This window comes from Oncorhynchus mykiss, chromosome 28, assembly GCF_057628025.1.
Source record: "Oncorhynchus mykiss isolate SJ-2025 chromosome 28, ASM5762802v1, whole genome shotgun sequence".
NCBI lineage: Eukaryota > Metazoa > Chordata > Actinopteri > Salmoniformes > Salmonidae > Oncorhynchus > Oncorhynchus mykiss.
Window position 1 is genome coordinate 6,829,181 of NC_143049.1, and position 144,179 is coordinate 6,973,359.

Consider the following 144,179-nt stretch of genomic DNA (forward strand, 5'->3'; position numbering starts at 1 on the left):
GTGTGTGGAACATATCTTAGTGATCAGTTACAATACTGATCAATGAGAGAGAGAGAGAGAGAGAGAGAGAGAGAGAGAGAGAGACAGAGACAGAGAGAGAGAGACAGAGAGAGAGAGAGACAGAGACAGAGAGAGACAGAGACAGAGAGAGAGAGAGAGAGAGACAGAGACAGAGAGACAGAGAGAGAGAGACAGAGAGACAGGCTATCTGCACACTGCCCACAAAATGAGGTGGAAACTGAGCTGCACTTCCTAACCTCCTGCCCAATGTATGACCATATTAGAGACATATTTCCCTCAGATTACACAGATCCACAAAGAATTCGAAAACAAATCCAATTTTGATAAAATCCCATATCTACTGGGTGAAATTCCACAGTGTGCCATCACAGCAACAAGATTTGTGACCTGTTGCCACGAGAAAAGGGCAACCAGTGAAGAACACCATTGTAAATACAACCCATATTTATGCTTATTTATTTTATCTTGTGTCCTTTAACCATTTGTACATTGTTAAAACACTGTATATATATATATATATATAATATGACATTTGTAATGTCTTTATTGTTTTGAAACTTCTGTATGTGTAATGTTTGCTGTTAATTTTTATTGTTTATTTCACTTTATATATTATCTACCTCACTTGCTTTGGCAATGTTAACACATGTTTCCCATGCCAATAAAGCCCTTGAATTTAATTTAATTGAATTGAGAGAGAGAGCGAGAGAGAGAGAAACAGAGAGACAGAGAGAGAGAGACAGGGAGCGAGAGACAGAGAGAGAGAGAGAGAGACAGGGAGCGAGAGAGAGAAACAGAGAGAGAGAGAGAGAGACAGGGAGCGAGAGAGAGAGAGAGAGAGAGAGACACACAGAGAGAGAGAGACAGAGAAAACCAGCAGGATAGCCCTCAAGGACTAACGTTTTGTACTCCTGATATTAGGGGAAAATACACTAAATATACGTAGGATAAATATTATTTTTATACAATAGAGTTGTGACTACAGTATACTATTACTGCATCATGGGAGATGTAGATATTTGATTCATACTGCTAGAAAATAACCATTCCTTCTGGCCAGCTACACCCTGTACCGATGATGGCTTTATCAAATACAGCTATGGCTAAAACATTTACACCAAATCATAGCATGTTCTTTCAATTCCCTCTGTTGATAAAACACTAAATGTATAGAAAGATCTACATTATATTCAGCTCTACAGATTATATTACTCTAGAACGTTCAAATATATATGTTTGTCATAGACATGGTTCATCGACAGTACAAAGAGATGATCTGGGAGGTGACATTCTGTACATCGTCATGGCACAGCTTTATAGAAGAAAGGAAGAGAATATGCTTTGGGGAGAGGGTGCTCACGTAGGCAATGATGTACGTTATACTGTATGAATTAGATCTATCAAAACGATATACATATTCCAAAATGAAAATCCCGAGAGGAAAAGATACTCACAACCCTGTTCATAATGTATCATACAGAGACATTGACATCCGGTTTCCCATTTCCTTTCCACCCATCTTGGAATAAGCCACCCACTGTAATGTACCACATTGATTGATCAGTAATAGTTCTCATCCCAAAATGAAAGAAGAAGCCAAGAACCTCATGTAGTTATAATAATATAACTTTGATTTGACAAATTGATTTGTCTACAGTCACAGTCTGTGCTCTTTTATTCAGCAGTTCACTGTCTCTTTCTCTCCCACTCCGTCGCTCCTCGTTTAAACCAGTTTGGCCTTGTTGAATGGGAATCCTCCTTCAGTCTGTTTGTCATGTAGAAAATAGACTCTTCTCTCCCTCTCTTCCGTTCTCTCCCCTCTTCCGTTCTCTCCCCTCTTCCGTTCTCTCCCCTCTTCCGTTCTCTCCCCTCTTCCGTTCTCTCCCCTCTTCCGTTCTCTCCCCTCTTCCGTTCTCTCCCCTCTTCCGTTCTCTCCCCTCTTCCGTTCTCTCCCCTCTTCCGTTCTCTCCCCTCTTCCGTTCTCTCCCCTCTTCCGTTCTCTCCTTTTACAGCCCAGTTCTGCTGTCACATATCTGGAGTGAGCAGGTCCTACCATAGCTACTGGTGACGTATTGTTTCAGCGGAGGAGAAAGGGATCGAGAAAGGGATCGAGCTAAGAAAGGTTTCCGAAGGAGGCTGCAGGGAGAGAGAGAGATCGAGAGGCAAATTCATTATTTAGATATGGATAGAAGGAACAGTGGGGTTTGGGGTTAGATGGGCATCACTGGGTGTCTTTCACACCCTGATAGCCAATTCCAACACACACACCCAAATCCAGAACACCTGCCTCCGTATTACCTCTCTTCAAACTCTGTCTCATCTGTCAACAACCTGGTTGCATTGAGAATTGTTTCTGAAACAGGAGTCTGTAGAGTGTAACCTCAGGTTCAGGTAAAAACCATTCTCAAACTCATTGACCTCTATGAACGGTTGATTTCTGTGCCAACTACACTCTGCCTCAAATGACAACAAAGGACGCTGGGAAGACTATATTTCCTATCGGAGGAATGAAAAGCAACACCGGAGACATTTGGCATTTGAGTTATCCCCTGATATGGAGAGAGTAACAGCCACCTGTCTCTAAGACATGGCCAAATCTAACATGGCATTGGAATGAAACACCCTGAGATAGACACAGGGAGAGACTTGGTTAGCAGGTAGAGACAGAAAGGCAGACGGGATTGAGGAGGTGGCTTGAGATTGTTCAGGTAAAGAGGTACTTTCTCTCTGATATAAACACATCAGAGACTAGGGAGAAGAGACGAGAGAGAAAGCAGAGAGGCGGACGAAGGGATTTCCGGAGAAAATTTGTGTTTGAGTAAAAATGTCATGTTCTTTTTTAATTGCTGAGCCTGTCATGCTTTCTGCCTCAGTGAATTTACATTTCACCTGCAGTTCTGTTGAGCGTGCAGACAGACAGGCAGCTCACGGAACTGTGAACAGAACTCCACTTGGACACGGAACATCAGAACATATGAGAATATGAGAATGGCGCTGTATTACATAGCAGCCGTTTTAAAGGCTCCTGACCAATTCTGCTATTCTGTCTGTTTTCTTTTGTACATAATGTTTCTACCATCATTTCCGATGACGGTAAATAAATTATAGACATCAGAACAGTCAGTATCTGGTGTGACCACCATTTTCCTCTTGCAGCGCGACACATCTCCTTCACATAGAGTTGATCAGGCTGTGGCCTTTCTAGAAGTGGCACAGGGTTGACGGAGGGACAGGTCAAAATGTAGAATTTTGGCACTTTTGCAAGCCTTCATTCATATGATAAAATATTTATTGAATTCTCCATGTGGACTATATTTAAGGGCACTTCATTTAATATGATAAGGTTTTAAAATTCAATATTGGTGCACAATTTCTACTTCAAATATCAAAGGGATGCAAAAGGCCCTCTTTTCATGGAATGACCCAACAGAAGTTATAGGGGTCTGTGCTCAGGGTGATTACAGTGTTGTTGTGAGCGTCTGAACCCCCCACAGATAGATTCCTCTGCTGCTGCTGGAAGAGTCCAGAGGCTGGAAGCAGGGGGGGATGCAGCCCCGAGGATGAACATTGAATCAAACACACAACGTTTACTCAGTGCTTTTGTTTACAAACCTCTACCCATGCACACCTGGTGGTAAAGGTCTGGAGAGAAAAAGAAGTTAGAAGCAGAGGGAAAAAGAAGGAAGACAGAAAAGGTGAGAGAAGCAGAACCGAGAGTGTGGCATACATTTAAAAAACACTGGAGGTCAAATCTAAAAACAAGAAAGAGCCTCAGTAGTGTAAACAAACCCCAAGCTAGATCCATTCAGTCAAATCCTTGTACCTTAAAAACAGCCTCTCTTTAAGTAACACAGCAATCAATGTTAAATATCATGTTCATTTCTGTCAGATGAATCTGAAATTAGTGTATGATACGAGTCGCCAGGCTGAAATCCTCTGTTAAACCTACCACACTCAACTTTCCACCCTCCACTTTATCCCGTCCTCATCCCAACACTCACTATCTCCAACCCCTGACCCCTTTTCACCCCTCCCTCACCTACTTCCCCTTAACCCCGTCTCCACTTCCATCCCTAATCCCCTTTTCATCTCCTCTCCTCTCTACATCCTTCTACCACCTCTCTCCCTCACCTCTCCTCCCAACCACCCGCTTGGTTATCAGGTGTTTTATGAGGCCACTCAATTAGCTATCTGATAGGACACAGTCAATGCTTGTTGAACTGGAAATTAATAGAAATGTCCGACACAGCATTTTAACTCTCCCCTGTCTTTCTCTGTATCTCTCTCTCTTTGTCTCCCTCTCTCTCTGTCTTGCTCTTTCTCTCCCCCTGCATCTCTCCCCCTGCATCTCTTCCCCTGCATCTCTCTCTCTCTGTCTCCCTCTCTCTCTGTCTTGCTCTTTCTCTCCCCCTGTATCTCTCCACCTGCATCTCTTCCCCTGTATCTCTCTCTCTCTGTCTCCCTCTCTCTCTCCCTGTCTCTGTCTTGCTCCTTCTCTCCCCCTGTATCTCTCTCTGTCTCCTGTGAGTCAATCTAAGTAACATTACAAATAAATCCCCATCAAAATGTGTCAGTTTAAGATAGAGATATCTGTTTTGCATGGGCTGCGTCTCAATCTACCACATTAGCCTATGTCAGCCTTTGTCACTCCCTGACCATAGATGCCCTTGGTTCTCTATGGTGTTGTCGGTCAGGGTTTGACTAGGGGGTGTTCTAGTAAATGTATTTCTATGTTTGGGATTGAGTATGGTTCCCAATTAGAGGCAGCTGATTATTGTTGTCTCTAATTGGGGATCATCCTTAAGGTGTCCTTGTTCCCACCTGCTTTGTGGGATATTGTTTGTGTATGTGCTTGTTGCACTACGTTACTTCATTGCTTGTTTATTGTTTCTTTTAATAAAGATGTGAAACTCCGATCATGCTGCGCCTTGGTCCGTCCATTATAACAAACGTGACAGAATATCCCACCAAGCAAGGACCAAGCAGCGTGTTCATGAGGTAAAGGAGTTTTGGACATGGGAGGAGATCATGAGTGGATGCGAGACCCTACCTTGGCGGGAGTCAGGAAGGACAGTAACGACGCCGGGGGCCGCGACCACAGAAACTACAAGATTTTTGGGGGTGGCACATGGAGCTGTTGGCTGAGAAGCGGAGACTGCAAGAGCCCGAAAGGCAGACAGTGGAGGAATTCAATGAGGGATACTGGAGAGAGGTGGAGGCGAGGAGTAGGCTGCAGCACAGGCGTGCTGAAGAGCTTGTCATCAGTCCGGTGCCACAGAAACCCCAAAGTTCTTTTGGGGGGGGGGGGGGGTACATGGAGCTGGTGGCGGAGTAGAGGGAAGAGCCAGAGACCGTCAGGGAGACGATGGAGAAGTTGTGGGGGAGAGAGAGAGAGAGGAGAGAGATGTTGGTCAAGTGTGTTCTGCTCAACATTCGACCTGAGGAGCCTGTCAGCAGTCTGGTGAAACCTGTGCCGGCTCCACGCTCCAGGCCTCCAGTGCGCCTCCCCAGTCCGGTACATCCTGTGCCGGCTCCCCGCACTCGCCCTGAAGTGCGTGTCAACAGTCCGGTGCCACCTGTGCCGGCTCCACGCACCAGGCCTCCAGTGCACCTCCCCAGTCCGGTACGTCCTGTGCCAACACCCCACACTCGCCCTGAAGTGCGTGTCACTAGTCCGGTGCCACCTGTGCCGGTTCCACACACTAGGCCCCCAGTGCGCCTCCCCAGCCCAGTACGTCCTGTGCCGGCTCCCCGCCCTCGTCCTGATGTGTGTGTCAACAGTTCCGGTGCCACATGTACCGGCTCCACGCACTAGGCTTCTATTGCGCCTCCCAAGCCCAGAGCATCCTGTGCCGGCTCCCCGCACTCGCCCTGAAGTGCGTGTCAACAGTCCGGTGCCACCTGTGCCGGCTCCACGCACCAGGCCTCCAGTGCGCCTCCCCAACAACGGGACATCCTGTGCCAGCTCCCCGCACCCTTCCTAAAGTGCGTGTCAACAGTCCGGTGCCACCTGTGCCGGTTCCACACACTAGGCCCCCAGTGCGCCTCCCCAGCCCAGTACGTCCTGTGCCGGCTCCCCGCCCTCGCCCTGATGTGTGTGTCAACAGTTCCGGTGCCACATGTACCGGCTCCACGCACTAGGCTTCTATTGCGCCTCCCAAGCCCAGAGCATCCTGTGCCGGCTCCACGCACTCGACCTGAGGAGCGTGTCATCAGTCCGATGCCCAGTCCAGGCACGGTGACCAGTCTCGCTCCAAGAATGGAGCGTTCCTCTGCGCCGATGTCCAGGCACAGTGTCCAGTCCAGCTACAAGGCCGGAGCCTTCCTCTGCGCCGATGCCCAGTCCAGGCACGGCATTCAGCCCGGCACCATCGCCGGATCCGGGTTCTGGGCGGGGGTTACGACCCGCACCAGAGCCGCCATCAACATCAGTCATCCCCCCCATTTGGTTTCAGGTTTTGCAGGGGTACTGTCACACCCTGACCATAGAGAGCCCTTGGTTCTCTATGGTGTTGTCGGTCAGGGTTTGACTAGGGGGTGTTCTAGTCAATTTATGTTTGGGATTGAGTATGGTTCCCAATTAGAGGCAGCTGATTATTGTTGTCTCTAATTGGGGATCATCCTTAAGGTGTCCTTGTTCCCACCTGCTTTGTGGGATATTGTTTGTGTATGTGCTTGTTGCACTACGTTACTTCACGTTTCGTTGCTTGTTTGTTTTTGTTGAGAAGTTTCACTTTTAATAAATAAAGATGTGGAACTCCGATCACGCAGCACCTTGGTCCTAAAATTCACAAGCAAATAGCTAAATGATACATGGTATAACCATCTTAAAACATTCCATATGATAGCTCAGTAGAACCTGTGTACAATGTCCGGCATTGGACAGATCTGGCTACGGACATTCACCATGTGGAAAAAACATTAAGCACACCTTTCCATGACAGTCTGACCAGGTGAATGCAGGTGAATGGATCACTCACTCACCTCACCTCACCTCACCTCACCTCACCTCTGCTGAGCAGCTGCAGGTTGCGGACCTCTTCTCTGACTTGTAGCTGAAGGACCTGCTGTAGAACCTCCTGTCTCAGTGTCTCCTGGACGATGCCCATCCTCTCCAACTTCTCCCCGTTCAACCTCAGCAATGCGCGACCTGGAGGGAGAGCGGTGAGGGAAGAAAGAGAGATGGAGAGAGACTGTTAGAACAGGTGTAGCACATGGGGATCGCTGATTACAATCTCTCAAGACATGGTTTCAGAAAGGTAGTGATAATTTGTCATGCAGTACGGACAGTGGCTCAACTTACCCTGTCCCGTGGCTCAAGCTACACCACACCTGGGTGGTGCCAAGAGACCACTTTCTTTGGACAAGCTATGTTTTCAAAACTGTAATGTTTACATGAATTCTGATTACTTCCAGGGATACACAACATCCTGAAATATATGTATATATCTTTGTTAGAAAGAATACTATATTTCCCTTGATGGAGTGATTCTGAATGTATAAAATGGCTCAACCTACCCCTCTCCCCTACGGCTTGACTAGAGGTAACTGCCAAAATAAAGGAGCAAATGAGGGATACAAAGTACAGTGGGGCAAAAAAAGTATTTAGTCAGCCACCAATTGTGCAAGTTCTCCCACTTAAAAAGATGAGAGAGGCCTGTACATTTTCATCATAGGTACACTTCAACTATGACAGACAAAATGAGAAAAAAGAATCCAGAAAATCACATTTTTTATGAATTTATTTGCAAATTATGGTGGAAAATAAGTATTGTAGAATCTATGCCAAGGTGCATTGAAGCTGTTCTGGCTCGTGGTGGCACAACGCCCTACTAAGACACTTGTAGAATCTATGCCAAGGTGCATTGAAGCTGTTCTGGCTCGTGGTGGCACAACGCCCTACTAAGACACTTTATGCTGGTGTTTCCTTTATTTTGGCAGTTACCTGTTGTTGGGCCCAAGCTTGCTGTACAATATTGAAACCGATTCAGTCTTTCTACAAACATGCTTTGAAGGTGCTTGATAAAAACTCCAATATCCAACACCATTGTAACATCCTCAGAAAGCATGAGCTGGCCTTCCGAGTTGCGCAGTTGTCTAAGGCACTGCATCGCAGTGCTAGCTGTGCCACTAGAGATTCTGGGTTAAGTGGGCAATGTGTCAAGAAGCAGTGTTTGTTGGGTTGTGTTTCAGAAGACGCACGGCTCTCATCCTTTGCCTCTCCCGAGTCCGTATGGGAGTTGCAGCAATGAGACAAGACTGTAACTACCAATTGGATACCTACGGAATTGGGGAGAAAAAAGGGTCCAAAATAAATAAATAAAACATAATAAAAAGAAAGCATGAGCTCGTGATCTGGGAAAGTCTTGTGAAATACACAGACGCATGTCTTGTTTTCAAGATCCTATTTGGCCTAGCTCCCCCTCCACTTAGTGCCTTTATCAAGCAGAACATCCATGGCAGCAGATCCACAAGGTCTGTCATGAGAGGTGATGGATACTGTAGTTCCCAATAAGGAAAAGCACCTTCAGTCTGTGAGAGCTTCCCATGTCTCTCACACACTGCCGTCAGACACAGGTACCTGCGCTTACCTTCCGCGTTTTCACAAAGAACTCAAAAAGACATGGCTAAAGGACAATCAGGTGTGTGAACACAATCTATAGCTGTTAATAATAGCTGCTTTCCATGTTGTTTGTTGCCCGTAGCTTGTGAGGTGTGTAGACATTGTCTTTTTGTTTGATTGCTTTTTATGTTATTGCTGTCTGTCTGCATGCTACTGTACGTATCGGATCGTCAAAAGACACATCTCAAAACATATAAATGAGCTGACCACAATCAATTTCAATAGAAAGTTTGAAAAAACAGATATGATTCTGCAACCATGAACAGGAATTTTAAGCCAGACAAATGAGTTTGGGGTCTAAAATGATGAAATATTAAAGCTTTAAACATCTCACTTAAAAGCTTCACTCATAAGTTATACTTCAACCCAAAATGGTTATCCAGTAGATAATTCAAAAAGGCTCATCCTTTGTTAAAAAAAATAGCTTTTTGGCAATTAACAGATTAAAAATTCTAATTTATGACTAATCAAAAACTCGTCTGCCTGCCATATATTACAGATACACATTGGCTGAAAGGAACTGGTATGAAATGAAATATATACCAGTTTCATTTCAGGACAAACGACGTTGACAGCTGAGCCACACAGGTTGCAGAATAAATGGGAAGAGATTTTCGATGTACCAATTCCATGGCACATGAACTGGTAAAAAAACAACACTTTTGAGTTTTTCTCTTTAAATGATTATACACAATTCTTGCCATCAACAGAGTGCTGTATATATGTTGCATACAACCATCTCAGCTCTGTAGATTTTGTTGTGAAGACACAGAATCACTGATAATTTGTTCTGGTATTGCCCCTATGTAGCATGTTTCTGCTCACAGGTTCAGGAATGGTTCAAAAATCACAACGTTCACTTAAAATGAACCTTACAAATAGCAGTGTTGGGCGATCTGGAAAGCCATAGTCAGTCAATAAATAATATAATACTACTGGTAGGAAAGGTTTTCATCTTTGGCTCACAATCTGTGGATCTGTGGATTTGTGGATACCGATTAGAAAGGTTCAAAATGTATGTGAAACATCACAGCACAATTGAAAAATATATGGCACATGGAAACCAAACGAGGGTGGTCTATGGTGATAGGTGGGATGGGCTGAGAGTGGCTGAGGGCTGGGGTTAAAGAGCTGAGGTCTATGGTGATAGGTGGGATGGGCTGAGAGTGGCTGAGGGCTGGGGTTAAAGAGCTGATGTCTATGGTGATAGGTGGGATGGGCTGAGAGAGGCTAAGGGCTAGGGTTAAAGAGCTGAGGTCTATGGTGATAGGTGGGATGGGCTGAGAGAGGCTGAGGGGGTGGGATTGAAGAGCTGAGGTCTATGGTGATAGGTGGGATTGACTGAGAGTGCCTGAGGGGCGGGTTTAAAGAGCTGATGCTTGGTATTGTATTATTGTCATGTGACTGCTTATATAAAAGTACCATGTATGTCAAATGTGTAGGTGGAATGTATGTATATGTAGCAGAATGTGTAGGTGGAATGTATGTATATGTAGCAGAATGTGTAGGTGGAATGTCTGTATATGTAGCAGAATGTGTAGGTGGAATGTCTGTATATGTAGCAGAATGTGTATGTGGAATGTATGTATATGTAGCAGAATGTGTAGGTGGAATGTCTGTATATGTAGCAGAATGTGTAGGTGGAATGTCTGTATATGTAGCAGAATGTGTAGGTGGAATGTATGTATATGTAGCAGAATGTGTAGGTGGAATGTCTGTATATGTAGCAGAATGTGTAGGTGGAATGTCTGTATATGTAGCAGAATGTGTAGGTGGAATGTATGTATATGTAGCAGAATGTGTATGTGGAATGTATGTATATGTAGCAGAATGTGTATGTGGAATGTATGTATATGTAGCAGAATGTGTAGGTGGAATGTATGTATATGTAACAGAATGTGTAGGTGGAATGTATGTATATGTAGCAGAATGTGTAGGTGGAATATATGTATATGTAGCAGAATGTGTAGGTGGAATGTATGTATATGTAGCAGAATGTGTAGGTGGAATGTCTGTATATGTAGCAGAATGTGTAGGTGGAATGTCTGTATATGTAGCAGAATGTGTAGGTGGAATGTCTGTATATGTAGCAGAATGTGTAGGTGGAATGTATGTATATGTAACAGAATGTGTAGGTGGAATGTATGTATATGTAGCAGAATGTGTAGGTGGAATGTATGTATATGTAGCAGAATGTGTAGGTGGAATGTCTGTATATGTAACAGAATGTGTAGGTGGAATGTCTGTATATGTAGCAGAATGTGTAGGTGGAATATATGTATATGTAGCAGAAAAGCTGTAAAAGAACACACCAGATATGTGTCCTCTGAAGAGGGGGGTTAATAAAATACCAAATAAAAAGTGTTGCTTATCATTCGTTGCTCATTGTCTGTCTGTGTTGACATTTTCATTATTTTTAATAACCTGCCAAGGGACTCCAGTCGAAAATGAGCTGGCTGGATGTGTGAAACGCACTCCTCAGCCTGAATTTTCCCCACTTGCACTGCCAAATCGATAGTTTTTCTGTGGTGCTGACTGGCAAGAAGCTTTCGGAGGGCAGTCTTGTGTGCTAGCATGGCAGAGGTCCTGGGTTTGAGCCTCAGTACCAGAATCAGGAGGAATTGCGTGACATTTGTAATGTAGGCAGTGCTTTTCCTTTGTGTGTGTAATGGAGTACAGATGCATGTGCTGTCTGTCTGTGTGTGTGTGTGTGTGTGTGTGTCTCTCTCTGTCTCTCTCGGCCCTAACCCATCTGGACAAGAGGAATACCTATGTGAGAATGCTGTACATCGACTACAGCTCAGCATAGTACCCTCCAAACTCGTGTGTGTGTGTGTGTATATGCTGTTATTCCTGCTGATTTATAGCTAGGCGTTAACTGTGTCTTCTCTGCTTTACCCACGAGTCGTTGAATTAATGACAGCGAGCAGGACAGCTCAGTGATGTTTATTCAGCCAGATGATTTACTGAGGGTGTCTCAAATAGAACACCAAGGTGTTGGACTCCCAGGGCCACACACATTTAACATACCATTAATCACAGTAAGCATCCGCTTTACACGGGGAGAGAGAGGGGATGACAAACACACACACAGAAACCAGAGACGACACATGCGTTATGCACACTTCCCGAACGGTAGGGATTGTCCTTCAATCATTGAGAGTGCAGGAATCCATTGACATAGGGCAAAAACCCAGCATAGACACACACAGTCATCCACACACGTAGTCACAGGCACACACACATAGTTGCACGCTGGCTTGCGAGCAAGTGACAATACAAAACAAAAACAAGCCTCTGATCTCAGAGCTGGCAGATACATCCAACTCATCTCTTCTCTCCCTCCCTCCATACCTAGTATAGAAGTTATCAGGCTAGTTGATAAGATTTCTGTGTTATCCACCACTCTCTCTGTCTTATCTCCCTTTACACTGGACAAGGCATTGGGTATCCCCTTGATGACATCACTTACACCAGCTGTCAGCGTTATACACAAGCAACACAGGTAGCCTTTTACTGTTCTACTAACACTCATTCTATAAGGGACGAGAGAGAGAGAGAGAGAGAGAGAGAGAGAGAGAGAGAGAGAGAGAGAGAGAGAGAGAGAGAGAGAGAGAGAGAGAGAGAGAGAGAGAGAGAGAGAGAGAGAGAGAGAGAGAGAGAGAGAGAGAGAGAGAGAGAGAGAGAGAGAGAGAGAGAGAGAGAGAGAGAGAGAGAGAGAGAGAGAGAGAGAGAGAGAGAGAGAGAGAGAGAGAGAGAGAGAGAGAGTGTGTGTGTGTGCGTCAGGGGCGTTGTTCCTGCTCTATGTCCATGTGAGGGATTGTGTTCCTCTTTAAACTACGTATTTTCTGAGTTTAGGTGATTTCAGCCCACACACACACCTCTCTGTGCAACCCTCTCCCTCCCACCCCAACCAGTGGGTCTCTCCTTCCTGCCCCCAGAAACGAGGTGCCCTAGAAAAGCGCTGCCCTTGGTTCCTTTGTGTACAAATGAGACAAAGCAGATGAAAGAGCTCCAATCCAATTCCCCTCCGACATAATTAATACAGAGCCTAATAATGGCCTTCAGGGCATAGCCCTCAAATAGAAGGAGTAGAGAGAAGGGAAAAGAACACTAGATAGAAGCCTTGTCCCACTAAAACAGGGCCTTTTGCGTCCTTTGATATTTTAAGTAGAAATTGTGCACCAATATTGAATTTAAGCCTGTTATATTAAATTGAGTGCCCTTTAATACAGACCACATGGATAATTCAATAAATCTGGAAAACTGAGCGGGTCCCTATACTTCTTCCAATTGGCCTAGTGTCGTCCGGGTTAGGGAGGGTTTGGTCGGTAGGGATATCCTTGTCTCATTGCACACCAGCGACTCCTGTGGCGGGCCGGGCGCAGTGCACGCTGACCAGGTCGCCAGGTGCACAGTGTTTCCTCCGACACATGGCTGGCTTCCAGGTTGGATGCACTCTGTGTTAAAAAGCAGTGAGGCTTGGTTGGGTTGTGTTTGGGAGGATGCATGGCTTTCGACCTTCGTCTCTACCGTGCCCGGACGGGAGTTGTAGCGATGAGACAAGATAGTAATTACTAACAATTGGAAACCATGAATTTGGGGAGAAAAAGGGGGGTCATGTAATCCACAAAAAATGACACTTAACTACAAATTCAAGAGATCATAAAATGCCCTGTGTGGCAGCTTCATACAATATCAAACCAGTTGGCCCCTCCCTAAGGCCTACAGATGTCGGATCTTAATTTGACCAGTTTCATCAGGAGTGAAATAATCCTGCAGCAGGAGGATTCGATTATACAAATGTAAAAAAGGGATCATTCCTAACGGGAAATTCGTTTTCATAGGCTACAGTAGGATGTAGTTTATGTCTGAGATCTAGTGATAAATTCACTGAAAACCTGCAGTTTTCTGTCTATGTAAATCATGAGGATCATTTGAATTTCCTGCAGTGCAGCAAAAATGCTCTGCAATGACAGAATGATCAAATTAAGATATGACATTTGTAGCCTACTGTACATAAACTACTGTCTGGTTTGAAATGTTTTTGACTGAGTCCGAATCCATGCCCCTGGGTTCGTAGGCCTATCACACACACACAAACACGCACACTGATTCTGTACATCAGGGGTGTCGAACGTATTTCCCTGCGGGCCACAATCAAAGTCTGGGGTGCCGCACTTAAAATGTGTTACATTTCCTCGCCCTCCAAATGAGCTAAAAATAGTTACAATCACTTTTGGAATTTTCTATGCTCCTTGACTCCCTAGCTTTCGTTTAGATGACTATTAGCAAGCTGGACAGATAGAAGAGACTATAAATAAATGTTCATTATCATTTCTACACAGTATCAATTTCTTTTAAGTCATTTTAATGTCAGTTTCCAGATTTTTTGTTGTTTGCTGTTTACTCAACCACCTTCTACGGGCATTGAGTTTGACACGTGCTGTACATGATTCTGTCACAGACGGAGTGTGAAAATGTAAATCTCACCAGGCCATGCGGAGGTTTGGTTAGTGCAAGACAGGCGGATTCTGACTTGGCTGGGGATGTGCTTGGTAGTTAGCCAGATTGTATAGGTTTCTGCTACTTCAAATTAATACATCTCTGTCAGTTATAGCAGGCCTATCTGCATAGTTACAGAGCTTTCAGAAAGTATTCATACCCCTTGACTCATTCCACATTCTGTTGAGTTAAAGCCTGAATTCAAAAGAGATTTAAAAAAAAATGTATTCTCATCCATCTACATATAATACCCCATAATGATAAAGCAACAAACAATGTTTAAAACATTTTGCACATTTATTGAAAATGAAATACAGAATACATAAGTATTCACACCCCTGAGTCAGTACATGTTAGAATCACCTTTAGCAGTGATTACAGTGAGTCTGTCAGGGTAAGTCTGGAAGAGCTTTTTTTTTTGTTGATCATTGCTACACAGACATTTTCAAGTCTTGCCATAGATTTTCAAACGGATTTAAGTCAAAAATGTAAGTACGCCATTCAGGATCATTAAATGTTGTAAGAAACTTCAGTTTATTTTTGGCCTTATGTTTAAGGTTGATGTCCTGCTGAAAGGTCTCCCAGTGTCTGTTGGAAAGCAGACTGAACCAGATTTTCCTCTAGGATTTTGACTGTGGTTAGCTCTATTCCGTTTCTTTTTATCCTAAAAAAATCCCTAGTCCTTGCCGATGACAAGCATACCCATAACATGATGCACCCACCATCATGCTTGAAAATTTAAAAAGTTGTTTTACTTTAGTGCCTTATTGCAAACAGGATGCATGTTTTGGAATAATGTTATTCTGCACAGGCTTCCTTCTTTTCACTCATTTAGGTGGGTATTGTAGAGTAGCTCCAATGTTGTTGATCCAGTCTCGGTTTTCTCTACCACCAGTAGCAACTAACAACTCATGTAGGCTACCACCAGAAGCAAATAACAACCCATGTAGACTACCACCAGTAACAACTAATAACCCATGTAGGATACCACCAGTAACAACTCATGTAGCCCACCAGTAACAACTAACAACCCATGTAGGATACCACCAGTAGCAAGTAACAACCCATGTAGGATACCACCAGTAGCAAGTAACAACCCATGTAGGCCACCATCAGTAACAAGTAACAACCCATGTAGACTACCACCAGTAACAACTAACAACCCATGTAGGCTACCACCTGTAGCAACCAACAACCCACGTAGGGTACCACCAGTAACAACTAACAACATATATAGACCACCAGTAACAACTAACAACATATATAGACGACCAGTAGCAACTAACAACCCATGTAGGCCACCAGTAACAACTAACAACCCATGTAGGATAGCACCAGTAATAACTAACAACCCATGTAGGCTACCACCAGTAACAACTAACAACCCATGTCTACTACCACCAGTAACAACTAACAACCCATGTAGACTACCACCAGTAACAACTAACAACCCATGTAGACTCCCACAAGTAACAACCCATGTAGGATACCACCAGTAACAACTAACAACCCACGTAGACTACCAGTAACAACTAACAACCCATGTAGGCTACCACCAGTAACAACTAACAACCGATGTAGGCTACCACCAGTAACAACTAACAACCCACATAGACTACCAGTAGCAACTAACAACCCATTTAGACTACCACCAGTAACAACTAACAACCCATGTAGACCACCCGTAACAACTAATCACTAACAACCCATGTAGACCACCAGTAGCAACCAACAACCCATGTAGACCACCCGTAACAACTAACCACTAACAACCTATGTAGACCACCAGAAACAACTAATAACCCATGTAGACCACCAGTAACAACTAACAACCCATGTAGGATACCACCAGTAACAACTAACAACCCATGTACGCTACCACCAGTAACAACTAACAGCCCATGTAGACTACCAACAGTAACAACTAACAACCCAAGTAGAATACCACCAGTAGCAACTAACAACCTATGTAGGCTACCACCAGTAACAACTAACGACCCATGTAGGATACCACCAGTAACAACTAACAACCCATGTGGACTACAACCAGTAGCAATTAACAACCCATTTAGACCACCAGTAGCAACTAACAACCCATGAAGGATACCACCAGTAACAACTAACAACCCATGTAGGCTACCACCAGTAACAACTAACAACCCATTTAGACTACCACCAGTAACAACTAACAACCCATGTACGCTACCGCCAGTAACAACTAACAACCCATGTAGACTACAACCAGTAGCAACTAACAACCCAGGTAGGCCTCCACCAGTAACAACAAACAACCCATGTAGGCTAACACCAGTAACAACTAACAACCCACAAAGACTACCAGTATTAACCAACAACCCATGTAGACTACCACCAGTAGCAACTAACAACCCATGTAGGATACCACCAGTAACAGCCAACAACCCATGTAGACTACCAACAGTAACAACTAACAGCCCATGTAGGCTACCACCAGTAACAACTAACAGCCCATGTAGACCACCAGTAACAACTAACAACACATGTAGACCATCAGTAACAACTAACAACCCATGTAGGATACCACCAGTAACAACTAACAACCCATGTACGCTACCGCCAGTAACAACTAACAGCCCATGTAGACTACCAACAGCAACAACTAACAACCCATGTAGACTACCAACAGCAACAACTAACAACCCATGTAGACTACCAACAGTAACAACTAACAACCCATGTAGACTACAACCAGTAGCAACTAACAACCCAGGTAGGCCTCCACCAGTAACAACAAACAACCCATGTAGGCTACCACCAGTAACAACTAACAACCCACAAAGACTACCAGTATTAACCAACAACCCATGTAGACTACCACCAGTAGCAATTAACAACCCATGTAGGATACCACCAGTAACAGCCAACAACCCATGTAGACTACCAACAGTAACAACTAACAGCCCATGTAGGCTACCACCAGTAACAACTAACAGCCCATGTAGGCTACCACCAGTAACAACTAACAACCCATGTAGACTACCACCAGTAACAACTAACAACCCATATAGGCTACCACCAGTAACAACTAACAACCCATATAGGCTACCACCAGTAACAACTAACAACCCATGTAGGATACCACCAGTAACAACTAACAACCCATGTAGGCTACCACCAGTAACAACTAACAACCCATGTAGACTACCACAAGTAGCAACCAACAACCCATGTAGGCTACCACCAGTAACAACTAACAACCCATGTAGGATAGCACCAGTAACAACTAGCAACCCATGTAGACCACCAGTAACAACTAACAACCCATGTAGACTACCAGCAGTAACAACTAACAACCCATGTAGGATACCACCAGTAACAACCCATATAGACCACCAGTAACAACTAACAACCCATGTAGGCTAACACCAGTAACAACTAACAACCCATGTAGGCTACCACCAGTAACAACCATCAACCCATGTAGGATAGCACCAGTAACAACTAACAACCCATGTAGACGACCACCAGTAACAACTAACAACCCATGTAGGCTACCACCAGTAACAACCATCAACCCATGTAGGATAGCACCAGTAACAACTAACAACCTATGTAGACGACCACCAGTAACAACTAACAACCCATGTAGGATACTACCAGTAACACCTAACAAACCATAAAGACCCCCAGTAACAAATAACAACCCATGTAGACCACCAGTAACTAACACATGTAGGCTACCACCAGTAACAACTAACAACCCATGTAGGCTACCACCAGTAACAACTAACAACCCATATAGGCTACCACCAGTAACAACTAACAACCCATATAGGCTACCACCAGTAACAACTAACAACCCATGTAGGATACCACCAGTAACAACTAACAACCCATGTAGGCTACCACCAGTAACAACTAACAACCCATGTAGACTACCACAAGTAGCAACCAACAACCCATGTAGGATACCACCAGTAACAACTAACAACCCATGTAGACTACCACCATTACTAAATAACAACCCATGTAGACCACCAGTAACTAACAACCCATGTAGGCTACCACCAGTAACAACTAACAACCCATTTAGACCACCAGTAACAACCAACAACCCATGTATGATACCACCAGTAACTACTAACAACCCATGTATGATACCACCAGTAACAACTAACAACCCATGTAGGATACCACCAGTAACAACTAACAACCCATGTAAACCACCAGTAACAACTAACAACCCATATAGACCACCAGTAACAACTAACAACCCATGTAGACTACCACAAGTAGCAACTAACAACCCATGTAGGCTACCACCAGTAACAACCATCAACCCATGTAGGATAGCACCAGTAACAACTAACAAACCATGTAGACTACCACCAGTAACTACTAACAACCCATGTAGGATACCACCAGTAACAACTAACAACCCATGTAGACCCCCAGTAACAAATAACAACCCATGTAGACCCCCAGTAACTAACAACACATGTAGGCTACCACCAGTAACAACTAACAACCCATGTAGGCTACCACCAGTAACAACTAACAACCCATGTTGGACAACTACAAATACCTAGGTGTCTGGTTAGACTGTAAACTCTCCTTCCAGACTCACATTAAACATCTCCAATCCAAAATTAAATCTAGAATTGGCTTCCTATTTCATAACAAAGCATCCTTCACTCATGCTGCCAAACATACCTTCGTAAAACTGACCATCCTACCGATCCTCGACTTCGACGATGTCATTTACAAAATAGCCTCCAACACTCTACTCAGGAAACTGGATGCCATCCGTTTTGTCACCAAAGCCCCATATACTACCCACCAGTACGACATGTACGCTCTCGTTGGCTGGGACTCGCTTCATATCCGTCGCCAAACCCACTGGCTTCAGGTCATCTACAAGTCTCTGCTAGGTAAAGCCCCACCTTATCTCAGCTCACTGGTCACGAAAGCAGCACCCACCCGTAGCACGCACTCCAGCAGGTATATCTCACTGGTCACCCTCAAAGCCAATTCTTCCTTTGGCCGCCTCTCCTTCCAGTTCTCTGTTGCCAATGACTGGAACGAACTGCAAAAATCCCTGACGCTGGAGACTCTTACCTCCCTCACTAGTTTTAAGCACCAGCTGTCAGAGCAGCTCACAGATCACTGCACCTGTATATATTCACTGTATTTATTTATTTATCTTGCTCCTTTGCACCCCAGTATCTCTACTTGCACATTCATCTTCTGCACATCCTACCATTCCAGTGTTTAATTGCTATGTTGTAATTACTTTGCCACCATGGCCTATTTATTGGCTTACCTCTCTTATCCTACCTCATTTGCACATGTTGTATATATATTTTCTACTGGATTATTGACTGTATGTTTGTTTATACCATGTGTAACTCTGTGTTGTTGTATGTGTCGAACTGCTTTGCTTTATCTTGGCCAGGTCGCAGTTGTAAATGAGAACTTGTTCTCAACTAGCCTACCTGGTTAAATAAAGGTGAAATAAAAATAAATAAACAAAAAGGTTAGGGTCAGGGTCAGAGTTATGGTTAAGGTTAGGGTTTAGGATAGGGACGTTCCACGGATCCTGATAGCACTGGCCTACTGTGAAGTCAAAAACAGTTTATCCACATCTCTCCCCACCAGAGAAACAAGAATAACACAGTTGAGGTGTCATAATACCAATAAAACCTAGTGGTCAAACAGGAAATTGGTTTCAATCATTTTTACATAATTGATTTATCCCATAGGGAACTTTAGAAACACTTAAAATAAGAACTGTGTTTCGTGTCGGCCTGGCGTGATGTTTTGATAACCATGTCAATCTCTCTCTGACAAGGTGATGTTGCCTTTATATTTTGGTTCAGTATACACTACCAGTCAAAAGTTTGGACACACCTACTCATTCAGGGGCTATTCATTATTTTTTTACTATTCTCTACATTGTAGAACAATAGTGAAGACATCAAAACTATGAAATAACACGTGTAGTAACCAAAAAAGTGTTAAACAAATCAAAATATATTTATATTTGAGATTCTCAAATGCCACACTTTGCCTTGATGACAGCTCAAATAAAGTGTTATTGGTCACATACCCATGGTTAACAGATGTTATTGGTCACATAGACATGGTTAGCAGATGTTATTGGTCACATAGACATGGTTAGCAGATGTTATTGGTCACATAGACATGGTTAGCAGATTTAATGAGAGTTTAGCGAAATGCTTGTGATTCTAGTTGACAGTGCAGTAATATCTAACAAGTAATCTAACAATTCCCCAACAACTACCTAATACACACAAATCTAAAGAGGTGAATGAGAATATGTACATGTAAGTATATGGTTGAGCGAAGGCCGAGCGGCATAGGCAAGGTGCAATAGACGGTATAAAATACAGTATATACAGTACATATGATATGAGTACTGTAAGATATGTAAATATTATTAAAGTGGCATTATTTAGAGTGCATTGTATGAAGTGACTAGCGATCCATTTATTAAAGTGGCCAGTGATTGGGTCTCCATGTAGGCAGCAGCCTCTGAGTTAGTGATTGCTGTTTCGCAGTCTGATGGCCTTGATATAGAAGCTGTTTTTCAGTCAGCTTTGATGCACCTGTACTGACTTTGCCTTCTAGTGGTGTGAGCAGGGGTGGTTGATGTCCTTGATGATCTTTCCGGCCTTCCTATGACATCGGATACTGTAGGTGTTATGGAGGGCAGGTAGCTTGCCCCCAGTGATGTGTTGTGCAGACCGCACCACCCTCTGGAGAGCCTTGTGTTTGAGGGAGGTGCAGTTGCCATACCAGGCTGTGATACAGCCCAACAGGATGCTCTCGATTGTGCATCTGTTGAAGCTTGTCAGGGTTTTCAGTGACAAGCCAAATTTCTTCAGCCTCCTGAGGTTGAAGAGGGGCTGTTGCGCCTTCTTCGGCACACTGTCTGTGTGAGTGGACCATTTCAGTTTGTCTGTGATGTGTACGCCACCTTCTCTACTGCTGTCCCTTCGATGTGGATAGGTGGTGCTCCCTCTGCTGTTTCCTGAAGTCCACGATCAGCTCCTTTGTTTTATTGACGTTGAGTGAGAGGTTGCTTTCCTGACACCACACTCCGAGTCCCCCCCCCCTCATCTCTTCCCTGTAGGCTGTCTCGTCGTTGTTGGTAATCAAGCCCACTACGGTTGTGTCGTCTGCAATGACTGAGTTGGAGGTGTGCATGGCCACGCAGTCGTGGGTGAGTAAGGAGTACAGGAGTGGGATGAGCACGCACCCTTGTGTTGCCCCAGTGTTGATGGTCAGTGAAGTGGAGATGTTGTTTCCTACCTTCACCACCTGGGAGCAGCCCGTCAGAAAGTCCAGGACCCAATTACACAGGGCAGGGTTGATACCCAGGGCCTCCAGCTTGATGATGAGCTTGGAGGGTACTATGGTGCTGAATGCTGAGCTGTAGTCAATGAACAGCATTCTAACATAGGTATTCCCTTTGTCCAAATGGGATAGGGCAGTGTGCAGTGTGATGGCGATTGCGTTGCCTGTGTACCTGTTGTGCCTGTGTACCTGGGTCTATGGTGGTCGGTAAGGTGGAGGTGATATGATCCTTGACTAGTTTCGCAAAGCACTTCATGATGACAGAAGTGAGTGCTACGGGGCGGTAGTCATTTAGTTCAGTCATCTTTGCCTTCTTGGATGCAGGAACAATGGTAGCCATCTTGAAGCATGTGGGGACAACAGACTGGGATAGGGAACGATTGAATATGTCCGTAAACACACCAGCCAGCTGGTCTGTGCATGCTTTGAGGACATGGCTAGGGATGCCGTCTGGGCCAGGAGCCTTGCGGGGGTTAACACGTTTAAATGTTTTACTCACGTCAGCCACGGAGAAGGAGAGAGCGGGCGGTGCAGTCCTTGTTAGGGGGCCGCGACGGTGGTATTGTATTATCCTCAAAGCGGGCAAAGAAGGTGTTTAGTTTGTCTGGAAGCGTGACGTCCGTGTCCGTGACGTGGCTGGTTTTCTTTTTGTGGTCTGTGATTTCCTGTAGACCCTGCCACATACGTCTCGTGTCGGAGCCATTGAATTGCGACTCCACCTTGTCCCTGTACTGGCATTTCATTTGTTAGATTGCCTTGCAGAGGGAATAACTACACTGTTTATATTCAGACATATTACCAGACCTCTTTCCATGGTTAAATGCACTTTCACTTCTGCGCGAATGCCGCCATCCATCCACGGTTTCTGGTTAGTGTAGGTTTTAATAGTCACAGTGGGTACAACATCTCCAATGCACTTCCTTATAAACTCACACACGGAGTCAGTGTATATGTCGATGTTGTTCTCTGAGGCTGACCGGAACAGCTTTCCACACTCTTTGCATTCTCTCTACCAGCTTCATTTATTTTTTAACCTTCATTTATCCAGGTTTTTCTCATTGAGATAACATCTCTTTTCCAAGAGAGACCTGCTCCAATAGCAGCAGGGGGAACACCGTTTCAGACATAAACTAACACAATATTAAACAAAACTATAGACTAACCATAGACTAACGTACAGTACAACAATTACACATAACGTCACATAAACAAAATACTAAAAACAGCTGTGCTAAAGACAATTACACTCTTCTATGATATTTACATCGATCAAGTGTTAAAACTCCACCAACGAAACTAGATCATCACATTTTTAAATGTTCAGGAGAGAATTCCAGGACCACGGAACTGAGTAACTAAAACTATTTCTACCCTGACCTGTTCTAATTCTTGGTACAGTCAAAAGCAAATGAAAATGGGACCGTAATTGATATTTATTTACCGACCTGATTAAAAAAGAACAGAGATAAAATGGCATTTTACCCAACATGGCCTTAGAAATCAGTGTATACCAGTGTTTAAGCCTACGCAAGGTCAATGACGACCAGCCAACAGCGCTGTAGAGATCACAATGATGTGTTAGACGTTTCTGATTTGCTATGAACCTGAGGGCTGCATGATATACTGAATCAAGTGCTCGCAGGGTAGTGGCTGAGGCCTGCATATACACCACCGTGTAAAAGTTTGGGGTCACTTAGAAATGTCCTTGTTTTTGAAAGAAAAGCACATTTTTTTTTGTCCATTAAAATAACATCAAATTGATCAGAAATACAGTGTAGACATTGTTCATGTTGTAAATGACTATTGTAGCTAGAAACAGCTGATTTGTTATGAATATCTACAGCTGAAGTTGGAAGTTGACATACACTTTAGCCAAACATATTTAAACTCAGTTTTTCACAATTCCTGACATTTCATCCTAGTTAATATTCCCTGTCTTAGGTCAGTTAGGATCACCACTTTATTTTAAGAATGGGAAATGTCAGAATAATAGCAGAGATAATTATTTATTTAAGCTTTTATTTATTTCTTCACATTCCCAGTTGGTCAGAAGTTTACATACACTCAATTAGTATTTGGTAGCATTGCCTTTCAATTGTTAAAGTTGTTAAATTGTTTAATTTTTAATATTTTTTATTTCACCTTTCTTTAACCAGGTAGGCCAGTTGAGAACAAGTTCTCATTTACAACTGCGACCTGGACAAGATAAAGCAAAGCAGTGTGACACAAACAACAACACAGAGTTAGAGATACTAGGGTGCAAAAGAGCAAGAGGGTAAATAATAATATGGGGATGAGGTAGTTGGGTGTGCTATTTAAAGATAGGCTGTGTACAGAGGCTGTGTACAGGTACAGTGATCGGTAAGCTGCTCTGACAGCAGATGCTTACAATTAGAGAGGGAGATATAAGACTCCAGCTTCAGAGATTTTTGCAATTCGTTCCAGTCATTGGCAGCAGAGAACTGGAAGGAAAGGCTGCCAAAGGAAGTGTTGGCTTTGGGGATGACCAGTGCAATATACCTTCTGGAGCGGGTGCTGTGGGTGGGTGTTGCTATCATGACCAGTGAGCTGAGATAAGGCGGGGCTTTACCTAGCAAAGATTTGTAGATGACCTGGGGCCAGTGGGGTGGAGAGTGATATGTAATGAGGGCCAGCCAACGAGATCATACAGGTCGCAGTGGTGGGTAATATATGGGGCTTTGGTTATAAAACGGATGGCACTGTGATAGACTGCATCCAATTTGCTGAGCAGAGTGTTGGAGGCTATTTTGTAAATTACAACGCCGAAGTCGAGGATTGGTAGGATAGTCAGTTTTACAAGGGTATGTTTGGCTGCAAGAGTCAAAATTGGGTCAAACGTTTCGTGTAGCCTTCCACAAGCTTCCCAAAAACGTTGGGTGAATTTTGGCCCATTCCTCCTGACAGTGCTGGTGTAACTGAGTCAGGTTTGTAGGCCTCCTTGCTCACACACGCCTTTTCAGTTCTGCCCACAAACTTTCTATGGAATTGAGGTCAGGGCTTTGTGATGGCCACTCCATACCTTGACTTTGTTGTCCTTAAGCCATTTTGCAACAACTTTGGAAGTATGCTTGGGGTCAGCGTCCATTTGGAAGACCCATTAGCTTTAACTGATGTCTTGAGATGTTGCTTCAATATATCCACATAATTTTCCTCACACATGATGCCATCTATTTTGTGCACCAGTCCCTCCTGTAGCAAAGCACCCCCACAACATGATGCTGCCACCCCCGTGCTTCACGTTTGGGATTGTGTTCTTCGGCTTGCAATCTCCCCATTTTTCCTCCAAACATAACGATGGTCATTATGGCCAAACAGTTCTACTATTGGTTCATCAGAGCAGAGGATATTTCTCCAAAAAGTACGATCTTTGTCCCCATGCAAACCGTAGTCTGACTTTTTTATGGCGGTTTTGGAGCAGTGGCTTCTTCCTTGCTGAGCGGCCTTTCAGGTTATGTCGATTATAGGACTCGTTTTACTGTGGATATAGATACTTTTGTACCGGTTTCCTCCAGCATGTTCACAAGGTCCTTTGCTGTTGTTGTGGGATTGATTTACATTTTTCACACCAAAGTACGTTCATCTTGTGGGAGCAAAACTTATGACTATGATTACATTTCCATTATTAGCAGCATCTAGGCTGTCCACTTTGAAGAGCTTAGGCAGAATGGCTATATTAGGAATGGAACATATAGGACCAGGGCCTCGCTACCATTATAACCTATACAGCTTTCAGATGTCGGCGTAAACAAGCAAGAACTGAGATGAAAAGATAGTGATGGAGAAAGGTCAAGGGAGCTTTTTTCATATAGAGGGAGGGGACTCTATACGTTATGTAAAGACAGAATCCTATAAAGGCAGGACTCTGTAATATGAGAATTCTGTTTTTTCCATGGAGGGGCTCAGCTCTGTTACTGTAACGGTTTTCTTACGTTGAAGGAGAGGACCAAAATGCAGCGTGGTTAGTGTTCAACATGTTTAATAAGGACAATAAACGTGAAAAATACAAAACACTACTAAATACAAAACAACAAATGTGGAGGAAAAAAAAAAAAAACAGTCTTATCTGGTGCATAGACACAAAGACAGAAGACAACCACCCACAAAGTACCCACAGAATATGGCTGCCTAAATATGGTTCCCAATCAGAGACAACGATAGACAGCTGCCTGTAATTGAGAACCAATCTAGGCAACCATAGACATACAAACTACCTAGAAAGGAAACAGCCCCATAAACATACAAAAAACCCTAGACCAGGCAAAACACACAAATCCCCCATCTCATACCCTGACCTAACCAAAACAATAAAGAAAACAAAGATAACTAAGGCCAGGGCGTGACCGTTACGTTCATAATAAAGACTTTCCATGGAGGGGCTCGACTTTGCTACTTTGTATTAAAGTCTATTTTGAAATCACAAGTTCTAGTAATATTTCTGAGTCAATATTCCACCACAATCTCTAGGAGACAGAATGTGTCTCCTTTCTGAGTGGTATGATGGCTGTGTAGTCCCATGGTTTTTATACTTGCGTATTGTTTGTACAGATGAACGTGATACCTTCGGGCGTTTGGAAATTGCTCCCAAGGATGAACCAGACTTGTGGAGGTCTACAATTTTTTCTCTGAGGTCTTGGCTGATTTATTTTGGTTTTCCATGATGTCAAGCAAAGAGGCATTGAGTTTGAAGGTAGGCCTTGAAGTACATCCACAGGTACACCTCCAAATGACAAATTAGCCAATTAGCCTATCAGAAGCTTCTAAATCCATGACATCATTTTTTTCGCACCAAAGTACGTTCATCTTGTGGGAGCAAAACTCATGACTATGATTACATTTCCATTATTAGCAGCATCTAGGCTCTTCAAAGTAGACAACATAGATGCTGCTAATAATGGAAATGTAATCATAGTCATGAGTTTTGCTCCCACAAGATTGTCACGCCCTGGCCATAGAGAGGCTTTTTATTCTCTATTTTGGTAAGGCCAGGGTGTGACTAGGGTGGGCATTCTATGTCCTTTTTTCTATGTTTTTTTGTATTTCTGTCTTGGCCTGGTATGGTTCTCAATCAGGGACAGCTGTCTATTGTTGTCTCTGATTGAGAACCATACTTAGATACCCTTTCCCCCCCACCTGTTTTGTGGGAAGTTAACTTTGTAGTTGTTCAGGGCACATAGCGTCACTGTTATTTTTTTGTTCTTCGTTTTGTCGGTGTCATTTTTTAAATAAAGTTAAGCTGTACGCTTACCATGCTGCACCTTGTTCCAGTCCTTCAGCCAGCCGTGACAAAGATGAACGTACTTTGGTGCGAAAAGTGTAAATCAATCCCAGAACAACAGCAAAGGACCTTGTGAAGATGCTGGAGGAAACAGGTACAAAAGTATCTATATCCACAGTAAAACAAGTCCTATATCAACACAACCTGAAAGGCCGCTCAGCAAGGAAGAAGCCACTGCTCCAAAACTGACATAAAGCCAGACTACGGTTTGCAACAAATTATGTCAATTAGCCTATCAGAAGCTTCTAAATCCCTGACATAAATCCCTGAATTTTCCAAGAAATTTAAAGGCACAGTCAACTTAGTGTATGTAAATTTCTGACCCACTGGATTTGTGATACAGTGAAGTATAAGTGAAATAATCTGTCTGTAAACAATTGTTGGAAAAAGTACTTGTGTCATGCACAAAGTAGATGTCCTACCCGACTTGCCGAAACTTTAACGAGAAATGTGTGGAGTGGTTGAAAACGAGTTTTAATGACTCCAACCTTAGTGATTGTAAACTTCTGACTTCAAGTGTACATAGGCTTCCCTTTCTTTCCCAAAAACACTGAGTTCCTTCTTTCTTAGCTCACATTGCATGAATGGTCTTTACATCTGCTAGTGAGAGACTGTAACCCGCTTCCTAAATCCGACAGTTGAAAAGCTAAGCTATGGAAGCAGAACTAAACAGAACTATACAACTTTTTGGGATTTGGTTTCTCAGGATAAGCCTTTTCAGAGCCCTGCATGAACTGGTCCCACACATTCCTGTGAAAGCGTGGTGGGAGAAGGTCACACATTACCTGTGATAGCATATGGTGGAAGAAGGCCACACATTACCTGTGATAGTATATGGGGGGAGAATGCCACACATTACCTGTGATAGTATATGGTGGGAGAATGCCACACATTACCTGTGATAGTATATGGTGGGAGAATACCACACATTACCTGTGATAGTATATGGTGGGAGAATGCCACACATTACCTGTGATAGTATATGGTGGGAGAAGGCCACACATTACCTGTGATAGCGTGGTGGGAGAAGGCTTCTACATAGGTTAGGTAGTTGTGAGGACAGTGTTTCTTTAGCCACTTGCAGACGTCCTGTTGGGTCCACAGCACCACTGGTTTGGACAGACTGGACAGCGTAGGGCTGGTGTGGTACACAGTGAAAGCTTCTCCTGGATGCAGCTGAAACACACATGGGGGTTACTGTGTGTGTGTGTGTACAGTATATGTTTACATTGTGTGAGACCATGGCAGGAAGCATAACCTTTTTTTATGATATGATGTTTTGTTGTGTGAATGTACTCTGTGTTGTGACTGAGTGATTGTGAACATTATTTCTGGTGACAGAGTGTGTGTCCTTTGTATTATCTTTGACTCTTCCAGGTCAGCTGCCTTAGTGCTCCCAGCAGTGTGATGGCTGTGGGCCCTGCTGTGTGAGATATGACTGTGTCTGTCACCTCTGTTGAGATAGCTGTGACATTGCTGTCGACCCTGCTCCTGCTCCTACACTCTCACACATGCACGTACATACACACACACACACACACGCACACACACACACATTGCTCGTCCTTTATTCAGCTGGCATAATTACAGGGTTGAATATGTCCATTCATAAGGTCAGTGACCGTTAATAAGGTCAGACCAGAGCCAGCATCTCTCTGATGGATTACATTCATACATGCCTCCCATTAATCCAGCCTGTGATTGGCCCAGTGGTTGAAGCAAGGCAATCGGCTAACATCCTTTAATTCCATAAAATAAGCCACACAAACAGAGTTTTTAAAAGGTTCTCCACCATCACTCAATTTGATATGGCCAACAACGGGTAACTGCCAAAATAAAGAAAACCAACATAAAGTGTCTTAGTAGGACGTTGGGCCACCACGAGCCAGAACAGCTTCAATGCGCCTTGGCATAGATTCTACAAGTATCTTAGTAGGGAGTTGTGCCACCACGAGCCAGAACAGCTTCAATGCACCTTGGCATAGATTCTACAAGTGTCTTAGTAGGGCGTTGTGCCACCACGAGCCAGAACAGCTTCAATGCACCTTGGCATAGATTCTACAAGTATCTTAGTAGGGCGTTGTGCCACCACGAGCCAGAACAGTTTCAATGCACCTTGGCATAGATTCTACAAGTGTCTTAGTAGGACGTTGGGCCACCACGAGCCAGAACAGCTTCAATGCACCTTGGCATAGATTCTACGAGTATCTTAGTAGGGTGTTGTGCCACCACGATCCAGAACAGCTTCAATGCACCTTGGCATAGATTCTACAAGTATCTTAGTAGGGTGTTGTGCCACCACGAGCCACCAGAACAGCTTCAATGCGCCTTGGCATAGATTCTACAAGTATCTTATTAGGGCGTTGTGCCACCACGAGCCAGAACAGCTTCAATGCACCTTGGCATGGATTCTACAAGTGTCTTAGTAGGGCGTTGGGCCACCACGAGCCAGACCAGCTTCAATGCGCCTTGGCATAGATTCTACAAGTATCTTAGTAGGGTGTTGTGCCATCACGATCCAGACCAGCTTCAATGCGCCTTGGCATAGATTCTACAAGTGTCTTAGTAGGGCGTTGGGCCACCACGAGCCAGAACAGCTTCAATGCGCCTTGGCATAGATTCTACAAGTGTCTTAGTAGGGCGTTGGGCCACCACGAGCCAGAACAGCTTCAATGCGCCTTGGCATAGATTCTACAAGTATCTTAGTAGGGCGTTGTGCCATCATGATCCAGACCAGCTTCAATGCACCTTGGCATAGATTCTGCAAGTGTCTTAGTAGGGCGTTGGGCCACCACGAGCCACCAGAACCGCTTCAACGATCATTTGCATAGATTCTGCAAGTGTCTTAGTAGGGCGTTGTGCCACCATGAGCCACCAGAACATCTTCAATGCACCTTGGCATGGATTCTACAAGTGTCTGGAACTCTATTGGAGGGATGTGACTCCATTCGTCCACGATAAATCCCATCATTTGGTGTTTTGTTGATGGTGGTGGAAAACACTCTCAGGTCTTGCTCAGAATCTCCCATAAGTGTTCCATTGGTTTGAGATCTGGTGATTGAGACGACCGTGGCGTATGGTTTACATCATTTTCATGCTCATCCAACCATTCAGTGACAACTCGTGCCCTATGGATGGGGCCATTGTCATCCTATGTGGGCATAGCCATGGTAGCCAAAATAATGGCTAAAATAATGGCCTGCCCAGCATTATTATACATGACCCTTAGCATGATGGGATGTTAATTGTATGTACACACACACACACACACACACACACACACACACACACAGTGTGTTTCAGCTGCATCCAGGAGAAGCCTTCACTGTGACTGTGTACCACACCAGCCCTATGCTGCCCAGTATCCTCCTGATCTTCTCTCCATTCCTCTCATTCCACGACCATCCATCAGGCTTTATCTCCTCTCTTATCTTTTGTCTCTCTGCCTGTCTCTCTCCTTCCTTCCCTACTCTGGGTTTATAGCCATTCATGAAGCTGTGTCTCCCCTTGGCCAGCTCTGTGCTGTAAAAACTCACCCTTAAATCCTAGATACCTACTTCTAAAACCACAGAGCCTCTCATTCATTACACCAGAAAGAGAGGAGGGGGAGGTGTGTGTGAATGGGTGGGATCTCAACCATGTAAAAGCCATCTTTGACTGATTATCCCAGTCAGAGGATAGAGAGGGGAAGCGCTGGTGTAATGAGTGCGCTGAGAGTCGGGAAGCAAGTACAGGGAGTGAGTGTTTTAATAAATAAACACGAAACAAACGCACCAACATGAAACAGTCAATATCACCTGAGGAAAGAACCAAGGGGAGTGACAGATATAGGGAAGATAATCAAGGAGGTCATGGAGTGTCAAAAGACGCTGGTGCACGATGGTGACAGGCGTGCAGGATAATCAGCAGCCTGATGACCTAGAGGTCAGTGAGGGAGTATAGGTGACAGGTGTACAGCTTGATGACCTAGAGGTCAGAGAGGGAGTATAGGTGACAGGTGTGTAGTATAATCAGCAGCCTGATGACCTAGAGGTCAGAGAGGGAGTATAGGTGACAGGTGTACAGCCTGATGACCTAGAGGTCAGAGAGGGAGTATAGGTGACAGGTGTGTAGTATAATCAGCAGCCTGATGACCTAGAGGTCAGAGAGGGAGTATAGGTGACAGGTGTACAGCCTGATGACCTAGAGGTCAGCGAGGGAGTGTAGGTGACAGGTGGGTGAAAGAGATTGTCTTAAATGAAAGATAATGTCAATCCTCTCTGGGCTCCATGTTTTATGGTTGGTATTGTGCCTGGTCCATGAGTATTGGTAGCAATTGTAGAATACTAATGGAATGCTAATGTGTAATCTTAACTCATTCTTTGTCATCTCACCCTCTTTTGCCATGCCAGTTTCTTTTCCTAGATGTGTTCCCTTGTTCCCCTTGTCTCTTTGATTCGTTCCTGTATTCATGTCTATTCCCTTTCTCCCCTGTCCTCACTCTTCTCTCTCTGGACTATATTCATTCCCCTGTTCCAATCCTTCAACCACCTCTCCTTCCTGCCTTTCATTCTAATGTTGTTCTCTAATGTCTTTCACCTCCTCTACTCCCCATCAAGTCCATTACTCTCCCTCTCCTCTGACTCTCTATACTCTCCTTGTCCTCTCCCCCTCCCTCCATCTTGCCATCCCTCTCTTTCTCCCCTCCATATCCCTTCCTGCACCTTTTTTCCTCACTTCTCATTTCCCCTCCTTTCCTCTCAGCAGCTCGACCTTGAGTTCTGAGTTTCTAGCGGTCTGTCTGATTGTCTGGTGTATGTGTGAGAGAAAGAGTTTGTGTCTTTGCCACTGCACGTCTTTCTGTGTGTGTCCTCTGTCCTCCAGTGGCGCTGAATCAGTGGAGCAGACTCAGAGGATTCCAGGGCTCCCTCCACGCCCACCAATAAGACATTCAGCCTCCTCCCTAGAGCCTGCAAGTCCCACGCCCTCTGCACCTCAGACACACTCCCCTGCCCCCTGACACATACACACATCCCACCCTCATTTATAAAAAGGGCTCAGCCAATTAGCAGAGGAAAGCCCTGGAGGTGTGTGTGTATGTGTGAGTGTTACAAAGCAGAAGCAGCGTAGACAGCAGTCACAGCTTTCTTAACACTGTTACCACTCTCTCCCAATTCCTCTCCTCACTCTGCAACCCATCTCTTGCCCTTTCGCCTCTGTCTATCACTCTGTTGCTCTTCTTTCACGCTCTCTTCACACTCCCTTCCCTTTGCCTACCCTCATCTTTGACCTTCTCACTCCTCTCTCTCTCTCTCTTCCCTTTTCATTCTCTTTCTCTGCCTCCTTCTCTCCTCTCTTCCCTTTTCATTCTCTTTCTCTGCCTCCGTCTCTCTCCTCTCTCTCTTCCCTTTTCATTGTCTTTCTCTGCCTCCGTCTCTCTCCTCTCTCTCTCTTCCCTTTTCATTGTCTTTCTCTGCCTCCGTCTCGCTCCTCTCTCTCTTCCCTTTTCATTGTCTTTCTCTGCCTCCGTCTCGCTCCTCTCTCTCTTCCCTTTTCATTGTCTTTCTCTGCCTCCGTCTCTCTCCTCCCTCTCTCTTCCCTATTCATTGTCTTTCTCTGCCTCCGTCTCTCCCCCTCTCTCTTCCCTTTTCATTGTCTTTCTCTGCCTCCGTCGCTCCCCCTCTCTCTTCCCTTTTCATTGTTTTTTCTCTGCCTCCGTCGCTCTCCTCTCTCTCTCTTCCCTTTTCATTGTCTTTCTCTGCCTCCGTCTCTCTCCTCTCTCTCTCTTCCCTTTTCATTGTCTTTCTCTGCCTCCGTCTCTCTCCTCTCTCTCTCTCTCTTCCCTTTTCATTGTCTTTTTCTGCCTCCGTCTCTCTCCTCTCTCTCTCTTCCCTTTTCATTGTCTTTCTCTGCCTCCGTCTCTCTCCTCTCTCTCTCTCTTCCCTTTTCATTGTCTTTCTCTGCCTCCATCTCTCTCCTCTCTCTTCCCTTTTCATTGTTTTTCTCTGCCTCCGTCTCTCTCCTCTCTCTCTCTTCCCTTTTCATTGTCTTTCTCTGCCTCCGTCTCTCTCCTCTCTCTCTTCCCTTTTCATTGTCTTTTTCTGCCTCCGTCTCTCTCCTCTCTCTCTCTTCCCTTTTCATTGTCTTTCTCTGCCTCCGTCTCTCTCCTCTCTCTCTCTTCCCTTTTCATTGTCTTTCTCTGCCTCCGTCTCTCTCCTCTCTCTCTCTTCCCTTTTCATTGTCTTTCTCTGCCTCCGTCTCTCTCCTCTCTCTCTCTTCCCTTGTCATTGTCTTTCTCTGCCTCCGTCTCTCTCCTCTCTCTCTCTTCCCTTTTCCTTGTCTTTCTCTGCCTCCGTCTCTCTCCTCTCTCTCTTCCCTTTTTCTTGTCTTTCTCTGCCTCCGTCTCTCTCCTCTCTCTCTTCCCTTTTCCTTGTCTTTCTCTGCCTCCGTCTCTCTCCTCTCTCTCTTCCCTTTTCCTTGTCTTTCTCTGCCTCCGTCTCTCTCCTCTCTCTCTTCCCTTTTCCTTGTCTTTCTCTGCCTCCGTCTCTCTCCTCTCTCTCTCTCTTCCCTTTTCATTGTCTTTCTCTGCCTCCGTCTCTCTCCTCTCTCTCTTCCCTTTTCATTGTCTTTCTCTGCCTCCGTCGCTCTCCTCTCTCTCTCTTCCCTTTTCATTGTCTTTCTCTGCCTCCGTCTCTCTGCCTCCGTCTCTCCCCCTCTCTCTCTTCCCTTTTCATTGTCTTTCTCTGCCTCCGTGTCTCTCTCCCCTCTCTCTCTTCTCTTTTCATTGTCTTTCTCTGCCTCCGTGTCTCTCTCCCCTCTCTCTCTTCCCTTTTCATTGTCTTTCTCTGCCTCCGTCTCTCTCCTCTCTCTCTCTTCCCTTTTCATTGTCTTTCTCTGCCTCCGTCTCTCCCCTCTCTCTCTCTTCCCTTTTCATTGTCTTTCTCTGCCTCCGTCTCTCCCCCTCTCTCTCTCTCTCCCCTTTTCATTGTCTTTCTCTGCCTCCGTCTCTCCCCCCTCTCTCTCTTCCCTTTTCATTGTCTTTCTCTGCCTCCGTCTCTCTCTCTCTCTCTCTCCCCTTTTCATTGTCTTTCTCTGCCTCCGTCTCTCCCCCCTCTCTCTCTTCCCTTTTCATTGTCTTTCTCTGCCTCCGTCTCTCTCCTCTCTCTCTTCCCTTTTCATTGTCTTTCTCTGCCTCCGTCGCTCTCCTCTCTCTCTCTTCCCTTTTCATTGTCTTTCTCTGCCTCCGTCTCTCCCCCTCTCTCTCTTCCCTTTTCATTGTCTTTCTCTGCCTCCGTGTCTCTCTCCCCTCTCTCTCTTCCCTTTTCATTGTCTTTCTCTGCCTCCGTCGCTCTCCTCTCTCTTCCCTTTTCCTTGTCGTTCTCTGCCTCCGTCTCTCCCCCCTCTCTCTCTTCCCTTTTCATTGTCTTTCTCTGCCTCCGTCTCTCCCCCTCTCTCTCTCTCTCTCTCCCCTTTTCATTGTCTTTCTCTGCCTCCGTGTCTCTCTCCCCTCTCTCTCTTCCCTTTTCATTGTCTTTCTCTGCCTCCGTCGCTCTCCTCTCTCTTCCCTTTTCATTGTCTTTCTCTGCCTCTGTTTCTCTCCTCTCTCTCTTCCCTTTACATTGTCTTTCTCTGCCTCTGTTTCTCTCCTCTCGCTCTTCCCTTTTCAATGTCTTTCTCTGCCTCCGACTCTCCCCTCTCTCTCTCTCTTTCTCTTCCCTTTTCATTGTCTTTCTCTGCCTCCGTCTCTCTCTCTTCCCTTTTCATTGTCTTTCTCTGCCTCTGTTTCTCTCCTCTCTCTCTTCCCTTTTCATTGTCTTTCTCTGCCTCCGTCTCTCTCCTCTCTCTCTTCCCTTTTCATTGTCTTTCTCTGCCTCCGTCTCTCTCCTCTCTCTCTCTCTTCCCTTTTCATTGTCTTTCTCTGCCTCAGTCTCTCCCCTCTCTCTCTCTTCCCTTTTCATTGTCTTTCTCTGCCTCCGTCTCTCCCCTCTCTCTCTCTTCCCTTTTCATTGTCTTTCTCTGTCTCCGTCTCTCCCCTCTCTCTCTCTTCCCTTTTCATTGTCTTTCTCTGCCTCCGTCTTTCCCTTCTCTCTCTCTCTTCCCTTTTCAATGTCTTTCTCTGCCTCCGCCTCTCCCCCTCTCTCTCTCTCCCCTTTTCATTGTCTTTCTCTGCCTCCGTCTCTCCCCCCTCTCTCTCTTCCCTTTTCATTGTCTTTCTCTGCCTCCGTCTCTCCCCTTTCTCTCTCTTCCCTTTTCATTGTCTTTCTCTGCCTCCGTCTCTCCCCTCTCTCTCTCTTCCCTTTTCATTGTCTTTCTCTGCCTCCGTCTCTCTCCTCTCTCTCTTCCCTTTTCATTGTCTTTCTCTGCCTCCGTCGCTCTCCTCTCTCTCTCTTCCCTTTTCATTGTCTTTCTCTGCCTCCGTCTCTCTGCCTCCGTCTCTCCCCCTCTCTCTCTTCCCTTTTCATTGTCTTTCTCTGCCTCCGTGTCTCTCTCCCCTCTCTCTCTTCTCTTTTCATTGTCTTTCTCTGCCTCCGTGTCTCTCTCCCCTCTCTCTCTTCCCTTTTCATTGTCTTTCTCTGCCTCCGTCTCTCTCCTCTCTCTCTCTTCCCTTTTCATTGTCTTTCTCTGCCTCCGTCTCTCCCCTCTCTCTCTCTTCCCTTTTCATTGTCTTTCTCTGCCTCCGTCTCTCCCCCTCTCTCTCTCTCTCCCCTTTTCATTGTCTTTCTCTGCCTCCGTCTCTCCCCCCTCTCTCTCTTCCCTTTTCATTGTCTTTCTCTGCCTCCGTCTCTCTCTCTCTCTCTCTCCCCTTTTCATTGTCTTTCTCTGCCTCCGTCTCTCCCCCCTCTCTCTCTTCCCTTTTCATTGTCTTTCTCTGCCTCCGTCTCTCTCCTCTCTCTCTTCCCTTTTCATTGTCTTTCTCTGCCTCCGTCGCTCTCCTCTCTCTCTCTTCCCTTTTCATTGTCTTTCTCTGCCTCCGTCTCTCCCCCTCTCTCTCTTCCCTTTTCATTGTCTTTCTCTGCCTCCGTGTCTCTCTCCCCTCTCTCTCTTCCCTTTTCATTGTCTTTCTCTGCCTCCGTCGCTCTCCTCTCTCTTCCCTTTTCCTTGTCGTTCTCTGCCTCCGTCTCTCCCCCCTCTCTCTCTTCCCTTTTCATTGTCTTTCTCTGCCTCCGTCTCTCCCCCTCTCTCTCTCTCTCTCTCCCCTTTTCATTGTCTTTCTCTGCCTCCGTGTCTCTCTCCCCTCTCTCTCTTCCCTTTTCATTGTCTTTCTCTGCCTCCGTCGCTCTCCTCTCTCTTCCCTTTTCATTGTCTTTCTCTGCCTCTGTTTCTCTCCTCTCTCTCTTCCCTTTACATTGTCTTTCTCTGCCTCTGTTTCTCTCCTCTCGCTCTTCCCTTTTCAATGTCTTTCTCTGCCTCCGACTCTCCCCTCTCTCTCTCTCTTTCTCTTCCCTTTTCATTGTCTTTCTCTGCCTCCGTCTCTCTCTCTTCCCTTTTCATTGTCTTTCTCTGCCTCTGTTTCTCTCCTCTCTCTCTTCCCTTTTCATTGTCTTTCTCTGCCTCCGTCTCTCTCCTCTCTCTCTTCCCTTTTCATTGTCTTTCTCTGCCTCCGTCTCTCTCCTCTCTCTCTCTCTTCCCTTTTCATTGTCTTTCTCTGCCTCCGTCTCTCTCCTCTCTCTCTTCCCTTTTCATTGTCTTTCTCTGCCTCCGTCTCTCTCCTCTCTCTCTCTCTTCCCTTTTCATTGTCTTTCTCTGCCTCAGTCTCTCCCCTCTCTCTCTCTTCCCTTTTCATTGTCTTTCTCTGCCTCCGTCTCTCCCCTCTCTCTCTCTTCCCTTTTCATTGTCTTTCTCTGTCTCCGTCTCTCCCCTCTCTCTCTCTTCCCTTTTCATTGTCTTTCTCTGCCTCCGTCTTTCCCTTCTCTCTCTCTCTTCCCTTTTCAATGTCTTTCTCTGCCTCCGCCTCTCCCCCTCTCTCTCTCTCCCCTTTTCATTGTCTTTCTCTGCCTCCGTCTCTCCCCCCTCTCTCTCTTCCCTTTTCATTGTCTTTCTCTGCCTCCGTCTCTCCCCTTTCTCTCTCTTCCCTTTTCATTGTCTTTCTCTGCCTCCGTCTCTCCCCTCTCTCTCTCTTCCCTTTTCATTGTCTTTCTCTGCCTCCGTCTCTCCCCTTTCTCTCTCTTCCCTTTTCATTGTCTTTCTCTGCCTCCGTCTCTCCCCCTCTCTCTCTTCCCGTTTCATTGTCTTTCTCTGCCTCTGTTTCTCTCCTCTCTCTCTTCCCTTTTCATTGTCTTTCTCTGCCTCCGTCTGTCCCCCTCTCTCTCTTCCCGTTTCATTGTCTTTCTCTGCCTCTGTTTCTCTCCTCTCTCTCTTCCCTTTTCATTGTCTTTCTCTGCCTCCGTCTCTCCCCTCTCTCTCTTCCCTTTTCATTGTCTTTCTCTGCCTCCGTCTCTCCCCTCTCTCTCTCTTCCCTTTTCATTGTCTTTCTCTGCCTCCGTCTCTCTCCTCTCTCTCTCTTCCCTTGTCATTGTCTTTCTCTGCCTCGGTCTCTCTCCTCTCTCTCTCTTCCCTTTTCCTTGTCTTTCTCTGCCTCCGTCTCTCTCCTCTCTCTCTTCCCTTTTTCTTGTCTTTCTCTGCCTCCGTCTCTCTCCTCTCTCTCTTCCCTTTTCCTTGTCTTTCTCTGCCTCCGTCTCTCTCCTCTCTCTCTTCCCTTTTCCTTGTCTTTCTCTGCCTCCGTCTCTCTCCTCTCTCTCTTCCCTTTTCCTTGTCTTTCTCTGCCTCCGTCTCTCTCCTCTCTCTCTCTCTTCCCTTTTCATTGTCTTTCTCTGCCTCCGTCTCTCTCCTCTCTCTCTTCCCTTTTCATTGTCTTTCTCTGCCTCCGTCGCTCTCCTCTCTCTCTCTTCCCTTTTCATTGTCTTTCTCTGCCTCCGTCTCTCTGCCTCCGTCTCTCCCCCTCTCTCTCTTCCCTTTTCATTGTCTTTCTCTGCCTCCGTGTCTCTCTCCCCTCTCTCTCTTCTCTTTTCATTGTCTTTCTCTGCCTCCGTGTCTCTCTCCCCTCTCTCTCTTCCCTTTTCATTGTCTTTCTCTGCCTCCGTCTCTCTCCTCTCTCTCTCTTCCCTTTTCATTGTCTTTCTCTGCCTCCGTCTCTCCCCTCTCTCTCTCTTCCCTTTTCATTGTCTTTCTCTGCCTCCGTCTCTCCCCCTCTCTCTCTCTCTCCCCTTTTCATTGTCTTTCTCTGCCTCCGTCTCTCCCCCCTCTCTCTCTTCCCTTTTCATTGTCTTTCTCTGCCTCCGTCTCTCTCTCTCTCTCTCTCCCCTTTTCATTGTCTTTCTCTGCCTCCGTCTCTCCCCCCTCTCTCTCTTCCCTTTTCATTGTCTTTCTCTGCCTCCGTCTCTCTCCTCTCTCTCTTCCCTTTTCATTGTCTTTCTCTGCCTCCGTCGCTCTCCTCTCTCTCTCTTCCCTTTTCATTGTCTTTCTCTGCCTCCGTCTCTCCCCCTCTCTCTCTTCCCTTTTCATTGTCTTTCTCTGCCTCCGTGTCTCTCTCCCCTCTCTCTCTTCCCTTTTCATTGTCTTTCTCTGCCTCCGTCGCTCTCCTCTCTCTTCCCTTTTCCTTGTCGTTCTCTGCCTCCGTCTCTCCCCCCTCTCTCTCTTCCCTTTTCATTGTCTTTCTCTGCCTCCGTCTCTCCCCCTCTCTCTCTCTCTCTCCCCTTTTCATTGTCTTTCTCTGCCTCCGTGTCTCTCTCCCCTCTCTCTCTTCCCTTTTCATTGTCTTTCTCTGCCTCCGTCGCTCTCCTCTCTCTTCCCTTTTCATTGTCTTTCTCTGCCTCTGTTTCTCTCCTCTCTCTCTTCCCTTTACATTGTCTTTCTCTGCCTCTGTTTCTCTCCTCTCGCTCTTCCCTTTTCAATGTCTTTCTCTGCCTCCGACTCTCCCCTCTCTCTCTCTCTTTCTCTTCCCTTTTCATTGTCTTTCTCTGCCTCCGTCTCTCTCTCTTCCCTTTTCATTGTCTTTCTCTGCCTCAGTCTCTCTCTCTCTTCCCTTTTCATTGTCTTTCTCTGCCTCTGTTTCTCTCCTCTCTCTCTTCCCTTTTCATTGTCTTTCTCTGCCTCCGTCTCTCTCCTCTCTCTCTTCCCTTTTCATTGTCTTTCTCTGCCTCCGTCTCTCTCCTCTCTCTCTCTCTTCCCTTTTCATTGTCTTTCTCTGCCTCAGTCTCTCCCCTCTCTCTCTCTTCCCTTTTCATTGTCTTTCTCTGCCTCCGTCTCTCCCCTCTCTCTCTCTTCCCTTTTTATTGTCTTTCTCTGTCTCCGTCTCTCCCCTCTCTCTCTCTTCCCTTTTCATTGTCTTTCTCTGCCTCCGTCTTTCCCTTCTCTCTCTCTCTTCCCTTTTCAATGTCTTTCTCTGCCTCCGCCTCTCCCCCTCTCTCTCTCTCCCCTTTTCATTGTCTTTCTCTGCCTCCGTCTCTCCCCCCTCTCTCTCTTCCCTTTTCATTGTCTTTCTCTGCCTCCGTCTCTCCCCTTTCTCTCTCTTCCCTTTTCATTGTCTTTCTCTGCCTCCGTCTCTCCCCTCTCTCTCTCTTCCCTTTTCATTGTCTTTCTCTGCCTCCGTCTCTCCCCTTTCTCTCTCTTCCCTTTTCATTGTCTTTCTCTGCCTCCGTCTCTCCCCCTCTCTCTCTTCCCTTTTTATTGTCTTTCTCTGCCTCTGTTTCTCTCCTCTCTCTCTTCCCTTTTCATTGTCTTTCTCTGCCTCCGTCTGTCCCCCTCTCTCTCTTCCCGTTTCATTGTCTTTCTCTGCCTCTGTTTCTCTCCTCTCTCTCTTCCCTTTTCATTGTCTTTCTCTGCCTCCGTCTCTCCCCTCTCTCTCTTCCCTTTTCATTGTCTTTCTCTGCCTCCGTCTCTCCCCTCTCTCTCTCTTCCCTTTTCATTGTCTTTCTCTGCCTCCGTCTCTCCCCTCTCTCTCGCTCTTCCCTTTTCAATGTCTTTCTCTGCCTCCGTCTCTCCCCTCTCTCTCTCTCTCTCTTCCCTTTTCATTGTCTTTCTCTGCCTCTCTCTCTCCTCTCTTCCCTTTTCATTGTCTTTCTCTGCCTCCGTCTCTCCTCTCTCTCTTCCCTTTTCATTGTCTTTCTCTGCCTCCGTCTCTCTCTTCTCTCTCTCTCCCCTTTTCATTGTCTTTCTCTGCCTACGTCTCTCCCCCCTCTCTCTCTTCCCTTTTCATTGTCTTTCTCTGCCTCCGTCGCTCTCCTCTCTCTCTTCCCTTTTCATTGTCTTTCTCTGCCTCCGTCTCTCTCTTCTCTCTCTCTCCCCTTTTCATTGTCTTTTTCTGCCTCCGTCTCTCTCCTCTCTCTCTCTTCCCTTTTCATTGTCTTTCTCTGCCTCCGTCTCTCTCCTCTCTCTCTCTTCCCTTTTCATTGTCTTTCTCTGCCTCCGTCTCTCTCCTCTCCCTCTCTTCCCTTTTCATTGTCTTTCTCTGCCTCCGTCTCTCCCCTCTCTTCCCTTTTCATTGTCTTTCTCTGCCTCCGTCTCTCCCCCTCTCTGTCTTCCCTTTTCATTGTCTTTCTCTGCCTCCGTGTCTCTCTCCGCTGTCTCTCTTCCCTTTTCATTGTCTTTCTCTGCCTTCGTGTCTCTCTCCCCTGTCTCTCTTCCCTTTTCATTGTCTTTCTCTGCCTCCGTGTCTCTCTCCCCTGTCTCTCTTCCCTTTTCATTGTCTTTCTCTGCCTCCGTGTCTCCCCTCTCTCTCTCTTCCCTTTTCATTGTCTTTCTCTGCCTCCGTCTCTCCCCTTTCTCTCTCTCTTCCCTTTTCATTGTCTTTCTCTGCCTCCGTCTCTCCCCTTTCTCTCTCTCTTCCCTTTTCATTGTCTTTCTCTGCCTCCGTGTCTCTCCCCTCTCTCTTCCCTTTTCATTGTCTTTCTCTTCCTCCGTCGCTCTCCCCTCTCTCTCTCTTCCCTTTTCATTGTCTTTCTCTGCCTCCGTCTCTCCCCTCTCTCTCTCTTCCCTTTTCATTGTCTTTCTCTGCCTCCGTCTCTCCCCTCTCTCTCGCTCTTCCCTTTTCAATGTCTTTCTCTGCCTCCGTCTCTCCCCTCTCTCTCTCTCTCTCTTCCCTTTTCATTGTCTTTCTCTGCCTCTCTCTCTCCTCTCTTCCCTTTTCATTGTCTTTCTCTGCCTCCGTCTCTCCTCTCTCTCTTCCCTTTTCATTGTCTTTCTCTGCCTCCGTCTCTCTCTTCTCTCTCTCTCCCCTTTTCATTGTCTTTCTCTGCCTACGTCTCTCCCCCCTCTCTCTCTTCCCTTTTCATTGTCTTTCTCTGCCTCCGTCGCTCTCCTCTCTCTCTTCCCTTTTCATTGTCTTTCTCTGCCTCCGTCTCTCTCTTCTCTCTCTCTCCCCTTTTCATTGTCTTTTTCTGCCTCCGTCTCTCTCCTCTCTCTCTCTTCCCTTTTCATTGTCTTTCTCTGCCTCCGTCTCTCTCCTCTCTCTCTCTTCCCTTTTCATTGTCTTTCTCTGCCTCCGTCTCTCTCCTCTCCCTCTCTTCCCTTTTCATTGTCTTTCTCTGCCTCCGTCTCTCCCCTCTCTTCCCTTTTCATTGTCTTTCTCTGCCTCCGTCTCTCCCCCTCTCTGTCTTCCCTTTTCATTGTCTTTCTCTGCCTCCATGTCTCTCTCCGCTGTCTCTCTTCCCTTTTCATTGTCTTTCTCTGCCTTCGTGTCTCTCTCCCCTGTCTCTCTTCCCTTTTCATTGTCTTTCTCTGCCTCCGTGTCTCTCTCCCCTGTCTCTCTTCCCTTTTCATTGTCTTTCTCTGCCTCCGTGTCTCCCCTCTCTCTCTCTTCCCTTTTCATTGTCTTTCTCTGCCTCCGTCTCTCCCCTTTCTCTCTCTCTTCCCTTTTCATTGTCTTTCTCTGCCTCCGTCTCTCCCCTTTCTCTCTCTCTTCCCTTTTCATTGTCTTTCTCTGCCTCCGTGTCTCTCCCCTCTCTCTTCCCTTTTCATTGTCTTTCTCTTCCTCCGTCGCTCTCCCCTCTCTCTCTCTTCCCTTTTCATTGTCTTTCTCTGCCTCCGTCGCTCTCCCCTTTCTCTCTTCCCTTTTCATTGTCTTTCTCTGCCTCCGTCGCTCTCCCCTTTCTCTCTTCCCTTTTCATTGTCTTTCTCTGCCTCCGTCTCTCCCCTCTCTCTCTCTCTCTTCCCTTTTCATTGTCTTTCTCTGCCTCCGTCTCTCCTCTCTCTCTTCCCTTTTCATTGTCTTTCTCTGCCTCCGTCTCTCTCTTCTCTCTCTCCCCTTTTCATTGTCTTTCTCTGCCTCCGTCTCTCCCCCCTCTCTCTCTTCCCTTTTCATTGTCTTTCTCTGCCTCCGTCTCTCCTCTCTTCCCTTTTCATTGTCTTTCTCTGCCTCCGTCTCTCCTCTCTTCCCTTTTCATTGTCTTTCTCTGCCTCCGTCTCTCCCCCTCTCTGTCTTCCCTTTTCATTGTCTTTCTCTGCCTCCGTGTCTCTCTCCGCTGTCTCTCTTCCCTTTTCATTGTCTTTCCCTGCCTCTGTGTCTCTCTCCGCTGTCTCTCTTCCCTTTTCATTGTCTTTCTCTGCCTTCGTGTCTCTCTCCCCTGTCTCTCTTCCCTTTTCATTGTCTTTCTCTGCCTCCGTGTCTCCCCTCTCTCTCTCTTCCCTTTTCATTGTCTTTCTCTGCCTCCGTCTCTCCCCTTTCTCTCTCTTCCCTTTTCATTGTCTTTCTCTGCCTCCGTGTCTCCCCTCTCTCTCTCTTCCCTTTTCATTGTCTTTCTCTGCCTCCGTCGCTCTCCCCTTTCTCTCTTCCCTTTTCATTGTCTTTCTCTGCCTCCGTCGCTCTCCTCTCTCTCTCTTCCCTTTTCATTGTCTTTCTCTGCCTCCGTCGCTCTCCTCTCTCTCTTCCCTTTTCATTGTCTTTCTCTGCCTCCGTCGCTCTCCTCTCTCTCTCTTCCCTTTTCATTGTCTTTCTCTGCCGCCGTCGCTCTCCTCTCTCTCTCTCCCCTTTTCATTGTCTTTCTCTGCCTACGTCTCTCCCCCCTCTCTCTCTTCCCTTTTCATTGTCTTTCTCTGCCTCCGTCGCTCTCCTCTCTCTCTTCCCTTTTCATTGTCTTTCTCTGCCTCCGTCTCTCTCTTCTCTCTCTCTCCCCTTTTCATTGTCTTTTTCTGCCTCCGTCTCTCTCCTCTCTCTCTCTTCCCTTTTCATTGTCTTTCTCTGCCTCCGTCTCTCTCCTCTCTCTCTCTTCCCTTTTCATTGTCTTTCTCTGCCTCCGTCTCTCTCCTCTCCTCTCTTCCCTTTTCATTGTCTTTCTCTGCCTCCGTCTCTCCCCTCTCTTCCCTTTTCATTGTCTTTCTCTGCCTCCGTCTCTCCCCCTCTCTGTCTTCCCTTTTCATTGTCTTTCTCTGCCTCCGTGTCTCTCTCCGCTGTCTCTCTTCCCTTTTCATTGTCTTTCTCTGCCTTCGTGTCTCTCTCCCCTGTCTCTCTTCCCTTTTCATTGTCTTTCTCTGCCTCCGTGTCTCTCTCCCCTGTCTCTCTTCCCTTTTCATTGTCTTTCTCTGCCTCCGTGTCTCCCCTCTCTCTCTCTTCCCTTTTCATTGTCTTTCTCTGCCTCCGTCTCTCCCCTTTCTCTCTCTTCCCTTTTCATTGTCTTTCTCTGCCTCCGTCTCTCCCCTTTCTCTCTCTCTTCCCTTTTCATTGTCTTTCTCTGCCTCCGTGTCTCTCCCCTCTCTCTTCCCTTTTCATTGTCTTTCTCTTCCTCCGTCGCTCTCCCCTCTCTCTCTCTTCCCTTTTCATTGTCTTTCTCTGCCTCCGTCGCTCTCCCCTTTCTCTCTTCCCTTTTCATTGTCTTTCTCTGCCTCCGTCGCTCTCCCCTTTCTCTCTTCCCTTTTCATTGTCTTTCTCTGCCTCCGTCTCTCCCCTCTCTCTCTCTCTCTTCCCTTTTCATTGTCTTTCTCTGCCTCCGTCTCTCCTCTCTCTCTTCCCTTTTCATTGTCTTTCTCTGCCTCCGTCTCTCTCTTCTCTCTCTCCCCTTTTCATTGTCTTTCTCTGCCTCCGTCGCTCTCCTCTCTCTCTTCCCTTTTCATTGTCTTTCTCTGCCTCCGTCGCTCTCCTCTCTCTCTCTTCCCTTTTCATTGTCTTTCTCTGCCGCCGTCGCTCTCCTCTCTCTCTCTCCCCTTTTCATTGTCTTTCTCTGCCTACGTCTCTCCCCCCTCTCTCTCTTCCCTTTTCATTGTCTTTCTCTGCCTCCGTCGCTCTCCTCTCTCTCTTCCCTTTTCATTGTCTTTCTCTGCCTCCGTCTCTCTCTTCTCTCTCTCTCCCCTTTTCATTGTCTTTTTCTGCCTCCGTCTCTCTCCTCTCTCTCTCTTCCCTTTTCATTGTCTTTCTCTGCCTCCGTCTCTCTCCTCTCTCTCTCTTCCCTTTTCATTGTCTTTCTCTGCCTCCGTCTCTCTCCTCTCCTCTCTTCCCTTTTCATTGTCTTTCTCTGCCTCCGTCTCTCCCCTCTCTTCCCTTTTCATTGTCTTTCTCTGCCTCCGTCTCTCCCCCTCTCTGTCTTCCCTTTTCATTGTCTTTCTCTGCCTCCGTGTCTCTCTCCGCTGTCTCTCTTCCCTTTTCATTGTCTTTCTCTGCCTTCGTGTCTCTCTCCCCTGTCTCTCTTCCCTTTTCATTGTCTTTCTCTGCCTCCGTGTCTCTCTCCCCTGTCTCTCTTCCCTTTTCATTGTCTTTCTCTGCCTCCGTGTCTCCCCTCTCTCTCTCTTCACTTTTCATTGTCTTTCTCTGCCTCCGTCTCTCCCCTTTCTCTCTCTCTTCCCTTTTCATTGTCTTTCTCTGCCTCCGTCTCTCCCCTTTCTCTCTCTCTTCCCTTTTCATTGTCTTTCTCTGCCTCCGTGTCTCTCCCCTCTCTCTTCCCTTTTCATTGTCTTTCTCTTCCTCCGTCGCTCTCCCCTCTCTCTCTCTTCCCTTTTCATTGTCTTTCTCTGCCTCCGTCGCTCTCCCCTTTCTCTCTTCCCTTTTCATTGTCTTTCTCTGCCTCCGTCGCTCTCCCCTTTCTCTCTTCCCTTTTCATTGTCTTTCTCTGCCTCCGTCTCTCCCCTCTCTCTCTCTCTCTTCCCTTTTCATTGTCTTTCTCTGCCTCCGTCTCTCCTCTCTCTCTTCCCTTTTCATTGTCTTTCTCTGCCTCCGTCTCTCTCTTCTCTCTCTCCCCTTTTCATTGTCTTTCTCTGCCTCCGTCTCTCCCCCCTCTCTCTCTTCCCTTTTCATTGTCTTTCTCTGCCTCCGTCTCTCCTCTCTTCCCTTTTCATTGTCTTTCTCTGCCTCCGTCTCTCCTCTCTTCCCTTTTCATTGTCTTTCTCTGCCTCCGTCTCTCCCCCTCTCTGTCTTCCCTTTTCATTGTCTTTCTCTGCCTCCGTGTCTCTCTCCGCTGTCTCTCTTCCCTTTTCATTGTCTTTCCCTGCCTCTGTGTCTCTCTCCGCTGTCTCTCTTCCCTTTTCATTGTCTTTCTCTGCCTTCGTGTCTCTCTCCCCTGTCTCTCTTCCCTTTTCATTGTCTTTCTCTGCCTCCGTGTCTCTCTCCCCTGTCTCTCTTCCCTTTTCATTGTCTTTCTCTGCCTCCGTGTCTCCCCTCTCTCTCTCTTCCCTTTTCATTGTCTTTCTCTGCCTCCGTCTCTCCCCTTTCTCTCTCTTCCCTTTTCATTGTCTTTCTCTGCCTCCGTGTCTCCCCTCTCTCTCTCTTCCCTTTTCATTGTCTTTCTCTGCCTCCGTCGCTCTCCCCTTTCTCTCTTCCCTTTTCATTGTCTTTCTCTGCCTCCGTCGCTCTCCTCTCTCTCTCTTCCCTTTTCATTGTCTTTCTCTGCCTCCGTCGCTCTCCTCTCTCTCTCTTCCCTTTTCATTGTCTTTCTCTGCCTCCGTCGCTCTCCTCTCTCTCTCTTCCCTTTTCATTGTCTTTCTCTGCCGCCGTCGCTCTCCTCTCTCTCTCTTCCCTTTTCATTGTCTTTCTCTGCCTCCGTCGCTCCCCTCTCTCTCTTCCCTTTTCATTGTCTTTCTCTGCCTCTGTCGCTCCCCCTCTCTCTCTCTTCCCTTTTCATTGTCTTTCTCTGCCTCCGTCGCTCTCCTCTCTCTCTCTCTCTCTCTTCCCTTTTCATTGTTTTTCTCTGCCTCCGTCGCTCTCCTCTCTCTCTCCCCTTTTCATTGTCTTTCTCTGCCTCCGTCGCTCCTTAATTTCCCCTCACATCTCCTCAACCCTGACCTATATCACTCACAATAACCCTTCATATACCCTTCCTCCAACATATAATATATCTCCATCCATTCTTATCTCCCTTCTTCTATAGTATCAGAATCCCCCGTATGTCCCTATTTCAACATGACACCTCATATTTCCCTCCCTATATTACGCTCCGTACAGCCTTACAGTATGTCACGTCTCATTCCAGAATCCATGAGCTCACTTCAGTATTCATTCAGACTCCTTCACCCTTGAGTGAGAGGACTGGGTCCCTGTCTCAGTAATACTCCGATGGCTCTCTCTAAGGACTGAGTGCCAGTAAAATGTCCATGATCTCAGTTGAGCAGACTTCATTTGGGCTGGATGGGATTATTTCTTCTTTCTTTCTTTCTTTCTCTGTCTGCCCTCTCTCTGTCTGGCCTCTCGCTGTCTGCCCTCTCTCTGTCTGGCCTCTCTCTGTCTCAACTGTCTACAAACAAATTACAAAAAATAAAGCATAAAACCAACCATCATCTCAATATACACAACTGGACACACTCTTTTTCTCCTCTATGCATTCACATTCCTTTCTGAAGGAAAAGTGTTATGTTGTTTCTGCTGCCCAGGAGGTCAGTGACTGTCAGTAATGAGGAAACTCTCCTAATCAGAGGCCAATACATCCCCACCCCCCACCTCTCTCTCTCTCTCTCTCTCTCTCCCTCTCAATCTCACTCTCTCTCCCTCAATTTCAATTCAATTTAAGGGCTTTATTGGCATGGGAAACATATGTTAACATGGCCAAAGTAAATGAAATAGATAATAAACAAAAGTTAAATAAATAATAAAAATGAACAGTAAACATTACACTCACAGAAGTTCCAAAATAATTGAGACATTTCAAATGTCATATTATGTTTATGTACAGTGTTGTAACAAATAGTTAAAGTACAAAAGGGAAAATAAATAAACATAAATATGGGTTGTATGGTGTTTGTTCTTCACTGGTTGACCTTTTTTTGTGGCAACAGGTCACAAATATTGCTGCTGTGATGGCACACTGTGGTATTTCACTCAGTAGATATGGGAGTTTATCAAATTTCGGATTGTACAGAGCCACAAAGAATTTGAAAACAATCTGAGGGAAATATGTGTCTCTAATATGGTCAAACATTTGGCAGGAGGTTAGGAAGTGCAGCTCAGTTTCCACATAATTTTGTGGGCAGTGAGCACATAGTCTGTCTTCTCTTGAGAGCCAGGGCAGGCTACGGCGTTCTTTCTCAATAGCAAGGCTATGCTCACAAAGTCTGTACATAGTCAAAGCTTTCCTTAAGTTTGGGTCAGTCACAGTTGTCAGGTATTCTGCCACTGGGTACTCTCTGTTTAGTGGGCCAAATGGCATTCTAGTTTGCTCTGTTTATTTGTTAATTCTTTCCAATGTGTCATAATTATCTTTTTGTTTTCTCATGATTTAGTTGGGTCTAATTGTGTTGCTGTCCTGGGGCATGTTTGTGTTTGTTAACAGAGCCCCAGGACCAGCTTGCTTAGGGGTCTCTTCTCCAGGTTCATCTCTCTGTAGGTGAAGGCTTTGTTAAGGAAGGTTTGGGAATCGCTTCCTTTTAGCTGGTTGTAGAATTTAACAGCTCTTTTCTGGATTTTGATAATTAGCAGGTATCGGCCTAAATCTGCTCTGCATGCATTATTTGGTGTTTTACGTACACGGATTATATTTGTTCAGAATTCTGCATGCAGAGTCTCAATTGGTGTTGGTCCCATTTTGTGAATTCTTGGTTGGTGAGCGGACCCCAGACCTCACAACCATGAAGGAACAATGGGTTCTATAACTGATTTAAATATTTTTAGCCAGATCCTAATTGGAATGTCTTATATCTTATGCTTCATGGAGTCATGGCAGAACGACGACACAATCCACATATAGCTGGCTGGCTGACATTGTACCGGAAGGACAGAACAGCGGCGTCTGGTAAGACAAGGGGCGGCGGACTATGTATTTTTGTAAATAACAGCTGGTGCACGATATCTAAGGAAGTCTCGAGGTTTTGCTCACCTGAGGCAGAGTATCTCATGATAAGCTGTAGACCACACCATCTACCAAGAGTTTATCTGTATTTTTCGTAGCTGTCTACATACCTCCTCAGACTGAGGCTGGCACTAAGATCACACTCAATGAGCTGTATTCCGCCATAAGAAAACATGAAAACACTCACCCAGAGGTGGCGCTACTAGTAGCCGGGGACTTAAATGGATCTTTCCAAATTTGTATCTGCATGTTAAATGTGCAACCAGAGGGAAAAAAACTCTGTAACCACCTTTACTCCACACACAGAGACACATACAAAGCTCTCCCTCGCCCTTCATTTGGCAAATCTGACCATAATTCTATCCTCCTGATTATTAGCAAAAATTAAAGCAGGAAACACCAGTGACTCGATCAATAAAAAAGTGGTCAGATGAAGCAGGTGCCAAGCTCCAGGACTGTTTTGCTAGCACAGACTAGAATATATTTCTGGAATCCTCTGATGGCATTGAGGAGTACACCACATCAGTTATTGCATTCAAGAACAAGTGCATCGATGACGTTGTCCCCAAAGTGACCGTACGTACATATTCCAACCAGAAGCCATGGACTACAAGCAACATCCGCACTGACCTAAAGGCTAGAGCTGCCGCATTCAAAGAGCTGGACTCTAACCCGGAAGCTTATGTAACCGATGTGAAATGGCTAGCTAGTTAGTGGGGTGCGCGCTAATAGCGTTTCAATCGGTGACGTCACTCGCTCTGAGACCTTGAAGTAGTTCTTACCCTTGCTCTGCAAGGGCCGCGGCTTTTGTGGAGTGATGGGTAACGATGCTTTGAGGTTGGCTGTTGTCGATGTGTGGAGAGGGTCCCTGGTTCGGGACGAGGAGAGGGACGGAAGCCAAACTGTTACATTGATGCTATTGACCCGGATCACTGGTTGCTGCGGAAAAGGAGAGGGGGGTGAGTGTAACCGATGTGAAATGGCTAGCTAGTTAGGGGGAGGTAGGCTAATAGTGTTTCAATTGGTGACGTCACTCACTCTGAGACCTTGAAGTACTTGTTCCCCCTGCTCTGCAAGGGCCGTGGAGCGATGGGTAATGATGCTTTGTGGGTGTCAGTTGTTGATGTGTAGAGGGTCCCTGTTTCGAGCCCAGGTAGGGGTTACACTTATAATACCCTCCGATGAACCATCAAACAGGCAAAACGTCAATACAGGACTAAGATTGAATCGTACTACACTGGCTCTGATGCTCGTCGGATGTGGCAGGGCTTGCAAACCATTACAGACTACAAAGGGAAGGACAGCCGAGAGCTGCCCAGTGACACAAGCCTACCGGACAAGCTAAATTACTGTGATTGCTTCGAGGCAAATAACACTGAAACATGCATGAGAGCACCAGCTGTTCCCGGAAGACTGCGTGTTCACGCTCTCCCCAGCCAATGTGACTAAGACCCTTAAACAAGTCAACATCCGGGATGCTGGCTTTCTAGGCAGAGTTCCTATTTCCAGTGTCTGTGTTCTTTTGCCCATCTTAATCTTATTTTTATTGGCCAGTCTGAGATATGGCTTTTTTTTTGCAACTATGCCTAGAAGGCCAGCATCCTGGAGTTGCCTCTTCGCTGTTGACGTTGAGACTGGTGTTTTGCGGGTACTATTTAATGAAGCTGCCAGTTGAGGACTTGTAAGGTGTCTGTTCCTCAAACTAGACACTAATGTACTTTGTCCTCTTAATCAGTTGTGCACCTGGGCCTCCAACTCTTTCTATTCTGGTTAGAGCCAGTTTGGCTGTTTTGTGAAGGGAGTAGTACACAGCATTGTACGATATCTCCAGTTTCTTGGCAATTTCTCGCATGGAATAGCCTTCATTTCTGAGAACAAGAACAGAATAACGAGTTTCAGAAGAAAGTGCTTGTTTCTGGCCATTTTGAGCCTGTAATCGAACCCACAATTGCTGATGCTCCAGATACTCAACTAGTCTAAAGAAGGGCAGTTTTATTGCTTATTTAATGAGAACAAAAGTTTTCAGCTGTGCTAACATAATTGCAAAAGGGTTTTCTAATGATCAATTAGCCTTTTAAAATGATAACCTTAAACGGATTTAACACAACGTGCCATTGGAACACAGGAGTGATGGTTGCTGATAATGGGCCTCTGTATGCCAATGTAGATATTCCATAAAAACATTGGTATTTTCCAGCTGCAGTAGTCATTTACAACATTAACCATGTCTACACTGTATTTCTGATCAATTTGATGTTATTTTAATAGACAAAAATGTGCTTTTCTTTCAAAAACAAGGACATTTTCAAGTGACCCCAAACTTTTGAACGGTAGTATATGTGAGAATTCTATTCAATGACTAGAGCTGGGCGTTCAACACCATAGTGCCCTCAAAGCTCATCAATAAACTAAGGACCATGGGACTAAACACCTCCCTCTGCAACTGGATCCTGGACTTCTTGATGGGCCACCCCCAGGTGGTAAGGGTAGGTAACAACACATCCACCACGCTGATCCTCAACACAGGAGCCCCTCAGGGGTGCGTGCTCAGTCATCTCCTGTACTCCCTGTTCACTCTGTGATCACGGCCAGGCACGACTCCAACACCATCATTAAGTTTGCCGATAACCCAACAGTGGTAGGCCTGATCACCGACAACAATGAGACCGCCTATAGGGAGGAAGTCAGAGGCCGTGGCCATGTGGTGCAAGGACAACAACCTCTCCCTCAACGTGATAAAGACAAAGGAGACGATTGTGGACTACAGGAAAAAGAGGACCGAGCACACCCCACCCCATTCTCATCGACGGGGCTACAGTGGAGCTGGCTGAGAGCTTCAAGTTCCTTGGTGTCCACATCACTAACAAACTAACATGGTCCAAGTAGACCAAGACCGTCTTGAAGAGGGCTCAACAAAACCTATTCCCCCTCAGGAGATTGCAAAGATTTGTTATGGATACTCAGATCCTGAAAAGGTTCTAAACCTGCACCATCGAGAGCATCCTGACTGGTTGCATCACTGCCTGGTATGGCAACTGCTTGGCCTCCAACCGCAAGGCACTAGAGTGTAGTGAGAACGGTCCAGTACATCACTGGGGCCAAGCTTCCTGTCATCCAGGACCTCTATACCAGGCGGTGTCAGAGGAAGGCCTTAAAAATAGTCAAAGACTCCAGCCACCCTAGTCATAAACTCTTCTCTCTGCTACCGCATGGCAAGCGGTACCCGAGCGCCAAGTCTAGGTCCAAGAGGCTTCTAAACAGCTTCTACCCCCACGCTATAAGACTCCTGAACTAATAGAATGGCTACCCAAACTATTTTCATTGCCCTGCCCGATTTTATACCATGAGTAACCTCATCTAACGCTGTAGCGGTACCCCCCTGTATATAGTCTTGCTATTTTTATTTTACTGCTGCTGTTTAATTACTTGTTACTTTTATTTCATATTCTTATCCGTATTTTTTTAAACTGCATTGTTGGTTAGGGGCTCGTAAGCAAGCATTTCACTGTAAGGTGTACACCTCTTCTATTTGGCGTATGTGACTAACATTTGATTTGATTTACATGTAAAATTGTATGTTCCTTTTGATGGCATAGATTAGAAGGTCCTTCTTGGCTTGTCTCTCGGCTCATTCACAGCTTTGTGGAAGTTACCTGTGGCGCTGATGTTTAGGCCGAGGCATGTAAAGTTTTTTTGTGTGCTCTTGGGCAACGGTTTCAAGATGGAATTTGTATTTGTGGTCCTGGCAACTGGACCTTTTTTGGAACACCATTATTTTTGTTTTACTAAGATTTACTGTCAGGGCCCAGGTCTGACAGAGTCTGTGCAGAAGATCTAGGTGCTGCTGTTGTTCCTCCTTGGTTGGTGACAGAAGCACCAGATCATCAGCAAACAGTAGACATTCGACTTCAGATCCTAGTAGGGTGAGGCCGGTTGCTGCAAACGGTTCTAGTGCCCTCTGCAATTTGTTGATATATATGTTGAAGAGGGTGGGGCTTAAGCTGCATCCCTGTCTCACCCCACGGCCCTGTGGAAAGAAATGTTTGTGTTTTTTGAAAATTTTAATTTTAACCACACACTTGTTGTTTGTGTACATGGATTTATAATGTTGTATGTTTTTCCCCTAACATCACTTTCCATCAATTTGTATAGCAGACCCTCGTGCCAAATTGAGTCAAAAGCTTTCTTGAGATCAACAAAGCATGAAAAAACTTTGCCTTTGTTTTGGTTTGTTTGTCAATTAGGGTGTGCAGTGGGAATACATGGTCTGTCGTACGGTAATTTGGTAAAAATACAATTTTCCATTTGCTTAGTACAATGTTTTCACTGAGGAATTTAACTATTCTGCTGTTAATGATATTGCAGAGGATTTTCCCAAGGTTGCTGTTGACGTATATCCCACGGTAGTTATTGGGGTTAAATTTGTCTCCACTTTTGTGGATTGAGGTGATCAGTCCTTGGTTCCAAATATTGGGGAAGGTGCCAGAGCTAAGGATGATGTTAAAGAGTTTAAGAATAGCCTATTGGAATTTGTGATCTGCATATTTTATCATTTCATTGAGGATACCATCAACACCAAATGCCTTTTTGGGGTTGGAGGGTTTGTATTTTGTCCAGTAGTTCATTCGATGTAATTGGAGAATCCAGTCAAGCTCATTACCATAACGCAACGTTTCCTATTCATGAAAATCGCAAATGAAATTAAATAAATATATTGAAACACAAGCTTAGCCTTTTGTTAACACTGTCATCTCAGATTTTCAAAATATGCTTTAACCAAAGCTACACAAGCATTTGTGTAAGAGTATTGATAGCCTAGCATAGCATTAAGCCTAGCATTCAGCAGGCAACATTTTCACAAAAACAAGAAAAGCATTCAAATAAAATAATTTACCTTTGAAGAACTTCGGATGTTTTCAATGACGAGACTGTTAGATAGCAAATGTTCATTTTTTTTCTCCCAAAAATATTATTTGTGTAAGAGAAATAGCTCCGTTTTGTTCATCACGTTTGGCTAAGAAAAAAAAAACGAAAATGCAGTCAACACAACGCCAAACTTTTTTCCAAATTAGCTCCATAATATCGACAGAAACATGGCAAACGTTGTTTAGAATCAATCCTCAAGGTGTTTTTCACAATTCTATTCGATGAAAAATCATTCCTGGCAGTCGGTTTCTCATCAAAGGCAAACGGAAAAATACTGCAGCTGGAGATTACGCAATAATTGCGACGGAGGACACCAAGCGACCACCTGGTAGATGTAGTCTCTTATGGTCAATCTTCCAATGATATGCCTACAAATACGTCACAATGCTGCAGACACCTTGGGGAAAACGTGGAAAACGTAAGCTGACTCCTAGGTCCTCCACAGCCATATAAGGAGTCATTGAAATGAGGTGGTTTCAAAAAATGCGTCACTTCCTGATTGATTTTTTTTATCTGGGTTTCACCTGTAACATCAGTTCTGTGGCACTCACAGACAATATCTTTGCAGTTTTGGAAACGTCAGTGTTTTCTTTCCAAAGCTGTCAATTATATTGTTTAAAACGGGAACGTTTTTAATCCAAAAATTAAAAGAGCGCCCCCTATATCGAATTAGTTGACTGACTTGATTAAATAAAATAAATTGTTTTGTGATTCACAATAGTGAAGGCGTAGGCTCAGATTTTCTAGGTCTCAATTTTTTGGGTTGGATAGGTTTCTCAATTTCTTTCTTAGATTTTTGCATTCTTCATCAAACCATTTGTCATTGTTGTTAATTTTCTTCTGATTTTTGTTTGAAATGTTTTGATTTGATAGGGAAGCTGAAAGATCAAATATAATGTTTAGGTTTTTTACTGTCATGTTTACACCTTCCCTATTTGAGTGAAACGTTTTGTCCAGAAAGTTGTGTAGAAGGGATTGAATTTGTTGCCTAATTGTTTTTTGTTAGGTTTTCACACTACTTTCTTTCCATCTATCATTTCTTAATATTTATTTATCTGTTCTAGTAGACTGTGATTTTGCTGTGATCTGATAGGGGTGTCAGTGGGTTGACAGTGAACGCTCTGAGAGACTCTGGGTTGAGGTCAGTGATAATGTAGTCTACAGTACTACTGCCAAGAGATGAGCTATAGGTGTACCTACCATAGGAGTCCCCTCCAAAGCCTACCATTGACTATGTACATACCCAGCGTACAACAGAGCTGCAGGAGTTGTGATCCGTTTTTTTTGTTATGTTGTCGTAGTTGTGTCTAGGGGGACATATGGGGGAGGGAATGCTGTCACCTCCAGGCAGGTGTTTGTCCCCCTGTGTGCTGAGGGTGTCAGGTTCTTGTCCAGTTCTGGCATTTAGGTCGCCACAGACTAGTACATGTCCCTGGGCCTGGAAGTGGTTGATCTCCCCCTCCAGGATGGAGAAGCTGTCTTCATTAAAGGGGATTCTAGTGGGGGGATATAGGTAGCACACAGGAGGACGTTTTTCTCTGTTTCCTTTTGAATTTCCTTTTGAATTTCTAGCCAAATGTAAAATGTTCCTGTTTTGATTAATTGAATAGAGTGAGTTAGGTCTGCTCTGTACCATATTAGCATAACCCCTGAGTCCCTTCCCGGGTCCACACCTGGTAGTTTAGTGGATGGGACTACCAGCTCTCTGTAATCTAGAGGGTAACCAGTGGGTCCATATCCTATAATCCATGTTTCTCGTAGGATGACAAAGTCTGTATTTCTGATTTCTTTGATGTCCAGGTTCCTGCCCTTTAGGCCAAAGGCAGATGACCTCAGACCTTGGATATTCCAGGATGAGATAGTGAAGGCTTTGTGTTCCATAAAGTGTCTAATGTTGTCAGCCGTGTGGTTTGGCCTCAGACCAGTAAGTGTGAGCAGAGCCTGCTGAGCATCAGGTACATGCCATTGGCTTGGTCTAGTGTAAGAGTGGGGGTTGGGCCTGTTAGCCTGTTCACTGCCTGGGTGTATGTGTGACTTTCATCTTGAGGCCCTGTTTGCAGGAGTGGGGGGCATGGGGTGGGCAGGAGGGGCATAGGTCTGAATCGCGGGGGCCTAAATGGGTTGTGGGCATGGTTGACTTGGGGGGGGTGTTGATTGGTTGGGGTGGATTGGTGTGGACTTGTCTGGTGGTGCTGTGGTCTGGATGTAAGTCCTCTCAAATTGGGTCCTGCCGGAAGAGTGTCTCAATGGTCTGGGCGTGGTGTCTATTGATCTGTTGCTCCAGTGTGAGGTGCTGGGGCTGCGGTTGAGGGCGATGTCCTTTAGGGTCCGGGAGAAGGTGGGCACTGCTGCCTTGTATAGGTGGACCTGGTCGTAAAAGGCTAATCAAGTCCAGGGTGGAGCCGTGGGCCAGGTAAACATTTGATTTTGAGGCACAGTCATGGTAAATACTTGCATTTACACGCTGTACGGTGGGGAAAGTAGAAGAAGCTTTTTTAATCACTCCCTTGAGTGCTGTGGCCACCCTTTCCTGCTGTGCTCTCAGGTCGTGTGTGCCTGTGTGAATTATTATGTGGCTAGGTGAACCTAGTTGGTCCTCAGAGAGAAGGTCTAGGGCGCGCTGGATGTTTGGCCACCAGAGTTTAGACACTGTGTTTGGGGAAAAGTTTATTTTCTTGTATATATTTCAATTTGAGTCCATACGGTGTACAATCTGTGGCTTGTGTATGTCCTCAGTGGGGGGGGTTGTCAGGAGGGCTATCAGGGTGGCTGACGGGGGTGCTCAGAGGGTGTTCGATCCCCTGGGCTTGGGGTTCTCCATTTGTCTGTTCTGCTGTGATGTGGAGGATATGGTCAAGGTCTGGAGTGGAGTGTTCTGCGCTCTCTCTCATTCTCCCCTCTCTCTCACTCTCTCCCTGCCATTGGCAGTTAGTTCCCTCAAATGAAACCCAGTGATATGTTGTCAGCAGACAGAATGTAGAAGTAGACACGGTGTACTGATCTTGGTTGGTGATGTTTATCGATCGCTAGACAAAACATTATGAACACCTAGCATCAACGTAGCTTGGTCACGAAAATCAGAAAAGCAATCAAATTAATCGTTTACCTTTGATGACCTTTGGATGTTTTCACTCACGAGACTCCCAGTTACACAATAAATGTTCCTTTTGTTCCATAAAGATTATTTTTATATCCAAAATACCTCTGTTTGTTTGGCACGTTATGTTCATAAATCCACAGGAAAGAGTGGTCACGACAACGCAGACAAAATCCAAACAGTATCTGAAAATGTCCACAGAAACATGTCAAACGTTTTTTATAATCAATCCCCAGGTTGTTTTTAAAATATATTATCAATAAAATATCAACCGCAACTGTCTTTTTCAGTAGGAAAGGGAAAGGCAATGGCTGCCCAAACTCTATTGCGCCAAGCAAAACGCTGCAGCCATACAATGACGATGTTATCTTTCTCGCTCATTTTTCAAAATAAAAGCCTGAAACTATGTCTAAAGACTTTTGACACTTTGAGGAAGCGATAGGAAAAGGAATCTGGTTGATATCCCTTTAAATGGAGCAAAGACAGGCTATGGAACATGGAGTTTTCAAAATAGAAGCCACTTCCTGGTTTGATTTTCCTCAGGGTTTCGCCTACAATATCAGTTCTGTTATACTCACAGACAATATTTTGACTGTTTTGGAAACTTTAGAGTGTTTTCTATCCTTATCTGTCAATTATATGCATATTCTAGCATCTGGTCCTGAGAAATATTCTGTTTACTTTGGGAATGTTATTTTTCCAAACATAAATAGTGCCCCCTAGCTTCAAGAGGTTAATAAATCCATGCCTTTTGCGGCCAGTGCCCGTTGTGCCTTTGGGCTGAATATAATCATTCACCCTTCTCCCCGACTGCGTGCCAAAGCACCTCTCACTCACATCGCTCTCAGTCATGTGATTGGGTCTTTCTTACATGTCTGTCGGGGACGCAACTGCATGCTTCCTTATCCAATTCAGAGGTGCATATTGAAGATATTGGAAGAACTGTCCACATTTACTTTTTCAGCCAACAAGATGAGTAGGCCTAACGAACAGCAAAAGCAATAAGGATATGTCAATCTACTATCCCCCATAGTACAAAAGCTGACTCTTTGCGAGAAATAAATATTCCTAAACATAGTCTGGGACAGTTGTGGGATGCGATAGATCCCAAATGAATACAACCACTACCATGGAAAAACCTGTTTGAAGCAATGAGCCTGACACAACAGATGAGAATGTTTTGCTTAACATTTTGATAAACTATTAGGCTATTTCTTCACATTATACGCTCAGCAATGTGAACACTGTAGTAAGCATGTATGTTCCATTAGCAGGACAACACCATTCTCGAAAGTGACCACAACTGGGATTATGCAGGTAATGATTTTATTATAAAGGTGCATTTTTATGTTGAAAATTATCTTCCCCAAACTTGAAACTCAAGCGCTGCGTGTGTATACAAGTTAGGCTTTACACCCCTTTTTAAAGCGGATTAATGTGCTTCATTAGTTATTTGGTCACTTTAGTTGTGATACTAACCTTATCAAAACATATAGGCCTATGGGCTACGTGAGGTGATTTGAAAAAGTCACAAATAAAGCACGCACAGTTTGCAATTCACAAGAGATAATATATAAATCACAAGTGATAGGCTCTCTCACCTATCACACTATTATTGATTTTATCTTGTCTTTACATAGTGCCTTTGGAAGTATTTAGACCCCTTGATTTTTTCCACATTTGTTACGCCTTATTCTAAAATGGATTTGTTTTTTCCTCTCATCAATATACACACAATATCCCATAAAGACGAAGCAAAAAGTTATTTTACATCTTTTTATATCACATTTACATAAGTATTCAGACCCTTTACTCAGTACTTTGTTGAAGCACCTTTGTCAGTGATTACAGCATTGAGTCATCTTGGGTATGACGCGTCAAGCTTGGCACACCTGTATGTGGGGAGTTTCTTCCATTCTTCTCTCCAGATCCTCTCAAGCTCTGTCAGGTTGGATGGGGAGCGTTGCTGCACAGCTATTTTCAGGTCTCTCCAGAGATGTTAGATCGGATTCAAGTCCGGGCTCTGTCTGGGCCACTCAAGGACATTTAGAAACTTGTCCAGAAGCCACTCCTGCATTGTCTTAACTGTGTGCTTAGGGTCATTGTCCTGTTGGAAGGTGAACCTTAGCCCCAGTCTGAGGTCCTGAGTGCTCTGGAGCAGGTTTTTAACAAGGATCTCTCTGTACTTTGCTCCATTCATCTTTTCCTCGATCCTGACCAGACCCTGGCGCTGAAAAACACCACCACAGCATGGGATGGTGCCAGGTTTCCTCCTGATGCGATGCTTGGCATTCATGCCAAAAAGTTCAATCTTGGTTTCATCAGACCAGAGAATCTTGTTTCTCATGGTCGGAGAGTCTTTAGGTGCCTTTTAGCAAACTCCAAGTGGGCTGTCATGTGCCATTTACTGAGGAGTGGCTTCCGTCTGGCCACTCTACCATAAAAGCCTGATTGGTGGAGTGCTTCAGAGATGTTTGTCCTTTTGGAAGGTTCTCCCATATCCACACAGGAACTCTGGAGCTCTGTCACAGTGACCATCTGGTTCTTGGTCACCTTTCTGATCAGGGCCCTTCTCCCCCGATTGCTCAGTTTGGCCGGGCTGGCAGCTCTTGGAAGAGTCTTGGTGGTTCCAAACTTCTTCCATTTAAGAATGATGGAGGCCAATGTGTTCTTGGACCTTCAATGCTGCATACATTTTTTGGTGCTCTTCCCCCAGATCTGTGCCTTGACACAGTCCTGTCTCGGTGCGCTACAAACAATTCCTTCGACCTAATTTCTTGGGTTTTGCTCTGACATGCACTGTCAACTATAAGACCTTATATAGACAGGTGTGTGCCTTTCCAAATCATGTCCAATAAATTGAATTTACCACAGGTGGACTCCAATTTAGTTGTAGAAACATCTCAAGGATGATCAATGGAAACAGGATGCACCTGAGCTCCATTTTGAGTCTCGTAGCAAAGGGTCTGAATACTTATGTTAATAAGGTATTTCTGTATTTGTCATTATGGGGTATTGTTTGTAGATTGCTGAGGACTTTTTATTTTATTTAATCCATTTTAGAATAAGGCTGCAACATAACAAAATGTAGAAAAAGTCATGGGGTTTGAAAACTTTCCAAAGCCAAACTATGCCCACTATACCTGTATGCCCTTTGAGCCAGGTTGCTGCAGTAGTTTGACGGCGCGTGTATACGTGTTCATCTGTCCCCTCCCATCGTGCCAGGTGAGACTAGACCCTGGCCGGCGAGGCAGTTGGTAGCTTAGCTCCTCTGCAGAAACGGTTTGCTCCAGGGATGCACGGCAGAAGCTGAAGCTGGACGCAGCTGCAGACAGACAGACAGTTTAGTTTATTAGATGTTTGAGAAACATAGATGCACTTCTAATTCTGACGTGAGACCGAGAGCTTGTTGAATAAAATCCCCCAAACCATTCAGTTAAAAACACTCTCAGTTGTATGTGGCCATGTCATAGTAGTCATAAAACATACTGTATATATAATAAGAGATCACTTACGGAAAATAAAATATGGTTTAAAAATATTAAACTCAAATCCAGGATTAATTGAACAAAAACTCTTCAATATCAATGTGACTACTACTACAGTTCTATAACTTACTGTAACCCTGCCCTTTCTCTCCTGCCCCTCTCTCTCTCCCCAGTCTCTATTTAGTTCTGTGTTTCATAGTGACAGAGAGACAGTGTTTTGAGTTTTGACAATTCTGGACAATTCTGGTGTAAATCTGCTCACAGCTGACAAGCCAGAGACTGTTCCGTAGAGCAGAGGTGATACAGAGTTCAGAGAAACATTAAGGAGAAACAAAAAAAAGAGAGCAGTGATGTCTTTCCTATCTGCTTCTGCTTTCTCCTCTCTCCCCTCTCTCCCCCATCCTCTGCTTTCCCATCTCTGTCGATTATGTGGTCCCTCTCTCTGCTGTCCTATGTTGTTTGTCTGTGGGGTTGAATATCAGAGATTACAGCAGAGGAGAACAGCAGAAAGAGAGGGTGAGAGAGAGAGGGGGTGGGAGGAGGAGAGAACAGGAGAAAGAGAGGGTGAGAGAGAGGGGGTGAGAGGAGGAGACAGAAGGGAGAGAACAGCAGAAAGAGAGGGTGAGAGAGAGGGGGTGAGAGGAGGAGACAGAAGGGAGAGAACAGCAGAAAGAGAGGGTGAGAGAGAGGGGGTGAGAGGAGGAGACAGAAGGGAGAGAACAGGAGGAGAAGCATTGAGCGGGCCTTCCCAGTAAACTTAGCAGGGGGAGAGAACAGGAGAAAGAGAGGGGGTGAGAGGAGGAGACAGAAGGGAGAGAACAGGAGGAGAAGCATTGAGTGGGCCTTCCCAGTAAACTTAGCAGGGAGAGAGAAGAAGAGGAAGGAGAGTGGAGAGTCCTGTCAGTAAACTGTAAATCGACTGGTTATGGGCGAAGAGAGAGAAAGATGGAGAGAGAAGGAGGAGTAGAGCGATAGATAGTGGGAGGGACGGATAATGATTTGGTGAATAACTGAGGAATGTTGGGAGACTACAGGTTTTAGTGGTTTATTACCAGCACCAACCATATACCCAATCTATTCCAGTCCCTTTGAAAGTGTTCCAGACAAAGTGCTTTCATCAGCCAGCACCCTTTCACAGTGAACTAAACTGGCCTCTGTTCAATAAAGTGAACCTCCTGGCTAGGGAATGGGATCCACAGTAATATACAGGATATACCCACTACTATACAGGATATACACAGTACTATACAGGATATACACAGTACTATACAGGATATACACCTCTTCATTAAGGATCCAATGTTTATCTCAATTTCAAGTCATTTAGGGGCAACAATTAAGTACCATAATAGCTTCTTAGCAAATGGCAATTTCTCAAGCAAGAATTTTGCTCGGACTGTCTGGGAGTGGTCTGAGTAGGGAAGGGAAAACAGAACGTGCTATTATTGGCAGAGAGGTTTGGAACTCTTTCTTATTGGTCAATTAACTTATTTATCGCACCAAAATAGGCTGAGATTTCAGGCAGTCTTTTGAACATGTCTTACACTGAAAGGGCATTATCATAATTTTCACAATAATATTCCAACCTCATAGTGTGGAAATCTATAAAAAATAAAAATAAACACATTTTTGACTGCACTGAGCCTTTAAGACCAGCCACACATGATTAACTACTGTCCCCACCTTCATTGACACAACACTATAACTGACATCAGAGCTTATGGTTTCATTTGCAGGTCACTCTCTGCTCACAAGCATTTCGCCACACTCGCATTAACATCTGCTAACCATGTGTATGTGACAAATACATTTGATTTGATTAGTGTCTTCTATCCAGAGAAGAAGGTTTGAATGACCTCTGATATTCACTGCAGAGCAGTAAACGACACATCAGACGTGTCATTGGTGAAGGGTGAGAGAGACTCAGTCAAGGGCAAAGCCCAAGGGGATATGTGCAGTCAAATTTAATGATGACACCCTATGAGGACACCCTATACAAATTGATGACACCCTATACTTTCTAGTGCAGTACATTTGACAAAAGCTCAGAATTAGTGCTCTTTATGGGAAATCAGGTGTTTAATTTAGTTTTAAAAAGTTGTCTCCAATGTGTGTTTCCTGGTCTCTTATGACGCAGTCTCAGTTGTATACTTGTGTGTGCCATAGCACTCTCTCTGTACCTTTCCTATGATTCAGCAGGATAGAGTATATATCTCCTTGGCCATCTGTCTGTCTATATTTATATATATTTGATCAGATTGGAGCCAGGCCATCTCCCCCATCTCGACTTCCTCAGTAAGTGATGTTGTATTAAGTGCTACCGTCGTTCTCAATACAATATATTATCACCTAGAGGGGAGAGGGATGAGGGAAGGAGATGGGAGGAGGGGATTAGAGGAGGAGAGGAGAGTGACCACATGAATGGAGGGAGAGGAAGGAGACAATGAAAGAGAAAGGAAGAGACGGTGGAAATACAGAGAAGTTAAAGATGCTTCACTTGAATTGCAGTCTTCTATCTAGAGGAGGTTTGAAATACCTCTGATGTTCACTGGAGAGTACTAAACTGCATACAGGGCCTTCTGAAAGTATTCAGAACCCGTTGACTTTTTTCACGTTGTTACGTTACAGCCTTATTCTAAAATGGATTAAAATAAATCTACACACAGTACCACACAATGACAAAACAATTATTTTTTTGAAAATGTTGCAAATTTATTGCAAATAAAGACAGAATAACCTTATTTACGTAAGTATTCAGACCCTTTGCTATGAGACTCGAAATTGAGCTCAGGTGCATCCTGTTTCCATGGATCATCCTTGAGATATTTCTACAACTTGATTGGAATCCACCTGTGGTAAATTAAATAGATTGGACATGATTTGGAAAGGTACACAGCTGTTTATTTAAGGTCCCACAATTGACAGTGCATATCAGAGAAAAAGCCAAGCCATGAGGTTGAAGGAATTGTCCGTAGAGCTCTGAGACAGGATTGTGTCGAGGCACAGATCTGGGGTAGGGTACCAAAAAATATTCTGCAGCATTGAAGGTCCCCAAGAACACAGTGGCCTCCATCATTCTAAAATGTAAGAAGTTTGGAACCACCAAGACTCTTCCTAGAGCTGACCGTCCAGACAAACTGAGCAATTAAGATGCTTAAACAAAGCACTGAGTAAATGGTCTGAATACTTATATAAATTGGAAATTTAAGTTTTTTAAGTTGAATGAATTAGCAAAAAAAATGTAGAAAAACCTGCTTTTTGCTTCGTCATTATGTGGTATTGTGTGTAGATTGAGGGGAAAAAACTATTGAATACATTTTTGAATAAGGCTGTAACCTCACAAAATGTGGGAAAAGTCAAGGGTCTGAATACTTTCTGAAGGCACTGTATGTTTCATTGGTGAAAGGTGAGAGAGACTCAGAGTCAAGAGCAAAGCCCAAGGGGAAAAGGGATAGACAAAAACAAACCTTTTACCAGGTCAAACACCTGGACTCTATTGGAGCGCGTCCCCATCTCCACTTAACCATATCACAGCTAAAGCTTTTGAAATCTCCAAGCTATTCCCCTTTTTAAAAGACAATACCATGGACGGTTGTTCCAATCCAAATCCCACGGTAGAATACCATAGCACTTTTGAACAGTACTAATTTGCTCCAAAAGAGGGCATTCTAATTCTGGGGGCTAAAAACATCCCCTCCCACATTTTGGCCACATAATCTGAGAGCGTCCGAAACTTCATTCTGCAGTAATTTCACGCTTTCTGTAATACATGAATCATAAAACGCTAAATATAGAGTGGACAGCACAAAATGCATAGCAGATTTGCCTTAGGTCTAACTGTGGTCTAAATGATGTCTCTCAGCAAATGTGTTCATGGAGTAGGACCAGGGTATTTAAGGGGTCTCTCTCTATGGGACCCCTTAAATTAGACCATCTCCCAGAGCGGAGCAGGGGAGGGGAGGCAAGAAGGGAAATCTAGAAATAAAACCCTATCTTTTTTCAAGGCACAATCACTGGCCCTCAATCCTGAACACAGATTGTATATGTGCCCTGTAGCTCTCAGAAACAGGGGAAATAATCGCCCATCTGTACCCCCAGAGTAGAGTAAAGAGAAGTGTTGAAAGGTCAATGTACAAAATGCCAGACTTTGACCTTAGCACTCAGTCTCTCCAGGCACCGTGTCTATGAGGCCGAGGGGGCACAGTGTTAGACAGTGTTAGGAGGAGAGGACTTGCATTCCCAGTGAGAGTGAACGTCCCAGCTGGTGATTTATATAAGCCCATATAGATGTACAATGTGATAGTACAGAGGAAACAGAACTATTGATTATCTCCCACTGTGTCACACATTTACACTTCAGATAACACACGCAGAGATACTTTCTCCTCTCCTTTCCTCCTCTCTCCCTCCCTCCTAAGTTATATCCAGGACTGACTAGCTCCTTCACCTCTGAACATCATAGAACTGCCTCAGGCTGTCTGTTTATCGTCCTCCTGGTATGAAGCTAAAGGGTGATAACAAGGGGTGACTGGAGAGAACTGTCAGGATGGTGACTTACTAAGAGGATGAAGGGGTGAAGGAATAGTGGGATGACGGTAAACAGATATGTAATGAAGGAGAAATGTGGTGATGAGGGCATAGACAAATGGTTGGAGCAAATGATGAGAATGGAATGGAGCGAATGGAATGGCATCAAACACATGGAAACCATGTATTTAGTGTGGTTGATACCATTCCACCTATTCCGCTACCAGCCGTTACCACGAGTGCGTCCTCTCCAATTAAGGGGCTACCAACCTCCTGTGGTCTTGATATTACGAAGTAAACACTCACATCTCTGAAATAGGTGTAATCACTATAGTCTAAAGACAAACACGCACGCTAAAGAGAAGTACCTTCAGCAATAGCCTGCAGAGTCCTGCAGGGTGATAGCTGGGATGGGGGAATCAGTGAGCTCCTTGGTCTAATCATCAGCTTCAACTAAAAATCACAGGTCTCTAACGAATTTAGTTGATTCTCAATACTTGTTTTAATGTAAACTGGTGGAAGGACTGTAACTTGCATGGACAGCAAAGCTCCATTGTATCTACCCACACACTGGTCTGCAAGTGATGTAAGTAGAGTGGACTCCAGTTCATTGTAATGGTCACATGTAGTGTGTAGATCGATACCGTGCTCCCCTGCCGTGACCTCAAACCACAGAGAGATGGATTGACTGTCCTCAAGCTCTAACCACTACCCACTGACTTACTACCTGTGTGTATGTGTATGTTTTTTCCAGGGAAGGTATGCATTGATGAAATAACCATTGTTGGCTATGTATATGCTAATGATCTGTATTGAACTGCACTGTAGATACGTGTACTGTATAAATTCAGCATGCTTGTCCTAGATTAGAGTCCTACCGCTGCCATAGAGCCTAGTGGCAGCCTAGGCAAGAACTCATGCAAATCCTGTTCATATGTAATCATATTTAGACGTTTTTATTTTCAATAGTTACATTTGTGTTGATCAAATCTTGATATCATTCCTGCCCGTAAATAGCTGAAAATCAGTGTTGTCAACAAGCCGGCTAATGCTAGCTAGCCGGTGTCTGTTTTAATTAGAAATACATTACTACTGACTTTGGGTTATTTTTCACCAACGGTGACCAAGAGGAGGCTTATGCATCCAGAACTGGCAGTGGGCCAGCTTTTTCATTGCTTAGGAGGATACTTCTGAAGTAAGGAATAGGCTGTATTCTGTGGGGAGCTCAAACTTCATCACAGTCCCAACACAAAGAATCTGCAGATGGTGGAGACGCCCTGGAGCCGTTTGGTCGCCTACCTTCCTGCCTTTAGACATGCTGACCTGACCACCACCACCGCTGACCATCTCAATAAATTAAATATTATTTGACACATGCTGTCAAGGCTGTAGTTAACTGGTGAAAGGAGTCAGGTGCAGGAGAGATGAGATGCGTGGACAAGGTATTTAATACAAGATAACACCAGTATAAACACAATACTATGGTACTGGAAAAATACCGGTACCACGACAAACAGGCGTATTAACAAAACCCGGCAACAAAATACCCAGCCGTCAGTAACAGCCTGAACCATAAAACACGCCCATAAAAATGAGGGAAACCAGAGGGTTAAATAAGGAACATGTAATGGAGGAATTGAAACCAGGTGTGTAGAAAACAAAGACAAAACAAATGGAAAATGAAAAGTGGATCGGTGATGACTAGAAGGACGGTGGCGTCGACCGCCGAATGCCGCTCGAACAAGGAGAGGGACCGACTCCAGGGGAAGTCGTGACACATGCTTTGCAAACAACAGGTGAAATGCTTACTTACAAGCCCTTCCAAACAATGCAGAGAAAAAAAAGAATTAGAAAAATAATAAAACGAAGAATAAATATACAAAGAGAAAATAAAATAATGGGCAAATATTGCTGACGTTGAGGAGAGGTTGTTGTCCTGGCAACAAACTGCCAGGTCTCTGACCTCCTCCCTGTATGCTCTCATCTTCGTCAGTGATCAGGCCTACCACCATCATCTCGTCTGTAAACTTAACCATGTCTCTGACCTCCTCCCTGTATGCTCTCATCGTCGTCAGTGATCAGGCCTACCACCATCATGTCGTCTGTAAACTTAACCATTTCATGTGTATGATCACACATTTGTGACCATTGCTGAATGGTCCCTGCAGCGTACCATCGCAAATATGTAATTGGAACAGTCGCATCGGATCGCATCTAAACAGTATTGTTGTCTGAAAAGCAAGTTTTGTACTGATGAGAAATAAATATCTCCACAACTTTATTCCTCAATTTCACCTTCTATAGGAATGCAAACTTAATCATCAAAGCATCACACGGAGGACATCACACAGCCAAACTCCTTCCAAAAACCATTCTAAATAACTGGTTGCGCTGACAAAACACAACATTAGTTTAGCGACCAAACAGCTAGACTTGTTTACAATCTCTGGTGAGTACAAGGGACTAATGTAATGTTGTTTTGAAAAGAGATGCGGCTAAAATCTTTATGATGGGGGATTTATCAACACATGGGGGGCAAACACTAAAGAAGTTCATGAGCTAAATAAAAATACAACAGGCAACCCTGAGGTACCAGTTACAATCTGATGCCAAGTTCAAAACTACTGGGATCTTGGAAGTGGGAACTCAGAAATCTCTGACTTCCGACTTCAGTGCATTCAAGATGACTGGGAACTCTGGAAAAAAAACGAGGTCCGTCGTTTTGAATAGTCATCCAACTCGGAATTCCAACTCAAGAACTCTCTGGGGCCTCTTTCTAGAGCTCCGACTGTCTGACTTGAAGATCACTGACATCATGATTTGACCTCATATTTTTCTGAGTTCCAATTTGTCTTGAAAGCGCCATAAGTCAGTCGAGTGAACCTTCACCTCGTTTTGTTATAACATCTTTGGTCTGACAGAAGCTTACGTGACAATCAGAATGCATTGTATGATCTCAACTAACATGGCGCCACACATACTGAAGCTGGCAAAAATTATAGCTAAGGATTAGCTATTTTAAACACATATGTGTCCATTACAATCTATGCAAGAATCAGAATGCATTATTTGTCACCAGTACTTGAAAACGTGAATAAAACAGTAAATACAGTGCCTTGCGAAAGTATTCGGCCCCCTTGAACTTTGCGACCTTTTGCCACATTTCAGGCTTCAAACATACAGATATAAAACTGTATTTTTTTGTGAAGAATCAGCAACAAGTGGGACACAATCATGAAGTGGAACGACATTTATTGGATGTTTCAAACTTTTTTAACAAATCAAAAACTGAAAAATTGGGCGTGCAAAATTATTCAGCCTCCTTAAGTTAATACTTTGTAGCGCCATCTTTTGCTGCGATTACAGCTGTAAGTCGCTTGGGGTATGTCTCTATCAGTTTTGCACATCGAGAGACTGACATTTTTTCCCATTCCTCCTTGCAAAACAGCTCGAGCTCAGTGAGGTTGGATGGAGAGCATTTGTGAACAGCAGTTTTCAGTTCTTTCTACAGATTCTTGATTTGTCAATCCTCTGGCAACAGCTCTAGTGGACATTCCTGCAGTCAGCATGCCAATTACACTCTCCCTTAAAACTTGAGCCATCTGCCCAATTCTCTAAAATGATGTTGGAGGCTGCTTATGGTAGAAAAATGAACATTAAATTATCTGGCAACAGCTCTGGTGGACATTCACTCAGTCAGCATGCCAATTGGACACTCCATCAAAACTCGAAAACATCTGTGGCATTGTGTTGTGTGACAACTGTACATTTTAAAGTGTCCCTTTTATTGTCCCCAGCACAAGGTGCACGTGTGTAATGATCATGCTCTGTAATCAGGGGTGTGTGCAATGCCGTTGGGTGAACGCCAAATAAAAATGTGATTCACATTTTATTTGATGTTTTGTTTTTTTTCTTCACATTTTCAAACAGACCATTTTATATTTTCGGCCTAAACATTTGGGTGAGATTTTTTTTCTCGCCTAAGTAGCCTCGTTTCACTGCCAAAATTAAACCATCTTGTGTTCAGTGAAATAACGACACAATGTGAAATACTGGTTGCCTAGTCAAATAATTAACATCCAATCACATTAACCGTTACTCTCTCACAGGAAACCTTCACTCTTGTGCAGACATTTAGAAACTAAACATGACAATTTGAAAAATAAGCCACAGGAGTTTTTTGAGCGAGAATAAAAATGACTTTCGAGTAGTAAGACATGTATAAAAGGCTAGAAGTGACAGATATGGTGAGCTACCGAGTGGCTAGGACAGGCAAGCCCCATACTAGCAGTTGCTCCCAATGCCACTTGGGTACAGTGCAGCATCCACCGAGAGGCTCTTGCTGCCAAGGGAATTCCTGACAGCTTGAAAGATGTTTTGGACACCACCATGGTTAACTTTGTTAAAGGAAGGCCCCTGAACTCGTGTATTTTCTGCACTATGCACTGATATGGGCAGTGACCATGTAACGCTTTTACAACATACAGAAGGGTGCTGGTTATTGACACATTTCTTTTAAAATTGAGAGACGAGCTTAAAGTTTTCTTTACTGACCATAATTTTCACTATAATGACGAATTTCCGACACGACTGGCCTATCTGGGTAATGTTTTTTCTCACCTGAATGATCTGAATCTAGGATTACAGGGACTCTCTGAATCTATATTCAATGTGGGGGACACAATTGAGGCTATGATTAAGAAGTTGGAGCTCTATTCTGTCTACATTAATAAGGACAACACACAGGTCTTTCCATAATTTTTTGTGTGCAAATGAATTCAAGCTTACGGACAATGTCAAATGTGATATAGCGACACACCTGAGTGAGCTGGGTGTGCAATTATGCAGGTACTTTAAAGAAATGGACGACACAAACAACTGGATTCGTTATTCCTTTCATGCCCGGCCTCCAGTCCACTTACCGATATCTGAACAAGAGAGCCTCATCGAAATTGCAACAAGCGGTTCTGTGAACAATTTATTTAATCAGAAGCCACAGACAGATTTCTGAATTGGGCTGCGCTCAGTTTCTTGCCTTGGAAAACTGTGCTGTTAAGACACTGATGGCCTTTGCAACCACGTATCTATGTGAGAGTGGATTCTCGGCCCTCACTAGCATGAAAACTAAATACAGGCACAGACTGTGTGGAAAATTATTTAAGACTGAGACTCTCCAATACAACCCAACACTGAAGAGTTATGTGCATCCTTTCAAGCACACCCTTCTCATTAACCTGTGGAGAGTTATTCACATTTTTTTATGAACAAAGAAGGTTTTATATGTAAGATGGCTAAATAAAGAGCAAAATTATTGATTATCATTTGTGCCCTGGTCCTATCTATAAGAGCTCTGTCACTTCCCACGAGCCGGGTTGTGAGAAACTCATTCTTATGTTTAATAAATATATTGTATAGTGTGGGTTTTTGTAGATTTATGTTATGGGGTTGTTTTCATCTAGGTGTTTGGTCTATGGTTGCCTAGATTGGTTCTCAATTAGAGGCAGGTGTTTATCGTTGTCTCTGATTGGGAACCATATTTAGGCAGCCATCTTCTGTGGGTATTTTGTGGGTTATTGTCTATGTCTAGTTGTATGTTAGCACAGTGTTTATATAGCGGTCACGTTCGTCTTTATAGTTTTGTTGTTTTTGCTTAAGTGTTCTTCGTGTTCTTTATTAAATAAAGAAGAATGTATTCTAACCACGCTGCGCTTTGGTCTACTCCATACGACGATCGTGACACACCAGCTGTTAAAAAAGAGACACACACACACCCCCTCTTCCCTTGAGTTTCCCCGATGCCACCTATCTATCCTAGCGATGTATAGAAAAACCATTTAGATTTCTTTACCATGTCCTTCTTCAGGATATTACAGTTGTTCAGATCACGTTGATAGGATAGTCTTCAACAGAGCTCATCCATTTCTCCAGTGATTGCACATTCGCATGTAGAACGTAGGGTAGTGTCGATTTATCCACTCTCCGACATAGTCTCGTCAGGTATACAGCACGCCGGTTTCTATAGCGTCATCTCCTTCTTCGAGTGTCGGAGTTTTGCACCTGGTCCCGGATAATCAATATGTTTTTCGCCTCCGAAGTCCTCATTCAAATTGAGGTTAATGCTTGCTGTTCTGATGTCCAGACGCTCTTTTCAGTCATAGGAAACACAATAAGTTAACATCAGCACAGAGAAATACCAGAAATTGCTCAATTGGTCAGGAGCCAATTATTCCAGAACCCTCCAGTGCCATTTTGTGAGCATCCACATCCTGTCATGCCCGTGGCTGCCCATCTCCTGGAGGCTTCAAGAAGCAAACAGACTTGATCTACTGTTGTAGCTTATATTTCTTTTTAAATGACTTCTTGTTGTATATTTTGATTAACAAGCTATTTGAGATTCTGTCTTTAAGGAAAAGCTCTATCAGTTCAATTAATTATTATTATTAAACATTCAAACTCTTTGAGCAGTGTGTGTATGTTAGAGCTTTGAATCAGTATTTTCACCAACTGGTCGTAGAAGGCGCTAAAGGGTTGGTAACTATGGTTGGGTGATAGATATGATTTTTAAGCCATATCTTCATTTTTGAAAACTTATTATCCCGTTTTAGGGAAGACCTAGATGCAGACAGTGTCAAAGTAACACACTTTTATTACTAGAACAGAGGGTAGGCAAAACGACAGGTCAAGGGCAGGCAGAGTTTGTTAATCCAGATCAGAGTCCAAAAGGTACAGAACGGCAGGCAGTCTCAGGTACAGAACGGCAGGTAGACTCAGGGCCAGGGCAGGCAGAGGTCAATAATCCAAGGTGGTGGGACAAGGTACAGGGCGGTAGGTAGGCTCAGGGTAGGCAGAGGTCAATAATCCAGGGTGGTGTGACATGGTACAGAACAGCAGGCAGGGTCAGGGCAGGCAGAATGGTCAAAACAAGAAAACAGGAACTAGAAACAGACAGGAGCAAGGGGAAACACGCTGATAGGCTTGATGAACCAAATGAACTGGCAACAGACAAACGGAGAACACAGGTAGACGGTAGCAATAAAAAGTATGTGAACCCTTTGGAATTACCTGCATAAATATGCATTGCCTGATGTGAACCATGCCTCAAACAAAAGAGATCTCTGAAGACCTAAGATTAAGAATGGTTGACTTGCATAAAGCTGGAAAGGGTTACAAAAGTATCTCTAAAAGCCTTGATGTTCATCAGTCCACGGTAAGACAAATTATCTATAACTGGAGAAAGTTCAGCACTGTTGCTACTCTCCCTAGGAGTGCTCGTCCTGCAAAGATGACTGCAAGAGCACAGTGCATAATGCTCAATGAGGTCAAGAAGAATCCTAGAGTGTCAGCTAAAGACTTACAGAAATCTCTGGAACTTGCTAACATCCCTGTTGATTAGTCCGATAATGCCGTAAAACATAAAACACTTAACAAGAATGGTATTCACGGGAGGACACCACCGAAGAAGCCACTGCTGTCCAAAAAAACATTGCTGCACATCTGAAGTTCACAAAAGAGCACCTGGATGTTCCACAGCGCTTCTGGCAAACTATTCTGTGAACATATTAAGCTAAAGTTGAGTTGTTTGGAAGGAACACATAACATGATGTGTGGAGAAAAAAAGGCACAGCACACCAACATCAAAATCTCATCCCAACAGAAAAGTATGGTGGAGAGAGTATCATGGTTTGGGTTGCTTTGTTGCCTCAGGGCCTAGATAGCTTGCTATCATCGACAGAACAATTAATTCCCAAGTTTATCAAGACATTTTGCAGGAGAACGTAAGGCTATCTGTCCACCAATTGAAGCTCAATAAAAGTTGGGTCAACTTCTGTTGAGGACGACAACCCAAAACAACAGGACAACGACTGAAAACACAGAAGTAAATCAACATCAGAATGGCTTCAACAGAAGAAAATATGTCTTGTGGAGTGGTCCAGTCCTGACCTCAACCCAATTTTAAAATGCTGTGGCATGACCTCGAGAGTGTTTCACACCAGACATCCTAAGAATATTGCTGAACTGAAACAGTTTTGTAAAGATGAATGGTCCAAAATTCCTCCTGACCGTTGTGCAAGTCTGATCCACAACTACAAAAAATGTTGAGTTTATTGCTGCCAAAGGAGGGTCAACCAGTTTTTAAATCCAAGGGTTCACATACTTTACCCACCCTGCACTGTGAATGTTTATACGGTGTGTTCAATAAAGACATGAAAATGTATAATTGTTTGTAAGTTATTAGTTTAAGCAGACTGTGTTTGTCTATTGTTGTGACCTAGACGAAGATCAAATGTATGACCAATTTATGAAGAAATCCCAATAATTCTGAAGGGTTCACATTCATCTTCTAGCCACTGTAAATACACAGGGGATAATGAGGGGAGATAGAAGACACCTGGAGGGGGTGGAGACAAGCACAAAGACAGGTGAAACAGATCAGGGTGTGACAGTAAACCCCCCCCCCCCGCCACCCCCACCTGGTCGTCCTATCTGGGCGCATACCTGACCAGGGTGCAGGTGTTGGAAATCAGCGATGAGTGCCCTAGCGTGGACCAAGCACCTCTCCCCCTGGGCCATAACCCTCCCAGTCAACCAGGTACTAGAATCCCCTGTCCGAGGTCAAACCTTCAGGAGACGCATCAGTGTGTATGCCAGTTGGCCGTCGATGAAACAAGGGAAAGGGGAAGGCCTGGAAACAGGAGACAAAGGGCTGTGAAATATAGGTTTGATTTTTGACACATGAAAAGTGGGATGTATACAGAGGGTACAGGGCAACAGAAGATGAACAGCAGAGGGGCTAATGAACTTGGAGATGGGAAAAGGGCTGATAAACTTCCCCCCCCCCCCCCCGTTTGTGGGGCTCCACCTGGAGCGGTAGATCCCAAGTGGACAGCCATACCTTCTGCCCGAGACGACACCAGGGAGCCAGGGTCCGGTGATGGTCCGTTTGTCGTCAATACCTGGAGGTGGTCTTGAGAAGGGCAGACCGGGCTTTCTTCCAGGTACGACGACAGCAGCGGACAAACATCTGGGACAAAGGTATGCCGACCTCTTCCTCTTGCTCAGGGAAGAGCGGAGGCTGATAGTGGTTAGTGGATAGCGCAGTGGTTAAGGGCGCTGTACTGCAGCGCCAGCTGTGCCATCAGAGTCCATGGGTTCGCGCCCAGGCTCTGTCGCGACCGGGAGGTCCGTGGGGCGACGCACAATTGGCCTAGCGTCGTCCGGGTTAGGGAGGGCTTGGTCGGTAGGGATGTCCTTGTCTCATCGCGCACCAGCGACTCCTGTGGCGGGTCGGGCGCAGTGCGCGCTAACCAAGGTTGCCAGGTGCACGGTGTAGCCTCCGACACATTGGTGCGGCTGGCTTCCGGGTTGGATGCGCGCTGTGTTAAGAAGCAGTGCAGCTGGTTGGGTTGTGTATCGGAGGACGCATGACTTTCAACCTTCGTCTCTCCCGAGCCCGTACAGGAGTTGTAGCGATGAGACAAGATAGTAGCTACTACAACAATTGGATACCACGATATTGGGGAGAAAAAGGGTTAAAAAAATAAATAAAAAATAAATAGATGGCCGCCACGTCATCGGCATGCCATGAAGGCATGGCTCTCTGACCAAATATGGTGTCCCATAGGATATACTACACCCCTGATGAAATAGTGAAGTCTTGTTACCTTCTAGCATCTCTGAGGAATAGATATGAACGCGATTTGACTCGTTGAAACAACGTTTAGGGTGAGATTTTCAGATTATTTTCTTTGCAAATTGAATGAGTGGAAATACAAAATCGATTGTGCATGCTATATGGACCTTTTTAGGGTATGAAAAATGATTTTATCTAACAAAACGACACGTCATGTTATCTCTGGGAACCTTTGGATGATAAATCAGATTTCAGAATGTAAATTCACATTTCACCTTCAGAGGTGAATTTATCAAACCTATTGCGGTGAAAAAAGTGTTTTGTTGTTAGGAGCTCTCCTCAAACAACAGCATGGCATTTTTCCCGCAATAATAGCTACTGGAAAATAGACAGTGCTGTTAGATTAACAAGAATTTAAGCTTTCAGCCGATATAAGACACTTCTATGTACCGACATTTGTTGTTACTTTAAAATCTGCTATGTTGACATAAAGCGCTGAATGATTTACAACTGTCCCATTGACGGGAGGCCAATCCTTTTAACTTTCATGAACAAACTCTCCTGTCTGTCTCCAACAGTTTGACCAGCATGCTGTTCACTTTTGTTTAGATATTGAAATCAAGTGGTCTACCTGGATAAGAAGATGATTTTTCTTAGAATGAGGAGTTGCCAATTTGTTTTTTATAAATGCGTCTTTTTATGCTCATCACACATTTATAAAACAGACTAGACAGCTAGCACATACAATTCTGCTACAAGCACGTGGTGCCGCAATGCCGCGCACAACAGAAACGGAGCATTCATTTCCCAGAAATAATGTTAATTGATACTACAGTTTAAGTAGGGTCTGCTCTCCGTCAATGTTCGGAGTTGAGACATAAAAAGGGTATGGTTAGAAAGGTTAACTTCTCCTCTGTTACAGTAAAATAATGTCTCAATGTATTTCAGTGTCCATATGACCCATTCTGTTGGCTCAATCCCCAAATGCAAATAGCAAGTTGAAACCTGCTTGTTGTCAAAATGGACAAAGGAATCTTTAATCTGTGTTGTCATATAAAGAGAAATTATAGATACATCAGTGCTCATCGGTCATAAACATAACACAAGTTGGAAATCGCAAATTTAACAATGAGTTTGGAAGGAATCAGTGGCTAACTGCAAGCACTGCAAAGCAAACAGTAGCCTACTATTCAGTGGAGAGGGTGTGTGGTCCAAGTCTGGGTCTCTTTTCCACGCTTCAAAGGAAAAACATTCACATACAACACCACGGGCCAGAAAGGTTTGAATAGATTCTCCATGCTGGCAATCCAGCATGACTTCTGCTGGGAATTCGGAACTGGGAAATCTCAGACTTCAGTGAGTTCAAGACACCTGGGAACTCGGGATGAAACTAGCTCCAACTGGGAAAAAAACGTTTTGAACGGTAATCTAACTTGGAATTCCAATTCAGGAACTCTGGTCTCTTTCTAGAGCACAGACCTGAAGATCACTGACATCATGATTAAACCTTGATTTTTTCCTGAGTTCCCGGTTGTCTTGAAAGCAACATGAATCCATAGAATGCCAGACTTTGACGACAAAGTTTGATGACCAAATTTGCCCACAACAAGGATCCAACGCAACCTTCCTGTTCAAGTGAGCAGTACAAAACAAGGTCAGTCAAAAAATGTATTGTATGCTGCTGCATGAATGATGTAATATGCCAGGGAGATATGTAAACTGTAGCTAAGAAAATCATACTAAGGGAGATGCAGTGCATTTGGAAAGTATTCAGACCCCTTCACTTTTTCCACATTTAAAAATGTGTTTTTTCCCCCTCATCAAACTACACACAACACCCCATAAAGAAAACGCCAAAATAGGTTTTTAGACATTTTAGCAAATGTATTTAAAATAAAACATGGGATATACAACATTTACTTACCGTTTACTCAGTACTTTGTTGAAGCACCTTTGGCAGTGATTACAGCCTCGAGTCTTCTTGGGTATGACGCTACAAGCTTGGTACACCTGTATTTGGGAAGTTTCTCCTATTCTTCTCTGCATATCCTCTCAAGCTCTGTCAGGTTGGATGGGGAGCGTCGCTGCACAACTATTTTCAGGTCTCTCCAGAGATGTTTGATCAAGTTCAAGCCCGGGCTCTGGTTGGGCCACTCAAGGACATTCAGAGAGTTGTCCGAAGCCACTCCTGCATTGTCTTGGCTGTGTGCTTAGAGTCATTGTCCTGTTGGAAGGTGAACCTTCACACCATTATGAGGTCCTGAGCACTCTGGAGCAGGTTTTTGAATCAAGGATCTCTCTGTACTTTACTCTGTTCATCTTTCCGTCAAGCCTGACTAGTCTCCCAGTCCCTGCCGCTGAAAAACATCCCTACAACATTATGCTGCCACCACCATGCTTCACCGTAGGGATGGTATTGGCCATGTGATGAGCGGTGCAATATTTCTTCCAGACATGACGCTTGGCATTCAGGCCAAAGAGTTCAATCTTGGTTTCATCAGAGCAGAGAATGTTATTTCTCATGGTCTGAGAGTCCTTTAGGTGCCTTTTGGCAAACTCCAAGCGGGCTGTCATGTGCCTTTTACTGAGGAGTGGTTTCCGTCTGGCCAATCTACCATAAAAGCCTGATTGGTGGAGTTCTGCAGAGATTGTCGTCTTTCTGGAAGGTTCGCCCATCTCCACAGAGGAACTCTGTCAGAGTGACCATCAGGTTCTTGGTCACCTCCCTTACCAAGGCCCTTTTCCCCCGATTGCTCAGTTAGGCCGGCTGGCCAGCTCAAGGAAGAGTCTTGGTGGTTCCAAACTTCTTCCATTTAAGAATGAAGGAATCCACAGTGTTCTTGGACCTTCAATGCTGCAGAAATTATTTGGTACCCTTCCCCAGATCTGTGCCTTGACACAATGCTGTCTTGGAGCTCTATGGAAAATTGCTTCAACCTCATGGCTTGGTTTTTATTCTGACATGCACTGTCAACTCTGGGACCTGATATAGACACGTGTGTGCCTTTCCAAATCATGTCCAATCAATTGAATTTACCACAGGTGGACTCCAATCAAGTTGTAGAAACATCTCAAGGATAATAAATGGAAACAGGTTGCACCTGAACTCAATTTTGAGTCTCATAGCAAAGGGCAATGAAAATAATTTATTTCTGCTTTCCATTTTTTTTTAAATAAATTATCAAACATTTCTAAAAAACTGTTTTTTGCATTGTCATTATGAGGTATTGAGTGTGGATTCATTGGGATATTGTATTTATTTAATACATTTTAGAATAAGGCTGTAACAACAAAATGTGGAAAAGGTGAAGTGGTCTGAATACTTTCTGAATGCACAGTATACTGTAGCTAAGAACATAATACTAAGTGTATGTTGTGTAGTAAGCTGTTAGTAGACCATGTGCCTCACCCTAATAATTTGGTTCCTTTCCCCCTCAAAACTTAGCCAACTGTTCTGCCTTGGTGGTGCAAATGTAGCCTATAGCCCGTTTTAGAGAAATGTCATCATCAAATATTGTAATAGTTTTTGTCTGCTTATATGCCCCCTTTATTTATCCAACTGTTTTGACTTGGAGGACTTGGAGATTACTCCAAGAACGGCCCATGGTCTGAATTCTGTTGCTCTACATTTCAAAAGTGCTGAACAAATAGTCATATTGACTACATCTGTTTTAGCTCGGTCATTGATGTCTTTCGGCTTGATGTCAACGGCTCAGACACAAGAGGTATGTGGCAGGGTCTACAGTCAATCACGGATTACAAAAAGAAAACCAGCCCCGTCGCGGACCAGGATGTCTTTCTCCCAGATAGACTAAGTAACTTTTTTGCTCGCTTTGGAGGACAATACAGTGCCACTGACACGGCCCGCAACCAAAACCTGCAGACTCTCCTTCACTGCAGCCGACGTGAGTAAAACATTTAAACGTGTTAACCCTCGCAAGGCTGCAGGCCCAGATGGCATCCCCAGCCGGCATCCCCAGCCGCATCCTCAGAGCATGCGGAGACCAGCTGGCTGGTGTGTTTATGGACATATTCAATCAACCCTTATCCCAGTCTGCTGTTCCCACATGCTTCAAGAGGGCCACCATTGTTCCTGTTCCCAAGAAAGCTAAGGTAACTGAGCTAAATGACGACAGCCCCGTAGCACTCACTTCCGCCATATCACCTCCACCCTACCTGACACCCTAGACCCACTCCAATTTGCTTACCGCCCCAATAGGTCCACAGACAACGCAATCGCAACCACACACACTGCCCTAACCCATCTGGACAAGAGGAATACCTATGTGAGAATGCTGTTCATCGACTACAGCTCAGCATTTAACACCATAGTACCCTCCAAACTCGTCATCAAGCTCGAGACCCCGGGTCTCGACCCCGCCCTGTGCAATTGGGTACTGGACTTCCTGACAGGCCGCCCCCAGGTGGTGAGGGTAGGTAACAATATCTCCACCCCGCTGATCCTCAACACTGGGGCCCCACAAGGGTGCGTTCTGAGCATTCTCCTGTACTGCCTGTTCACCCACGACTGCGTGGCCATGCACGCCTCCAACTCAATTATCAAGTTTGCGGATGACACCACAGTGGTAAGCTTGATTACCAACAATGACGAGACAGCCTACAGGGAGAAGGTGAGGGCACCCGGAGTGTGGTGTCAGGAAAATAACCTCACACTCAACGTCAACAAAACTAAGGAGATGATTGTGGACTACAGGAAACAGCAGAGGGAGCAACCCCCTATCCACATCGACAGGACAGTAGTGGAGAGGGTAGTAAGTTTTAAGTTCCTCGGCGTACACATCACGGACAAACTGAATTGGTCCACCCACACAGATAGCATTGCGCAGCAGCGCCTCTTCAACCTCAGGAGGCTGAAGAAATGTGGCTTATCACCAAAAGCACTCACAAACTTCTACAGATGCACAATCGAGAGCATCCTGGCGGGCTGTATCACCGCCTGGTACGGCAACTGCTCCGCCCACAACCGTAAGGCTCTCCAGAGGGTAGTGAGGTCTGCACAACGCATCACCGGGGGAAAACTACCTGCCCCCCAGGACACCTACACCACCCGATGTCACAGGAAGGCCATAAAGATCATCAAGGACAACAATCACCCGAGCCACTGCCTGTTCACCCCGCTATCATCCAGAAGGCGAGGTCAGTACAGGTGTATCAAAGCAGGAACCGAGACTGAAAAACAGCTTCTATCTCAAGGCCATCAGACTGTTAAACAGCCACCACTAAAATTGAGTGGCTGCTGCCAACACACTGACTCAACTCCAGCCACTTTAATAATGGAAATGGAAAATATCACTAGCCACTTTAACCTATGCCACTTTGTTTACATACCCTACATTACTCATCGCATATGTATATACTGTACTCGATACCATCTACTGCATCTTTGCCTATGCCGTTCTGTACCATCACTCATTCATATATCTTTATCCTTTTACACTTGTGTGTATAATGTAGTAGTTGTGGAATTGTTAGGTTAGATTACTCGTTGGTTATTACTGCATTATCGGAACTAGAAGCACAAGCATTGCGCTACACTCGCATTAACATCTGCTATCCCATGTGTTTATGACAAATAAAATTTGATTTGATTTGAATCCGCTCATCGTTCCCTTATAACATAGTTTGTACATCTCAATTGTCAGTAAAAACCACATTTGTTTAAGCTAGTCAGCCATATCAGCTATGTTTTTTTTAAAGGCAGTAAATGAGGCTGAATGAACTGTTTCGCTGCCAGACAAGGCTCCACTGATAGCCAGGTGTAGCAGTGGTTAGGATTCACTCCATGGTGCTGAAAAGAAAGCTCTGCTGTTGGGACAGCTTTATGTAGGCCCTAACAGTTTGTGGGAACCGTTTGTTACCATTATATTGCAATTAGTGTATAATCAAATCAAATGTTATTGGTCACATACACATGGTTAGCAGATGTTATTGTGGGTGTAGCGATATGCTTGTGCTTCTAGTTCCGACAGTGCAGCAATATCTAACAAGTAATATCGAACAATTCCACAACAAATAACCAATACACACAAATCTAAGTAATGGAATAAGAATATATAAATATATGGATGAGCAATGTCAGACTGGCATAGGCTAAGATGTAATAGATAGCATAGAATACAGTATATACATTATTAAAGTGGCATTATTAAAGTGACTAGTGTTCCATTATTATTAGGATGAACCATCATCTAGTGGACCAATGGAGATGCATTACCCATTACATTACTAACCCTCTAAACCCCGGCTTCATGGAAACTGGCAGTGAAAGCAATGAAACAGTAGTAACTGCAAGCAAGAGCGTAGGCGAAATTAATTCAATAGTCATTTTTAACTCAACATCCGTTATTTCACTTTTCCTCACCAACATATTATTTTACATTTCCAACTTCATTTTTCATGTTTACAATTTACTTTAATACTTAAAGGAAAGATTCACCCATTTTGAATGTTATATTGTTTTTGTGAATCTCTGAGCGATGTTCTATCGACTCCTGGAGTCATTGCATGTACATCCATCTGAGCTATTGCCGTTCACGCAGGCAGAAAATCAGCCATTATGACATAACATTGTGATAGAGACGCTATATTGGAACTTAATAGGAATATGACTTTTAGATGGCGAAAACTTCAATCATACATGTCAGATGTCAATACTGCACGATGTTATAACTCCAGAGGTGGTCTTCTCTCCAACTAGCCATTGATCATATTTTAGCCATGTTCCTACCTTGAGAAATGTGTAATTTAGCAGAGGGGCAACCACTTTTCTCCTGTTTGTCTGCCTCTCCAGTCCAGGGTGCATTGCATGGCTGCCGTTGCATGGCCGTTGCGAATGTCAGACTCCAAACTGCAGGTTGAACATGGTGAGATTGTAGACTCCTAAATTGATAATGCGGTTTGTTTAGGCGATTTTACAGTTAACTAGCTACCTCATGTTGATGTTGAGTTTGGTATTATTGTGTATAGCTACGTTTTCTAGCTAACTCGCTACCTAGCCAGCCGGCCCGTAGAGAGCATTGCATTGTGGGTTTTGAAGACGACTTGAGCTGCAATATATTTCCACGTTGCTACCAGCCTTATTATAATGACAAAATTAAAGATTTGTTCACAAAATACATTGTTCTCACAAACTAGTGTTATTTAACACTGTAAATTATAGGAATTAGTGGTTTTGGATGGATTTGTCCTTTAAGGCGTGAAATTGACCCCCATGGGCAGGGGGAGGAAGGTTCACACAGCACAGAAGGAGTGAAGGACACGAGACCAAAAAGACAAAATGAAAACAAGTGGACGGACATAAACACTCATAAAAACAGAACAAACTAAACAAACTTGATTCTTGTGATACAGGCATTTGGAATTCCGCGCTAATGCATACATTCGCCCAACCCTGTTTGTAACCCCACGACCCCCAACGCACACACCCACACAGTCTTGTTTAACTAACCTTGTAGGCACACACAATTTATAACCATTCAAAATCCTATTTTCCCTCACCTTAAATTAAAGTAAAGTTATACTTTAGGGTGAGAGAGGAGAGAAAGAGAGAGAAATAAAGTAATTTGTAAGCAGCAGGAATGATGAGTGAATGATGACTGAACAGAGAGACAGCGGGGGTCTGTCATTCGCTCTCCTTCTGAAGTTAGGGAGCTAGCTTGTGATCTGATAAAGTTATGTTCCGTGGCTATGAGATGTGGCTGTATCTAGGGAGCTTTTTATTTATCGGAGCCTGCTAGCTAGCTCAATTTCCAGCGTGAGTTAAATATCTCTAACGGTCGCCCCAGCATGAGTTCCAAATATCTCTAAAGGTCGCCCCAGAGTGAGTTTTTCATGCACGTGACGTCAGAATGTGCTCACTGTTCCAAAATGGGATTGTTATGCAACAGGACAGTCAATCCACGCTGCCCTCAAACCAAGGCACTGTCTTGTCTTTGCTGTTATTAATGTGTTTGACTGTTTTTTAAATAAAATCAATGAACTACATTTAATTATTAAATTAACCATATAAGAATGAATGAAGTAGTAATCTGGGGCCTATGGTGGAAAATTACAAGAATTAAGGACATTAAAGGATTAAAGCACATTAATTCTCCAAATATCTCTCTAGCGTGATGTCAGAATGTGTTCCAAAATGTGATTGTTATAGAACAAGACAGTTAATCCGCGCTGCCCTCAAACTAAGGCATGCAGCCTGCAATTATTTATAAGCTGTTTCAACTTGTCCATTTCAAATGATTTTTCGAACAAGTTTTAATTTCTAACAACAGAGGCGTGTTCTGCCTTCTCATTAATTCACATAAAAGTAGGTGTCACGCCCTGACCATAGTAAGCTGTTTTTTCTCTGTGTTGGTTGGGGCGTGAGTGACTTGGGTGGGTCTAGGTGTTTTTGTATTTGTATGGTGGCCTGATATGGTTCCCAATCAGAGGCAGCTGTTTATCGTTGTCTCTGATTGGGGCTCATATTTAGGTAACCATTTCATCATTTGTGTTTATGGGATCTTGACTATGTGTAGTTGCTATTTTGTTTAGCTTGCACGCTGCACCTTGGTCTCATTCTAACGACGGACTATTAGTAGGCCATTTCACTTTTACGGACTATTAATTTTTTAGGCATTACAGAACCGGACAAACTTCCCCCAGCACTTCCCCACTGTTTCTGCAGATCAAGTATGCAGACATTTTTTGCATCTCCAGTTAGAACAGGACCTACACAAACTTTTCACATTTTCCCGGCTGGTGCCCGCTTCGCCTTCATTGTGGTTTTCATTACTACATGATGATAACTTTGGACATGTGTGCGTTTCTATCAAAGTAAGTCCCTTATTACATTATCAATATAGTTTCTGTATGTCATGTCATGTAGTTTCTACTGTAGCTCACTGTATATATGGAGCATAATATCCTTGATCCTTGACTCCGGCGATGTCACTTATAAAATAGCCTCCAACACTCTACTCAACAAATTGGATGCAGTCTATCACAGTGCCATCCGTTTTGTCACGAAAGCCCCATATACTACCCACCACTGCGACCTGTATGCTCTCGTTGGCTGGCCCTCGCTTCATACTCGCCGCCAAACCCACTGGCTCCAGGTCATCTACAAGTTTCACTGTCATCGTGAGGACGACCAGAGAGGTGCGCCGGAGAAGTGCATCATTGAGTAGCCTGAACGGTCCACGCGGAGGATCCACAGAGACCTTCCCCACGTAATTACATCATTATATTCTGACCCATAAGAGCGTCAGTTTGGAGCAAGGCTAGGGTTAGAATAAGCATAGCTGAAAAATGCACCCAAATGCATATTTCTCTCGTGTACTTTCGCTTTTTCTCTCTCTTCTAAATCCACATTGTGGGTAACGTGCCATAGTGTGTTGGCCCGTTTTACTAAGTTCTAATCAATAGCCTATAATGTGTTTTGTCTATGTGTATCTTTTATCATTTTAGCTTTCTAGTAACGAAGACAACGTCACGACACCTTGTTTGTGTGTGTGTTGTGCGTGAGGGAATAAATCCCAGCTACCTAATAAGTATAACCGCCATCCCCGCTCTCTTGCTGTGGAACACCAATTAAAGGAGAGATATTGGATACGGGCCTGTGCGTTCTCTAATTGTAGAGGAGGAGAGGGGGATGAAGCAGGAGAGTAGAAGAAAGAGGAGGAGAGGGACAATTTGGAGCCAGAACAAAACCACTGGACCGGAACAGAGAGAGGCCTCATTGCTTCAGAAGACATGAGTGAAATGGGAAGGTGGGGATGAGAGAGAAATGGAGTAGACGGTCTGATCGGAACATCGAGAAGCTCTCCCTCATTGCCGACAATTATCCCAATCCCAACAAAGCTAATGTCTAACCACAAGACTGCCTGCACCGCTCAGAACACACGTCACTCCTATCATACGCACAGACTGATGTGTAAATGTTTACACTCCCTCCCCTCACTGTTCTCTTTCTCTCTCTTCATCCTACTCCCGGTCTTCCTCCCTGTGTTCTTAAGTTGTATTAGTCATATGTAGAGGATACACATGGTATACACCGTACCAAACAAAATGTTTACTTACAGGGTCCTCCTCAACAAGGCAACAATAAAAAATATAATAATAATAATAATAATTAAAAGATAAGAATACGAACAAAGTAAATGGCTCTGTAGAATAGAATAACATTTTTAGCATAAGTATAATACAGAAAGGCACAATTGAAAGTACAATACTTACATATGTATCAGGAAAGAGGGGACTGGGGGCAAGTGTATAAATTGTACAGTACTAGCAATAGTAAACAAGAGTCTGGTAGCAGCATTTGTGATATGTGTAGCATGAATGTACTGTATGTACGTGTGTGTGTGTGTGTGTTTATACGTTAGGGCCTACATGCTAAGGTGCAAAGAGTCAGTCCAGTTCAAGTGTTCAGCAGTCTGATGGCTTGAAGATAGAAACTGTCTCTGAGCCTGTTGGTATCAGACCTCATGCTCCGATACCATCTGCCCGACGGTAAGGAAGTGAACAGCTCGTGGTTGAGGTGTGTGGGGTCCTTGATGACGCTGCGTGACTTCCTCAGCACTGTTTCAAATAGATGTCCTGGATGTGTGGGAACACGGCCCCATTGATGTACTGGGCCGTATACAACCCCTTTGTTTAGCTGACGTTGAGGGATAGGTTGCTGTCCTGGCACCACAATGTCACTTACCTCCTCCCTACAGGCAGACTTGTCATCGTCGGTCAGGCCTACAACCATGGTGTCGTCAGCAAACTTGATGGAGTTGGTGTCGTACAGAGCCACACAGTCGTGGGTGAACAGGGGGTAAGGCAGAGGGCTGAGGACACATCCCTGGGGAGAGTCTGTAGAGGAGGTGTTGTTGCCTATGGTCTATATAGCCTGTGGTCTGCCTGTCAGGATATTCAGGATTCAGTTGAAGAGGGTAGTGTCCAGACCCAGGACTCTGAGCTTGATGACGATGTTGAGGGAACAATAGTGTTTAATGCTGAACTGTAGTCAAGGAACAGCATTCTCATATAGGTATTTCTCTTGTCCAGATTTGCTAGGGCCATGTGAATAGCGATGGAAATGGCATCTTCTGTGGATCTGTAGGCAAATTGGAGTGGGTCAAGTGTGCCTTGAAGAAAGTGGAGACGACGGCCTGGAACAGGGACTAGAAAATGTCTGAGAAGACGCCCGCCATTCAAGCTCACACTCTTAGGAAGCGGCCAGGAATGCCGTCTGGGCCGGCAGTTTTGTGAGTATTGACTCGAGAGTTTGTCTTTTTTTTTGTTACCTTTATTTAACTAGGCAAGTCAGTTTAGAACAAATTCTTATTTACAATGATGGCCTACCTCAGCCAAACCCTAACCCGGGCGACACTTGGCCAATTGTACGCCGCCCTATGGGACTCCCAATTACGGGCAGTTGTGATACAACCTGGAATCGAACCAAGGTTTGTAGTGACACCTCTAGCACTGAGATGCAGTGCCTTAAACTGCTGCGTCACTCGTTGGCCCATGTCAGCCTTGGAGAGCGAAAGCACCTGGTCTTCCGGAGAGGGAAAAGAGAGGTTATACACACACACACACACACACACCCCACGCACACACCACACCGAACAAATGCCATTGTCTGTGCTAGAGGGCCGATGCCAGAGAGATGGAGAGTTCATCTGTGACACTAATGACATCTTTGACAGAAACTGTGGCATTTCGTCACTAACACTAAAGGCATTAAACACATACCCATCCATACATTTGCAGAAAGAAGACTGCAACACACAGACACACACCCGTGTAGTCTCCTGTATCACATTTCACAAGCCTTCTAAAGCCAACAAATGGCCAGTGGGGCCTCCTGCTGGCAACGCCAACCAAAGGGAGAAAACGAGAACTCGTTCCCCGTTTGGCCCTGCTCCCCACGTGCACACACAGGGCAGATGACTGCCCAATACGTGGATTGGTTATTATATTGGATAGCTACGGAATGGCCACTGACTCTAGGTCACATCTACCAGCTCCGGTCATAAAACGTGTTCATACTTTTGTACTAACTGTCCAATTCATCCCCGAAATTGACTGAATAAAAATGGAATTTTTATGGAACCCTGGACACAACCTTTCCAAGTGTGTGTGTATATGTCTCTGGGTGTGTGTGTTCCTCTAGGTATTTATCCAGTACGGGTGGATGGTTGCCAGCTTAGCATTCTCCACACCAGCCAGCCTCTCTTTTGCCTGCAGCCTTCTGGGCTTACCCATGCCTGTCCTGGAATGAAAACACACACACACACACACACACACACACACACAGGCTGGTTTATGGTGTGAAATATGGGAGGGGGGGCTGCAGTGCTGCTCTATCTCTGATAAGGGCCTTCTTTATACACACCATGCTCTGCTTTGTACAAGGAGAATCAGTCAGGAGAAATGTTCAATTCAGAAAATAGTCTCAAGATTTGAGACATGACGTGATGAGACATGACGATACGACCAGATGTCCTCGGAGATTCAACCTGACATCATAACTTAAACTATGAGGGAGGATGTCAAATAAAAACAGAAAAGAAAGAAAACAGTCTAATCCTAACTCAGACCTGGAAACTAGGTGAGCACTCGCTGAGCCAATCAGTCACATGGCTGGATCAATTAAGTGACACACAGAGATACCCAACACACTGTGATTCCAACTACTGGGCTGACGAAGCCTTCCTATACCAAGACTAGCTACACTCATTAAAGATACAGGCACACTGTCAGAGTAATGCCATGGCTTTAGGGTCAAGATTACTTTGAGTCACAATGCAAGCCGAAATCTACCACTCAGACTATTTTTTACATGACTTAAAAAACAAGCCATTGCAACATTAACCTATTAAAAACAGTACTGTAGCAATGAGGTTTGTGCACTAAGCTATAAACCCAATACATTATCACCACATATTGGCTTTAATCCAATTGCCCTGCCAATGCACTGTTGTTCATGCCATTTAAAAATACAGTGGGGCAAAAATGTATTTAGTCAGCAACCAATTGTGCAAGTTCTCCCACTTAAAAAGATGAGAGGCCTGTAATTTTCATCATAGGTACACTTCAACTATGACAGACAAAATGAGAAATGTTTTTCTCCAGAAAATCACATTGTAGGATTTTTAATTCATTGATTTGCAAATGATGGTGGAAAATAAGTATTTAGTCAATAACAAACAAGCAAGATTTCTGGCTCTCACAGACCTGTAACAACTTCTTTAAGAGTCTCCTCTGTCCTCCACTCGTTACCTGTATTAATGGCACCTGTTTGAACTTGTTATCAGTATAAAAGACACCTGTCCACAACCTCAAACAGTCACACTCCAAACTCCACTATGGCCAAGACCAAAGAGCTGTCAAAGGTAAGCAGCTTGGTTTGAAGAAATCAACTGTGGGAGCAATTATTAGGAAATGGAAGACATACAAGACCACTGATAATCTCCCTCGATCTGGGGCTCCACGCAAGATCTCACCCCGTGGGGTCAAAATGATCACAAGAACGGTGAGCAAAAATCCCAGAACCACACGGGGGGACCTAGTGAATGACCTGCAGAGAGCTGGGACCAAAGTAAGAGAGCCTACCATCAGTAACACACTACGCCGCCAGGGACTCAAATCCTGCAGTGCCAGACGTGTCCTCCTGCTTAAGCCAGTACATGTCCAGGCCCGTCTGAAGTTTGCTAGAGAGCATTTGGATGATCCAGAAGAAGATTGGGAGAATGACATATGGTCAGATGAAACCAAAATATAATTTTTGGGTAAAAACTCAACTCGTTGTGTTTGGAGGACAAAGAATGCTGAGTTGCATCCAAAGAACACCATACCTACTGTGAAGTATGGGGGTGGAAACATCATGCTTTGGGGCTGTTTTTCTGCAAAGGGACCAGGACGACTGATCCGTGTAAAGGAAAGAATGAATGGGGCCATGTATCGTGAGATTTTGAGTGAAAACCTCCTTCCATCAGCAAGGACATTGAAGATGAAACATGGCTGGGTCTTTCAAGGACACCAACAAGAAAAAGAGACTTGCTTGAGCCAAGAAACACAAGCAATGGACATTAGACCAGTGGAAATCAGTCTAATTCTGTGGGACTATCATTTATTCTTCAACAGCCTAGATGGAGTTGTCACTACATTTTTGACATTGAGACTGGTGTTTTGCGGGTACTATTTAATCAAGCTGCCAGTTGACGACTTGTGAGGCGTCTGTTTCTCAAACTAGACACCCTAACATACTTGTCCTCTTGCTCAGTTGTGCACCGGGGCCTCGCACTCCTCTTTCTATTCTGGTTAGGGCCAGTTTGCGCTGTTCTGTAAAGGGAGTTGTACACAGCGTTGTACTAGATCTTCAGTTTCTTGGCAATTTCTCGCATGGAAAAGTCTTAATTTCTGAGAACAAGAATAGACCGACGAGTTTCAGAAGAAAGTGCTTTGTTGCTGGCCATTTTTTTTGCCTGTAATCAAACATAAAAAGGCTGCTGCTCCAGACATTCAACTAGTCTAAGGTCAGGTTTATTGCTTCCTTAATCAGGATGTCACACCATGACCATAGAGAGCCCTTAGGTCAGAGTGCCGGTGCCATGGCTTCCTGCGCCGGTGCCATGGCTGGAGCCTTCCTCTGCGCTGGTGCCCAGTCCTGGCACGGCATTCAGCCTGGCTTCAGGGTCAGATCCGCGGTCTGAACGGGGGCTATGTCCCGCACCGGAGCCGCCAGCGAAGCTAGTGGCGGCTCCGGTCTTTGCGGATCCTTGAATTTCTATGTTGGTTTCAAGTATGGTTCCCAATTGGAGGCAGTTGATGGTTGTTGCCTCTAATTAGGGACAATACTTAGTGTGGTCCTTTTCCCACCTGTGTTTTTGGGATATTGTTTTGTTTTGGTTTAGTGCTATGTGCGCTACGAACTTCACAGTAGTTTATTCTTTGAAGGTTCACTTTAATAAATATGTGGAACTCTACTCACGCTGCGCCTTGGTCTGCTCATTATATATACGACGAACATGACACAGGACAGTTTTCAGCTGTGCTAACAATTGCAAAAGTGTTTTTTAATGATCAATTAGCCTTTTAAAATGATAAACTTGGATTAGTTAACACAACGTGCCATTGGAATACAGGAGTGATGTTTACTGACAATGGGCATCTGTATGCCGATGTAGATATTCCATTTAAAAAAATAGTCATTTACAAACCTTACACTATTTCTGATCAATTTGATGTTATTTTAATGGACAAAGAAACATGTGCTTTTCTTTCAAAAACAAGAACATTTTAAAGTGATCCCAAACTTTTGAACGGTAGAATATATACACATACATATATATACATACACACATATATATACACATATATACACACACACACACACACACACACACATACATATATATATACACACATATACAGTGCCTTGCGAAAGTATTCGGCCCCCTTGAACTTTGCGACCTTTTGCCACATTTCAGGCTTCAAACATAAAGATATAAAACTGTATTTTTTTGTGAAGAATCAACAACAAGTGGGACACAATCATGAAGTGGAACGACATTTATTGGATATTTCAAACTTTTTTAACAAATCAAAAACTGAAAAATTGGGCGTGCAAAATTATTCAGCCCCCTTAAGTTAATACTTTGTAGCGCCACCTTTTGCTGCGATTACAGCTGTAAGTCGCTTGGGGTATGTCTATCAGTTTTGCACATCGAGAGACTGAAATTTGTTCCCATTCCTCCTTGCAAAACAGCTCGAGCTCAGTGAGGTTGGATGGAGAGCATTTGTGAACAGCAGTTTTCAGTTCTTTCCACAGATTCTCGATTGGATTCAGGTCTAGACTTTGACTTGGCCATTCTAACACCTGGATATGTTTATTTTTGAACCATTCCATTGTAGATTTTGCTTTATGTTTTGGATCATTGTCTTGTTGGAAGACAAATCTCCGTCCCAGTCTCAGGTCTTTTGCAGACTCCATCAGGTTCTTCCAGAATGGTCCTGTATTTGGCTCCATCCATCTTCCCATCAATTTTAACCATCTTCCCTGTCCCTGTTGAAGAAAAGCAGGCCCAAACCATGATGCTGCCACCACCATGTTTGACAGTGGGGATGGTGTGTTCAGCTGTGTTGCTTTTACGCCAAACATAACGTTTTGCATTGTTGCCAAAAAGTTCAATTTTGGTTTCATCTGACCAGAGCACCTTCTTCCACATGTTTGGTGTGTCTCCCACGTGGCTTGTGGCAAACTTTAAACGACACTTTTTATGGATATCTTTAAGAAATGGCTTTCTTCTTGCCACTCTTCCATAAAGGCCAGATTTGTGCAATATACGACTGATTGTTGTCCTATGGACAGAGTCTCCCACCTCAGCTGTAGATCTCTGCAGTTCATCCAGAGTGATCATGGGCCTCTTGGCTGCATCTCTGATCAGTCTTCTCCTTGTATGAGCTGAAAGTTTAGAGGGACGGCCAGGTCTTGGTAGATTTGCAGTGGTCTGATACTCCTTCCATTTCAATATTATCGCTTGCACAGTGCTCCTTGGGATGTTTAAAGCTTGGGAAATCTTTTTGTATCCAAATCCGGCTTTAAACTTCTTCACAACAGTATCTCGGACCTGCCTGGTGTGTTCCTTGTTCTTCATTATGCTCTCTGCGCTTTTGACGGACCTCTGAGACTATCAAAGTGCAGGTGCATTTATACGGAGACTTGATTACACACAGGTGGATTGTATTTATCATCATTAGTCATTTAGGTCAACATTGGATCATTCAGAGATCCTCACTGAACTTCTGGAGAGAGTTTGCAGCACTGAAAGCAAAGGGGCTGAATAAGTTTGCACGCCCAATTTTTCAGTTTTTGATTTGTTAAAAAAGTTTGAAATATCCAATAAATGTCGTTCCACTTCATGATTGTGTCCCACTTGTTTTTGATTCTTCACAAAAAAATACAGTTTTATATCTTTATGTTTGAAGCCTGAAATGTGGCAAAAGGTCGCAAAGTTCAAGGGGGCCGAATACTTTCGCAAGGCACTGTATATTCCTTTCTTTCCCTCTCTTTTCTCTCAAATTGCACTGTTAATCTAGTAGCCTAGTCTGTTATTTCTTAATTTTTTCACTCAGGATGCTAATGACACCATGATACGAAAGGACCTCGTTCAGCATGTGATGGTGTTCACTGTGAAGGATCTGCACCAGAATATAGAGCATGGGCTCTGCAACAAAGGAGCAGAGGTCCTGGCTGGTATTTTCAGTGTTACAGTCATGTACCTTGTTTATGGACCTCATCTATGGCTTGAATCTGAGGTACCCCATATAACTGAAATATACCTTTGAGGTGTTCCAAAAAGTATTCTTGGAACTTGATGATCTCAGGACCTCCCTACAGGTCCAAGCTATAAAGATGAAGTTACTTGTTTTCAGAGATACTGTATCTAAAGATTTCTATGAGAACTGTCGAAGGGCCACTCCCAAACTGTGGTCTAAACCCTACTCAGTAAGCTGAAAAGCAGGTTGCTGGGTGGTATAGGAGCTACAGTTTACATGACGCTCTTTGTCAGGTGAAGTCATAAGAGACATGTTCTTTTAAACAGGAATGGACCAGCTTTGCTTTAAAACTTACTCTATATGCACTAATGGATATCTGTCAGGATTGTTAGTCAGGTGCAAGCTATCTGTATCTAACTCTACCTAAGGAGGCAAGGTGGAGTTATACCCAGAATGCTTAGACCTGTCAAAATAATAATATGTCTGTATGGGCGTATGTGCGTATGGAGTTGGGTTAAAGGGACAATTTGGCAAATATTTTGTAACAATATGAGCAATGTATGTTTTGAAAATCCATGTTTTGATTAATCTAAAACAGTTTGAATTAGGTATTTGAACTAAAGTTCATATTGTGCTTTGTGTAAAGTCTTTAAAGACCCATCATTAATTTACATTACTGTAAAAATATCGCTTTGTTGTTAAGGGGCACACAGACCACTAGAGAATTCTTGCTAAACTGTACAAAATGGGAGCTCAAAGTGCTAATCCCAAACTATCACATAAACCTTATGCAGTTGTGAAGATCTGAAGTTATTTGTAGTCAGGTGCAAGCTATCCCGATTTAACTTTACCTAAGGAGGCAAGTGTAGTTACATCCAGAATGCTTACAGATTACACAAAATAATGAGCTTTCCACAAATGCCTACGGAGTAGGGTTTAAGGGGCAATTTGAGATTGAAGTTAGAAGAAATTATAAAAATGAATTTTATTCAATATAAAGGTGTAGAAGTTTGACGTTGAATACTGTTGTTTCTTTTTGCATATTCCCTTGTAAAGAAATTATATATTTTTGTAAATTATCCCAAGTATATTGGGGTAACTATTTGCATCAGCTTTTTAAGTATAGTTGTGAGTATATAGTTGAGTAGTAGGCACCTAATTTAAATACATTTTACTAACCTGAGTACCATAAGTAACTGAGTAAAAAACATTTGTAGATAAAACATAGAATATCAATTACAATATTGAGTAAAATCAGCAAATTAAACATACAATATTAGTTCTGTAACTATACCAGTCTGCTGTTCCCACATGCTTCAAGAGGGCCACCATTGTTCCTGTTCCCAAGAAAGCTAAGGTAACTGAGCTAAACGACTACCGCCCCGTAGCACTCACTTCCGTCATCATGAAGTGCTTTGAGAGACTAGTCAAGGACCATATCACCTCCACCCTACCTGACACCCTAGACCCACTCCAATTTGCTTACCGCCCAAATAGGTCCACAGACGATGCAATCTCAACCACACTGCACACTGCCCTAACCCATCTGGACAAGAGGAATACCTATGTGAGAATGCTGTTCATTGACTACAGCTCGGCATTCAACACCATAGTACCCTCCAAGCTCGTCATCAAGCTCGAGACCCTGGGTCTCGACCCCGCCCTGTGCAACTGGGTACTGGACTTCCTGACGGGCCGCCCCCAGGTGGTGAGGGTAGGCAACAACATCTCCTCCCCGCTGATCCTCAACACTGGGGCCCCACAAGGGTGCGTTCTGAGCCCTCTCCTGTACTCCCTGTTCACCCACGACTGCGTGGCCACGCACGCCTCCAACTCAATCATCAAGTTTGCGGACGACACAACAGTGGTAGGCTTGATTACCAACAACGACGAGACGGCCTACAGGGAGGAGGTGAGGGCCCTCGGAGTGTGGTGTCAGGAAAATAACCTCACACTCAACGTCAACAAAACTAAGGAGATGATTGTGGACTTCAGGAAACAGCAGAGGGAACACCCCCCTATCCACATCGATGGAACAGTAGTGGAGAGGGTAGCAAGTTTTAAGTTCCTCGGCATACACATCACAGACAAACTGAATTGGTCCACTCACACAGACAGCATTGTGAAGAAGGCGCAGCAGCGCCTCTTCAACCTCAGGAGGCTGAAGAAATTTGGCTTGTCACCAAAAGCACTCTCAAACTTCTACAGATGCACAACCGAGAGCATCCTGGCGGGCTGTATCACCGCCTGGTACGGCAACTGCTCCGCCCTCAACCGTAAGGCTCTCCAGAGGGTGGTGAGGTCTGCACAACGCATCACCGGGGTCAAACTACCTGCCCTCCAGGACACCTACACCACCCGATGTCACAGGAAGGCCATAAAGATCATCAAGGACATCAACCACCCGAGCCACTGCCTGTTCACCCCGCTATCATCCAGAAGGCGAGGTCAGTACAGGTGCATCAAAGCTGGGACCGAGAGACTGAAAAACAGCTTCTATCTCAAGGCCATCAGACTGTTAAACAGCCACCACTAACATTGAGTGGCTGCTGCCAACACACTGACACTGACTCAACTCCAGCCACTTTAATAATGGGAATTGATGGGAAATGATGTAAATATATCATTAGCCACTTTAAACAATGCTACCTTATATAATGTTACTTACCCTACATTATTCATCTCATATGCATACGTATATACTGTACTCTATATCATCGACTGTATCCTTATGTAATACATGTATCACTAGCCACTTTAAACTATGCCACTTTGTTTACATACTCACCTCATTTGTACATACTGTACTCGATACCATCTACTGTATCTTGCCTATGCTGCTCTGTACCTCACTCATTCATATATCCTTATGTACATATTCTTTATCCCCTTACACTGTGTACAAGACAGTAGTTTTGGAATTGTTAGTTAGATTACTTGTTGGTTATTACTGCATTGTCGGAACTAGAAGCACAAGCATTTCGCTACACTCGCATTAACATCTGCTAACCATGTGTATGTGACAAATAAAATTTGATTTGATTTGATTTGATTTGATTACATTAAGTATATAAAACTATAACATTAGTTCTGGGACTGGAAGGATTTAAGCAGGTCAATTTTTTTAAATTGTTTTTAACCTGTTAAAATTAAAGTTGAATGAAAGTTTTGAGATCCAATTAGGTGTTTGCAATTAATGTATCTGAGTTTGTAATACATTAAAAGCAAAGTCTATTATACATAAAAGATCATCCTTGTTGGATTTACTTAAAAATCTGATGCAAATAGTTACCTACAAGTAAAAGGGGCACAATATGCTTTACAGTGTAGCTAAATCAAGGGAGCGGGTGTGAGAGAAACATTCGCACAAGATCAGCCATCCACATAAAGAGACGAACCAGATCAGCCATCCACATAAAGAGACGAACAAGATCAGTCATCCACATAAAAAGACGAACAAGATCAGCCATCCACACAAAGACACAAACAAGATCAGGAATCCACATAAAGAGATGCACAAGATCAGCCATCCAGACGAACAAGATCAACCATCCACATAAAGAGACGAACAAGATCAGCCAGCCACATAGAGAGATGAACAAGATCAGCCAGCCACAAAAAGAGGAACAAGATCAGCCATCCACATAAAGAGACGAACAAGATCAGTGATCCACATAAAAAGACGAACAAGATCAGCCATCCACATAAAGACACGAACAAGATCAGGAATCCACATAAAGAGACGAACAAGATCAGTCATTCACATGAAGAGACAAACAAGATCAGCCATCCACATAAGGAGATGAACAAGATCAGCCATCAAGACGAACAAGATCAACCATCCACATAAAGAGACGAACAAGATCAGTCATTCACATGAAGAGACAAACAAGATCAGCCATCCACATAAGGAGATGAACAAGATCAGTCATCCACATGAAGAGACGAATGAGATAGGCCATCCAGACGAACAAGATCAGTCACCCACATAAAGAGACAAACAAGATCAGCCATCCAGATGAAGAGACGCACGAGATCAGCCATCCAGATGGAGACGCACGAGATCAGCCATCCACATAAAGAGAGGAACAAGATCAGCCATCCACATAAGGAGATGAACAAGATCAGTCATCCACATGAAGAGACGAATGAGATCGGCCATCCAGACGAACAAGATCAGTCATCCACATAAAGAGAGGAACAAGATCAGCCATCCACATAAAGAGAGGAACAAGATCAGCCATCCACATGAAGAGATCCACAAGATCAGCCATCCAGACGAACAAGATCAGCCATCCAGACGAACAAGATCAGCCATCCAGACGAACGAGATCAGCCATCCAGACGAACAAGATCAGCCATCCAGACGAACAAGATCAGCCATCCAGACGAACAAGATCAGCCATCCAGACGAACAAGATCAGCCATCCAGACGAACAAGATCAGCCATCCACATAAAGAGACAAACAAGATCAGCCATCCACATAAAGAGACAAACAAGATCAGCCATCCAGACAAACAAGATCAGCCATCCAGACGAACAAGATCAGCCATCCACATAAAGAGATGCACAAGATCAGCCATCCAGACGAACAAGATCAGCCATCCAGACAAATAAGATCAGCCATCCAGACAAACAAGATCAGTCATCCACATGAAGAGGAACAAGATCAGCCATCCACATAAAGAGAGGAACAAGATCAGCCATCCACATAAAGAGAGGAACAAGATCAGCCATCCACATAGAGGAACAAGATCAGCCATCCACATAAAGAGAGGAACAAGATCAGCCATCCACATAAAGAGAGGAACAAGATCAGCCATCCACATTAAGAGAAGCACAAGATCAGCCATCTACATGAAGAGACGCACAAGATCAGCCATCCAGACGAACAAGATCAGCCATCCACATGAAGAGATCCACAAGATCAGCCATCCAGACGAACAAGATCAGCCATCCAGACGAACAAGATCAGCCATCCACATAGAGACGAACAAGATCACCCATCCACATAAAGAGACGAACAAGATCAGCCAGCCACATAAAGAGAGGAACAAGATCAGCCATCCACATAAAGAGAGGAACAAGATCAGCCATCCACATAAAGAGAGGAACAAGATCAGCCATCCACATAAAGAGAGGAACAAGATCAGCCATCCACATAAAGAGAGGAACAAGATCAGCCATCCACATAAAGAGACAAACAAGATCAGCCATCCATACGAACAAGATCAGCCATCCACATAAAGAGACGAACAAGATCAGCCATCCAGACTAACAAGATCAGCCATCCACATAAGAGACGAACAAGATCAGCCATCCAGACAAACAAGATCAGTCATCCAGAAAAACAAGATCAGCCATCCAGACAAATAAGATCACCCATCCACATAGAGACGAACAAGATCACCCATCCACATAAAGAGACGAACAAGATCAGCCAGCCACATAAAGAGAGGAACAAGATCAGCCAGCCACATAAAGAGAGGAACAAGATCAGCCATCCACATAAAGAGAGGAACAAGATCAGCCATCCACATAAAGAGAGGAACAAGATCAGCCATCCACATAAAGAGAGGAACAAGATCAGCCATCCACATAAAGAGAGGAAAAAGATCAGCCATCCACATAGAGAGGAACAAGATCAGCCATCCACATAAAGAGAGGAACAAGATCAGCCATCCAGACGAACAAGATCAGCCATCCAGACGAACAAGATCAGCCATCCACATGAAGAGATCCACAAGATCAGCCATCCAGACTAACAAGATCAGCCATCCAGACGAACAAGATCAGCCATCCACATAAAGAGATGAACAAGATCACCCATCCACATAAAGAGACGAATAAGATCAGCCATCCAGACGAACAAGATCACCCATCCACATAAAGAGACGAATAAGATCAGCCATCCAGACAAACAAGATCAGCCATCCATACGAACAAGATCAGCCATCCACATAAAGAGACGAACAAGATCAGCCATCCAGACTAACAAGATCAGCCATCCACATAAGAGACGAACAAGATCAGCCATCCAGACAAACAAGATCAGTCATCCAGAAAAACAAGATCAGCCATCCAGACAAATAAGATCAGCCAGCCACATAGAGAGGAACAAGATCAGTCAGCCACATAGAGAGGAACAAGATCAGCAAGCCACATAAAGAGAGGAACAAGATCAGCCAGCCACATAGAGGAACAAGATCAGCCATCCACATAAAGAGAGGAACAAGATCAGCCATCCACATAAAGAGAGGAACAAGATCAGCCATCCACATAAAGAGAGGAACAAGATCGGCCATACAGACGAACAAGATCAGTCATCCACATAAAGAGACGAACAAGATCAGCCATCCACATAAAGAGACAAACAAGATCAGCCATCCAGACGAGCAAGATCAGCCATCCATATAAAGAGATGCACAAGATCAGCCATCCAGACGAACAAGATCAGCCATCCAGACAAACAAGATCAGCCATCCACATAAAGAGAGGAACACGATCAGCCATCCAGACAAATAAGATCAGCCATCCAGACAAACAAGATCAGCCATCCACATGAAGAGAGGAACAAGATCAGCCATCCACATAAAGAGAGGAACACGATCAGCCATCCACATAGAGGAACAAGATCAGCCATCCACATAGAGGAACAAGATCAGCCATCCACATTAAGAGAAGCACAAGATCAGCCATCTACATGAAGAGACGCACAAGATCAGCCATCCAGACGAACAAGATCAGCCATCCAGACGAACAAGATCAGCCATCCAGACGAACAAGATCAGCCATCCACATGAAGAGATCCACAAGATCAGCCATCCAGACGAACAAGATCAGCCATCCAGACGAACAAGATCAGCCATCCACATAGAGACGAACAAGATCACCCATCCACATAAAGAGACGAACAAGATCAGCCAGCCACATAAAGAGAGGAACAAGATCAGCCAGCCACATAAAGAGAGGAACAAGATCAGCCAGCCACATAAAGAGAGGAACAAGATCAGCCATCCACATAGAGAGGAACAAGATCAGCCATCCACATAAAGAGACGAACAAGATCAGCCATCCAGACGAACAAGATCAGCCATCCACATGAAGAGATCCACAAGATCAGCCATCCAGACTAACAAGATCGGCCATCCAGACGAACAAGATCAGCCATCCACATAAAGAGATGAACAAGATCACCCATCCACATAAAGAGACGAACAAGATCAGCCATCCAGACGAACAAGATCAGCCATCCACATAAAGAGACAAACAAGATCAGCCATCCATACGAACAAGATCAGCCATCCACATAAAGAGACGAACAAGATCAGCCATCCAGACTAACAAGATCAGCCATCCACATAAGAGACGAACAAGATCAGCCATCCAGACAAACAAGATCAGTCATCCAGAAAAACAAGATCAGCCATCCAGACAAATAAGATCAGCCAGCCACATAGAGAGGAACAAGATCAGTCAGCCACATAGAGAGGAACAAGATCAGCAAGCCACATAGAGAGAGGAACAAGATCAGCCAGCCACATAAAGAGAGGAACAAGATCAGCCAGCCACATAGAGAGGAACAAGATCAGCCATCCACATAAAGAGAGGAACAAGATCAGCCATCCACATAAAGAGAGGAACAAGATCGGCCATACAGACGAACAAGATCAGTCATCCACATAGAGACGAACAAGATCAGCCATCCACATAAAGAGAGGAACAAGATCAGCCATTCACATGAAGAGATCCACAAGATCAGCCATCCAGACGAACAAGATCAGCCATCCACATAAAGAGACGAACAAGATCAGCCATCCAGACGAACAAGATCAGCCATCCACATAAAGAGACGAACAAGATCAGCCATCCAGACAAACAAGATCAGCCATCCACATGAAGAGACGAACAAGATCAGCCAGCCACATAGAGAGAGGAACAAGATCAGCCAGCCACAAAGAGAGGAACAAGATCAGCCAGCCACATAAAGAGAGGAACAAGATCAGCCATCCACATAAAGAGAGGAACAAGATCAGCCATCCACATAAAGAGAGGAACAAGATCAGCCATCCACATGAAGAGAGGAACAATATCGGCCATACAGACGAACAAGATCAGCCATCCACATAAAGAGACGAACAAGATCAGCCATCCACATAAAGAGACGAACAAGATCAGCCATCCACATAAAGAGACGAACAAGATCAGCCATCCAGACGAACAAGATCAGCCATCCACATAAAGAGACGAACAAGATCAGCCATCCAGACGAACTAGATCAGCCATCCACATGAAGAGACGAACAAGATCAACCAGCCACATAGAGAGAGGAACAAGATCAGCCAGCCACATAAAGAGAGGAACAAGATCAGCCAGCCACATAAAGAGAGGAACAAGATCAGCCATCCACATAAAGAGAGGAACAAGATCAGCAATCCACATAAAGAGAAGCACAAGATCAGCCATCCACATAAAGAGATGCACAAGATCAGCCATCCAGACGAACAAGATCAGCCATCCAGACGAACAAGATCAGTCATCCACATAAAGAGATGCACAAGATCAGCCATCCAGATGAACAAGATCAGCCATCCAGACGAACAAGATCAGCCATCCACATAAAGAGACGAACAAGATCAGCCATCCACATAAAGAGATGCACAAGATCAGCCATCCAGACGAACAAGATCAGCCATCCAGACGAACAAGATCAGCCATCCAGACTGACAAGATCAGCCATCCAGACTGACAAGATCAGCCATCCAGACGAACAAGATCAGCCATCCAGACGAACAAGATCAGCCACCCAGACGCACAAGATCAGTCATCTACATAAAGAGAGGAACAAGATCAGCCATCCACACAGCCATCCAAGATCAGCCGTCCACATGTTGGCAAATGTTCATTACTGCAACTCATGGGTTTTACCAGTGTGCTTGAGATACCCGGATGTATTGCGATGTACTGAACAAGACTGGTTACTCGCATCAATGCCTCTGACTTGTCATTTTAACATTCAAACATGGTGTCAGTGTCAGAAAACTAACCATGCTTTCCGCAAATTAGAGTCACCTGTTCTGGTTTACCAAACAAATGCTTATTTGAGTAAAATTTTGCCGGAATTGACCTTAGCTAGAGTGAGTTTGCTAGTTAGCTTCAGTGTTGTTAGCACCGGTTAGACATGGCAGCGAACATTCCCCCTCCCGCCGTTGTGAAGCTCAGCGGGGATTGGAGCACGAACTGGGATACGTTTAGAGGTGAATGGGAGGACTATGCGCTAGCAACAGGACTTCTGGAAAAGGATGATGAGGTAGTGGCTGCCACTTTGAGGACTATAATGGGAACTGAATGCCGACACGTATACAAACACAACCTGAACCTAACAGCAGCTCAGCAAGGTAACGCTATAGCTACAGTGCCTTGCGAAAGTATTCGGCCCCCTTGAACTTTGCGACCTTTTGCCACATTTCAGGCTTCAAACATAAAGATAGAAAACTGTATTTTTTTGTGAAGAATCAACAACAAGTTGGACACAATCATGAAGTGGAACGACATTTATTGGATATTTCAAACTTTTTTAACAAATCAAAAACTGAAAAATTGGGCGTGCAAAATTATTCAGCCCCTTTACTTTCAGTGCAGCAAACTCTCTCCAGAAGTTCAGTGAGGATCTCTGAATGATCCAATGTTGACCTAAATGACTAATGATGATAAATACAATCCACCTGTGTGTAATCAAGTCTCCGTATAAATGCACCTGTACTGTGATAGTCTCAGAGGTCCGTTAAAAGCGCAGAGAGCATAATGAAGAACAAGGAACACACCAGGCAGGTCCGAGATACTGTTGTGAAGAAGTTTAAAGCCGGATTTGGATACAAAAATATTTCCCAAGCTTTAAACATCCCAAGGAGCACTGTGCAAGGGATAATATTGAAATGGAAGGAGTATCAGACCACTGCAAATCTACCAAGACCTGGCCGTCCCTCTAAACTTTCAGCTCATACAAGGAGAAGACTGATCAGAGATGCAGCCAAGAGGCCCATGATCACTCTGGATGAACTGCAGAGATCTACAGCTGAGGTGGGAGACTCTGTCCATAGGACAACAATCAGTCGTATATTGCACAAATCTGGCCTTTATGGAAGAGTGGCAAGAAGAAAGACATTTCTTAAAGATATCCATAAAAAGTGTATTTTAAAGTTTGCCACAAGCCACCTGGGAGACACACCAAACATGTGGAAGAAGGTGCTCTGGTCAGATGAAACCAAAATGGAACTTTTTGTCAACAATGCAAAACGTTATGTTTGGCGTAAAAGCAACACAGCTGAACACACCATCCCCACTGTCAAACATGGTGGTGGCAGCATCATGGTTTGGACCTGCTTTTCTTCAGAATGGACAGGGAAGATGGTTAAAATTGATGGGAAGATGGATGGAGCCAAATACAGGACCATTCTGGAAGAAAACCTGATGGAGTCTGCAAAAGACCTGAGACTGGGACGGAGATTTGTCTTCCAACAAGACAATGATCCAAAACATAAAGCAAAATCTACAATGGAATGGTTCAAAAATAAACATATCCAGGTGTTAGAATGGCCAAGTCAAAGTCCAGACCTGAATCCAATCGAGAATCTGTGGAAAGAACTGAAAACTGCTGTTCACAAATGCTCTCCATCCAACTTCACTGAGCTCGAGCTGTTTTGCAAGGAGGAATGGGAAAAAATGTCAGTCTCTCGATGTGCAAAACTGATAGAGACGTACCCCAAGCGACTTACAGCTGTAATCGCAGCAAAAGGTGGCGCTACAAAGTATTAACTTAAGGGGGCTGAATAATTTTGCACGCCCAATTTTTCAGTTTTTGATTTGTTAAAAAAGTTTGAAATATCCAATAAATGTCGTTCCACTTCATGATTGTGTCCCACTTGTTGTTGATTCTTCACAAAAAAATACAGTTTTATATCTTTATGTTTGAAGCCTGAAATGTGGCAAAAGGTCGCAAAGTTCAAGGGGGGCGAATACTTTCGCAAGGCACTGTATTCTTGATGCTCTTGAACATTACTTTAAGCCAGCAAAGAACGTCCTCTACGAGCGTTGTTTTCGGTCGTTGCAAACAGTTAGGATGGGGAGTCCATTGACAGCTTTGTCAGTAGGTTAAGGGAAAAGGCAGCTAGCTACATGTGACAATGCTTTAAGAGATGAACTGATCAGATATAAGATTGTGCTTGGCATAACTGATGAGGGCACCCGCAGACATATGCTGAGAGAACGTGACCTGATGCTGGTCTTGGTAGTGGAGACATGCCGTGCAGCAGAGCTTACTGATATACAGATAAGGTCCATGGAGCTAGAAAGGCAACATATGGACAATGTCAGTGCTACATTCAGGCAGCCAGTAAAGAAATTCCCCTTTGACACAGCTAATGCTAATACTTCAGCCAACTCTGCAGTAGACAACCCCAATACATGCCGATATTGTGGCATTTCTCATGGACGGGGAAAAGAACACTGCCCAGCCTATGGAAAAATATGCAAATCCTGTGATACAGCTAATCACTTCGCAAGGTTCTGCATGAAAAGCAAGAGAAAGGAGGGTAAAGTGCACTCCATGGAAACAAACACAGATGAAGGGAACGGCAGCACAGAGGATGTACATGCTAGCGAGTGCATAGGGGCAGTGAGGGCAAAAGGACAATAGTGGTTTGTCACTCTGCTACTTAATAATAAACCACAGCAATGCCAGCTAGATTCAGGGGCCACATGCAACGTTATGTGCCTTAAAGACAAAAGGAGGCTCGCGCCCAGAGACAAACTCACACAGAGTAGCACCAAGCTGAAACTGTATTCAGGCCAGTTCATGACCTCTTTAGGCCTGTTTGTGACATAATGTGTTTTACGTGGCCAGAAATACACCCTTGAGTTTGAAATAGTTGAGGCTAGTCAACAGCCATTACTGTCACGTTCTACATGTGAGCGCCTTGGGCTCATTAACTTCACCATCCCAGCTGATCTTAACATTATAGACAAAGTCCAGGCTGGGCCCCTGAGCAAGGAGACACTCCTAAGCACGTACCACGATGTCTTCAACGCACCGGTCGAGTCAGTTCCCGGGAAGTCCACTTTGAGTTGGACGCTGCAATCCAGCCTGTCCAGTGTGCACCCCACAATGTACCAGTGGCCATGAAAGCAGCAACGAAGGCTCAGCTTGACAAACACGAAGCAGATGGCCACATCATTTCCGTCACGAGCCTACAGACTGGATAAGTAATATGGTTATCGTCAAGAAACCAGACAAGCTACGGATATGCATTGATCCTAAACACCTCAACCGGGTTCTGCGACGTTCACATTACATTATGCCCACGTTGGAGGATGTTCTTTACAAGTTCCCAAAGGCCAGAGTCTTCACGCTCGTGAATGCCAGAGATGCCTTCCTGCAGTGCAAGCTCGATGAGCCCAGCAGCTACATGACCACCTTTTGGACACCCTGGGGCAGGAAGAGGTGGTTGAATCTTCCGTTTGGTGTCTCTGTGGCTCCAGAGGTGTATCAGCGGAAACAGCATGAGCTGTTGATGGGACTCAGTGGCGTGGAACCCATAGTAGATGAAATCCTCGTAGTGGGCTGTGGGGACAGTGATGAGGAGGCAGAATGTGACCATGACGCCAAGCTGCTGGCCCTGATGGTCAGATGCAGACAGGTCAAGCTAAGGCTAAGCATAAACAAGCTTCAGTTTAAAGTGCCAGAGGTCCGCTTTCATGGGCACATCTTGTCCTCCATCGGATTGAAGGCAGATCCTGAAAAAGTGAAGGCTGTCTTGGAAATGCCCCACCCATCTGACGTGAAGGGAGTGCAGCGCTTCGTCGGATTCGTCACCTACCTTGCCAAATTCCTACCACGACTCTCTGAAGTGTGTGAGCCACTAAGGAGGCTCATGGACAAGGACACCATCTGGCATTGGCTCCCAAAACATGACGCAGCGGTGAGGGAAATAAAACAACTGGTCACCCAAACACCTATACTGCGATACTACGATGTGTCAAAACCTGTCATGATTCAGAGTGACTCAAGCCAGTATGGACTTGGCTGTTGCCTCATGCAGGAGGGCCAGCCTGTGGCATTCGCCTCTTGGGCACTCACCCCAACAGAGCAGAACTATGCCCAGATAGAGAATAGAGGTCGACCGATTATGATTTTTCAACGCCGATACCGATTATTGGAGGACCAAAAAAGCCAATACCGATTAATCGTCCGATTTAAAAAAAAAATTATGTATTTGTAATAATGACAATTACAACAACTGAATTAATACTTATTTTAACATAATATAATACATCAATAAAAATCAATTTAGCCTCAATGAAACATGTTCCATTTGGTTTAAATAATGCAAAAACAAAGTGTTGGAGAACGTAAAAGTGCAATATGTGCCATGTAAGAAAGCTAAAGTTTCAGTTCCTTGCTCAGAACATGAGAACATATGAAAGCTGGTGGTTCCTTTTAACATGAGTCTTCAATATTCAGAGGTAAGAAGTTTTAGGTTGTAGTTATTAAAGGACTATTTCCCTCTATACCATTTGTATTTCATTAACCTTTGACTATTGGATGTTCTTATAAGCACTTTAGTATTGCCAGTGTAACAGTATAGCTTCTGTCCCTCTACTCGCTCCTCCCTGGGCTCGAACCAGCAACACAACGACAGTATGATTGATTGTTTTTTATAAGATAAGTTTAATGCTAGCTAGCAACTTACCTTGGCTTACTGCATTTGCGTAACAGGCAGTCTCCTTGTGGAGTGCAACGAGAGAGAGGCAGGTCGTTATTGTGTTGGACTAGTTAACTGTAAGGATGCAAGATTGGATCCCCCGAGCTGACAATGAGAAAATCTGTCTTTCAGCCCCTGAACGAGGCAGTTAACCCACCGTTCCTAGGTCGTCATTGAAAATAAGAATGTGTTCTTAACTGACTTGCCTAGTTAAATAAAGATTAAATAAAGGTGTAAAATAAAAAAAACGGCAAATCAGCACCCAAAAATACAGATTTCCGATTGTTATGAAAACTTGAAATCGGCCCTAATTAATCGGCGATTCCGATTAATCGGGCGACCTCTAATAGGGCTCAGCATTTTGTTTGCATGCCAACGCTTCCACCACTACCTGTAAGGGCGCGACAATATTACCGCAGAGACAGATCACAAGCCCTTTATTGCTATATTCAGCAAGCTTCTGAATGCCCCAAATGACTGCAGAGCATGCTACTGGCCCTACAAAACTACAACCTCAAGGTGGTGTATAAGCCAGGGCCGGAGATGTATGTGAGTGACACGCTCATCAGGGATACTGCATCAGGACTCACACACGCTCCATGCATGAGCAACACGCAGTGTGCAGCTTACAAACAGAGCAAGTGGATGTTGAACACATCAACCAGGCTGAGTACCTCAATGTTACGGACAAGCGCCGTATACAAATCAGACAGCATGCAGACAGGGACGGGCAACTCCAGGCAGAGGTCTGTGATTCTGATGGGCTGGCCCGTCAGAGAATATTGGCCAGTCAAAGAGGAGCTCAGTGTTCAAAATGTAGTGATATTCAAGGATCAGAGAGTCGTTATTCCCCGGTCTCTGCGCCATGAGATGTTGGCGCACGTGCACTCAAGTCACATAGGAGGTGAGGCCTGTTACAGACAAGCACGTGACACACTGTATTGGCCTGGAATGCAGAATGAAATCAAAGACTATGTCAGTAAATGCACAATCTGCAATGAATATGCCATTGAGTAACAGAGAGAGACGATGATGTCCCACGAGCTACCGATGCGCCCCTGGCAGATAGTAAGTCTAGATCTCTTCCAGCACAGTGGCAAAGACTTTCTGCTGGTAGTCGATCATTACTCAGACTTTTGCGAGATTGATCTCCTCCCCAACCTCTCAGCAGAGACAACAATCAAACGCTGCAAGGCTCAGTTTGCCCGCCATGGCCAGCCAGATAGGGTAATTTCAGACAATGGACCCCAATTCTCCTGAATTGAGTTCCGAAAATTTGCTGCAGGATGGGAATTCGAGCACGTCACTTCATCACCACGACACCCAAAAGCTACTGGGAAGGCGGAGTCCGCAGTAAAAATCGCAAAGAACCTCTGCAAAAAGGCTCTGCGAGAGGGCACAGATGCCTGGAAAGCAATCCTGCAGTGGCGCATTACCCTGACAGAAGGCATGGATAGCAGCCCGGCACATCGCCTCATGGCACGGCGCTTAAAAGCAGTTCTGCCAGTAGCCAGCACTCTCCTGGAGCCATGTGTGGTGACAGACATGCTGGTGAAGCTACGTCACAGAAGACAGGTCACCAAGTTCATCTACGTGAAATGTGGTGCGAATGAAGCCACTACCAGGGGACCGGACAGGCCTCTGGAGACTCGGAACCTGTGTACAGAAAGTGGCACCACGCTCCTACTTGGTCCAAGTGAATAGATCACTGTACCGTCCGTCGTACCAGGGTTGACCTTCGGTTTGCTGAGCCAGCACCTACTCAGAACCCCGATGGTCAAAGGGGTCACATGACAAAAGACGGAACCCCAGCAAGTCACATGGGGACTGAGGCACTGGGCGAAGAGCCAGGGGATCACAGGTCAGCCGCTCCCTCGCCCATCAATTCTCCCCTTAGGCATTCAGGTGACACGCCTGTGCGGTAACCCGCAGGCCTTGCAGGCAAGCCCCCTGTCTTTTCACGCTGCGGGCGTCTGTCCCAGCCACCAAAGACTTAATCTGTAGGTTTCCCATCAGGGATTGCTGACAGACAGAGATAAAAGTGAAGAGAATATCAAAATGTGTTGTTGTTACCTGAGAAAAATAAAATAAAAAAATACTAAACTGTTCATGTTGGAAATTATTACTAGGTTTGTTTTGTTAGTGAATTGACACCTACTGTCCTATTTTATAAAGGGAAGATGTTATGGGTGTAAGATGGCACAGTGATGCCATCTGTTGGTAAGTGTTCATTACTGCAACTCGTGTGTTTTACCGGCTTGAGATACCCGGATGTATTGTGATGTACTGAATAAGACTGGTTACTCGCATCAATACCTCTGTCTCGTCATTTAACATTCAAACAACATTCGATAAAGAATGCACCGCAACTGCGACACAATGCTGCAAGGCAAACGCAGCGTTTCACTGGAAATGAATGTACTTCTGGTGTACCAAAACGCTAAAATATTGTCGGTGTGATAGAGGCGTACTGTAAGCAACCGTAATATTTGCAGCCATATGTGATAATATCTTTCTAGGAGCTGATCTGTCATCAGTATAGTGGAATGATTATAAGGTTAGGGTAAACTGACTTTCTTTCGGGGACCTATTAGTACTGACACATGCCTCAACCACGCACATAGCGAACATTCTCTCTACCTGGTGATTTGGGAAACGCATGTTACTTCGGCCGTTGTAGGAAAGATGCATTGTCAAAAACAGTCCTAAACCTAAATTCCATAGCTATCGGGAAACCGGGCCCTGTTCAATTCCCCAACACACGTGGGGTGTGCAGAAGCCGTGTATGTGTGACACAGTGTCAGTAACTCCGAGACAGACTCTGTCTGTCTGTGGGAAAGTCATCTGTAATTTTCATCCCAGAAATGCGTATTTTAATGCAGTGAAGTCCACCCACCAAAACCCAATAGGACACAGTCAAGGGGTGGGTATAATTTGTGTTACATTCCAACAGGAATCTGTTCCAAAAACGTCTTAAATAACAAGGTTTCCAACAAACAACACATACAAAGTTGTATAGCGGCAGAAAAAGATACCGGGTAGTGGGTGGGCTATTTCATTAAGTTTTTCACTCACCTAGATGCCTATTCGGCAGCTAGGTGATTTGATCATGCTACTTTGTATGCGTTGTTTGTTGGCAACCTTGTCCTTTACGTTTTTGGAACAGATTTCTGTTGGAACGTTCCACAAATTATTCCCACCCCAGTCAAGGTTGTTATGAAAGATAACTTCAAGGACTGAGGCTACTGAAACAAAACGCAATATGTGAGTGATCAACTACAGACATACCAGTTCAAACTTCCTCGAAATGTCCCACGTTATTTATCCTCTACGGATGTTGAACCTTATGCAATATTTACAAAGAACAAGAGGATATCTTACAAGTCCCCCATTTATTGACGTCCTCATAAATTCACCCTAATAAGCTAAGTAAAGATGTTGTTATTGATGTTGACAAGAGAACCCCCACCACAGGTCTGGGAGGGATAGAAGCCCCCGGTGTAACCTAATGCTTAATAAAAATAGACTGTTACAAATACCCTTAACCTCTATTTTACAAAAGATATACCAACGATTCAAATGAGTCGTTTCATAAATAAAACAGCGCTCTTACCGTCCACAGCCATAGTCGGTCTCAGTGTATATCTCTTTGTGGTTGCCTCAGTTATCGTCTCCCATTGCTTCTCTGTATCTGGCTGGGTGGCAAAGTGTGAGCGCACGGTTTGTCACTCGCCTACTGGGTGCTTATGAGGCACGGTGTATACTGATAGACAGAGCACACCGTCTCCTCCGAACGTTTGTTTTCGTTGGTCAGCTACCAATCGACTCTCTTGTTGTTAACCCCTCACCTTTTTTGGACCTGACCGCCGAGAGACAAGAGGTCACCAACGAAACCTTATTTTTTTGTGTGTTTCTTTTATGATACTTTTCGTTGTTGGACTGTGAAATCACCAGGATATCAGCTCAAATTGATTTTAATTTAGGATATCTGTTCCTGAGTATTCCCACGCATAGAGGCATGTGTGATCACATCCCAATGTGAAGGTGTGAAATTATATCTGTTTGGGATTCTTCCGGTCAATTTGCAGTGTACAAATGATTTATCACTATGGTTCAGACCCACTGACCATCCACTCAAGGAAAAATATCGGCCCATGGCAGAAGGTAATTCATGACCCCAAGGCTATAATATGAAGCCTAATTGGCTAATAATTTATGCTAAAAAATAGCCTATTAGATGATAAGAGAAATACATATATCCATTGGGGGAAAGCCAAGAGTAGACCATTCTGATACACTACTGTCCACATCAATCTTTCTCAATGGCTGCAATTACCAAGATAGCAATAAATAAAACAATTATACATTGTAGGCTATTGTGAGGTCATTTGATTAGATTAAGAATAATCAAATGTATGGAACAGAGATCATTCCAGACATTGTGTTGTTCCAGTAACTTGATTTGTCTGATTGCAGAGGACATCTGGATATGGTTGTTCATCAACTGGATCTATTACTCCTGATGAAAGAATTTGGATGATAGTAGAAAAACACAAATTGAGAGCACAGGATGGTCAAAGACAGCTCTGATTTTATTTAACTAGTCGAGTCAGTTAAGGAAAAAAATCTTATTTTCAATGACATCCTAGAGATAGTGGGTTAACTGCCTTGTTCAGGGGCAGAATGACAGATTCTTACTTTGTCAGCTCGGGGATTTGATCCAGCGACCTTTCATATACTGGCCCAACGCTCTAACCACTAGGCTACCTGCTGCCCCTGCTGCCTTCAGCTTGACTGCGCCAGCTGCACTGAGACAGGGAGGAAACAAAAGGCCTGCAGCAAAAGCTACATTAACAAATAGCCACACACTGACTTCCACTATCTCTGTCACTCTATATGACTAGAACGCCACTGGGCATCTTTTCTGTTGGATGAAAAACAGTGGGATACACGGGACTACAAAGGCCAAAGAAAGAAAGTGGAAAAGGGACTATTTTAATGTAATCTCTCAACTCAGTGTGCTAATTGATACTGTGGGTTTTCAGATATAAGAAGCCATCTATGGAGCATCAGTGGTATTCGTTGTAGAGCACAGAGATCTAAGTTCTACAGACTTTACAGACAAACATAGAACAAAGTACTCGCTCTCCCATCAAGGCTTCATCACAGCACATGTTGACAGGAAGAGACCAGAGCACACATATTACATCAGATGGATCCCCACTGTCTGGTCCAAACTGCTATCCCAGTGTGTCTCTCCCTGGGATGGTGAAACTGCATCAGATGGATCCTCACTGTCTGGTCCAAACTGTTATCCCAGTGTGTCTCTCCCTGGGATGGTGAAACTGCATCAGATGGATCCTCATTGTCTGGTCCAAACTGTTATCCCAGTGTGTCTCTCCCTGGGATGGTGAAACTGCATCAGATGGATCCTCACTGTCTGGTCCAAACTGTTATCCCAGTGTGTCTCTCCCTGGGATGGTGAAACTGCATCAGATGGATCCTCACTGTCTGGTCCAAACTGTTATCGCAGTGTGTCTCTCCCTGGGATGGTGAAACTGCATCAGATGAATCCTCACTGTCTGGTCCAAACTGTTATCCCAGTGTGTCTCTCCCTGGGATGGTGAAACTGCATCAGATGGATCCTCATTGTCTGGTCCAAACTGTTATCCCAGTGTGTCTCTCCCTGGGATGGTGAAACTGCATCAGATGGATCCTCACTGTCTGGTCCAAACTGTTATCCCAGTGTGTCTCTCCCTGGGATGGTGAAACTGCATCAGATGGATCCTCACTGTCTGGTCCAAACTGTTATCGCAGTGTGTCTCTCCCTGGGATGGTGAAACTGCATCAGATGAATCCTCACTGTCTGGTCCAAACTGTTATCCCAGTGTGTCTCTCCCTGGGATGGTGAAACTGCATCCTGTATCTAGTTTCTTTCCCAGACGCGTAGCCAGACAGGCAGGGCTATCCTGTAACTAACTGACGGCAGATTCAACTTTCATCACGTCATGTTCTCTCATATGGTCACCCATCGACATGCCAACAGACCTCCTCTCCGTTGCCGTGACATTGTCAAACCCCACCAAAGGAGAGATCGTGGTTCACCAGCGGCGGGACAGGCATAGTGGGCCATTGATAAGACAATGGTATTTCTCTGCCAACTGGCAAGTAGCCTGGTCCCAGTTCAGTTTGTGCTTTAGCCAACTCCTCTGTTGTGTTTCTTGTCATACAGATATGGCACAGTGAATGATAGGAGAGTAAATAGAAGAGGAGATGGTGAAGAGAAGAAAAGAGAAGAGAGAAGAGACAGCCAGCAGCATACTTCTCTGCATCCCAAAGCTATCTTGCTTCTGAAGCTAAGCAGGGTTGGTATCACGACTTCTGCCGAAGTTGGTGCCTCTCCTTATTCGGGCGGCGTTCGGCGGTCGTTGTCACCGGCTTTCTAGCTGCCACGGATCCACGGCTCTTTCCCCTCCTACAGGTCATTGCTGTAAATGAGAATGTGTTGCTAATGAACTTACTTGGCAAAATAATAATACTTGATTTCCCTGATCTCAGATTCAGGGAAGTGCCTGTTTTCCTTAAATCCACACACATATCGAACCCAAACCCTCTCCTGAAAGGGTTGTGTTCCTAGTCTCTATTTAATCAGGGGGTGCATCAGAAGATGACAGAACCCATTTGAGAGACAGAGTTCTCTACTCCTCCCTCATCATCACCCCATACTCTCTCACTGTGTGTGTATCTGCTTTGTGAGAAAGATAGGGCAGAGAGGTCATTCTTATTCCACTCACACCCTGGTCCCAAGCCTCACTCTTTTGCAAATTCTGATTAAATCTGTTTTGATGTTGTTATTCATTCACTTAAATCTGTCTGTTCTGATGTTAATCCTATGGACAGCAGAAATAGCCAAACCATTCTCACAGTCTCATTGATTTATTCCTGTTTAGTCCTCCAACTTTCCCCTCTCTTAGTGAAATCCAACAACGATATGCCTGTAAATCAAATTGTACACATCTACAGTATAATTGAAACTGGCATGGGGCGACTACTCAGAGAGAGAGAGAGAGAGAGAGAGAGAGAGAAAGAAAGAAAGAAAGAGAGCGAGAAATGTCAGACAATTGCAGTGTTTCTCTTCTCCCTCTTTTGAAGAAGAAATATAGCTATTCAATTCTGTCATGTTCCTCGTTAGGGATGAGGTCTGCTTGCTCAGGAACAGAAGGATGCTATTTATATCTCTCTCTCCTTCTCACTCTCGTTCTATCCTCTGCCTCTCTTTCACAATATCTCCATCTTGCCAACTCCCAAATCCTTAAACTCTCCCTCTTTCCCATGCTCCCCTCTCTCTCTCTCCCTCCCTTTTCCCCTCCTCTCTCCCTCTCCCTCTTCCTCCAATCCAAACCCCCTGCTTCTCTCTCTCCCCATCTCTCCACCTCACTCTCTCTCTCCTGCCTGTCCAGTTAGGGCCAGGGTTGTGTCGTACCTGTCAAAATTCATCAGAGAACTGGAGGAACTATTCTCCTCTTCACTCTCCACTTCTCCCCACAGAGGGAATTGAGAACAGAGATTCCACCTTAGCCAGCTCTATCACGTCAAAATAACTCAGGATCTATTCTCCTCTTCACTCTCCACTTCTCCCCACAGAGGGAATTGAGAACAGAGATTCCACCTTAGCCAGCTCTATCACATCAGAATAACTCAGGCCAGTACTGGAGCCCTGCAGACAGCCAGTACAGGTGAAAGACTTCCAGTCAATAAGCTCATTTGTCTGCTCTGTTTTCCCTCCAAATATAACACAGAGGAGAGAAATAAACTTCAAAGTAGGAAAACATGAGCTTTGAATTTAGAATCTATAACCTTACAGAAGGGTTAAAAAGTCCTCTGCCTGAATTATCAGACATCATTACTCCTCAAGTGGACAGTCACAAACAGTATGATAATACAGTAAATCTCTTAGTCCAAACATCAAAGGTGACCTTAGAGAGAGAGAGAGAGCGAGAGAGAGAGAGAGAGAGAGAGAGAGAGAGAGATCAATTACTGTTGTATAGTTATTTTATGCTAATTTATGCACATTTGTATAGTTCATCAAAGTTTTTGAAGAATTGGCAGCTATGTGAAAGTTGGTTTGGTGTCTCTAGCTTAAACCGTTCAAGAGTTATTCTTGTTAAGATAATTTATTAAAATGTTTGCAAATTCTGTGTCTCTAGCTTGACCAGTTAAAGAGTTATTTTTGGTGAGTTATTTTATGCAAATGTATATAGTTTTTGTTGCTAAAAGTAAAGAATTTTAAGTCAGGATATCCTGAACGTTTTAAAGTTGGTCTTATAGCTTAATTGCGAAAAGGAGCAGGACCATATTGAATAGCTGACAAAATGGCGCCTGAGGAGATGCCGCCGTCCTAACCAATTGTGCTATTATGTGGGGATTTTCGCGATATTTGTACATAATGTTTCTGCAACTGTATCTTATGGAGGAAAAGAGCTTCTGGATATCAGGACAGCGATCACTCACCTCGGATTAGACAAAGCTTTCTTCTTCAACAACAACAAGCAGGACTCACGATATTCTCCAAACACCCCACAGGGCAGACATCCCAATAATTCACAAAAGGAAGCGACGCAGAGGAAGAAGAGCCGGATGCCTCGTCCAGACCTGCACAAGACAACTAGGAAAGCTGCCGTTACCGTCAATATGACTCGCCAACGTGCAATCATTGGACAATAACTAGACGAGGTAAGATCACGAATATCCTACCAACGGGACATCAAAAACTGTAATATCCTATGCTTCACTGAATCGTGGCTGAATGACGACATGGATATTCAGCTAGCGGGATACACGCTGCACCGACAAGATAGAACAGCACACTCCGGTAAGATGAGGGGGGGGTCTGTGCATATTTGTAAACAACAGCTGGTGCATGAAATCTAAGGAAGTCTCTAGATTTTGCTCGCCTGAAGTAGAGAATATTGTGATAAATTGCAGGCCACACTACTTGCCTAGAGAGTTCTCAGCTATACTTTTCGTGGCTGTTTATTTAACACCACAGACAGATGCACAAAGACCACACTCAGTCAGCTATATAAGGAAATAAACAAACAGGAAACCACTCACCCAGAGGCGGCGCTCTTAGTGGCTGGAGACTTTAATGCAGGGAAACTGAAGTCAGTTCTACCAAATCTCTATCAACATGTTAAATGTGCAACAAGAGGGAAAAAAATTTGAGATCACCTGTACTCCACACACAGAGACTCTTACAAAGCTCTCCCTCGCCCTCCATTTGGTAAATCCGACCACAACCCTATCCTCCTGATTCCTGCTTACAAGCAAAAATTAAGGCAGGAAGCATCAGTGACTCGGTCTATAAAACAATTGTCAGATGAAGCAGATGCTAAATGACAGGACTACTTTGCTATCACAGACTGGAACATGTTCCGGGATTCTTCCGATGACATTGAGGAGTACACCACATCAGTCACTGGCTTTATCAATAAGTGCATTGAGGACGCCGTCCCCACAGTGACTGTACGTACATACCCCAAACAGAAGCCATGGATTAAAGGGTAGAGCTGACGCTTTCAAGGTGCGGGACTCTAACCTGGAAGCTTACAAGAAATCCCGCTATGCCCTGCGACAAACCATCAAACAGGCAAAGCGTCAATACAGGGCTAAGATTGAATCATACTACACTGGCTCTCAGGCATGCATGAGAGCATCAGCTATTCCGGACAACTGTGTGATCATGCTCTCTGTAGCAAACGTGAGTAAGACCTTTAAACAGGTCAACATACACAAGGCTGCGGTGCCAGACGGATTACCAGGACGTGTGCTCCGGGCATGTGTGACCAACTGGCAAGTGTCTTCACTGACATTTTCAACATGTCCCTGATTGAGTCTGTAATACCAACATCCTTCAAGCAGACCACCATAGTCCCTGTGCCCAAGAACACAAAGGCAATCTGCCTAAATGACTACAGACCCGTAGCACTCACGTCCGTAGCCATGAAGTGCTTTGAAAGGCTGGTAATGGCTCACATCAACACCATTATCCCAGAAACCCTAGACCCACTCCAATTTGCATACCGCACAAGCAGATCCACAGATGATGCAATCTCTATTGCACTCCACACTGCCCTTTCCCACTTGAACAAAAGGAAAACCTAAGTGAGAATGCTGTTCATTGACCACAGCTCAGCGTTCAACACCATAGTACCCTCAAAGCTCATCACCAAGCTAAGGATCCTGGGACTAAACACCTCCCTCTGTAACTGGATCCTGGACTTCCTGACAGGCCACCCCCAGGTGGTGAGGGTATGTAGCAACACATCTGCCATGCTGATCCTCAACACTGGAGCTCCCCAGGGGTGCGTGCTCAGTTTTCTCCTGTACTCCCTGTTCACCCACGACTGCATGGCCAGGCACGACTCCAACACCATCATTACGTTTGCTGACGACACAACAGTGGTAGGCCTGATCACCGACAACGACGAGACAGCCTATAGGGAGGAGGTCAGAGATCTGGCCGGGTGGTGCAAGAATAACATCTTATCCCTCAACGTAACCAAGACAAAGGAGATGATTGTGGACTACAGGAAAAGGAGGACCAAGCACGTCCCCATTCTCATCGATGGGGCTGTAGTGGAGCAGGTTGAGAGCTTCAAATTCCTTGGTGTCCACATCAACAACAAACTAGATTGGTCCAAACATACCAAGACAGTCGTGAAGAGGGTACGACAAAGCCTATTCCCCCTCAGGAAACTAAAAAGATTTGGCATGGGTCCTGAGATCCTCAAAAGGTTTTACAGCTACAACATTGAGACCATCCTGACCGGCTGCATCACTGCCTGGTATGGCAATTGCTCGGCCTCCGACCGCAAGGCACTTCATAGAGTAGTGCGTACGGCCCAGTACATCACTGAGGCAAAGCTGCCTGCCATCCAGGACCTCTACACCAGGCGGTGTCAGAGGAAGCCCTAAAAACTGTCAAAGACCCCAGCCACCCCAGTCATAGACTGTTCTCTCCTACCACATGGCAAGCGGTACCGGAGTGCCAAGTCTAGGACAAAAAGGCTTCTCAACAGTTTTTACCCCCAAGCCATAAGACTCCTGAACAGGTAACCAAATGGCTACCCAGACTATTTGCATTGTGTGCTCCCCCCCAACCCCTCTTATATGCTGCTGTTATTCTCTGTTTATCATATATGCATTGTCACTTTAACTATACATTCATGTACATACTACCTCAATTGGGCCGAACAACCAGTGCTCCCGCACATTGGCTAATCGGCTATCTGCATTGTGTCCCACCACCCTCCAACCCCTCTTTTTACACTTCTGCTACTCTCTGTTCATCATACTTGCATAGTCACGATACCTACAAGTACATACTACCTCAATAAACCTGACTAACCGGTGTCTGAGTATAGCTTTGCTACTCTTTTTTCAAATGTCTTTTTACTGTTGTTTTATTTCTTTACTTACCTATACACACACACACATACCTTTTTTTCCGCACTATTGGTTAGAGCCTGTAAGTAAGCATTATACTGTGAGGTTTACACCTGTTGTATTCGGCGCACGTGATTTGATTTGATAATTTTCTGAAATTTTCCAAGAGGTTTAAAGGCACAGTCAACTTAGTGTATGTAAACTTCTGACCCACTGGAATTGTGATACAGTGAATTATAAGTGAAATAATCTGTCTGTAAACAATTGTTGGAAAACATACTTGTGTCATGCACAAAGTAGATGTCCTAACCGACTTGCCAAAACTATAGTTTGTTAACAAGAAATGTGTGGAGTGGTTGAAAAGCGAGTTTTAATGACTCCAACCTAACTGTATGTAAACTTTCGATTTCAACTGTATGTGTAACTGATAGATGTACTACATGTTAATGTTTTTAAATGTATGTAAATTGTAAAGTTTTTTTCTGTTATGTCTTTTTCATTATGTGTCGAACCCCATTAAGACTAGCTGACGCAATTGACATCCGTTAATAAATCAAATCAAAAAATAAAACTCTTCTTTGTCTTTTTTCTTCCTCCTCTTAGTCTTCGGTATAATGGAGTTCCCACACATGTAATGTTCATGCCGCCACCTGCTGTAGCAGTTTTTTGTCCATTTTGATAACAATTTCACACCAAAAGAGAACAGAACAGTTGATATCTAGTAATAGCCTATGTATTGATAATTAAAGGAATAAAAAAACAATTGGTGCAGTTTGAGAAACCTTTATTAGCTGTGGGCAGCTTGAATAACTGATTCATTTTATAGAACCAAATATATGTTTAAGGAAAGGGATCGCAATCTCTGGATTATGAGATAATATATTTTTTATGTGTGTGCACAAAGTATTACAAGTAAATATTTGAATTGCATTGTATACCGTCCTCTAACAACCATTATTAAAGGTAGAGTCAGCAAAATGTCATTGCCTTGAGCAGCACCGGAGATATTGAGATGAGCGAGATGCAGCATTTCTGCAAAATCTGTGGATGTGTTCGGGTTTGCTTCACGCTGTTCACAGTGTGGTAGCCAGGTCACCAAAAGAGTAGAAAATTTGAGCCTTGCGTTTCACTGCTCTACGTTGTTGTGGAAGTTGACCTACAATGCTGTTTACTTTCTGCATCTACGTCATATCGCTGAGTCTACCTTTAATTCAGATGATCTGTAGTTTATAGATGAGGAACTACAGACTAAGAAGAAAGGTCATAAACAGAGAGCACCATCCCTGACGTACAAATGTGGTTCTACTATACAAAATGAGAACCAAACTAAACACAATCCATACATGCTTTTTTTTTTAAACGATTGGGAAAAAGAAAAACATAGTATTTCCCATTCATTTTGTGGGCAAGTACACACTCTGCAGCTTCTGCCAACAGTTTATCAATGCCCTGACGAGTCTTATCCTCTTCTTCTTCTTTCCCTTCGTTCTCTGGGAAGTCACACACGGGGCGGCTCTCTTCTGTCCTCTCACCTAAAAGAAAGCAAAACACTGAAGATCTCATGTCATTGCATCGTTACTGACTGATAATACCTCATTCATGTTTATTATGATTATAAAAAATTAAAATGTAAGTGACAAAAAGTCCTGTGTTTAAGAGTGACCTCACCAGATTAGTGTGTTTGCAGTTCTGTCTGATCAGCTGTTCCATCATCTCCACTGGCTTCTCCATGTCCCCCTGTTGTCTAATGCCCTGCCTGCGGCCCTGGCACATGAACTGCTGAGTCATACCATGGATGGAGCGCAAAACGTGCTGCACCTGCCATTAACAAGCATAGGAAAACAGTGAATTAGGCCTTCTGTCAAATAAGAGATACACATAGGAGATACATGTTGTTTAATGCTTATCATCAGACACACATTTGATTGAATACCTTCAATCAGTCATTCATTCAGCAAATCAAACAACCAAATCAAGTCCTTATTGCAGTATAAGGCAAGGCCATAAGGGTAATTGTTGTCACAGAAGGGCATTAGCTACATCCCCTGTCCATGGTGCTGAAACTTGAGGGTCTCATTCAGTATAGATGGTCTCTCTTTCACACACACACACACACACACACACACACACACACACACACACACACACACACACACACACACACACACACACACACACACACACACACACATTACCTTTCCTGAGGGACAATGGTCCCTCTCTTTGGACGTGTCAACAGTACAAACAGTACAAAATGAAACAGTTTAGGGTGGAGAAAAAACTAAACATTAGTTAGTTTTACATTTGATCTACATAAAAATACAAATAAATCACCTTTATTTAACCAGGCAGGCCAGTTGAGAACAAGTTCTCATTTACAACTGCGACCTGGCCAAGATAAAGCAAAGCAGTGTGACACAAACAACACAGAGTTACACATGGAATAAACAAACATACAGTTAATAACACAATAGAAAAAAAGAAAGTCTATATACAGTGTGTGCAAATGGCTTGAGGAGGTAAGGCAATAAATAGGCCATAGTAGCGAAGTAATTACAATTTAACAGGTTAACACTGGAGTGATAGATGAGCATATGGTGATGTGCAAAAGAGCAAAAAAGTAAATAAAAATAATGTGGGGATGAGGTAGGTAGATTGGGTGGACTATGAATGGATCTCATCCCCAAGTGTGCTTCCCATTAAAATGTCTTTGGGTTGGGGGCAGCATTTTCACATTTGGATAAATAGCGTGCCCAAATTCAACTGCCTGCTACTCATCCCCAGAAAATAAGATATGCATATTATTAGTAGATTTGGATAGAAATCACTTACTTTGTGTCGCGCCTGCAGGGTTGAAATATGCTACCCTCTTTGTTTACTAGTGTGCTGTCCTCAGATAACAGCATCTTATGCATTCACCTAAAAGCATTTTTGAAATCTGACATGTTGGCTGGATTCACAATGAGTGTATCTTTAATGTGGTATCTTACATGTGTGATTTCATGAAAGTTTGTTTTTTATAGTATTTTATTTGAATTTGGCTCTCTGCATTTTCACTGGCTATTGGCCAGGTGGGACCCTACCTTAAATTTACTCTACTGGACTCTACTGTACTGAACTATACTGTAGTGTACCTAAGTCTACTAAAGTTTACTCTACTGGACATTACAGTACTGAACTATACTGTAGTGTACTTAACTCTACTAAAGTTTACTCTACTGAACTCTACTGTACTGAACTATACTGTAGTGTACTTAACTCTACTAAAGTTTACTCTACTGGACTCTAATGTACTGAACTATACTGTAGTGTATAGTCTTCGATACATTGGTCCTTGGTCTGGATTTAGTTTTTCCCCATTTAAACTGGTCTTGATCTGGACATGGTCTCGATACACTGGTCCTTGGTCTGGATCTTGCTTTTCCCCATTTAAACTGGTCTTGATCTGGACATGGTCTGGATCTTGCTTTTCCCCATTTAAACTGGTCTTGATCTGGACATGGTCTCGATACACTGGTCCATGGTCTGGATCTTGCTTTTCCCCATTTAAACTAGTCTTGATCTGGACATGGTCTCTACACTGGTCCTTGGTCTGGATCTCAGAAAGTCTACTCATATTCCTAAGCATGTGCCAAATTTCCTCACACTGAGTCAAACAGATAAAGAGACATAAACATGTGCCCATTATAGCGCCACCGTGTGGTCAATCTGAATGTGCTTAGATATGTTGAGTCTTGAAAGGGTTTTGAATTTATGTACCAAGTTTTGTTACAATAGGAATATCTGTGTGGGAGTTGTGCAGTTTGTCATTAGGTGCCAGAGGAGTAGCGTGTTACGTTTTTTCAACAAAATGTTAAAAGCAGACAATCCATCCACCTTATAGATCATTGAGGCACATTTGTTCCTTGTTTAGAGGACCTATATACCAAATGTCAGGACTCAAACGGTGTGAGGGGCATGAGATTTCAAAGTTAACATTTTCAATCGTTATAGCGCCACCATGTAGCTAATTGGCATGGCAATGCATGAGAGGGTGTGGCCCGTGACCATCAAATAAGGTTGCAACCTCCTAGGCCTTACCATCTCATGGGAATTTGCATTTTTTCCCCAATCTGTAGAAGGAAAATAATAATAATCAAAGACAACAAATACAATAAGCTTCACTGCTAAACCCCTAATAAATATAGCTGCAAGCAGCAATGACCCGGGATCCAAGCCTTTTCCACCCTTTCACTTTCTCAAATAATACGCCCTCATTTTAAAAGTCACCAAATTCGGTTCAGGTACAGTACCAACAATCCCTCAATGTCTAGAGATGTCAATCTGAAAGCAGCAGTGAAATTTTAACGCAGGTTGCCATGAGTTGGCATGTATTACAAGACGAAGGCACTAACCCTCTGAACCATGATCACCTCATGGCAAAAGTCAAGGTTGATCTCTATGGAAGACCATGCATGTACAGTGCCTTCGGCCCCTAGACTTTTACCACATTTTGTTACGTTACAGCCTTATTCAAAAATGGATTAAGTGGGTCCCCTGCTGGACGGTTGAGCTAACGTAGGCTAATGCGATTAGCATGAGGTTGTAAGCAACAAGAACATTTCCCAGGACATAGACATATCTGATATTGGTAGAAAGCTTACATTCTAGTAAATCTAACTGTGCTGACCAATTTAAAGTAGCCATTACAGTGAAAGAATACCATGCTATTGTTTGAGAAGAGTGCACAGTTTTGAACATGAAAATTCTATTAATAAACAAATTAGGCATATTTGGGCAGTCTCGATTCAAAATTTTGAACAGAAATGCAGTTGTCCTTTGGATCAGTCTGAAGCTTTACACATACACTGCTGCCGTCTAGTGGCCAAAATCTAAATTTCACCTGATCTGGAATAATACATTATGGCCTATCTCTTGCATTTCAAAGATGATGATACAAAAAAATACAAAAAATAAACTTTTTTTCTTTGTATTATCTTTTACCAGATCTAATATGTTATGTTCTCCTACATTCCTTTCACATTTCCACAATCTTCAAAGTGTTTTCTTTCAAATGGTACCAAGAGTATGCATATCCTTGTTCAGGGCCTGAGCTACAGGCAGTTAGATTTGGGTATGTCATTTTAGGCAAAAATGGAATAAAAGGAGCCAATCCTTAAGAGGTTTTTAAATAAATAAACATCCTCAGCAATCTACACACAACACCCGATAATGACAAAGCAAAAACAGGTTTTTAGAAAATGTTTGCAAATGTATAATTTTCTTTTTAAATGAAATAACTTTTTTACATAAGTATTCAGACGCTTTGCTAAGAGACTCGAAATAGAGCTCTGGTGCATCCTGAGATGTTTCTACAATTAGATTGGAGTCCAGCTGTGGTAATGATTTGGAAAGGCACACACGTGTCTATATAAGGTCCCACAGTTGACAATGTATGTCAGAGCAAAAACCAAGCCATGAGGTTGTAGGAATTGGTTGTAGAGCTCTGAGACAGGATTGTGTAGAGCTCCGAGACAGGATTGTGTTGAGGCACCGATCTGGGGAAGTACACCAAAACATTTCTACAGCATTGAAGGTCCCCAAGAACACAGTGGCCTCCATCATTCTTACATGGAAAAAGTTTGGAACGACCAAGACTCTTCCTAGAGCTGACTGCCCAGACAAACTGAGCAATCGTGGGAAAAAGGCCTTGGTCAGGGAGGTGACAAGGAACCCGATGGTCACTCTGACAGAGATATAGAGTTCCTCTGTGGAGATTGGAAAACCTTCCAGATGGACTACCATCTCTGCAGCACTCCACCAATTAGGCATTTACGGTAGAGTGACCAGATGGGAGCCACTCCTTAGTAAAAGGCACATGACAGAGTTGGGACTGGGAGACTAGTCAGGATCTAGGATGTCTTAGCTGAATCAGAATTAGTTAGGTAACATTGAAAAATAAGATGTTTTATTTACTTTCATAATATGCTTATGTGAGATACTTGTCATTAGGATGTATTTTTTTGGACTATAATGTCGGCAGTTGCATTTTCCTTTCTTCTCTAGGGAAAAGTCCCTTGGGGCCCAGAGAGGTCAGGCTTGTCTTTTACATGTCTGGTAATATGCAGAATATCAGAAAGGGAGAAGTCAGAATTGAACAGTGTCTTCATATGTGAATGTATCTGTTAAACGATGTGATGGGGAGATGTCGTGGAAAATTGCAAGATTATGTTATAGTGTTTGTAAGATTATTTTATTTTTTTGCATTAGAATGGTTGTTTTATTCGACAGAATAGAATCTGTCGAATATTGTGTTTGTGTGTTCCACTGAGGATGATTTACGATGTCTTTGGCCAACAAAGCCTAAAGAGCATTCCAGATAGTGAGGTAATGTTTTGCTACTATGAAGACCAAACTGAACGATAATTTATAGCTAATGCTATCTGTCTATGGGATACTCCTTTTTTAAGTAAAAGGCCCTTTGTGAAGATTTCCTGAGATCTGTGGTTTGTCATGTAAGTTGAGAGGGGTGGATCTTTGCTATAAAAGATCTCAGTTGCCATCATGTTGACACTCAGAATTAATTTATAGACACTGAATTGATCTGAGAGTCAAAGGGCTATATTGAAGCTCATTTGATTAAAGATTAAGATTAAAATATAACTCTGACTTGTGTGTTTGTAAACTCTCCTCATTTAGTAATACATGAAATTACCACGAGATTTGGCAACGAGGATGGGATGTGAATTTTCACTCGGCGACCGCTTCTGACGACCTCGGTAAATCGTGCACGAGGGATCCCTCAAACTTGGGATCTCAGGGAAACCACACTTCGGGAACGAAGCAGATGGACCCACCTTTGATCTGAGAGGCAGCGAGCCGAGTGGATACCACATCTCAAACTTTTTTTAAAGAAAGAGTTGAGCTAACCACACACACTTGCAGTCGAGTTTTTAGAAAAGCCTCTGTTAAATGGGCTCTGAGTGTGTTCCTGTGTGAGGAGGGCACCTTCGAGGCGTCAACAGGGCCGAGTCAGAGGAGAGTAATCTGAGAGTTTGCGGACTCAAAGAATACTCTACTATTGGTCGGTTGCGGGCGACCTAGAGCCATCTTGACACTAAATTGATCACAGTGGGGATTGGTGCGGTCGGTGGGGGTGAGGGGCCAGGGTGACTGTGTGTTCTATGTGAAACACGGTACTTGGTGAAGCCCTGTTGGAAGAAGGAACTCATTCTGAAAGTGTCTGTGTGACTGTCTAAGTGACTCTCAGAGGTGGTGAATTCCAATTATTTTAAATGTGCTAACCAGGTATGCCCTGGGTTACTCTGTGTGAGTATTTTGTTATGGGATCACTAGGTAATATTTGAAGGAGCGTTCTGTGTGAGCGGGGTAGGTTGACTCTGTGTGGGTAACCTTTTAATTATGTTCTGATGTTCTGTGTGAACATCTGACCAATCCTGTGTGGGTGATCCTTAAAGTTCTCTGTGAGTGCCTAAGATTTTCTTAGGTTTTATATGGATTCTGTGAATATTTGAAATTATGATAAATTGTATGTGTGTATAATCTATTACTAGAGATTTGATAAAGTAATGCTGAGAATATAATTACATACCTTCCAAGCTGGAGACCGGGATTCGGTTCCCAGCCGGTTCCCAGCCATTGCTCTGACTAAAATCTGAGTTTTTGATTGTAATTGAACTATTGGTATGTTTTGGCTATAGTGTTTGTATAAGATATAACCTGAACATTTTAATAGCTTGTTTGGGTCAAATTGAAAGAACGGTTACATTGAACTTTTTAATAGATTGTTTAGGTAAAATTGAGAGACTAATTCATTCAAAATAATAGCGAAGCTCATTTCGATGCAAGACGGCGTCTGTTGCCTAAATGATCTGCTGGAATAACGCATTGAGAATTGAGTCGTATTTAAATTACTGTATCATAGAGGAGACAGTTACCTAAATTAAAGACATTCTAAATAATAGCAGAGAGATAATGACGATAGAGTAGTGCCCACCGAAATGTTTTTCATTCTTACGGAATAACTGACTAAAGTCTTGGACATTTCATAAGTGGGAAGAGGAAAGAGAAGAGAAAGTTGTAAAGTTTGGTTTTAATCTTACGAGAAGAGGTAAGACAAAACGTTGTTGGAGAGGGGTTATATTTTTGCCCACTGGAAGGAAAGAAAAATAGGATATGTTAAACTGAAAGTGATTCAGGTGTGAACAAGGAAACATTGTGATAACGTATTCTGATGGTCATTGATTCTTGGTTTGATTGTTTAGTTAACACCAGGGAATTTGAGCAGGAAAGTTCATGTATTCTAACATTGTAATCTGTTTCCATTACGTGGAACAATGTCAGGTCTTTAAAGTTGATTGCAGTTTGAGTAGTTTTTACTTTTACAGGGACAGTGCACATTAATCAGTTGTGTGTGTCTAATGGCAGGGTGTTCCAGGCATGGGGAGCTCTCACACTGAAAGCAGATTGACTAAAGGTACTTTTTTTAACCTCTCTAGTATAGGGGACGCGTGCGTCCCACTTGGCCAAAAGCCAGGGAAAAATGCAGCGCGGCAAATTAAAATAAAATGATATAAAAATCTAACTTTCATTAAATCACATATGTAAGATACTAAATTAAAGCTACACTCGTTGTGAATCCAGACAACATGTCAGATTTTTAAAAGGCTTTTCGGCTAAAGCATAAGAAGCTATTTTCTGATGATAGCACAACAGTAAACAAAGACAGTAGCATATTTCAACCCTGCAGGCGCTACACAAAACTCAGAAACAAAATATAAATCATGCCTTACCTTTGACAAGTTTCTTTTGTTGGCACTCCAATATGTCCCATAAACATCACAATTGGTCATTTTGTTCTATTAATTTCGTCCATATATATCCCAAATGTCTATTTATTTGGCGCGTTTGATCCAGAAAAAAACAGCTTCCAATTTGCGCAACGTCACTACAAAATATTTCAAAAGTTACCTGTAAACTTTGCCAAAACATTTAAAAACACTTTTGTAATAAAACTTTAGGTATTTTTACATGTTAATAATCGATCAAATTGAAGACAAAGACCTGTGTTCAAAACAGGGAGACAACAAACCAACACTACTTTTCAAGTTTTGCGCAACTCTCAACACTGTTACCCAGTTCCTAGATGGCCACACTTCTTCATTGCACAAAGGAATAACCTCAACCATATTCCAAAGACTGGTGACATCCAGTGGAACGGTAGGAACAGCAAACAAGTGCCTAAAAAATATAGTTTCCCAATGAGAACTCACTGAACAGACAGAGACCTAAAAAAACAATCTGAATGGTTAGTCCTCGGGGTTTTGCCTGCTACATAAGTTCTGTTATACTCACAGACATGATTCAAACAGTTTTAGAAATTTCAGAGTGTTTTCTATCCAAATCTACTAACAATATGCATATCTTATATTCTAGGCATGAATAGCAGGAAATTGAAATTGGGCACGTTATTTATCCAAAAGTGAAAATGCTGCCACCTATACCTTAAGAAGTTAAGGGAACTATACAATCATTTCTCATGGCGGATCTTGTGGATCTGCTGCCATAAGGTTTGGGTTTTCTGTTCAACAAAAGTACTGAGTCGAGGGGGAATCTGGACATTTAGAATCTTGAATTCAAGATAGGCATCAGTGTATTGCATACGATTTTAATTATAGTTTTGTCATCTCAAAACAATTTCATATGTTTTGGAAATTAGCTAAGTTGCATTTGGGTTATTTGAGTTAATTTGTTTATTTTTGCATTTTAGAAGTGAGGAATAAAGTATGATGCCCTGGTACTTAAAATCAGATACCACCTGGAGCTTTTCCCCTGATACATAGACATCTGTCTCAGGGGCATCAGTTGTTTTCTTTGTGAGGAACATGCAGACTGTGTTTAATTTCATTGAGATGCAAACATGAGTCTCTGAGCAAGTTTGTCATCTGAACCATTACAGTAGTGAGTTCTTGTAGTTTGTTGTTTGTTATTTGCCTGCATTTATCAATGTATCATCAGCATATATTGGAACTTCAGACCCTGTACAGAAAGAAGGAATATCATTAATGTACGAGCTGAACAGTATTGACCTTTGGGGAATACAAACATTGTAGATATGAGTGGAAAAAATGTTACTTTTGATTTTTACGCTGACGAGACAGCGCCAACTTTTAAAATAATTTAGATTTGTTAAAAATCAGGATGGTTTTTACTAAATTTATATCTATATATATTTATATCAACAGGTTGAAATGATTTCGATTGCTGATTAAAGGGGTTATGGGTTTGTTTATTTGTTAACTGTTTATTGTTGATTTAAAGTGTTTAGGTGTTGTTTACTGTTTATTGTTGATTTAAGGTGTTTAGGTGTTGAGGAAAAAATAATTACATTTAGATAGTAATGATACCAGGATCATTGTATCTAAGGGTAGTGTATGTTCAATTAAGCATACATATACATTGATGTAGATTAAAACTAATGATTCATGATTTGAGGTACAGTGGAAATATCATTATTATTAGGTTTTGTTTATAGTTCACTTTTGAGTTTCTGGATCGGTGTAGGATAATGAATATCAACCCAAGTGTTTTGTGTTTTTTTATGGGAAAATGGGTGTTTCATTGTCTCTCTTTGAAATGTTTCCTGGGACTATAATCTTGGGCAGAGTGAATGAGATTGAAAGGGCATGGAAGTTTTTGTGTGTTCTTACCTTAAGGTTTGCAAATACACACACACAAAACATTTGTTATGACTATTTGTTGGTGTTTTTAATACTATATTTAATTTAACTATGTTTGTTTTAAAATTTCCTTTGGGTTTGGTTAATTTGTTTTAGTGCCAAGATATCTTAAAGGGGCACGCACGCACGTGGAATTTTTATGAGTTTTCATTTTCTGAGTTTTACTTAAACACGTGAATTCTTTTGATAAAGGAATGTTCCATTTGAAAGAATAGTTTCAATATAATGTGTGGTTATTCTCTTTGAAATATGTTTCGATACAGTGCCTTGCGAAAGTATTCGGCCCCCTTGAACTTTGCGACCTTTTGCCACATTTCAGGCTTCAAACATAAAGATATAAAACTGTATTTTTTGTGAAGAATCAACAACAAGTGGGACACAATCATGAAGTGGAACGACATTTATTGGATATTTCAAACTTTTTTAACAAATCAAAAACTGAAAAATTGGGCGTGCAAAATTATTCAGCCCCTTTACTTTCAGTGCAGCAAACTCTCTCCAGAAGTGAATGAATGATCCAATGTTGACCAAAATGACTAATGATGATAAATACAATCCACCTGTGTGTAATCAAGTCTCCGTATAAATGCACCTGCACTGTGATAGTCTCAGAGGTCCGTTAAAAGCGCAGAGAGCATCATGAAGAACAAGGAACACACCAGGCAGGTCCGAGATACTGTTGTGAAGAAGTTTAAAGCCGGATTTGGATACAAAAAGATTTCCCAAGCTTTAAACATCCCAAGGAGCACTGTGCAAGCGATAATATTGAAATGGAAGGAGTATCAGACCACTGCAAATCTACCAAGACCTGGTAGACATTGAAACATTGAAAGTCAATATATATAAAAAAATAACATTGAAAGTCAATATATATAAAAAAATATTTAAAAAAATAAAAAGAGTTCTTAACAGGGCGTGTTTTTTTTTTACCCTCGCAGGTGTCGTCTCCTACAGACATGAGCTCGTCTAAACTTTCAGCTCATACAAGGAGAATACTGATCAGAGATGCAGCCAAGAGGCCCATGATCACTCTGGATGAAATGCAGAGATCTACAGCTGAGGTGGGAGACTCTGTCCATAGGACAACAATCAGTCGTATATTGCACAAATCTGGCCTTTATGGAAGAGTGGCAAGAAGAAAGCCATTTCTTAAAGATATCCATAAAAAGTGTTGTTTAAAGTTTGCCACAAGCCACCTGGGAGACACACCAAACATGTGGAAGAAGGTGCTCTGGTCAGATGAAACCAAAATTGAACTTTTTGGCAACAATGCAAAACGTTATGTTTGGCGTAAAAGCAACACAGCTGAACACACCATCCCCACTGTCAAACATGGTGGTGGCAGCATCATGGTTTGGGCCTGCTTTTCTTCAGCAGGGACAGGGAAGATGGTTAAAATTGATGGGAAGATGGATGGAGCCAAATACAGGACCATTCTGGAAGAAAACCTGATGGAGTCTGCAAAAGACCTGAGACTGGGACGGAGATTTGTCTTCCAACAAGACAATGATCCAAAACATAAAGTAAAATCTACAATGGAATGGTTCAAAAATAAACATATCCAGGTGTTAGAATGGCCAAGTCAAAGTCCAGACCTGAATCCAATCGAGAATCTGTGGAGAATCTCGTTCCACTTCATGATTGTGTCCTACTTGTTGTTGATTCTTCACAAAAAAATACAGTTTTATATCTTTATGTTTGAAGCCTGAAATGTGGCAAAAGGTCGCAAAGTTCAAGGGGGCCGAATACTTTCGCAAGGCACTGTATGTGTATTAAGAATAATTGGTAAAAGTTATAATTTATCATGTAGTTAATGAACTGAACTAAACTGTTCTTTCAAGGTTATCATGAAAAGTGACATCAGATGGTATCTTAATGCATGGAAGAGATAATTGGACTGAACAGTGTGTGTTCCTCAAAACCCCCTCCAACTGGCTGAAGAAGAGTGACAAAGGCGTTAAATAAGGCTCTGTCTGAATCACTTCTACCGAGAGAAAGGAACCAAGCCAGACATCGGTGTACAGTATTCGATCTAAGCTATCAATAGCTTTTCTCTCATGTTTCTCTCAGGAGTGTGAGAGGAGTCCACGTGGAGTGAGCATGGAGAGAGATGTGTCCTAAACTTTTCTTATGTTGCTGGTATATTGGTTGACGAATGGACAAGACATAATGAGTGGTAAAGGTGAGACATTGAAATTGGGACATTATCATGGGCCATCCACTTTGAATTGTAAAGTTATCTGAAGAAGAACGAAAAGGACGCCAGAATAATCCATGCCTGAGAGAGGTGGTTGGTCAACTGTGCCAATAAATTGATTTAGGTTTTTAAGGGTATCAGGTTGATTGTAGAGGTCTACACCAAGTAAAATTATAGTAATTTGGATTAAGAATGCATTGAGATACTGATCTGTATTATAATCGTGATTAAAAAGTTAATGGTAGAATTATGGGATAATTATACTGAATGTTAATATGAATGTAAACTCTGCCAATATTGATGTGTGTTTAATTGAGTTTTTTACTTTAAGTGATAAGACCAAGTTGAATCACTGAGGAAGGTCATTCTAAATTTTGGGTGGATAATTAGTTGGGTTTTTAATTATGATTTGGAAAATGAATGATTTCCCTGACCTATTCTCTATTCCTGACTACATCTCTGATGGTGAGGACTCCAATTCTGAGCATAAGGACTTAGAGGGATTACTGTCCTATATGTTGTGACGAGGCCTGTGTTTAGACACTGGTTCTCATGTAACTTAGGGAGCATTTCTATGTTCTGTTTTTTATTTTTTATAGTCCTCAACAAGGGATTATTCTGTGTGATTAAACATGTGCAAGTCTGTCTTGTAGAATAAAGGATGTAAACTTAGTTTCAGAAGGGAGAAATCTTACATATAAGCTTAGGCACTTGACATTGAAGGAATTTGATTCTTTATTTTCTTTTAAATATTGATTATGTATGATTTTTTATTCATATACTCTGCAACTACTGTTAGTAAGATGTAAAGTTGCTGTTCGGATTCTCCAGAAGGGACAGAGTCCTTTGAGAGGGGAATGTCGTAGCTGAATCAGAATTAGTTAGGTAACATTGAAAAATAAGATGTTTTATTTATTTTCATAATATGCTTATATGAGATTCTTGTCATTAGGATGTCTTTTTTTTTACTATACTGTCGGCAGTTGCATTTTCCTTTCTTCTCTAGGGAAAAGTCACTTGGGGCCCAGAGAGGGGAGAGGTCAGGCTTGTATTTTACATGTCTGGTAATATGCAGAATATCATAAAGGGAGAAGTCAGAATTGAACATTGTCTTTATATGTGAATGTATCTGTTAAACCATGTGACAGGGAGATGTCGTGGAAAATTTAAAGATTATGTTATAGTGCTTGTAAGATTATTTTATAATCTTTGTATTGCATTAGAATGGTTGTTCTATTCGACAGAATAGAATCTGTCAAATATTGTGTTTGTGTGTTCCACTGAGGATGGGCCTCTATGAGATAGCACTGATCTGTGGTTTGTCATGTAAGTTGAGAGGGGTGGATCTTTGCTATAAAAGATCTCAGTTGCCATTATGTTGACACTCTCAGAATTCATTTATAGACACTGAATTGATCTGAGAGTCAAAGCGCTATAGTGAAGCTCATTTGATTAAAGATTAAGTTTAAAATATAACTCTGACTTGTGTGTGGTTTGTAAACTCTCTTAATTTAGTAATACACCAAATTACCACGACAAGGAAAAGATGAATGGAGCAAACGGAGCAAAGAGAGATCCTTGATGAAAACTTGCTCCAGAGCGCTCAGGACCTCAGACTGGCTCGAAGGTTCACCTTCCAACAGGACAACGACTCTAAGCACAAGGCCAATACAAATCTGGTTTTGCTTCGGGACAAGTCTCTGAATGTCCTTGAGTGGTACAGCCAGAGCCCGGACTTGAACTCGATCTCTGGAGAGACCTGAAAATAGCTGTGCAGCAATGCTAAAAACCTGTTGTTGCTTTGTCATTATGGGGTATTGTGTGTAGATTGATGAGGAAAATTATTTTTTTAAATACATTTTAGAATAAAGCTGTACTGTAACAAAATGTGGAAAAAGTCAAGGGGTCTGAATACTTTCACAAGGTTCTGTATGTATGAATGAATTGCAGTTTCTAGTCTTGACTCCATCTCTTGGTCTATCACAAATCTTTTAACATTTAATAATTGAATATAATATATGCAATTTAGCAGGTCACTTTTATCCAAAGCAACTTAGTCTTGCTTGCATACTTTTTATAACATTTGCGTGGTTCCGGGAATCGAACCCAATGTCCTGGCATTGCAAGCTCTAAAGCTGGGGAACAATAGCATGTTAACCTCTCTGCGCACGGAACCCGGTAGCGGGCTGAAATTCCACAACATAAGGTGATCGCTACATAAATAGTCATATTAAACATTGATGAAAATACAAGTGTCTCACATGTATCGAAAGCCTAGAATCTTGCTAATCCAACTGCGTTGTCAGATTTAAAAAAGGATTTCCTGTGAAAGAATAACGATGCGATTATCTGAGGATAGAGCCCCACAAAAAAATATATATTTCAACCAGCACAGGCGTAACAAAATCCCAATGCAATCCCAATACTCATTGTTACACAATGAATGATCTTTAGTTTGATAAAATCCATTTTTATAGCGTAACACGAAACATTTTGTGAACCGCTTGTGTCGTGAATTCCGTCTCATTCCATTTTCGGCGACACATTCGAGGGTAAATACCCACACAAAACGTGACTTTTCCAGTCATGTTTGGTTTCATTGCAAACAACTGGTTTGTTTGTAACATAACCAAACCTGATGGGCCATTTCGCGGGACGTATTGACTGAAAGAAACCGATTTGAAGACAACAAGTAATGAAATCACTGTGCACCAATGACATGACCACTGTTTCGTTGATTGACTGTATTTTAACCCAACTACCACTGATCGTCTTGAAATCTAGCTGGGTAGATAGCCAATGAGCTGAGGTAAACGGCAAAATGCAATGGTTATGTGTTGGAAGACCAACATATGACGTAAACTCCGACATAAAGAGAGTCATTCGCTTTTGAAGTTTTATACCGGAAGGAGCTACGTATATTACGCACAGCATTGTTTGTTAAACGCGCAGATTCAGCTGTTTATATATCAATCTGTATGGTGACTAAGTAAGGGAAAGCTAAATCTAAGTCTAGATATACATATGTACAGACAATTTTAGAAGAAATTGATCGGAAAAGTGAGATTGTTGTAGGACGATTCATTTAGCGATTCCCAAGTGGAGGAATATTTTTTGAATGGAGAGAACATCGTTTTGGACTGGTAAGTACTTATCACGCTAATGCCCTTGTTTGAAATTAATCATCTAAAATATTATTTGTGATTTTTTTAAATTTTAGAAGCAATATATAAAAATGTAATTTAATGAAATGTGAGATGCGTGTGTCTGCCGCCCCACCCCAACCCACATGAAATAACCTATTTGAGGCTGTTGAGGGGAGGGCAGGCCCAAAACAATGGCCAAAGTGAAATGGAGACAGTAGATACAGCTGGTCTGTTGTAATATAATAAAGACAGTAGATCAAGCTGGTCTGTCATAATATAATAGAGACAGTAGATCTAGCTGAAATGTCATAATATAAAAGAGACAGTAGATCTAGCAGGTCTATAATAATATATTCAACCTTATGTTCCCTGTACTCTATATATATATATATATATATATATATATATATATATATCTGTTTATTATACCTGTTGATACTCACTTTACAGCAGAAAGAGACTGCTATGTGACCTGGCATCAGCAGCACAATATTGTGTAGAGCTTTGGCAAAGTGGGTGGGGTTATATCCTTCCTGTTTGGCCCTGTCCGGGGGTGTCATCGGATGGGGCCACAGTGTCTCCTGACCCCTCCTGTCTCAGCCTCCAGTATTTATGCTGTAGTACTTTATGTGTCGGGGGGCTAGGGTCAGTTTGTTATATCTGGAGTACTTCTTCTTTCTTATCCGGTGTCCTGTGTGAATTTAAGTATTCTCTCTGTAATTCTCTCTTTCTCTCTCTCGGAGGACCTGAGCCCTAGGACCATGCATCAGGACTATCTGGCATGATGACTCCTTGCTGTCCCCAGTCCACCTGGCCTTGCTGCTGCTCCAGTTTCAACTGTTCTTCCTGCGGCTATGGAACCCTAAACTGTTCATATTTACTCTTGAGGTGCTGTCCTGTTGCATCCTCTACAACTAATGTGATTATTATTATTTGACCGTGCTGGTCATCTATAAACGTTTGAACATCTCGGCCATGTTCTGTTATACTCTCCACCCGTCACAGCCAGAAGAGGACTGGCCACCCCTCATAGCCGGGTTCCTCTCTAGGTTTCTTCCTAGGTTTTGGCCTTTCTAGGGAGGTTTCCTAGCCACCGTGCTTCTACACCTGCATTGCTTGCTGTTTGGGGTTTTAGGCTGGGTTTCTGTACAGCACTTTGAGATATTAGCTGATGTTTGAAGGGCTATATAAATATAAATACATTTGATTTGATAGAGGACTGAGGGTCTCCAAATATTGAAAGTGTGTAAATAGTTACCCATGTTATTTTGTAAATGTATATATTTTTTTCTTCATATTTTTTTCCCATATTATTTTCTCCATGTTTTTTTTTGGGGGGGGGGGTGTGTTAGAATACCATTTTGGTATTTCGTATATAGTTATTTGTTTCAAAATGTATACCTTCACCAATTAGGCCACTTGGGTACATTTGGGCTACTTGTGTGGGACACATGGGTGACTTCATGATTAATGTCATGTAGCACACTCATTTTGGAAGTTATCATTCTGAAACTCTGCACAAGTACTGTTGCCGTCTTATGTTTTTCACTGAAATTGTCCCCATCATCCTATCTGAATGTTTGTTTTATCTTGTTCATTTTAAAAATGATGATACAACAATAAAAATATAAAACATGTGTTTTTTCCATTGTATTATCTAAACCAGATCTATTGTATTATATTCTCCTACATTCAATTCCCATTTCCACAAACTTCAGAGTGTTGTCTTTCAAATGGTACCAAGAATATGCATATCCTTGGTTCTGTGCCTGAGCTACAGTCAGTTAGATTTGGGTATGTCTTCAGGCGGAAATTGAAAAAAGTAGGGGGGTAGCTCTACGAGGTTTTAAGGGGGGAAGAAGGGAGAAAGAATGGGAAAAAGTGAAGGGAGGAAAAAGGGGGAAATGATGAGAAAAATATTTTTTTTATGGAAAAATAAAATATTGAGGGTTTTTCTTCATAATATAAAAGTGTTTATTATTCATATTTTTTTATGATAACCAGAAAAACAATGACATTTTTTTCACTTTTTCCTGTTTTTGAGAAAGAGTGGACCTGAAGGTTGAATCGCGGACCCACAGGTTGAATCGCTCCTCTGCCAGAAATAAAATTTCTAAACAACCACTATTGTCTCCAAATATAAAGAAATTAACATTGCTGGATTTAATATCACCTAAGTTAATGGAACGACTATTGTAGCATAATCCTAACTTAAAAGTGTTGTTCTAATGAGGTTGGTTTATTACTGTACAATACTCCCATTACCTTGTTTATACAATTAGTATCTTAAATCATCAATTATCTGTTGCGGTTTCTTGTGGACTGCATATTACCCGATATAATTATAAATATCCCACTGGTCACAGACATCAATTCAACGTCTATTGGTTCAACGTAATTACATTGAACTGACGTGTAAACAACATTGATTCAACCAGTGTGTGCCCAGTGGGAAGGGAGTGGTTTGTGACAACTGCAGGTTAACGCTCGATCTGATTGAATTTTAGAAATAAGATTTTTATTTGTATTTTTATTATTATTTATTTTTACATTTTACCCCTTTTTCTCCCCAATTTCGTGGAATCAAATTGTTTAGTAGCTACTATCTTGTCTCATCGCTACAACTCCCGTACGGGCTCGGGAGAGACGAAGGTTGAAAGTCATGCGTCCTCCGATACACAACCCAACCTGCTTCTTAACACAGCGCCATCCAACCCGGAAGCCAGCCGCACCAATGTGTCGGAGGAAACACCGTGCACCTGGCCACCTTGGTTAGCGTACATTGCGCCCGGCCCGCCACAGGAGTCGCTGGTGCGCGATGAGACAAGGATTTCCCTTGTCAGCCGCACCAATGTGTCGGAGGGAACACCGTGCACCTGGCCACCTTGGATAGCGTACATTGCGCCCGGCCCGCCACAGGAGTTGCTGGTGCGCGATGAGACAAGGATTTCCCTACCGGCCAAACCCTCCCTAACCCAGACGACGCTAGGCCAATTGTGCGTCGCCCCACGGACGTCCCGGTCGCGGCCGGTTACGTCAGAGCCTGGGCGCGAACCCAAAGTCTCTGGTAGCACAGCTGGCACTGCAGTACAGCGCCCTTAACCACTGCGCCACCCGGGAGGCCGAAATAAGATTTTTAAAAGGCTGGAGTACAGCAGAGTCTATATGGAAAATAGTGATGCGTTTTTTGAATGGGTGGACTTGGCTGGCAGCTGATTGGGCTGTGGGTAAAGCAGGCCAAGTACAGGTGGCAGCAGACTTGGCACTGCAGGAAGCAGTTTAGACTGTAGTGGGAGCCGCCTGGGTGGGGCTGGCAGCAGACAAGTCAGCAGTGGTGGTGGTAAAGTCATCCAGAAGACTAAATCAGTCTCCTCCGAGTCAGTGTCCAAGTCTCGCATGGCCTTCCCAGTCTGCCTGAGCAGGTAATCCACACACCAATCAGCTCTCCTGAAAATGAAAAAGACAACAGAATGCAAAACAAGACAAAAACAGATTCACATGATTACTCACAAAATTTTCATGAAATGAAAACACTGACACATAGTTTTGTTTCTGCCATGTTTTAATGGATGTTCATGGATTAGTTTAGAAATGACAAAATGGTAATTACTGAGGTTCCTCTTCGAGGCTATAGCAGAGGAGAGCATTTACAGAGGCTCTAGCAGAGCTGGCAGTGCCCTGAGAGACATCAGAGGCAGTGGTGGTCTTCATATAGGCTGTAGCAGAGGGGTCTGGGAGAAAGGGGAGGTGGTCTTCACAGAGGTCCTTAGCAGGGCTGGAGAGGGGCCGGGAGAAAGGGGAGGTGGTCTTCACAGAGGTCCTTAGCAGGGCTGGAGAGGGGCTGGGAGAAAGGGGAGGTGGTCTTCACAGAGGTCCTTAGCAGGGCTGGAGAGGGGCTGGGAGAAAGGGGAGGTGATCTTCACAGAGGTCCTTAGCAGGGCTGGAGAGGGGCCGGGAGAAAGGGGAGGTGGTCTTCACAGAGGTCCTTAGCAGGGCTGGAGAGGGGCCGGGAGAAAGGGGAGGTGGTCTTCACAGAGGTTCTTAGCAGGGCTGGAGAGGGGCTGGGAGAAAGGTGGGGTGGTATAAGATTATTATGTAACGTAATATGAAAAGTATTTGAGGGTAAACAGTATTAAAAAACAAATATATAATCAAACAAGCTCTTGACTGGTTAAGCTACAATATTTACCCGAACAGGCTTCATAGGCACATCATGCTGAAATTATAAAGGAAATTAAGAAAAAATGTATGTGAATAGCAACAATACAGTCATGTGATGTTTAAAGCATGACACACAATGGTTTTTCTCCGTGTTTTGATTGATGTAAGTTCCAGCTGTTAGTTCTAAAATGACAACATGATGTAGTAGGTAAAATGCCACTCACAGACCCCGTGTAGGGGTGTGGGCACTTACAGACCCTGTGTAGGGGTCGGGGAACTCACAGACTCTGTGTAGGTGCAGGGGCACTAACATCTCACAGCAAGAACTGGCAAAATGAGGAGGAGATGCACTGCAGTACTTAATGCAGCTGGTGGCAACTTTTGATTTCGACTCCCCCTTTGTTCAGGGACAAATTATTCCATTTCTGTTAGTCACATGTCTGTGGAACTTGTTCAGTTTATGTCTCAGTTGTTGAATCTTGTTATGATATAATATTTACACATGTTAAGTTTGCTGAAAATAAACGCAGTTGACAATGAGAGGACGTTTCTTTTTTTGCTTAGTTTAGTTGCTTTAAGGTTATATAAGGTTATACAAACCAAGCTTTTGACAGGTTAGCCTGTATTTTATTTATCTGAGCAGGCTTCCATGCCAAGTTACAGTTTGTTCTTGCCATTATCATTATCTCTTGTCATAAGACAAACCTGCTGAAAGAGGTCATACCACCTCTGCCTCAGAGCTGGACTGTTGCCCACATCGGCAGGCCAAACTCCTGTGGTCTGCAAGCGGGACTTCCTCTCCCTTATGGATATTTGTAGACATCTGACACCAGCACGATGAATGTATCACACTACCACAAGAGCAATCAGTAGAAAATGGCAAACCTAATGTAAACTAGGCTAGCATAGTCAGCCTACAAGAATACATGATGGTATTGGGAAATTCGTCAGTATTCAAGCAAGTAGGATAATCCAGCATTGTGGCAATGAGTCGACTTTGGCTATATCAGCTAGGCTATATCATGGGACAGACTGATTATAATTCATAAACAAATTCATAAGTATATACAGTACCAGTGAAAGGTTTGGAAACACCTACTCCTTCAAGGGTTTTTCTATATTTTTACTATTTTCAACATTGTAGAATAATAGTGAAGACATCAAAACTATGAAATAACACATAACACATGGAATCATGTAGTAAGCAAAAAACTGTTAAACAAATCAAAATATATTTCATATTTGAGATTCTTCAACGTAGCCACCATTTGCCTTAATGACAGCTTTGCACACTCTTGGCATACTCTCCACCAGCTTCATGATGAATACTGTTCCAACAGTCTTGAAGGAGTTCCCAAATATGCTGAGCACTTGTTTGTTGCTTTTCCCTCACTCTGCGGCACTACTAATTTCAAACCGTCTCAATTGGGTTGAGGTCGGTGATTGTGGAGGCCAGGGCATCTGATGCCCACACCATCACACCCCCTCTTCCATGCTTCACAGTGGGAACCAAACATACAGAGATCTGTTCACCTACTCTGTGTCTCACAAAGACACAGAGTTTGGAACCCAAAACCTCAAATCTGGACTCATCAGACCAAAGGACAGAATTCCACTGGTCTACTGTCGTGTTTCTTGGCCCAAAAAAGTATCTTCTTATTATTGGTGTCCTTTAGTAGTGATTTCTTTGCAGAAATTCGACCATGAAGGCCTGATTCAAGCAGTCTCCTCTGAACAGCTGAAAAGAATATATAGCATGTTTGCTGGAGTAGCTAGATGAGCCCATTGCATTGTATAATAAGATAGTAGCGTGTCAGTTTCCTAAAGTTTGGTGTTGACCATGAACTTTACTTAGCTAGCTAGGTATGCTTTATGGAAGAATGTAACTAGCAATAATATATTTTCAACATTGAGTTATGGTACAAGGCTACGCTACAGTCTCATTAGCTTGTAGTTAATGGCTAGTTGGCTAGCTAACTGGCTATAATAGCAGCCAAGGACATTCACTAGTGTATTTGTTTGTGCTCTGATTTTGTTTACACAGATGACTTCAGTCACAGAGTTTCTAAACCAAGAGGCACAACATCAAGAGACTTCCCAGGAATGCTTGCGAAACAGAACAACCAAAATGTGAGAAAGTATGGATTCACTTATAAAAATTCAAATATCAATGCTTTTTTTTCTACTGGTAAATGTGTGTTTTAGTATTGTTTTCTTTGGCAACTGGGGTATAAATGGGATAAACGTCTCCATTCTCTATATTACCTTGGAAGAATGAACTACAGTACAGTATATTACAGTACGGTAGAATAAAGTTCAGTACATTACAGTAAAGCTTAGTACAATATAGCTCAGTACAGCACAAAGGTTCCTCTCTACCCAAGGAACAAATTTGCCTCTAGGACCGATGATGTCACCATGATGGATCATCTGGCATTCTGAACATGGTGAAAATGTTTCAACATTTTTAACCATCCCCCCGGATACCACAAAACCGATCTCTCTGAAATTTAGTGTACAGCATCTATAGACCAAGATTGTTAAATGCATTGTAAATTAAGTTAATATCTTAAACATCATTGCCGCTGTGAGGCTAATTGAGTGAGGTTGGGCCTGACATTTCAAGTCGCTCTTGGAGGGAATGGAGACCCCTGCTGGCCAAGCACCTCAATACAACAATGTTTCCTGCACTTGTCCACTACCCATATGAATTCAAAAGTATACAATTGGTGCCAGTACCAGTTATGAAATCAAGACAGAAATAATTTAGATCCAGACCCAGACCAAGACTTTGAGACCCAGAATAGGGACCAGTGTATCAAAACCATGACCAGACCAAAAACAGTTTAAATGAGGAAAAACAAGATCCAGTAGAATAAACTTGAGTAGAGTATAATTCAGTTCAGTACAGGAAGGTAGTGTTTAGTTGAGTACAGTACAGTACAGTATACAGGTGGAGGGGTATGACACTAACCCAACCACCTGAAAAAACGTTATGTCACTTTCAATGGGGGAGCTGTCAGACTTAATTTAGCTACAGTGTATATTAAGTTAGATAATGCTTTGATATCCAGGGGAAGAACTTTGTTATAGACCTGTCTAGCCATAGCTGTTACGGTGCGTGAATGAGGACCCAAAAGCGAATTAACGTAAACAGAGCTTCTTTAATAACAAAACAAAACGTAGGCTCAGATGGACCGGCAGGTTCCGACAGGACAGGACAAGGTTGCAGCAAACATGACGATAGTCTGGTTCAGGCATGAACAACACAAACAAGAATCCGACAAAGACAGGAGCAGAAACAGAGAGAGATATAGAGGACTAATCAGAGGGAAAAAGGGAACAGGTGGGAAAAGGGGTGACGAGGTAGTTAGGAGGAGACAAGGCACAGCTGGGGGAAAGAGGGGGAGAAAAGGTAACCTAACAACGACCAGCAGAGGGAGACAGGGTGAAGGGAAAGGACAGAAACAAGACACAACATGACAGTACATGACAGTACCCCCCCACTCACCGAGCGCCTCCTGGCGCACTCGAGGAGGAAACCTGGCGGCAACGGAGGAAATCATCGATCAGCGCACGGTCCAGCACGTCCCGAGAGGGAACCCAACTCCTCTCCTCAGGACCGTACCCCTCCCAATCTACTAGGTACTGATGACCACGGCCCCGAGGACGCATGTCCAAAATCCTACGGACCCTGTAGATGGGTGCGCCCTCGACAAGGATGGGGGGGGGGGGGGGAAGACGAGCGGGGGCGCGAAGAACGGGCTTGACACAGGAGACATGGAAGACCGGGTGGACGCGACGAAGATATCGCGGAAGAAGAAGTCGAACTGCGACAGGATTAATGATCCGGAAATACGGAACGGACCAATGAACCGCGGGGTCAACTTGCGAGAAGTGGTCTTAAGGGGAAGGTTCTGAGTGGAGAGCCAAACTCTCTGACCGCGACAATATCTAGGACTCTTAGTTCTACGCTTATTAGCAGCCCTCACAGTCTGCGCCCTATAACGGCAAAGTGCAGACCTGACCCTCTTCCAGGTGCGCTCGCAACGTTGGACAAAAGCCTGAGCGGAGGGGACGCTGGACTCGGCGAACTGAGATGAGAACAGCGGAGGCTGGTACCCGAGGCTACTCTGAAAAGGAGATAGCCCGGTCGCAGACGAAGGAAGCGAGTTGTGGGCGTATTCTGCCCAGGGGAGCTGTTCTGACCAAGACGCAGGGTTGCGAAAAGAAAGACTGCGTAAGATGCGACCAATAGTCTGATTGGCCCGTTCTGCTTGACCGTTAGACTGGGGGTGAAAGCCGGAAGAGAGACTGACGGAAGCCCCAATCAAACGGCAAAACTCCCTCCAAAATTGAGACGTGAATTGCGGACCTCTGTCCGAAACGACGTCTGACGGAAGGCCATGAATTCTGAAAACATTCTCGATGATGATTTGTGCCGTCTCTTTAGCAGAAGGAAGCTTAGCAAGGGGAATAAAATGAGCCGCCTTAGAGAACCTGTCGACAACCGTAAGAATAACAGTCTTCCCCGCTGACGAAGGCAGTCCGGTGACAAAATCTAAGGCGATGTGAGACCACGGTCGAGAGGGAATGGGAAGCGGCCTGAGACGGCCGGCAGGAGGAGAGTTACCGGACTTAGTCTGCGCGCAGACCGAACAAGCAGCCACGAAGCGACGCGTGTCATGCTCCCGGGTGGGCCACCAAAAGCGCTGGCGAATGGAAGCAAGCGTACCCCGAACGCCAGGGTGGCCGGCTAACTTGGCAGAGTGAGCCCACTGAAGAACGGCCAGACGAGTAGGAACGGGAACGAAAAGAAGGTTCCTGGGACAAGCGCGCGGTGACGGAGTTTGAGTGAGTGCTTGCTTTACCTGCCTCTCAATTCCCCAGACAGTCAACCCGACAACACGCCCCTCAGGGAGAATCCCCTCGGGGTCAGTGGAGGCTACTGAAGAACTGAAGAGACGAGATAAAGCATCAGGCTTGGTGTTCTTAGAGCCCGGACGATAAGAAATCACGAACTCGAAACGAGCGAAAAACAGCGCCCAGCGCGCCTGACGCGCATTAATTAAGTCGTTTGGCAGAACGGATGTACTCAAGGTTCCTATGGTCAGTCCAAATGACAAAAGGAACGGTCGCCCCCTCCAACCACTGTCGCCATTCGCCTAGGGCTAAGCGGATGGCGAGCAGTTCGCGGTTTCCCACATCATAGTTACGTTCCGACGGCGACAGGCGATGAGAAAAATACGCGCAAGGGTGGACCTTGTCGTCAGAGAAGGAGCGCTGAGAAAGAATGGCTCCCACGCCCACCTCTGACGCGTCAACCTCGACAATGAACTGTCTAGAGACGTCAGGTGTAACAAGGATAGGTGCGGATGTAAAACGATTCTTGAGGAGATCAAAAGCTCCCTGGGCGGAAACGGACCACTTAAAGCACGTCTTGACAGAAGTAAGGGCTGTGAGAGGGGCTGCCACCTGACCGAAATTACGGATGAAACGACGATAGAAGTTCGCGAAGCCGAGAAAGCGCTGCAACTCGACGCGTGACTTAGGGACGGGCCAATCAATGACAGCTTGGACCTTAGCGGGATCCATCTTAATGCCTTCAGCGGAAATAACAGAACCGAGAAATGTGACGGAGGAGGCATGAAAAGAGCACTTCTCAGCCTTCACAAAAAGACAATTCTCTAAAAGGCGCTGGAGGACACGTCGAACGTGCTGAACATGAATCTGGAGTGACGGTGAAAAAATCAGGATATCGTCAAGGTAAACGAAAACAAAGATGTTCAGCATGTCTCTCAGGACATCATTGACTAATGCCTGAAAGACAGCTGGAGCGTTAGCGAGGCCGAAAGGAAGAACCCGGTATTCAAAGTGCCCTAACGGAGTGTTAAACGCCGTCTTCCACTCGTCCCCCTCCCTGATGCGCACGAGATGGTAAGCGTTACGAAGGTCCAACTTAGTGAAAAACCTGGCTCCCTGCAGGATCTCGAAGGCTGAAGACATAAGAGGAAGCGGATAACGATTCTTCACTGTTATGTCATTCAGCCCTCGATAATCTATGCAGGGGCGCAGGGACCCGTCCTTCTTCTTAACAAAAAAAACCCCGCTCCGGCGGGAGAGGAGGAGGGGACTATGGTACCGGCGGCAAGAGCTACAGACAAATAATCTTCGAGAGCCTTACGTTCGGGAGCCGACAGAGAGTATAGTCTACCCCGGGGGGGAGTGGTTCCCGGAAGGAGATCAATACTACAATCATACGACCGGTGTGGAGGAAGAGAGGTGGCCCTGGACCGACTGAACACCGTGCGCAGATCGTGATATTCCTCCGGCACCCCTGTCAAATCACCAGGCTCCTCCTGTGAAGAAGAGACAGAGGAAACAGGAGGGATAGCAGACATTAAACAAGGTAGTGCAGGATCTTGAAGGAGAGACAGGAGTAGTAGCGCTCACCAGTAGCCCTCCGCTTACTGATGAGCTCTGGCTTTTACTGGACATGAAGTGACAAAATGACCAGCAGAACCGCAATATAGACAGAGGCGGTTGGTGATTCTCCGTTCCCTCTCCTTAGTCGAGATGCGGATACCTCCCAGCTGCATAGGCTCAGCACCCGAGCCGGCAGAGGAAGATGGTAGTGATGCGGAGAGGGGGGCAACGGAGAACGCGAGCTCCTTTCCACGAGCTCGGTGACGAAGATCAACCCGTCGCTCAATGCGAATAGCGAGTTCAATCAAGGAATCCACGCTGGAAGGAACCTCCCGGGAGAGAATCTCATCCTTTACCTCTGCGCGGAGACCCTCCAGAAAACGAGCGAGCAAAGCCGGCTCGTTCCAGCCACTGGAGGCAGCAAGAGTGCGAAACTCAATAGAGTAGTCTGTTATGGATCGATTACCCTGACATAGGGAAGACAGGGCCCTGGAAGCCTCCTCCCCAAAAACAGATCGATCAAAAACCCGTATCATCTCCTCCTTAAAGTCCTGATACTGGTTAGTACACTCAGCCCTTGCCTCCCAGATTGCCGTGCCCCACTCACGAGCCCGTCCAGTAAGGAGAGATATGACGTAGGCGACACGAGCAGTGCTCCTGGAGTAAGTGTTGGGCTGGAGAGAAAACACAATATCACACTGGGTGAGGAACGAGCGGCATTCAGTGGGCTCCCCAGAGTAACACGGCGGGTTATTGATTCTGGGCTCCGGAGATTCGAAAGCCCTGGAAGTGGCCGGTGGATCGAGGCGGAGATGGTGAACCTGTTCTGTGAGGTTGGAGACTTGGGTGGCCAGGGTCTCAACGGCAAGTCGAGCAGCAGACAATTCCTGCTTGTGTCTGCCTAGCATCGCTCCCTGGATCTCGACGGCTGAGTGGAGAGGATCCGAAGTCGCTGGGTCCATTCTTGGTCGGATTCTTCTGTTACGGTGCGTGAATGAGGACCCAAAAGCGAATTAACGTAAACAGAGCTTCTTTAATAACAAAACAAAACGTAGGCTCAGATGGACCGGCAGGTTCCGACAGGACAGGACAAGGTTGCAGCAAACATGACGATAGTCTGGTTCAGGCATGAACAACACAAACAAGAATCCGACAAAGACAGGAGCAGAAACAGAGAGAGATATAGAGGACTAATCAGAGGGAAAAAGGGAACAGGTGGGAAAAGGGGTGACGAGGTAGTTAGGAGGAGACAAGGCACAGCTGGGGGAAAGAGGGGGAGAAAAGGTAACCTAACAATGACCAGCAGAGGGAGACAGGGTGAAGGGAAAGGACAGAAACAAGACACAACATGACAGTACATGACAATAGCTAACATTACCTA

The 144,179-nt window shown here is 43.9% G+C and overlaps 1 protein-coding gene across 1 annotated transcript; it reads right to left on the minus strand.

Moving 5' to 3' along the window:
* Positions 1-1,160: 1,160 nt before the first annotated feature.
* Positions 1,161-108,438, minus strand: LOC110508394 (sterile alpha motif domain-containing protein 10). Its single transcript, XM_021588899.3, has 5 exons — positions 108,295-108,438; positions 59,147-59,328; positions 27,812-27,980; positions 7,031-7,171; positions 1,161-2,157 (listed from the first exon to the last, which is right to left on the minus strand). The coding sequence occupies exons 1-5, from the start codon at positions 108,305-108,307 to the stop codon at positions 2,135-2,137; spliced, it is 528 nt and encodes a 175-aa protein (XP_021444574.2). The 5' UTR covers positions 108,308-108,438; the 3' UTR covers positions 1,161-2,134.
* Between the last annotated feature and the right edge of the window lie 35,741 nt (positions 108,439-144,179).

Bases quoted from the DNA above. Each gene is read 5' to 3' on its own strand.
- LOC110508394 (XM_021588899.3), bottom strand. The intron at 27,981-59,146 runs GTATAGTGGGCA...TGTGTGTTTCAG, and splicing joins CTGGCTCAAAGGGCATACAG to CTGCATCCAGGAGAAGCTTT. The intron at 7,172-27,811 runs GTAATGTGTGGC...CTCTCCCTCCAG, and splicing joins CTCCCACCACGCTATCACAG to GTCGCGCATTGCTGAGGTTG.